General features: G+C 40.2%; 10 protein-coding genes, 1 long non-coding RNA gene and 10 other non-coding genes across 30 annotated transcripts in view; 8 read left to right on the top strand and 13 right to left on the bottom strand.

Annotated features, from left to right (window-relative positions):
- The window catches only part of ubald1a (UBA-like domain containing 1a), a 20,623-nt gene extending 20,528 nt beyond the window's left edge, over nt 1–95 (bottom strand). Inside the window, exon 1 of the mRNA XM_020642558.3 lies at nt 1–95. This exon is cut by the window's left edge and continues 164 nt beyond it. The gene's annotated coding sequence lies outside the window, so the exon portion shown is untranslated.
- A 6,004-nt stretch (nt 96–6,099) lies between these two features.
- foxj1b (forkhead box J1b) lies at nt 6,100–8,917 on the top strand. The gene is made up of 3 exons (XM_020642582.3): nt 6,100–6,415; nt 6,547–7,174; nt 7,928–8,917. The coding sequence occupies exons 2-3, from the start codon at nt 6,596–6,598 to the stop codon at nt 8,819–8,821; spliced, it is 1,473 nt and encodes a 490-aa protein (XP_020498238.1). The 5' UTR covers nt 6,100–6,415; nt 6,547–6,595; the 3' UTR covers nt 8,822–8,917.
- A 46,167-nt stretch (nt 8,918–55,084) lies between these two features.
- Nucleotides 55,085–55,178, bottom strand: trnai-uau (transfer RNA isoleucine (anticodon UAU)). Its single transcript has 2 exons — nt 55,141–55,178; nt 55,085–55,120 (listed from the first exon to the last, which is right to left on the bottom strand). It is a non-coding gene; the product is annotated as a tRNA-Ile (tRNA).
- Nucleotides 55,179–55,574: 396 nt separating this feature from the next.
- On the bottom strand, nt 55,575–55,668 carry trnai-uau (transfer RNA isoleucine (anticodon UAU)). The gene is made up of 2 exons: nt 55,631–55,668; nt 55,575–55,610 (listed from the first exon to the last, which is right to left on the bottom strand). It is a non-coding gene; the product is annotated as a tRNA-Ile (tRNA).
- Nucleotides 55,669–56,480: 812 nt separating this feature from the next.
- rhbdf1b (rhomboid 5 homolog 1b (Drosophila)) lies at nt 56,481–108,207 on the bottom strand. Of its 10 annotated transcripts, none has more exons than XM_065949736.1 (20): nt 108,084–108,207; nt 77,865–78,006; nt 77,529–77,662; nt 77,014–77,160; nt 70,137–70,365; nt 68,737–68,943; nt 67,767–67,889; nt 66,245–66,387; nt 65,865–66,119; nt 65,683–65,794; nt 65,517–65,591; nt 64,669–64,830; nt 64,235–64,335; nt 64,036–64,099; nt 63,816–63,910; nt 63,110–63,185; nt 60,519–60,619; nt 60,280–60,433; nt 59,960–60,183; nt 56,481–57,511 (listed from the first exon to the last, which is right to left on the bottom strand). In XM_065949736.1, the coding sequence occupies exons 2-20, from the start codon at nt 77,976–77,978 to the stop codon at nt 57,316–57,318; spliced, it is 2,712 nt and encodes a 903-aa protein (XP_065805808.1). In that variant the 5' UTR covers nt 77,979–78,006; nt 108,084–108,207; the 3' UTR covers nt 56,481–57,315. The 10 variants fall into 10 exon arrangements, with proteins under 10 accessions (XP_065805808.1, XP_065805807.1, XP_065805809.1 ...); XM_065949735.1 differs by having other exon boundaries at nt 108,092–108,204; XM_065949737.1 differs by having other exon boundaries at nt 70,257–70,365; nt 107,812–108,204.
- trnai-uau (transfer RNA isoleucine (anticodon UAU)) lies at nt 58,205–58,298 on the bottom strand. Its single transcript has 2 exons — nt 58,261–58,298; nt 58,205–58,240 (listed from the first exon to the last, which is right to left on the bottom strand). It is a non-coding gene; the product is annotated as a tRNA-Ile (tRNA).
- Nucleotides 58,941–59,034, top strand: trnai-uau (transfer RNA isoleucine (anticodon UAU)). The gene is made up of 2 exons: nt 58,941–58,978; nt 58,999–59,034. It is a non-coding gene; the product is annotated as a tRNA-Ile (tRNA).
- trnai-uau (transfer RNA isoleucine (anticodon UAU)) lies at nt 61,266–61,359 on the top strand. The gene is made up of 2 exons: nt 61,266–61,303; nt 61,324–61,359. It is a non-coding gene; the product is annotated as a tRNA-Ile (tRNA).
- trnai-uau (transfer RNA isoleucine (anticodon UAU)) lies at nt 62,865–62,958 on the top strand. The gene is made up of 2 exons: nt 62,865–62,902; nt 62,923–62,958. It is a non-coding gene; the product is annotated as a tRNA-Ile (tRNA).
- On the bottom strand, nt 80,215–80,308 carry trnai-uau (transfer RNA isoleucine (anticodon UAU)). The gene is made up of 2 exons: nt 80,271–80,308; nt 80,215–80,250 (listed from the first exon to the last, which is right to left on the bottom strand). It is a non-coding gene; the product is annotated as a tRNA-Ile (tRNA).
- Nucleotides 82,480–82,573, bottom strand: trnai-uau (transfer RNA isoleucine (anticodon UAU)). Its single transcript has 2 exons — nt 82,536–82,573; nt 82,480–82,515 (listed from the first exon to the last, which is right to left on the bottom strand). It is a non-coding gene; the product is annotated as a tRNA-Ile (tRNA).
- Nucleotides 108,208–112,135: 3,928 nt separating the features above from the next.
- On the bottom strand, nt 112,136–112,229 carry trnai-uau (transfer RNA isoleucine (anticodon UAU)). The gene is made up of 2 exons: nt 112,192–112,229; nt 112,136–112,171 (listed from the first exon to the last, which is right to left on the bottom strand). It is a non-coding gene; the product is annotated as a tRNA-Ile (tRNA).
- A 1,851-nt stretch (nt 112,230–114,080) lies between these two features.
- trnai-uau (transfer RNA isoleucine (anticodon UAU)) lies at nt 114,081–114,174 on the top strand. Its single transcript has 2 exons — nt 114,081–114,118; nt 114,139–114,174. It is a non-coding gene; the product is annotated as a tRNA-Ile (tRNA).
- A 3,020-nt stretch (nt 114,175–117,194) lies between these two features.
- On the top strand, nt 117,195–119,983 carry hbae4 (hemoglobin alpha embryonic-4). The gene is made up of 3 exons (XM_020642587.2): nt 117,195–117,527; nt 117,929–118,133; nt 119,751–119,983. Exons 1-3 carry the CDS (start codon nt 117,436–117,438, stop codon nt 119,877–119,879), a joined length of 426 nt encoding a protein of 141 aa, XP_020498243.1. The 5' UTR covers nt 117,195–117,435; the 3' UTR covers nt 119,880–119,983.
- Nucleotides 119,984–124,969: 4,986 nt separating this feature from the next.
- LOC109990442 (hemoglobin subunit beta) lies at nt 124,970–125,960 on the bottom strand. The gene is made up of 3 exons (XM_020642589.3): nt 125,803–125,960; nt 125,475–125,697; nt 124,970–125,186 (listed from the first exon to the last, which is right to left on the bottom strand). The coding sequence occupies exons 1-3, from the start codon at nt 125,892–125,894 to the stop codon at nt 125,058–125,060; spliced, it is 444 nt and encodes a 147-aa protein (XP_020498245.1). The 5' UTR covers nt 125,895–125,960; the 3' UTR covers nt 124,970–125,057.
- Nucleotides 125,961–126,499: 539 nt separating this feature from the next.
- On the bottom strand, nt 126,500–127,360 carry LOC109990410 (hemoglobin subunit beta-2). The gene is made up of 3 exons (XM_020642542.3): nt 127,203–127,360; nt 126,876–127,098; nt 126,500–126,716 (listed from the first exon to the last, which is right to left on the bottom strand). Exons 1-3 carry the CDS (start codon nt 127,292–127,294, stop codon nt 126,588–126,590), a joined length of 444 nt encoding a protein of 147 aa, XP_020498198.1. The 5' UTR covers nt 127,295–127,360; the 3' UTR covers nt 126,500–126,587.
- A 961-nt stretch (nt 127,361–128,321) lies between these two features.
- LOC109990411 (hemoglobin subunit beta-1-like) lies at nt 128,322–129,114 on the bottom strand. Its single transcript, XM_020642543.3, has 3 exons — nt 128,959–129,114; nt 128,638–128,860; nt 128,322–128,535 (listed from the first exon to the last, which is right to left on the bottom strand). Exons 1-3 carry the CDS (start codon nt 129,048–129,050, stop codon nt 128,407–128,409), a joined length of 444 nt encoding a protein of 147 aa, XP_020498199.1. The 5' UTR covers nt 129,051–129,114; the 3' UTR covers nt 128,322–128,406.
- Nucleotides 129,115–129,227: 113 nt separating this feature from the next.
- LOC109990418 (uncharacterized) overlaps nt 129,228–141,777 on the top strand; it is a 12,867-nt gene continuing 317 nt past the window's right edge. Inside the window, exons 1-2 of the long non-coding RNA XR_002278250.3 lie at nt 129,228–130,126; nt 130,283–130,351. This is a non-coding gene — a long non-coding RNA (uncharacterized lncRNA). The remainder of the gene's footprint in view (nt 130,127–130,282; nt 130,352–141,777) is intronic.
- On the top strand, nt 132,500–133,803 carry hbae5 (hemoglobin, alpha embryonic 5). The gene is made up of 3 exons (XM_020642547.2): nt 132,500–132,659; nt 133,095–133,302; nt 133,582–133,803. The coding sequence occupies exons 1-3, from the start codon at nt 132,565–132,567 to the stop codon at nt 133,708–133,710; spliced, it is 432 nt and encodes a 143-aa protein (XP_020498203.1). The 5' UTR covers nt 132,500–132,564; the 3' UTR covers nt 133,711–133,803.
- aqp8a.2 (aquaporin 8a, tandem duplicate 2) lies at nt 134,251–137,682 on the bottom strand. The gene is made up of 5 exons (XM_020642545.3): nt 137,294–137,682; nt 137,039–137,165; nt 135,734–135,948; nt 134,655–134,789; nt 134,251–134,539 (listed from the first exon to the last, which is right to left on the bottom strand). Exons 1-5 carry the CDS (start codon nt 137,551–137,553, stop codon nt 134,494–134,496), a joined length of 783 nt encoding a protein of 260 aa, XP_020498201.1. The 5' UTR covers nt 137,554–137,682; the 3' UTR covers nt 134,251–134,493.
- aqp8a.1 (aquaporin 8a, tandem duplicate 1) overlaps nt 138,723–141,777 on the bottom strand; it is a 4,121-nt gene continuing 1,066 nt past the window's right edge. The window contains exons 3-5 of the mRNA XM_020642546.3: nt 140,342–140,550; nt 139,852–139,986; nt 138,723–139,095 (exon numbers count right to left, since the gene is read on the bottom strand). Of these exons, the coding sequence (XP_020498202.1) occupies nt 139,053–139,095; nt 139,852–139,986; nt 140,342–140,550 (387 nt within the window). The 3' untranslated portion in view covers nt 138,723–139,052. The remainder of the gene's footprint in view (nt 139,096–139,851; nt 139,987–140,341; nt 140,551–141,777) is intronic.

Raw genomic sequence — 141,777 nt, forward strand, 5'->3', positions numbered from 1 at the left:
CTTTCTTCTCTCTAGTTGTATTCCGTTTCCCCTGCTTCAGTCGTCCACCATTACAGCCGGGTTGAGCAAACACAAATATTTACTGTAGGAGCGGTAGTGGAAGAAGGAGCAGTGCTTGATTGACAGGAGGGAGCAGCCAATCAGAGGAGAGCCATGCCGGTGGGATTTGTATGCTTGCTAGCGGAGGGGTCTCGAATCGGCGTGTCTTTAGCCGTCTGTTAAGGGTTTATTTTAACACCAAAGGGCATGTTTAATCAAGGCTGTTCATCCTACGAAATTGTTTTTAAATTTGTGTTACATGTGCGACATTTGAATGACCGCGAATGGGGTTAATGGCCCACTCGACGGGTCGCAGAAACGGTTTGTTTGGACTACAAGTCCCGTGAGCCCGCGCTTTGTTTGTAAAGCTTCAGGAGGCAGACTTTTGTGAATGACGGCTGCTCTCGTCCAATTCCCAGGCGCACTGTGTCACTACCTTGCCAAATATGGTAAACAAATACACCATCGCCAATTAAATCGCTCGGAGTTAAATTAGGGACAGCCAACAGGGTGCATATCAGAAGCGTCGTGTCTGCCTGGCGCACTTCTCCTTAGAATAAACTACTTATTCTCTTAAGTGTCGGTACCGCAGCTCACTGCAGCGACATCCATATTTCTCCTTGTATGTTGGATATTAACCCAGTAAGCTGGAGTCTTCATTGCTTGTAGGGCAAATCCAGGCTTGCTCAAAGGACACTACAGCCGGTTATGTTGATAGATGACACTTGATGTGAATTAATGCCACTATAAAGAGAATAGATGGCCATACGGACGCATATTATTATTATTAACGGCTTAATTACCCTGTAACCATAAACTGCTGAAATTAATGGGTGTGTAATAATGTGCCATTTATTATAACAGGGCGTTTTCCTTTCTCTTTTATGGTAGTTAGAAGTCTCAATTTAAAAAAAACGAGAGGAGAATGTAGACGTGTTGTCATTTAGATAAAGTTAACTTGAACCATAATGAATCACTGAAGTTGTGCAATTTTAGAAATACTGATGTGGATAGATCACGCTCAGTACGGGAAATATACGCGTCGAAAGAAGCAGTGCAGAATGTGTGTAAAAGCAGCCATATGAAATCAACACACAGCACTCAGAATCGTGGGTAACTGTATACTGTAAACATCTTTTATCAATGGCATGTTTGTAGCAGCTGTGTGAGAGGTGATGGAGGAAAGATTGGAAACAGTGACACCTGCTGGAGAAAGGCAGCACGTGAAAAAGGCATTTACTGTAGCACTGAGGGGATTTGAGGTCACTGACATCAATGGTAATAAAATCACGTTTTTACACCGCAAATAAAACTTAATGGTCTCTCAATTGCCTATTTCTTTTTCTGTGTGACCTTTGATGGACGCACTCTGGTTAACAATCTACAGTTACAACTGTGCTGCTGCTTGACCTGGTCAGGACACTTAAAAAAAGAGATTTCTAACCTCAAACATGGTTGTCCTGGTTAAATGTAGGTCAAATGAAATATAATTTCAATTAAAATAAAACATACAACTCTTTCAAAACCTAAAGTAAACTTAAGCCAGGAGAACACTTCACACCAAGACACACTTATAGGGTTTGAAGCCCTTAGCCTATAATAAAGTGTTTGCTTTTTTCTTAAGTGTTAGTTAAACAAAATTGATTCTGAATACAATGTAAAGAAACTCAGTGGGAAACTAAACTAAAAGCCAAATTAAAATAGTTGCTTTGCCTTTAGAAGAGAAATGGAAAAAATATTTTCCTGTTCTAAAGAGAAAGCAGAGACAAATCCTAATGAAGAAAGAAACAAAGAAAGAAAGGTTATGTGGTCAATGCCGGCATGTCTCAACTGTTTTATTGTAGCATGTAAAATTGTAATACCAAAATCTTTAAGCTATAAGGTAAGAAAAACAAAACGTAACAAGGAAGTATCTAGGAATGTCTATATTGCCACAAGTTTGTTTAGTCACTATCTTTCTTCCTTGTTGAGTCCCACACTCTGTCATCCAAATGAGTTCATGGACTCATTTGGATGCATTTCTCCTGCCCTGATGTAACATGCCATGACCCTAATTCCCCCCAGTAGATCTACAGTAGCCATAATGTATGTGTGCTTAGTTTCTGTTAAAGGACAGCCAAGTGACAATGAGAACAGCTGTCCAAACATTTACCTCCCTCAGCAGCAAGCCCTTTGTCAAGAACCTGAACAAACCTGGAGCTCTCTTTTTTTTTTTTTAATCAAGCCTCCTTGACGGGTGCAACAGCTGGCCCGACATATCCGGTTTTCTTCAAGTGTCTCAGCGTAGATTTTGCCGCCCATCCATCTTGGGTGCCCTACAAAAGAATGCCAGCCCTTGTCAGACTGTGCACTCAAAAGTCTTTACCACAGCTGACGTGTTGACTAAATCTGTTTGGGGAGGAAGAGTGATGGCATGAAAAGCTTGAGAAATTCTCAAGCTTTTTCGGAGCAAGAGCCGTCATAAATGCATGTAGGCAAGTATTATTGCATACCCAGATACATGTCTTCAAGGAGGAGCTTTTTGTGCACCAACATGTATAGATAGAAGGGAATCTGTGAATGAATATGTTGTACCTGAGGTGAAGACATGTCTTGGTTTTTTTAAATCTTCGGTTGTATAACCTAGGTGTTCAAATGGGTCAGGCTTTGACCCTGGACCAGCATGTGATTAGTTTGCTCCGCTCCTCTTTTTACCATCTAAGAAACATAGTGAAACTCAGACCTGTTGTATCCAGAGATGATTATTCATGCCTTTGTTTCATCAAGACATGATTACTGTAATTCTCTTTTCACATGTCTTCTAGCATCACATTGTTGAACGTGGTCCAAAAATGCTGCCACAAAATCTCCTAAAAGGACTCATGTTACTCCAAAACTTTTAGTCTTTGCACTTTCTTCCCATTCATTTAAGAATCCAATTCAAAATGTGTGTGATTGTGTATAGAGCACTGCATGGTCAGGCACCTGCTTATATCGAATAACTTTTGAAGCTGTACAACACCAGCAGGACTCTGAGGTCTTCTGATCGAGGTCTGCTGGTTGTTCAAAAACTAAAGGAGACTGTGCTTTCCAGGCTGTTTCTTCTGAACATTGGAACTGTCTCCCGCTGGAACTGAGAACTGTGAACTCTGCGGACATTTTTTATTTATTTTTTAAAGCAGGTGAAGTCCCATTTATTTTGACTTGTCTTTATTTGAACTGTATGTGTGTTATTATGTAATCATCTGTATTTAATGTTGTTTTATTTATCTTTTATTGTGAAGCACTTCTGCTCTTGAAAGGTGCTGTATAAACTATCTGTACTTACTTATTCATGTACTTACTGATGACCAGGTGAGTATTTTTTTCTCTCCCTCAGATGCCTGGTGCAGTGTTGGCATCTCAAGTGCAATGATGTCACAAATAGCACAGGGTTGTAACAAGTGACTTCTATTTGTCTGAAATGGTTTATAGCATCCCAGCCTTAGCCAGAAAATGGAGCAAACACACAAGAAATACACTTAACCCTAGAACACTAACAGTTTTGTAACACCATCACTAACGTTGGGTATATTTTACCCGATATAATATACCTGATAAAAATACTTCACATCAAAATATATTAAAGTACAACAATACATGGCAAATTGAAGTACTCTTTTTTTTATTTCCCCGTATACAAAGTCTCATAAAACGATGGGGGGACCCTATAAAATAAGTGAAAAATTAGGGAATCCTTGATGGAAAAATTCCTTAAAAAATAATAATAATTGAGCTGTGAACTTGTTTTTCAGTCCACTTGTTCCTGGGACATGTGAGCCTTGTCTGGTAAAGGTTAAGTCTCTGACTGCATTACTGACAAGTGTGGGAAATATTTTACTCACTATCATTAACAGGTGCCTGTTGAAAAAAAAAAACAGCAGGGAAACACGCCTATACCTTCAATGACGTCAACGGGCAGCCTGAAGCTACCCAAGGACCAACGCAACTCAGACAGCAGAAACACAATGGCATTCAACTGACTGCAATCACTCCAGTGAAAATCACCCAACGTTAGTGTTCCAGGGTTTTAAAGGCCTGATATTTACATTTGCAGAAAGAAACATTGCTGTCTTGAATGGAGAGTCTATTCTTGCTGCCTAAATAGATAAGCCAAAGTTAGGAAATATTTTAGCATTCAACAAGACTTTTTACACTTTGTAGGCCAATGTTCTCTTAGGCATATTCCATAACCATATGTATCATATACTAGCATTATGGTTTGAAAACAAAAAGTGTAAAGGTCATGCACATTACATCCCTTACACAAAAGAGTACATGTAAAAAGAGTACAAAGAACAGACTTACCGCCTTTACCAGCTTGACTTACAGACTGATTTGTTGAACTGCACCCCTACATACAGCATATCATTCAGTTATTTCTCACTGTAGCAGCCCTCATGCTGCATATTATCCCAACTGAGCAGAGCAACTGAGCATATTCTTTATATTATCTGTAAACTAGTATAGCATGCTCACTGCATCTTAATCTGTATATTATTAGTATAGCATGCTCACTGCACCTTAATCTGTATATTATAATCCTAAAAATACACTTATTTTGTAGCATTACTTATTTATAGCATTTATTTATATTTATAGCATCCCATTAATCCAGCCATCCAGATATACCTAATAATTCACTTTTTTTGTCTACATCTGTAAATTTTGTAATTACTGTACATAGCACAGAATTACTGTACATAGCACAGACTCTTGCACTCAATTACTGTACATAGCACAGACTCTTGCACTCAATTACTGTACATAGCACAGACTCTTGCACTTTCTGCTTATTTGCACTTCTGGTGAGATGCCAAACCTCATTTCGTTACTCTATACTTGTATATGTGTAATGACAATAAAGTTGAATCTCATCTCATCTCAGCATTACTATGCGGATTTGCAATCAGGTGTAGCTGCAATACCGTATTTATCCACAGAGTGGCAGTGTTTCCTAAAGATTGAACAGTGCTGATGTTGGCCTTTGTGCTGTAGGTGCACCTGCATGAGAACATACTGACACAAACAATGACTGGTTTTGATCTCTCTATACAACAAACATGCATTGTATTTTGTCGTGCATGACAACATGTTTTATTCTCAGGGTTGATTAACAAATCTTTTAATTTCGTTTTAACGTTTCCATTTTACAATGTTACTTTTGCTCTAAAGTCGTAAATTCACATGTTTAATAAAATGAATACAAATACATGCATAGCTTGGTTGCTGTAAGGTGGTCTAACGTAATTGGAACTTGCAAAACCCTCATTAGAAGAGTTTTCTAACACCGCAATTCGATCATAAATGGCCAAAATGTTCCACTAAGGCATCCTCTGTGCCTGGGCTGAAACGTGTTCCATTTCCTTCAATATACAACAAATGATTGTGCTTGTGCATTAACGGGAGTTTGTTATTGTTTTTTCAAGTGTACCTTTAACAAAGGTATGGCACTGGTAGAATTCGATTAATCGTTAATCGAGTTGATCACTTAACTAACCGATTATTCAAAAAGCAGGAACTTAATCAACACGTGCCTTCTCGGGCTTAAAGGGTTACACTATCTTCCACAATAGAGCAAGGTAAACACAGGATTATCAGTTCAAACGGGTTCTTTCTTTTGTGCGCTACGAGCGGGACCTGTGGCGCGTCCAGCACCGGAGAGGAGAGGAGGGAGGGGGGGGGGGGCGCGCGCCGCAGAGGTCACATTTCAGTGTGTTCGGGATGCAAGACAAAGATTAAAGGCAGAGCATCGAGAAACGGACTTCTCTGAAAACAACAGTGAGCACTTGTTCGGCTGGAAGCTCCTACTTATTGTGTGTTAGTTTGTGACTGACGGAGACAGTGTGTGTGTGTGTGTGTGTGTGTGTGTGTGTGTGTGTGTGTGGTGCGTGTGTGTGTGTGTGTGTGCATGTGCGTATACGTGTGTGTTAAAATGAAACCTGGAGAAGCAAGGACAGCCAGCCAATCAGAAACCCCCTCAGGCGTTTAAAGGGATGGTGGGCAGTCTCTCGGGCTTCATGAGCTCCTTATTTTCCATCCTCCACACATTCTGACGTCTTGACCTTCCACAGACACACACACGCACAGCCGAGCGTTTGGATGAGTAACATCCTCATTCTGCCCATTCTTCGGCATGGATCTGTCCTAAGTGGCGTTTATTTTTTATTTTTTACCCTCTACTTTTTCTCCTCACAAATGAGCTGCTACTGGATGCGACTTGCCCTCCCCCCGCTGCACTTGTTGCGCAGAGACTAGATGCGCCGCTGAGACCTTGGAGAGGAGAGGAGAGGAGAGGCAGGGACGGACTGCAACAGGTGCACACTGAGAATCTCCTCCGAAAAAGGCTGCACCGGAGGTAGGAGCATTACGCAGCTATTTTTGCGGATTCATTTATTACGCTTTTGGATCTGACAGCTCAAATCCATGGTTATTTATTTTCCACTTAAGTGACATTTTCGTTTTTTCTTTTTTTTCCACAAACTTTAGATGCCAATCTGAAGTCTTCTTTAGCCATCACCGCGTGCAAAAACCCAGGATGCCGGTTCTCACGAGCCCCGACATCGCCAACAAGTTCAAGGAGAAATGGTTGGCGGTTTACCCAGAGGACCAGGTCAACGGGTCCGACTCGCCCCCCCTGGACGACAGCCTCACCAGCCTCCACTGGCTCCAGAATTTCTCCATCCTCAATGCCGACCCGGAGCGACCAAGCGGCGCCGGTCCGGGCTGCCCGTCCACGCAACAGCACCTCTACCTGAAGCGCCTCGGCTTCCCCAGAGTTGGCACCGACTCTCCGTCGAGCCCCCCAGCCGGAGACACGGCTTCAACCGGGATGCCCGTCTACCTGGGGAGCCCCGTTACCTCCGGCAGTGACTCTACGCGGTTCACAAATTACGCACATCCGGGTCCCAGCTACCCACAGATCCCTATCCAGGCGAGTCCACCCGTAGAGATAGACTACAAAACCAACCCCAAAGTCAAACCGCCTTACTCCTACGCGTCTCTCATCTGCATGGCCATGCAGGCCAGCAAGCAGCCCAAAGTGACTCTGTCCACCATCTACAACTGGATCACGGAGAATTTCTGCTACTACAGACACGCGGAGCCCAGCTGGCAGGTAACCGAGACTCCAACTCTTCTTCTATTATTGATGAGTCAGATAAATGGTGAGGTGAGGGAGGGGAAGGGTTGAGCAATTGATCTCAGTGTCACCGTCAGAAACAAAAACAAAATGTGTCTTAAAGTCTTTTCTATTCTGGTCTGTTTTTTTTTGCTTTTCTTTCCAGTCTGGTTATATTTGAAACATTTTGGGCTACATGCTTGTATGTAATGTGCAACATCAGTTGATCATATGTTTAGTTGTTATCAGAGCTGGGAAATAAATCATAAAACATACTGAAAGTCTTTAACCTCCAATCAGATATGACGCTTTCATGTTTGTTCATGAAATGGGCTCAGAAAATGTCCATCTCACAACAGAGTGTTCATGTTTTGTCTGAGAGGAATAGTGATGGGGTGAAGAAAGATCTCAAGTGTGTGTGTGTGTGTGTGTGTGTGTGTGTGTGTGTGTGTGTGTGCGCGTGTGTGTGTTTATGTGTGTGTGTTAATGAGGGCTCCTGAGAGAGATGGCAGCTAAGCACAGCTGATCATGTTTGAAATGCTCTGAGCTGCCTGTTTCTAGAAAGCCTCATTAGGTTCATTTGCTTTCCTATACAAACAACAACAATACAACCTCCCTCCTCCCCCTCCTCCTCCCGCTCTCTTCTTGTCTCCCTTACACGTTCACTTTTTTGCATGACTAACTCAAATTCACTCAAAGCCAATGGGGACCGTGCTAATTATCCCTGTTCTACGTGTGTCTTTGTTGCAGAATTCAATTCGTCACAACCTGTCCCTCAACAAGTGTTTCAAGAAGGTCCCCCGGCAGAAAGACGAGCCGGGGAAGGGGGGCTTCTGGCAGATTGATCCGCAGTACGCTGACATGTTTGTCAACGGGATCTTCAAACGCAGGAGGATGTCGGCCAATCACTACAACAGCAGCAGCAGCGGCGGCGGCCCCCACAGACAGGGCAAACTGCTCCAGGGTTATCACAGCGTCCAAAATGGCTGCCCTTACCAAGCGGTGGGCGGGAAACAGAAGAGCCTCTATTCTAAAAGCTGCGGCAACAAGACGACGAGGGGGGCGGAGTCTCCTCTGTTGGGGACGGACGCCCACAAAGCGGACATCCTGAGAGGGGACTTTGACCTGGCGTCCGTTTTTGACGACGTCCTCAGTGGGAACTGTAGCACCTTCGAGGATTTGGACATCAACACAGCGTTGAGCTCCCTCGGGTGCAACATGGAGGTGTCCCTGCAGGGCAGGCAGCAGCACCCGGCGGGGCTGGGGAGGTGGTGCGGAGGCGTTGGCGGGGACATCGTGAGTCAAAGCCAACAACTGAACCACCACCAGTCCTACGCTTACATGGACATAAACGCAATTTCCATGGATTGCACTGCAAGCATGGGGCAGGTCCAGCTCACGCCCCAGCAGCAGCTGGACCAGGACCAGCTGCTCCAGAGCCAGCACCACCTGCAGCAGCAGCAGCAGTTCGACGAGCCCGCCGTACTGTTCCCGGAGCAGCCGGAGGATGCGGTGCTGCAGCCCTGGGAGGAGATCAAAGTGGAGGCGCAGGCGGTTCCTCTGACTCTGGATCAGGGCTTCAGCCTGTGCGAGGGCTTCTTCTCAGAGATGCAGCCATGGGAACGAGTGGAGGCCTATCTGTGATATTTACCCCCGAATTGACTTCTAATAATTTACCCAACCACTTGAACATCCATGATTACAGGCCCAAACTCCAATCACTCTGAAACGGATATATAACGAAGTATAACCCTTGTGACGGTTACAGCTACACCCAAGTTACATCTATATTCCCTCCAGTCACTCTGCAATACACTGTATTTTATAATTGTTATTCTGCAACAATGACTTGCTTTTTTGTTAAATACAACATAAAATCATCCTGAAGTGGGACTGTGAAGTGAACCCAGCTAAACAACCATTCCCTAAAAGACAGCATTGATCAGACAACATGATGAGGGATTCTTTTCTGACATAGACTCCCCTTTTCTTCCTGAGGATGACAAGTGATTGGCATTAAAAGACACAACACTGATACATATGACACGATGATATCACTTTTCAGCAGCTTTTATGAACCAAATTAAAGTTACATGGTGAACGACAAGGACTTATCACACTCTGTGAAGTGATGAAAAAATGACTGTGTGCAGGAACACAACAAATGCTTCTCCTTTACATTATGGAAATAATAACAGCACAGGTGTAAGGTAGAGGGTAAGAATAGAACATGTTCAAATAAGTGCTGAAATGCAGCTTTTTGTATTTTTTTTCTTTTTTGATGAAATGATGACAAAGGCAGGAGTAAAGTGAAGAACCCCCAGACCACCTTCTTTCAAAGCACTCTCCACAACAAGCACTGTCGATAAAAGACTGAGGAGGCATGGTGGAGTCTATTTTGCTTCATGAACATAATCCTTTTTTCTTTTTTCTTTTTTCTTTTTTACTAACATGCAGCTAAATCCTCTATTCATCTCATTTGCCTTTGTCATGTCATGATGAAAGTTATCAGAGCGAATGAAGACGAGGAAATCTTTCACATCATAGTCTGAGAGTAGTCACTTACGACTTTGTTTTATAGTCAATTGAATATATATTCACTGAAGAATATAGCATGAAGCTAGGCAGGAACATTTGCCATTTGTCTACAGTTCTGTATTGCAAAACAGGGGAGAGGAGCAGACCTGTATTGGATTGTGAAAATGAAACATTATGCACTTTGATAGGAAGCAGTTTGAGGAAAGCAGGACAGTTTTTGTTTAGTTTGACTTTCTATCACATTTAAATGATGTGTTCTTAAGTTTACTTACCATTATTACAGCGATGCATCTGCAGTTTTGTCCATGTCAGCTTTGAACAGCGAGCTCAAAACGGCAATAAATCAACTTGGCAAGAGTTTTATATATATATATATATATATATATATATATGTTTTTTCTGGGCTTTTGTTGATCGTATATATCGCCAAATTTGTTGATAAAGGATATGCAGTTTATTGGTGTTTATGTGTTGATTTATATAAAAAAAAAGGGAGTTCCGTTTCTGTCACTGAGTGACGGATTCTCTTGATTGATTCAATACGAGCAAGTCTTTATTTGTATGGTTTACTTCACAAATCGGAATTTCAAGATATGTCTGAGAGAATAATTACTATTAATTTGAAGGAATAAATGATGGACAGATTCATGTAAATTCAACTGTAAAAGGATTTTCTTATTGTATCATACTGATCAAGTTTGAAATGAACTCTTTAATCTTACTATGTTGTTTTCATTTGTACTTTTTTAAGCTGTTTAAAAATGCAATCATGCCTTGATGCAATAAATGGTGTCAATTAAAATAAGATATATAACAAAAAAACATTGTCTATGTTATCACTTGTTATACACACACACACACACACACTCGCGTGTGAATGAGTGCAGGATATAAGGCTGTTCTGTTTGAGTTAGAGCTCTTTGTGAGTGCAATCAAGAGATAAAGAGGTCTATCAGGGTTTATCATTAATCAGCATGGACAGGTCTTGACTTGCTTGGTATATGAACCATACAGAGGGGAGATATACCATAGCTTCTTAGCCATAAAATTTAAGCTCATGTTACCTCAGTCATACATTAAGCCTACAGCAAAATACACAACACTAAATTCTTCCTACAGCAAGGCAATTGTTTGCTTAATATCTATAGGCCAATATAAACTTTGTATAAGACTATTTTGGCAGGACATTACTATTTACCTCATTCATGTATGGCAAGGACTACCCTCTGTAGTGAGTGGCCTATATTAAATGGGTTTGGTGCAACTGAAGGAGCAAAAATTTGAGGAAGAAAAGGTAAAAAAAAACAACAGCTATTTAAAATCAAATAAATAGGCTTTAAAAATATACAAGCATTTCTCATGTTCCAATGTTTTGCTAAAAACACCAACAAGAGGTTTTAGCCATGTTAGCAACTAGGCACAGTGGTGCTCTTAGCTAAATGCTAACATCAATGCAGACATTCTTACAATGACACTTCTAACAGGCTGTTGTTAGGCTGGTGTAATGTTTACCATGTTCAACATCTTAATTAGCCTAAGTGTGCTAGCATGATAAACGGTTAACTACTAGCCATTACAATTATGGAAAACAAAATCTCAACATTCGCAACATGTGTAAGCCAGTGGATAATAGAAGACAAAATGTAAAAGTTTATAGCTTCAATAAAGCCTAGCAATACTAAGGGCTAAATGCTACATGCTAACAAAGTCAAGTAAAGTGGTGTTTCAAAAGTTCCTAGCTAATTCCTGGAGTATTTCAGAGTGGAACAGAGTCGGAAGGCAAAACATATTCTTTGGAGGAATTTTATGTGAATGTTGAAAAAGACAATCGGTTTATAACAAAGACGTGATACCTTGAAGGTCCATCAGGTAGCAGTATTTCTGAGGGATTCCATCATTTTTCCAAGAAGGACAACTAAAGAGGCTCACCATAGATTGCTACGTTCAGAATCTGCAACTCGCACAGTAAATCACATTAATTGAAAGTAAATGAATCCTTCTCTGCAGGCCCGTAACAGAGTAGTCTGACAACGTTTGAGGTGGAAAAGACCCCAAACATTTTTGGACTTTGTTGCTAGCTAGCTAGCTAAATTTGGCACTAACATTTTAATATTGATGGTTAGATGTGATTAGATTAATGGCCAATATAAGGGCGAATCAGAAATAAAACAGAAAGCTACACTAAGCAACAACAACAAGGAATTCTGACACATTCCCAATCAATAATGTTGATTGGGAATGTGATCTTTTAGCCATAAAGTCGCACTCACAGTCCTACTGATCAATGTCAATCTGTCTTTAAAACAAATTTATGATCACAAAACAGTTTTTACCTGATGAAGTCATTTGTAAAGTTAACAGATCAAAGTGGGAGGCAATCAATCTAGAAAGGTATTTTCTTTGAAATGTTCAAATTCTAGACAACCCCACTTATATGGCAGAAAATATAAAGAGACATTAAAGTTAGCCAACCAGCTTTTGGAATGAAATACATAAAATAAACAAATGAATAATTAATTATTTATTAAGCGATGTGAATGAGTGTCTCCAGGCAGGATGTCCAAACTGTAGAGTTGCTATATCAAAATCCTTTAGCAGATTTCTGAGCCAGGTCACACAGAGAACAATCAATTTTTAAGCTCTATGCAGCTATTTAAAAGTTAGGACCCTGGAATCACTTTAGGAAGAGGATAAATGGTTCTAAAATCAACACTTTTGTCATCACTGGGAGTGTATCATATCAATATGCAGAAAGAATTATGGTAAATTATGGTTTGAACGTTTTCTGTTCGTTTCAAAAAGGGACAATATTTCTGAGCAAAAGCAGTATGGGTTATAAGAGAACAAAATGTTGTATGCCATAACAGAGAAATTGACTACATTAAAGAAACCAATGGGATACAAAAGTGTTTAAAGATGGTGAATGAGAAAGAAAATGTCACAGATTTTAAAAGTGACAAAGCACGAAACCTCAATCAGGTGCTGTAGTGATATGCATGGCCCCACTTCTCCATCAATGGAAATGTTTGTCTTATTTAAGAAAGCAAAGGACCTAGTCTTCCTGCATCCACCAGAGCGATCCATACCACATGTTACCTCCCATCAAATAGTTCTCAGTCTAACGTGTTAGTAAATGCCGTCTTATACCACCACACATTTTCTCACCCCTTTCCAGGATTTTGTTTGCATGCCCGGTATGACAATGTGCTTTTCCACCTCAAATCTCTTTTTAATTGAAATTGTAAGAGGAAAAGTTAAGAAATGCGGCTTATCCCCGTCCCTCTGGCACGCCGCTCCCAGCGTCAACAGGTCATGTGTGGAGATCTCCAGGAATGGGTGGAATAACTCAGATTCCTTCAAACAGCGGGATCTACAGCCTGATCCGAGACTGAGGCGTGCGACCACTGGCCACCTTATGCGAAGAAAATCACTCCAGTTGATACAGAGACTGACCTTGTGCCGGCTACATGCCATTTTATACCCATTGTAGGCCGAGAGTTCACTTTTATTTGCAAAAGCCTAGCCAGTCCAGGCAGATGGATGTTCATCAATGAGTCTGGTTCTGCTCATGGTTTCTTTGTAGTCTTCTAGTAGTAGTACTGACCATTCATCCATCAGCAGGCTTTGGTGTTTGCAGGAGGAACAGTCCATACAGTCCATATGGAAAGCAGAAGTTAGTAGTATGCAAGCCGCAGAAATAGAGTCTTGGCTCCAATTGGCAGTAATCTGACAATTGATTTTTGATAAATGTAGGTCTACCAACAGATATTTGCATGCAAGTGCAGCTTACTTATCTGTTTTAGATCAAACATTTCAACCAATAAAACAATCTGTTCAGAGCTGTTGCAATCAGCATTTACATTACATCAAAGAATGCAAAAATGTTTAACCATTATTTATTTTGTTTTTTTAGAATTGTTTCCTACTCTTCTAAAGTACAGACATGACAAAGCTTGCATTTTGTCTCTTAAGCAATTGGCATCATTATGTTTCTGCAAACATAAGACACATTACTTGTGAGCAAATCACAAGAAAGTACATTTAAAGTTTGCCAGAGTGAAGCCTCTGTGTAACCTATTAATACAATTACAATGAGACTCACCAGAAACAGATGAAGGGGGCATTCCTCCGAGGGATGGAATGAGCAAGGAGAAGCAGCGTTTATTTAAGGGGTGGTTTTTTTTTCACTTTTGATCAGAGCGTATGGTGACTCATTAGTTTGCAAATGCAACACGCGACAAAAGAAATCATGGCTGGAAGTCATTAATGCTAACTGCTGGCTACAACAGAATTACAGAGAAGTTGGACATTGTTCCAAGAATGTTGTCAGAGAGCCAATGGGTTATGAGACTGGGTCTCTGTAAATAAATACAAGAATACTTTTAAAGATCTGCTCTTTATGTAAAGTGTCCTGAGATAACCTTTGTTTTGATTTGGCTCTTTAAATTAGAAACTAATTGTGGGGGAAGGAATTGTTTGAAAGTAACATCTGTGTCACTGTCATGCTCAAGTTGAAGGGCATCTTCTCTTGTCTCTTGTTTGTCTGCGACTGTGAGCACATGGTCTCAGGACAATTACATTATATGCCCTTAATGTTTGTGTTGGTCCACAGGTTTCTTTGTCTGCCTTTACTTGATGTGTGCGCTGCCCGCTGAGCATGTGTATACATGACTGTGATCAGGGGGCCCCGTGGCGGCCTAGATAACACTATCTCTATGGAGCCAGAGCCCTGTGGTTCTATTCAGCACTGTGGATGAGAAGCTGGGTCTGCCCAGCATGCGGACCTGCTCAAAGGAGGACGAACAAGCTGGGCTGTCACTGCGAGCTAACGTAGCTTATAATGGTTTATGACCTCCTTCTTGGTGGCCCTCTGGGGGGGCTCTGTATCATGTTTGCGTTTAAGCCGGCACAGAAGAGGGCAAAGGCAGAAACAGACACAAGAAGAGGGTGTATTTGGTGTTTTATTGCCATCATGGCACCCTCTGGAGTGCTCCTGATTAGAGCCAGACATACACAGGGTCAACCAGCTTTGCTAAAGAAGCGCCCCTCCCAGCATGACACAGACAGAGGGTTCAATTCCCCATCTTTTGGGGAAAACCCCCGAGCTATTCTTCTAATAGATGATACATGATGGGGGTCCCTCACTAATTAGATCCTTCTTTGTGGCACAAAGAAAAAGGAGTGGGAAAGGCATTGGGAATGGCAGTGGGAAAATGCACCAAGCCCGTTTTATGGCCCCTGAGGAACCCCTGAGCTTGAGTGATTGCATGTAAAAATAAGTGTTAGATCACACTGTTACATGTATTTTCCTCATTGGTGCATGGATCGGAAAGGACCTTCAATCCTTCACCTCTCCAACATGGTGAGAAATTGTAGTCCATCTCTGGTTTCCAAACCCTCATCACATATTGATAAGGGGAACAAAAAGAAAACAGGATGAAATTCAGCAGTCTTACCATCCTTTAATGCCTCTCCAGACTGTCCCGGCACAAGAGGAGGGACTTAGGCAGGAAATACACCTAAATAGTCTTTCAACAGGCTGTTGTTTATGTATGAAATGCTAATGAGGTTTCCATTGAGAGTGTCTGTTCCATTTTGAAAGGAATTGCGGATGGTAAATTAAGATAAAAGGACTGAGCTTATTAGATATAAGGGTTTTTACCTACTTGCATAATTGGTCAAAATGTCCACATGGTCATGTTTACATAAAATAAGAACAGGATCATTACTTAGAGAACTGGAAGTTTCTCTCTGAATGACTCTTTTGTGTCTTGAGGAACCTTTATTCCTGTGAATTTGGTGATGACTAATGAAGCCTCGATCTCTAATTTGCTAACACCACATGAACCAACATAGAAAACCTCTAGATTTTTTTTTGAGCCTCTCTAGAGTTTTGATGTGCTAATTATATTTATCCCGGGCCTGCAGTGCAGACAAAGGCAGGTGTGCAAATGAATGCCGACACAACTGCAAACGCACAGTTGGCAATTATGAATACGTATAGGCCAAAGAGGTTTTATTCACCATTATAGGAGGCTTATATGACACATTGTCTTTTCCTACTGGTTTTTAATGACCCCTAGATCTGTTACAGCTCACATTAGACATTCACTGCGGGGTGCAGTGACATCATAAACCATTTTCACTACATCTGCTATGCCATTAGGTACTCCGAATACCTTTCTCATGTAGAATTTGACCTTTGAATTCTCCTGTACTACACAGAGCAGACTTTTAATGACAGCTTCTCAGTGACTTTTTTGCTGCTTGTTAAGATACTGATGTGAGGTGACATTAAGAGTTTTCACAGGTACACAAAACTCCTACAAAATTCACAGAGTTTTTGGGGTTAGCTGGATGCGTGTATACAAACAGCAAAAAAATGCTGTTCGAAAGCATTTAGTAAAATTCACAGTGAGGGAGAGAAGGGATGGTTGAAGTGAAGCCACTTCTTACTTCTTTCTGCCTGCAAGTATGTCCTATAATACTTATTCATGATACTGTGAATACATCAAATTAAATGATGTTGGTATAAAGGCAAAACTGTCATCGTAGTGTCAAACTCTGACTCTCTCTGGCTGTTGCTCTGTTCTCCACTTTTGTGTCGTCCTTTGTCTTGCCGCCTGAGACGACTGCCTGTCCGGCAGTGAAAGTTTCCTGCTGTGAGGTTAATAAGTGAATTCAGAAAGATTTCAGGGGCAGCAGGAGTGCATATGTGAAAAAGGCTATATGTCTACTGAAAATTGCACATTCTCTCCAGTTCCATTATACAGTGAGTCAGTTCTCTGGATCATTTAACGCTGGCCACTCCTGTGCATCCCTGCTCTGTTTTGGTGTCAAAAACTGCATGGCTATAGGCAGAACTGAAATCTATTCCTCTTCATAGAAATGTTTAAGGGGATTTTTGAAGCAGGAATGTATGAGGTGTTTGTCATTGGTCAATATATTGGTCTATGTCTATTAGACACAAGAGATGCCGGTCAGCGTGGCCCCTTAAAAGGGAAAAAGACCAGAGTACCTGCATGGAAAAGATGCTACATCGCTAAGCAGATGAGGCTGTTTGCTCCATGTAATCATCATTACTTTTTTGCAGCAAGCCACTTTGTTTGAGCGCTTCTTCAGCACATCACTTACGTGTTCCTCTGCCTGCAATGCACTGATCAGCTGTTTGGCTTGTTGAATTTTCATCTGCATTATGTTTTTCCTCTGTCCATGAAAGCATGGACCTTTTGTATCCACAATAAATGGCACGTCATATTTGCTATATAAATTGCTAATCATTCAGTTTGGTTTTACTTGTTGTCTCTTTCGAAGCCAACCAATCGAAACAGCTGAACAGCGTGCATTTGCGGTGTGCCAAAGTAGTGCTTAAACAAAGTGGCTTGCTCAGGGATAAGTAAAGCACTGATGAGCCTGACGTGTCTTGGCCTGGTAAATAACGTGGCGCAAATGGCCATGTCTGCATAGCCGTACAGCCAAGCTTACATGCAGGTACTGCGGCCGGTCTCTCCTTCAAGGGGCAAGCTGACCGGCATCTCCTTGCGGCTAATATGATTAGCCACTGACAAGAATCTCAGACAACCCAACTTCAAAAATATGTAACTATCTCTTTAAACTCTCATAGAATAAAAAATGAAATATTAAATAAAAATGTATTGTTGAATTTCAGAAGAAATGATACGATCAGTTGTGTGTGTCAACATATATATGTGTTGGGTTTGCATTGTGTGTGTGTGTGTGTGTGTGTGTGTGTGTGTGTAAACCAGTATGTGTGCATCTTGGCATCCAGGACTTGGTCAGTGAAAGACATTCTTGCCCTGTGCCTTTGGTCTCTGTGGTCGCAGGGAGCGGCTGATTGTCCCAGTGGTAGACAGGAGGAGGGCACAGGAGCTGCCACACATACACACATAGCATTGAGACAATTACACACAAACACAGACACACACACACACACACACACACACACACACACACACACACACAGACTCAAGCCAGTCGCAGATTACTCAGGCGTACAGATACAACTCCATAACCCTCATACCGTCAAACGCTTGCACACACTCATGCCCACACAAAGAGGGCTAGCCAGAGGGCAGCGTGTCAGGAGGGTGAGCATGGTGGAGCGTAGAAAACCAGCCAGGACAGAGCTGGAGCTCTGCCACTCACACAGCGTCAATATTTGTGCCAAGGAGCAGAGCAGAAAACAAGTCTGGACCAACCTCCTGAATCTGGCCCACTGCTCTGCCTGATTTTTAGCCAGGAATCTCCTGGTTGGATCTCTGTGAGCTCCAGAACTCACGGTCACAGCGAGTCCAGGGCTTCCAGGTTTAAGTTACAAAGTGCAGCCTTTGTCCCAAGGCAGCTACATTTGAGATGAAATTGGATTCTGTCTGTAATGACACGTTCCAACACTCAAACTTGTACATCATTGAAATTAACTCATTGTCTAAATCACTGTCAGAAGTAACTCAAGTAAACCTTCACTGACATCACAAGCCTGCCTTGTCAAACCATAGATTTTAGCATGACCATTCACAACCACTTGAGAATTTATCCATTACTTTTTAACAAGATCAAAAAGGTTGTTTTCAGCTAACTATTCCAGGTTTCCCAAGTTCCTTTATGGGAATAACGTAAGCTGCCTAATTTCTTAAATTAACTCAAAAGTGTTGCCATTTATGTAAACTAACCTTGCTTGATAAGAAGATTTCATGAATTCTCAGTGGAAACCTGGGACTTATGTTACAACCGAACCAGCTTTTGAATAAGACATTCAAAAACATTAAAAGATACAAAAGGGCTTAACCTTGGATAAAAGCCTGAGCTGGTAAAAACTAGATTTAACAACCAAATATGATCTGTTAGGCCATTTCAAAATCTAAATTAATTTAATGCCCAGGTTAGTAATAGGTGCACCACTTGTCCAAAGACCATCACCTACTTTTTTTTTAATTTGAAAAAGTTCAAAGCCACCGAAGCTTTGACGTCCTTTAAACAGTCCAGTAGTGGTTTTAGTGAGCTTGAATATTTTTTTTTTTTAATGGGAAGGTAAATTTGTGAATCATTGTCGTAAAAGTGGTTGGAGATGCCATGTTTTCTAAAAATCAACCCCAGGGGGCGAAGGCAAGGAGAAAGAGGATCGGCCCAGGGATTGAACCCTGGGGGACTCTACATGGTAGAGGGGCAGAGGCTCACCTAGGCTGACTGAAAAGCTTCTGTTTGACAGATATAACCTGAACCATTCTAGGGCTGTACCTTTGATGCCCACGCAGTGCTTCAGACCAAATATTAGAGTGGCTTGGTCAAGTGTCAAATTAGCTGTAAGATGTTAAAGCGCAAGAAAGGCAGAATCACCAGAGTCAGCAGTTAATAGAAGGTTATTAAAAACTATTAAAAGGGCAGATTCTGTGTTATGGAAAGTTTTAAAACCAGACTGGAACACTTCAAGAATGCCATGGATATCTTAAAAGGACTGCAACTAAAAGAACAGTTTTCTCCAAAATTTTAGAGCTAAAAAGAAGTTTAGAGATAACTGAGGCATCCAGATTAGGTTTTTTCAGTAATGGACGGACCACTTTAAAATAACCTGGTACAACACCTGAATTAAGGCTCCTGTTGAAATGATTTCGATGTCACGTCCAATAGTCTTGTTGTTCAAAAAGGGAAGGTAGGACAATGTCAGTGGGACAGGATGCTTGTTTCAATTTATCGACAATTTAGGTTAAATACGCGAGAGTGACAGGCACAAACTGGCTGAGAACAGCATCCCATTTTTAACCACAGATTGCAAGTATTTTTTATGTTGGACTGAATGCTATCTGCAGTCAGCTATAACCTTCGAATAAAGTAAAGTCTTCACTATTTTACCATCAGCATTTCATTTTTGTTGGACAAGGTCCCTTATGAAAGCCTTAAAAAAACATGGAGAGTTACTGAAAAGCAAAGAAAAAGACAGACTCTCACTTCACTTCTTCATTTGTGTTGTTGTATTTGTGTGTTTACAGATGTATATGTGCATCCAGTAATGCTTCTGTGTCTCAGCCAGCAGTAAAAAGTGCAGCTGTGTGTGTATGTCTGTCCTTCCACCAGTGCCTGCTATCCAAGACCTCTTGAAGCCACTAGACTGCCTCCACCACCCCCTCGTCCAGACACACACACACACATACACACACACTGTTCTCCCATTCTTCTCCCTGTGTCTGCAGGCTGCTGAGGGCTCTTATTTGATTAGCTGCGATTTGCTTTGTGAAGCGATGGAGCATTTGGCTCACTGGGGGATCAGTCCACAGCACACACACACACACACACACACACACTTTCACAGACGAATGCGGGGGTTCTCTGAGAAATCACGCACAAATGCACTCGCAGGATACATGCACGCAGGTACATTTCAGATCCAGCTTTTTAACCCTTCTGCTACCTCCAACTGTGCAGTGACCAGATTTCAGAAAAGTGCAATTTTGAGAGCTGCATGAGATTAGCATCCAATAAAAAATGCATGAACATACACCAAGTGTTCATACACACAAATATGAGCGGACATGTTTGTTTAGTTAGTTATAGTTTGTATACCCAGTGACTCCTGAAAGTCTGTTTACTGGTAATGACCTCATCCCGGCCTTCTCAGGAAATCACCTCTGATTACATAAGGATGACTGCGTAGCGACACCTAATCCACCAGACCTTAGTTGGACTAACCATCAAGCTTTCAATAATGCATGTGTGGTCAATGTGTTGGTGAGTGTGCGTGTCTCTGAGGTGTGTGAAAAGGACAAACGATGCGCTCATTGTGTCAACGTCAGGCTTCCTGTAACGATGTGTTGTTGTCAGAGAAGATGCATGAAAAATGAAAAAAAAAAAAAAAGGCGGCCATTATAATGTGATCTATATCTGTATCTTAATCTGTGTGCATTCATATCATATCACTTCATGTGCTCATGATGGGTCAATGTTCCTATTTGAGATAACATTTGTTATGAATTGGCGCAATACAAAATAAAGATGGATTGATTGATTGAATTGGTGCTATACAAAAAAGATGTTTAGGAAAAACATCAATGGCAATATATTTTTTTTTCAAAAGCTGTGTCATTGTCTTCAAAGCAGAACGACATATGTGCTATGAAAGGATCTTGAATCAATCAGTGGAATCAGAATGGATCCAGATTTGATGAAATGAAACCCATCTATTGCTGATCATTAAATCAAGCACGTCTTCTAACTGCATGTTCTGGCTTGTTCATCATTGCTGTCTGAATGTTTTCAAATCTTTGCTGTCGGACCAAATGAGATGTATGTTCTGTAATTCATCCTCTTAACATCTTCCTGTAAAATATTTCATGCTGCTTTCACCCATGTCTCCTGCAATGAGAAGCAGCAATTTCTCCTCATTTGGATTTCGTACTCTCTTGTTCTCTTGCTCTCCTGTCTCTCTCCCATACCCCTCCCCCCTCCAACACCACAAGGGGTTAATTAAAACTGATTGGGTCCTGGGAGGCCACACCTGCCTCTGACAGGTAAGGTATCAGGCTCATATGAGCCGTGTGTGTGTGTGTGTGTGTGTGTATGTGTGTGTGTGTGTGTGTGTGTGTGTGTGTGTGTGTGTGTGTGTGTGTGTGTGTGTGTGTGTGTGTGTGTGTGAGAGTGTGTGTGTGTGTGTGACTCGGTGGATATGTGCTTAGCACATCAGACTGTTAGCACATCATGTGCTCTACTGCTCTGGGTTAAAGCAGTCCCATTAGAACACCATAATAGCTATGAGCATGTATGCATCTGTTGGTTATTGCTTTTGTCTGTGTTCTTCAGTACTGAACAATTCATTTTTATGAGATGTGTGTCTGTAAATACATATGCATTTCATTTGTGTCCTGTCTTTTTAGAGCCACTCAAGGCGCTCATGCTTGATGTGTTGATTAGACTCTGCTCACTGGAACCAATCGCTGCTCTGCTTTACCTTCACGCCTGCCCGCCTGTCTGTCATGTCGAGAGCCACTGGAGGAGAAAATGTATATACAGTTTAACCCTCAGATCGTCATCTTCACCATCACTGAGAGAACATACACGACGCGAGCTATCATCGTTTCAAGTATCATTGCATCTCACACTCACCCCTATTAAAGGTGCTTCAGCAGCTCTAAATTTCATCGCAGCTCCCCTAAAATAATAAGAGTGGCATGAGCCCCACCAGATTTTTGGTGGGAGTCATCATAATCTCATATTTTTGCTATCATTTTGAAACGTGTTGTAATAATCAATCATATTTTAGGTCAAACATAATCCTTTGCTATACTGCCATACAGCATACCACCCCTCTCTCTGTGCAGTTGGTTTGGTCCAAAAGTCACAATTGAACCAGCAGGTCAGCACAGGCACAGGAAGGGAAATATTTCCTCCTACAACCTGACAGGGAATTGTCTTTTTGAATTTAGTGTGTCACAACCTGTTACCTGTGATAGCGGCCTTAAAATTGTCAACCCACTCACACCTACTGTCCTCAGATTCACACACCTCTGAGCTCACCACAATAACACATTAAGCATGATGCTACATAACGAACGTTAGCTAGTAAGCTAGAGCGCTACACCACCTGATTGAAGAAAGGCTAATATAGTTGGCAGGCTCTTAATTAAGAATGTACAACTTTTTGAAAAATACATGTTTACACATTAAAATAAGGATGATCCTCTACTGACAACCTCAGCAACTCACTATTCCCTGTCGCTCATGGCTTACTAAATAAGTGGCAGTAAGAATCAGAGGTTAGTGATGGTTTAGGAAAGGTCATTTTCGGTGAGAAAATATTAAGTTGTTTGTTATTTTACTGAAAATAAAAGTGATTTAATGAGTGAGAACGATTATACAGATACCTACTTTAGTATACAGTGTTATACAGAGGCGTGTTACATTTAAAACGTTGATATAAAAGTATAATGGCAGGCTATTGGCATTAAAATATGGCTCAACAATAAGTTAAATTATACCTATAATGTTGAACAGCTTACAAAATAATGTACAAAATATAATTTAATAATAATATTAACACCTGAATGAATTGAATACTTTTGGGAAAATAGCATACTCCATCTTTCGTTTCCTTACAAGCTATTATATTGTGTAAAACTCATGTTACTATGTCGTTAATAAAATGTAAGAAAATATTTCTTGTTCATGAAGTGAGGGGTTTAGCAGGATGATTGAACTGGAACTCTACATGTCACAATTTCTTTGGTGGCTGAGCACCACTAAAGGCTCACATGAATGCTTATGGAGCGAACGCCTGCACACAGCCATGTAAACAGTCAAATGCATGAATGAAACATTGATATAACACATGATGGCACATATTAAGGCTGTGATTTCATGTGTGTGTATGTGTGTGTGTGTGTGTGTGCATGTTTGCTGGCAAGTGAGGTGTTTGTGTGTGGAGGCAAAAACTAGTGTTGTATAACAGCAGCTGGCAGGGGAGAGGCGCCGCACACACACAATCACACACATTCAGACACACACACACACATACACACTCAGAGCTCCTGCTGCTAGGTTGGCAAGCCGAACAGTCAAATTAGCCACTGGAGAACAAACTGATCCAAGAACTCTGTTGGGAAAAGGTGAAGGGGAAAGGGTTAGAGAAGGAGGCAGAGAAAGAGATGGAGATGGAAGGAGGGATGGAGAAAGAAGATCAGCAAGGGCATTACAGAAAGGAGGAAGATGGGAGGCAGCACCGTGGGGCAAAGACTCGACTGAGAGTTGTAAATGAGTCAGAGAAATTACAGCAGGTAGGGAAATGAGAGAGGTTGAAGAGGTAATTGAGAGAACAGATCACTGCTGGAAGGAAAAGTAGCCAGTATGATTGAGGAAATAAGACAGTCTTACAGTCTCTACCTCTATATATACCTCTAAGGCTAATATGAGATGACACTAAGGATAGAAAAACACAGCCAAAAAGGTTATAAAAACAAGGCAGTGTAAAGTATGGACAACATATTGTTACATACATTTCAATAATTAAGATTAACACCATACCAATATACCTGAAAAATTCCTCACTTGTATATTTAAGAGAATGTCGACAGTCTGTAGCATTGATGCCAGAGTAATGTGAGACAAAGAATAAGGTGAGAGTAAACATGTTGTCCCCAGTGGTGCAGTGTTCCCTTCATGGCCAATTAGTGGCTTTGCAAAATGTAACTACTCCAGTGTGTCCTACAATTGTCAAAAACTCTCTTGGGTTGGACACAGAGGTGGGACAAAGTCTTTGTTTCGCATTTCCCAAGTAAGTCTCAAGTCTTTGATCTCAAGTCCCGAGTCAAGTCCCAAGTAATGGCAGGCTTATCCCGAGTCAAGTCCCTTATGAAGAAACAGTACTTTGGTTTCCATTAGCTTTCCCGTTAACTTAAAGCGAACTTATCGCACCTCACGAGCACATAAGGTTACTTAAAGGCGTTATATGCAACTTTTTGATCCAGCAGATGTCGCCCTTGAGCACCAGCATGAAACCAAAACAACTCGCGTTGCATTGTTGTGTTAGCATGCTAATGCTAGTGATCTTAATTATGCTCGTATCTTCACACTGCATGTAAATTTACCTGAAATGAGCGTGATCTAGAAACGCAGTTACAGTTTTTTCCAATTGCTAACACACTAAAATGACATGCATAGCACAATTATTTAAACTGAGACACAGAAAGCAAAACCTCTTCTCAAGTCTCCAAAAGTCTAAACACATTTTCTGCTTTACACACATTTTGCAATTCAAAATGGCAACTTTTTAAATGCACTGAACACGGTTCTCTGCATAAGACACAACAATCTGACATAAAGTCACATGTTTGCCATTTCAAAACACTGCCATTCAAATTGACACTACATAAGCTAATTGGCCAATATATGTGCCACCTAGCCAAACACCTCAATGGTTAATTGTTATCACTTCAATCAGGAAGTAAGCACTGTGAAAAGACCACAAGTGAACACCTTTTTTTACAACAACACTGGAAGACTTTGCAGAGAGAGGGGGAGGAGGAGTGAGAGGTAGGGGTAGAGCTGGTAGAGGAGTTCATGGCCAAAGAAGTCAACAACTTCAAATGAAATCAGAGCAACCTTAGTTGATCATGTCATCAACCATGGGCTGACAATGCGAGAGGCTGGACAGAGAGTGCAGCCCAACTTGAGCCGTTTTACTGTACTGGTATATGTAGCACTGACTTGTTTGGTGAAAAAAAAAAAAAAAAAATGTTTCAACAGCATGTGTGTGTATCTACAAATATTTCTGTGCATGTGAACAATCTAAAGAGTTTTCTACAATTCAAACTATTTTAGTATTATGGCAAAGCATGCTAAAGATGAGAGTGCTTTTCATTATGCCCAACAGTGTGTAGTTGGTTAGACACAAATCTGGTAATATGAATGAAGTGTGTGCCATTTAGTGCAAACGTTTGATTTTGATAATGCTATATGTAGTTTTGGTTGCAGTGCTTCATTTTGCAGGATATATATGAGGTATTTTGAAGTATGGGTGTGTGGTTTTGTGAATTGTGTTGTTTTCTCTAGTCCCTCAATTAAACAACTTTCACAGACAGTGGGACTCGGGTGTTACACCCATGTAGAGAGTCATGACTCACAGAGTTATTTTCAGAGGATACACTTGATTTGTATTACATTTAAGTGTGAACAATCACATATTAAGCCTTTAAGTTAGCTTTTAAGCTAACTTTATCTAAAGCGTGTTTGAGGCAAACCAAATGCTGGCCAGGTGTTTATGTGAAGCTCCTGCTGTGTGCTCACGAGCTGTACCACTCACAACACCGCGCCATAATGTAATGTGAATTTAAACTGTGGACATTTTAGTATTGCACTGTTAAGGATGCAATGTGTAAGTTCAAAGGTGTAATGACAGCACATCTATATGCACTTTTATTGTGGCAGGCCAATTTCACGTTTGCAGTTTCATTACTTTGTAAATTAGGGGAGGGCTTCGGCTATAACTCTAGGTGTTAATAGCATACTGGTATGGTTCTTTCTTCTCTTTCTGTCTCTTAGCTGGGGTCTTGCCAATAATTTGAATTTGAAAGTGAAATGCCAGCAGTTAGGGCTGAGCAGTTGTGAATAAAATGAGCGACAATTGTGCTGAACCTGCCTCCTTAACATGACACAGACGTCAAACAAGGTCCAACGCCAAGAAAAAGACAAAGCCCTCTATGCATGGTAAGACACTTTGTGCAAGTCAAAAAGTTGTTTCTGTTTTCTGTCGGTCACTATCACAGACCTTCGCCTTTGACGTAGGTGAGTTCAAAAGAGACGGGGTAAAAAAAGTCTGCGAGTCTGCAGAGCCATATCAGTGAGCAGAGAGTACGACTTGATATTAAAAAAACTTGAAGATGCTAACATTAAACAGACAGGTTGAGCACATATAGCACACAATACAGCATAAGTTAGTGATTATTATAGTTGTGCTACATTTTTGTTACTACAAAAGATCAAGCTAGTTAGCTGGATATGCTAATGTTTCACCATAAACACTTAAATATATTACTTTTTTTGTTAATTTTTTAAAGGCTTAATAAAGATATTGCTCGTTGCTAGTTAATTTTTTCCACACTGGATTAAACATTGTGTGTTGAGTTGTGACTTCTAGGGCAACAAAAAGTGACGATTTTTCTTTTATTCAACTGTTGTGACTCATTATCCTACACGCTAATGCTAGCTTAAGTAAGCTAAACTACTATGAAGACTTCCTGGTTTTCCTTTACTTTATTAAGCTCAAAGAAGGAGTTGATGCACTAAACCAGGTATGAACAAACGTGATGTAAAAAAGTTAGATAACGTGATAAGGCTGATCAGATAGCCTAACCTATGTGGCCATGGCTAAGTGGAAGTGTCTGTCGTCTCTCATCTGGAAGACAGGCATAAGTTGAAGTGTCCTTGGGCAAGACACTGAATCCTGAATTGCTCCAAAAGGACAAAGCCAGCGGTGTGTGAATGAGTATGAGTTAAAACTGATGGAAACTTTGCATAGCATCCTCTGTCATCAGTGTGTAGAAGTGAGTGTGTGTAATGGGTAGATGTGGCATGTAGTTAAGTGCTTTCGGTGGTCATAAGACTAGAGAAGTACCATTTTACCTTTCTCTGTCTACCCCGACCATAATTCTGTCTCTATTAAATGGGTTTGATGTTCAAGGTGATTTTACTATTTCAACTGATGGATTTAAGCATGTGTGAGGCTTGGCCTGTACTTTGCAATATTTATTTTTTCCCAACCAGTTCATGGAACTGCACCACATTTGACTTGAATTGCTCTTTCCAAGAGTTTTCTCATATCTAGCTCGATTACTGAATTGAAACCGGAATACCGTCTGATCCAACATGTATGTATTTTCATCATTCCTATTTAAACTCCTCATTCAAGGCATGACATTTACGTCCCTGAATGTAACAGAGGTTTAAAGGGGGGGACAAGAGATCAAAGTGATCCCCCCCTCTCTGTACCTTCATTGGAAGTAGTAACAGAGTTGCTATGGGGCGAGACAGGATGGGCTAAGCCAACCGGGGAGAACAGCGTTGGGTTGAGTTGAAGCCAGAAAGAAGCTGCAGAAAGTTATGGAAGACCAAAGGGGATGTCGTTAAAAGATAGGGGACTATGTGGTGAAAGAAACTGGCTCGAACAGAGGCTGAGATGGTAGCTTTCATATCTTATAAGTGTGTGTTTGTGTGTGTGTGTACCCTGCATACAAACTAAACACTTTCACGAGCAACATTAGGAATTGTAATAATTGTGTAATTAAAGAAAGGACAAATTTCACAATTATTATTTATTCTATAAATCAATATATGTTCATAATGGATATCATTACAACATAAAAGCTTATGACTTCATTTTCATGGTTAAAGTAAAGATGTTGAAATAAATTAAGCCTGGAGGTATCTGCGGTTCCTCCCCCTGGAGATTTTCAGAATCAAACATGGTAATTCTTGTATTCTTTTGTATTTTTGCCGTAATAGCAGTTAGAAATGACTAATTCACCAGGCGCTGTACTTGGCAAACTGTGTTCTCCATCAAAACACCTGTCAGGCTTTGACGCAGACCGCTGACGGTACTGCATCAGGCGGAGGCGAGTTTTGAATGCAGGAAAGAGAAAGAGGAAGAGAAAGCAAGAAAATTAAGTTAGATCCAGACAGAGGCAGCAAATAAAAAACTGATTTTTGAGAGACAAAGAAAAGGTAGAGGGGACACACACAAGGGATGAGAGGGAGGGGGAATGGAGGGCAGCAGAATGGTCGAGGTTTGTCCTTTAGCCGATGGTCAATTAGTGGCATGGAGAGTATTGGGCCGTGGTGGTCTAGGGGAGCAGCTCCTGAGAGCTCTCAGCTTGTTTACTCTTCTACTGAAGGGGACAGCTGGGGCGCCTTAAACACTGAGGGTGCACAGCATCATTAAGGGAAATACTAATGAAGTCAAAGTGAGATGTTTCCTCTATTGTATTTTAGAAAACAAAGGATATTGCTATAAAATACAACACAGCGCTTGACAAACCAGATGTGGCTTTGAATTATTAGAATGATGTGTTCAATGAATGATTATGTTAAAATTTTCTGTTAATTTCAACATTGTATCAAAGATAATGGATTGTGACATCTACAGTATGAGCTGGTTTGAATGGAAATGAGTTCACAGCAACTATTAATTTGAAGACGTTAGTAATGAAGATATTATGTCACCAGCATGTTAAGGCCACACTTACGCAACACAGGTAGTGAGCATGGACTGTCTGTAAATATTAATGGACGAAGCCTGAGTGACGTCATCCATATGTTACGGCAGGGGGGCTCCGGAGGCTCATCAGCAGGAGCCGCCATGTTGGAAATCCTGTCTCAGCCTAACTTTCAGTCAACCTAACGACAGGCTTAGAGCTGAGGCGGGTTTAAAGCCTCTTGAGGAACCGTTACATGGCGTCCACCTGTCAATCATGTCAGCAACGCGCCTAACTACGGATAACAAGTATCGTTCATAAAAACAAAACGGATTAAAAAAAAATTCATCCCCCATACAGTGTGTGGCCATGATGACGATAACTAATCAGACCTATTTTTTTTATTGTACCAGTATGTAAACATGTTAATTTATATTAAAAAAAAAACTCTGCTATTTCGGTTGTGTTGTGTATGTGACGTCTGGGGTTTCCTGGAGCCAGCTTCAAGGGGACACTAGACGAACTGCGGGATTTTGCACTTCCACATTGGCTTCATTTATCAAGACCGGAGGTTACCGCTCAGTTGTGAGTGAGAGAACATGAAATCTTGTGGGAGGATCTTAGTAAAAACAGATAGTTAGATAGATTTTACTCTTTACTTTAGTTTTTCGAATAAGTTCCACAACCAGAAACATGGTAAAACTAGGATAAAGTTGGAGATGCTTCTGAAAAAAGAGAAAGGTTAGAACGCAGAAAGGTTTTAATGACCAATGCAGAGCTGGTTAAAGGAAGAGATTTTTCACACTTACATGTAGCAGAAATCTAGTATATCCTCTGAAAATAACTCTGTGAGTTATGACTGTCTACAATAACACCCGAGTCCCACTGTCTGTGATGCTTTCTGAGTTTTCCCAGCCGTAGCTACACTTTGTTTACATCGCCAGGACGTCCGGCTGACTCCTCCCCTCACATATAAAAGTTGTTTAATTGAGGGACTAGAGAAAAGAAGAATAACATACTGTACTCACTGCTTAACTGTGTTTCTAGATCACGCTCATTTCAGGTAAATTTACATGCAGTGTGAAGATACGAGCATAATTAAGATCACTAGCATTAGCATGCTAACACAACAATGCAACGCGAGTTGTTTTGGTTTCATGCTGGTGCTCAAAAAAATCGCATATTAAGCCTTTAAACACTGAAGCTTCTGCGTCTGCGACATGGCAACCTGTGGGTGCGTCGACTCTAAGTAGGAGGGGTTGGAGGGAGAAAGATCTTATCAATGTTTTGAATTTCAGCAGAGTTCAGATTCAGGTTCAGAAACCCACTCCTCATCACATCCTGCATCCTTCTTCACCACCACAAGTGTCTAGACTCCACCAGAGGGGTATCATATTCTGCTGTCAGCACTCAGTGTCCCTCAGAGTACAAGCAGTCATCTTGATGGAGTCTAATCCCCAAAGACTTTGCACATTCATTTCCTAAATTGTTAATTAAATAATTTTTAATTCTTAATGAAGTCTCTCCTTATTGAAATAGTGAATAATGAGTGATGACCCAGTCTTAGAAATAGCCCAAACATCCAGGATTAGGCTAATTTAGATATCTTAAATTAATGGAAAACTCTGAAGTAAGTTAAATGTACTGCAGTGATTGTTTGACACAGCTGAATCTTTTGGATAGACAATTGGAGAGGGGAATTGTGTCATGCTATGTACGTGGTGTACGTAAGACGTAAACGTTTGAACTCCTATGTTTTGTTCATGCTACTCATGGTTTTTTTTCCTCAAGAAACCTGGCCCAGTTTAACCATTGCACGCTAAATACCCGTAAAATGTAAATGTGATGCAAGTAAATGTCAAAGCTTTGGCGATGTGTCCAACCCTTGTTCACGTTCCAGCATTTTCTCTTTGAAACTTAAGAGTCAGACAATGAAAGAGCAGAAGAAGAGAAGTCCTCATTTAACTGTTTTTACTCCTGCAGGGCCAGTTTATGCATCCCTGGCCAATCTCTATTGAAGGCTGGCTGATGTGGGCAGACGTACGGTTTGCACCGTCCTCTCTCAGCATTCCTCCATTTGTCTGCACCTCCAATGACCACATGTTGTCTGGCTATTATGTGTTTGTGTGTCTGGCTGGCTCGCTGGCTGGCATGCGGGCAAAAGATGTGTGGGCAGAATGCTAACTCAGTTTGATTGTTAAGTATAGCATTAAAGCATGTGAAGGTGTGCCTGTGTGTGAGTAGAAAACTGTAGCCTGTTTGAGGATACTGAGGTCAAAATTCTGATCTTTTTTTAAATGACTTTAAATGGCTACAAAAGGGCAATGTCTTGCAGCTTTCTGCAAAGCACCAAACATTGGTGTTGTCTTAGTTGTGCTCGTCTTAGGGTGGTTTGTTTGGAAGTCCCTGCTTTTAATGGATAAAAGAAGCAAACACAAGTGAAGCAATGACAAATAAACCTTCTCGAGCTTTTCGGGAAGAGATGAAAAGATGATGTCAGTAGTAGGCTTTACGTGACAAACTGTTGGGAAGAACCAAAAGAAAGGCAGACAAACACATGTGACGGAGTATTTTGAATGGAAAATGGGACGTATTTATTCTGGCACCTCATCAAGGGTTGAATGAAACTGCTTCTGAACGTCTGTGTTCTCGGTAACGTCGTCTATCACTGCTTTACTCTTCATTTCATTTTGACACACTTTATTACTTATATTTTCCAAACAATGAAAATAGATGTTTTTGCATTTTCGCATATATATCTGCCTCAACAGTGGAAAAATAATTAATTTTGTTGGTGTTCTTATTTTCTAAGATATAAAACCATTTGTCTTTTCCTGAAACGTTTCCTTTGATGATTCATCTTGCATTATAGTTACTCATTTGGCAACCAATGAAATGTTTTATTATTTAATTTATATTCCCCTCTCTAATGACATTATATACTGCCAGACTATTCAAGGCAAAGGACATAAGAGGTAGCTTAAAGGTTAGCATCCTATGCATGCTAACCCTTTTTGTACCATTCTCTTCTCAATATTGTTCTGCTGGACAACAAGGATAAAGGCAAAGGTATTGTCATATGCACTCCTGAAAATGTCTCAAAAACTTCAGACCAGCCTGCCACTGATATTTTCCAAAGTTGTTTTTCACTCTTGTAACTCTGTTTTCTCTGGCGGATGGGAGGGGATGTGTCTAAGGAGGCAGAACATGACAAAAAAAAAAACGACGCATCAGGTTGTAATGTTTACAAGATATCTAAGAGTGCACTATGATGGTGTTTTGCTTTTACATCAAGGCTTGGTATTATAGGATATATCCACAGTATTGATTTAAAAGCAGAGAAAAACATTCTGAAAAAAACAAACAAACAAAAAAACAGGCTTGTAGGAAAATATTGGGGTTAGTAAGGGCTGATAAATTCAGTCGTTTACTTTCACAAATGCCTTTAAGACCTGCTCATCTCTCCTTGATGCATCATGCTAGCAGTAACATTGACTACGTTTACATGCACACCATATTCCTGTATTAATCGGAATAATGAGAATATTCTGATTGCGTATGAGTCATGTAAACACCTTATTCCAATTGTCATAACCCGATTAAGCTCATTTTCCGATTATTAAAAACCCGAATAAGACCCCTGGCCTGGCCTGTATCAACCCGAATATTGGGTCATGTAAACGCGTTAGTCGGAATATGCTCCTGAATGTGCTACTTCAAGGATCTGTTTCAACATGGTGAGAAACATGCAAAAGACGTTACACTTTTGGGCCGAGGAGGAGACAAATTTACTACTACTCGCTCCCACCAGTCCTGGCTGAACTTTCATCGATAGTCTCCATGGGGCTCTGGTTGGTATCGATGGCGTAACGAGTAGAGCTCAGTTTACCATTTCCTCCCGTTCTCGTCGGCCACGGTTGAGGAGGTGAATCGCAAAAGCAAGCATCTTGGACTATTTGGTGGAAATGCCAATACAGTGCGTGCCAAAAGAACGTCCCTAGATGACGTCTTGTCATGACGCTACTACTATTACTACGGTTTATTCAGAATATGCTGATTAACATGTAAACGGGAATATTCCAGTAGCTCAGCACTCCACGGAGCATGTAAACACCTTTTTCGGAATATTGCCTTAACCAGAATATGGACCTTAATAGGAATATGGTGTGCATGTAAACGTAGTCATTGTGTGGTGTCATGATTCCACCTCCGGGGATATTGTTGCTCTGTAATTGTATGAAGGTTGACATAGATGTTGGGTTGAGGTAATTGACTAAAGCACCATTGGATCAAAATTTACTAGAAGTCCGCACTTAGCATTTTGACTCAGCACTAAACAAGTTTTTACAGAAAACGCGTCAAACCCTTAAATTAAATAGCATTCTCTTGGATGTTATAAGGGGATTTTAAAAATGAGAAAGTCTAAAAGGCTATAAGTGTTAAACCACAAAAATAATTTCATTAAATATCAGCATCTTAAAAATCAAGAAAACCATTTTTAGTGTTTCATTTTTCTCAACTCAAAAAAATCAGCATACTGTACATGTTCAAGGTGTTTCAGTAGACATGGATAAAGTCTTTCTATTCAGCATTAAATTACATTCTCTCAGTGTAACACAGCACTTTTCATTTTCTCGATTTCCTGTCAGCGAGCAAAGGGGAAACCTCTTTTGTTGAAGCTCCAATTCCTCCGCTACAACCCTTCTGTGCTTCCCTGTGATTAGGTTCAAAGCACGTCATGGGGGTGAGGGGCGTGAAATCATTTGTGGTTGTAATTATGGGCTCCCCTCTCCAGAGTAATCATGAGCTATTAAAAACCACCCTCAACTCGGCCCCCCAACAATGCTTGTTAACATCTATGTTCCTCTGGGAGGCGGAGGGGAAGAAGCCAACTACCCGCAAACTGCAGTGGGCATTGGGCAGTGTGTATGTGTGTGTGTGATGTACATGTGTAGAAAGCACAATCTTTTGTATCAGGGACGTTAGTGTGCAAGACAGGTAATACAGAATCTCTGAAAAAGGCTCAAACAAAAGAGAAGTTTTACACTTCAGTGTGAACAGGTGGTAATAATAAAAGTGTGTTCAGACTGAAGACAAAGCCTGCCGCTATAAGTTAGACCTTTGTTAAGTCCTTGCAATCAAAAGGTGAAGAGTGAATGTTGTGGGGTAGATTTGTCATTTATAACATTCATTGTCTCATTGACGAACCAACACTGAGTACTGATGCTTGCTAGCTACAGCTAGCTAGAAGAAACATCTAAATGGCCTGAAGTCACTTGCTATACTCACTTTATTGTGCATTATGTTTTGAAATCACCATTTCCAGTGCTGTCCAAATGTTTAGAGAAATTGTGGTACCCTTTTAAATAAAAACAAAGTGACTAATAGTGCATTATGAAAGAGGTGTACAACAGAATGGCGTTGGCCAAGCTAAACCATCATGTTTTATGTCATAAATGGCTCAGAGAACTTGCCCAAAAGAAGTGAGGAAAGGTTTTCATTTTGCAGATGAGCCACCAGTCCTCCACATTAAACTCATTGGATAGTCATTTTATAAACGTGAATGAGATAGGAGCACCACTAGTGACAGCACAATTGTTAGCTGCAGCTAGCTAGTTACACTTTAACTAAACGCGTAAGGTTTGGGTGTGTTGATAATGCAACAATTCAAAGACCTAACCTCTAACTTAAATTATTTGCATTTTTGTTAATCTTTAGCTTTCACCAAGACACTTCTTCGCTAGCATAGAGTGGCGTAGTGTAGGCTACTCTAGCTTGAATGGGGAGATACCATAATTGATTTATTTAAGGCTCACATGATGAGTATTTAGCTGGTGATGAAACAGACTGAAACAAATACTGACCATATGACCTACGAAAGTACACAAGATCATCAGCATATAGATGTATTATTGTGTCAATAGTTAGTGTATTTTAATAACTGAAACAGCTGCAGCGGGGTGTCAGTTAAAGTAACGCAGCCATTTTTTAGATATTCCTCGGCTAAGATTTTCATGTTCCTGAGAAAATTAGCAAAGACATAAGAGGTACTGCTATTTCCACACGGGTCACCAAAATAGACGCAGCCCTAAAAGTCCTCACAGGAGCTTTAATATAAAACGAAGCCCTCCAAATCACAATCTCTGGACCCTCCCCTTGGCTCAGAACACCTATTGCATTATTTATTGTATAATTTTCTAACCATTGGATTGTCTAAATTATTTATTTTTTTGAAGATAATGCATGATGTAAAAGAAGTAAAAGGACACATCTGTACATCACCAACTCAGACTGCTGAGGCCTCGTATCTCCTTCCATTTGAATTCTTCATTTTTGTCTTGTTACGTTGGGAAGACATTATAACACTTTAAAGCAAAACAGTGGGTATAAGGTTTAACAGCAACTGCAATGTCTTTTAAAGTGCATATGGAATGAATATTTTTTTACTCTAAAGTCTAATCTGCTTCTTTTCTTTAGGATTAAAAAGGGTCAGTGTCTGTATCCCTGCCCTTCGCTCCCTCCCTCTCTCTTACAGTTTCATAGGCGTTGTGCCAACCCTCTCGTAGAATCCTGGTTGGATGAACACAATCCCATTATCAGTGACAGTCGATTAAACATCTAAATGCCAAATTGTGAATGCTTGACGCTGTGACACGGAGGGCAAATGAAGATTGTTGGCATGTCCAATTCAGAGAGGTGAAAATGATGGCAATGACAGTGTTAAGCAAGAATGAGTCGTCATATTTCTCCAAAAGCAGAAATTCAGGGATATTGACAGGCTTCCTTTTGAAGACAAATCACAGTGAAAACGTGTTTTCATGGGGTTACAGAAAGTTGCTGCCACAGGAAAGTATTTGTTAGTTTCCATATAGAAAAGTGTTTTTATAGATTGTCTGCAGCACAGTATGAGAGGAGCATTTTTCGGAAAATTCCACCTGTTAAGGAGGCTGAAAAAATGCCGGCATTGTGGGTATCTGAAGGTTTTCAGTCTGAGTGTGGTCAAAGAAACCGAAAGACATCAATCTCACAAGGTGGTCTAACTGCCCACAAAAAACTACATAAACAATACAAGAAGAGAAGAAGAGAACAAGACAGACAAGACAGCAAAAAGGTCATATTGGTCATGTGTGTTTGCTTTATTGAGAGGGAAGTCTCGTGAAAATCTCTATCACATTGTATTGACACAGCAGGAAGTGAGAGAGAGAAGAAAAGGACACAAGGAAAAGAGTGACACACCAAGTGTTTATTCTTTTTCTTCCCTCCTCTGCTCAGTCTTTTCCCTCCTTTTTTGTCCATTTGGTGGATTGTATGTGCTTGTGTGTACTGTTGTGTGTGTGTGTGTGTGTGTGTGTGTGTGTGTGTGTGTGTGTGTGTGTGTGTGTGTGTGTGTGTGTGTGTGTGTGTGCAAGCTTTGGCACACTTGAATCTTTTACTGATTACCTCACACACGTCACGTCTTTCTGAAGGGCTTTCAACGGTGGAAGATTATCAGGCAGCCGGAGCCTTTTTAACCCTTTGTGCCCCCACCAGACAAGCTAACAAACACTCCCATTATTTCTCCAGTTTAAAAGGGTCACAAGCGGATTTAAAAAAAACATACACCCCTAAAAGATACAAAGACACGATACGTAGAATTTTACACTAAAATACCTATATCAATCAAAAATGGACTAAACCTATGTTTTATACAATTTTTTAAATCAAAAACCAGAGAAATTCTTAGTTTTGTATTTTTAACGGCCCGTTTCTTTCATGGCGCCCGCCATGACAGAGCCACCATGGAAACACTGGATGTTGAGGAAGCGATAGCGGCTACTGAAAGCTGCTGTACAATTGCTGTATGAGCTGCTGTGATAAAAACGTCATGTAAACATATTCTCATTCTCAGGAGTGTTTTGCCCGTACGTCTTGACTACTGTATGGTTTTCATCGTGGGTGGTAGTGCAGTAGCAGAGAGAATCACTCCCATTAATCCCCACCAGCCTCAAAATCATCTTTTGTTGTTGGTTTGATTGAGAGCCCCCTGGTGGTGGAATGTACACACTGTGCGTTTAAGCCCCCTCTGCAATCTGATTCTAATGACACACCACCTGGTATACTCATTTTTTCAGTCTGTTAACAGGAGTTGGGGTTGAAACAACAATATGTAACTTTTCCACCTTACAATAGAAGTTTCAACGGATGATTTAGCGTAATACGTTTCAACAGGGAGACTGGCATCTCTCCCATGTCCACAGTGTGGCCCCGATTGCCCGTTCACTGCAGTGTGTAACCTTGGAAGCGGGCCGAGCTCATCCAGCAAGTGTGTACAGCTTCATGGCACTAGTTCACACACAAGCCTTCAGTTATAAAAAAGCTGCCATTTATCTGGGGTATCTGTATGGTTTGGTGTTAAGGCTGAGGCTAAGAGGAAGAGGATGGTGACGGGTGAATCTAAGAAGAGAAAAGGAGAGAGTGGCCGAGCATGAAGCAGAGTGTACATCCCTTCAAATATTGTTTTGAAGAGATTGCGACGTAACACTGTTATCAGTGTCATCATCGTGGCTTTAATTTGGCCAGTTTGGTTTGGTAGTTTCTCATGATATCCCCACACATATTTCTCTGTTCTAATAAAAATATATTTTATTGATGCCAGAATAGTGAAAGGTTGCGCCGATGCTTTATGGAGGTTTGCTGACGTTGGAGTGTAATTTATGCCTGAACTGAAGCATCTAATAAATGTAGATGCACACGGCCTCCTCCATATTTGTGCCATCTCTGAGGTGGTCGAGTGTTTGTCTCTTCTCTCTCCCTCCCCTCCTCGTGTTTTCCTCTGTTTTATGTGTGTGTCCTGCCCGTCCTCTTCCATTCATTCTACAGTTTACCATGACAATAGCTGCCTGCTGAGACCCTCTCCCATGTATAGCCCTGACCACCGCTGACTGCTGGCAGGGGCCTATTCTCTGCTGCAACCCACCCCGGACCATAAAGAGCCTGGCAGGAGAGAGGCTCGACCCCCCTGTAAACAGCTAACACCACACTTTTTTTGTGTCTGTGGGCTATACTATGAGGGACAGAGGCAGGATGGTGGAGCTGTAGGGTTTATGTACTTGGTTTTGTCAGGGGGGAAAGAGGAGGGGTTTGGTTTTATGTACCTGCAGGACAGACCTGCAGCTTGAATGGACAGGAAAACTGTTAAGGACAAATTGTTCAGCGTTTAACTTAAGGGGAAGAATAAAGGAAATGAATGATGACCAGACTGTTTCAAGACCAGACATGGTAATTTGAGGCTGATTGATATGTATGAGCACAGCCTGTCTGTGGGTTTAGCGTTTTCATCCAACCCAGTGCTATTCCTCTGGTGGACACCTAAAGCTGAGTTATGTTACAGTTTTCTTCTTCTTAGAAATAATTCATCTGCAGATATTCTTGGTGCTTTACTTTGTCATTTGGTTTGGTCAAAGGACTATTACAGAAAAATAAAATATTTTAGTTAAACTGTTGCTTGTACCAACTAGGATTGTCCCACATTTTTTATCTTCATACCATTGGATGAAAATCAAACAATACTGATACCTGTTTTAAATACCAACAAATTCCAAGGCACCCAAATTCTTACTTTCACTAGAAAGTGCTTTCTCTCTTTTGGCAGCTTTTGGTTAAAAATATGGCTGAAAATTTAATTCTTTATATAGTTTTGTTATATGTTCTCCTGATGTATTCATGCTGCAAACTCACATCAGCTCACTCAGACTTTCTGGGGATAAAATACCAGGGGACAGGCAGTAGAAACTCCAAGTAAAGTCTAAGTGCAAGGTTTTGCTGAGTTTTTCAGGAGTTTTTTTGCAAGTGTGAGAGCACTACTACTTACTGTACCATTATGTCGAGGGTGACTGAAAAGATATTTTTACTGAGCAGCAATAACTCACCCTGTTTGGATAAAATCATATTTCGGTAGATCTGTGTAAATGGTTTGCTTATGGAATACTTTGGACACTTCAATGATATCCTCAATTATTTAACTTGCATCTTTAATGTTTGCACTGACTGTTAATTAATGTCTGTTTATTGATCATTTTATTCTTTTTAAACATTGCTAAAAAAAATTGATTCATCTAGGGGTATTCTTTAATCTTTTTTTCGGGTTAATATATATGTATGGGAGGGGGGCGTCTGTTTTGTGATTGGTTTCATGTCATATACGTCTTTGTAACCTGCTACTGGATGCTTTGAATTTCCCTCGGGGTCAATAAAGTATCTATCTATCTATCTATCTATCTATCTATCTATCTATCTACTTCATTCATGTTTCTGTTTGAGTGCTAATTAGATCAAAGTGAGAGTAATATTTCCATGTAACACCCCAAATGTGCTTGTGCATTGCACTTTATTATAAAAATGTTTCATTAATTGAACAACCTGTTTGGAGATTCATAATATGGTCTTGCTGATTTTGCACTGCACTGGAAGGAGTGATCCACCCCCTATCCCCTCAGGTATAACATTAATGACAGTACTCAGCATTCAGTTTTTTAGGTACATTTTCAACACATTACTTTTCCTTTTTACTTGAGTGGATTAATAGATTGGTCGTTTTACTTGTACTGAAGTAAATCTCATCAGAGTACTTCTACTTCTACTTCAGTACAACATTTGTGTTCTCTGTCCAGCCCTCTGTCCTGTTACTCCAATCTGAAAGCAGAGATTTTTTAAACTTTTTTTTTTTTTTTCTATTTTAGAGATAGGACAGTGGATGGAGTCAGAAATGCTTTTATCAACATTCAATAACTTAACGACTGTAACGTCAGCCAGCTGTATGTGAACTGATCCTGATCTGATATCAAATGATCTGTGACTTAAATCTGTGATTATTTGACATAATACCTTAGTAACTCAAATGAATGTACTTAAACAGATGTATATGTAAAACGAAAAACACAATTTAAAGGAAAAGAGCAGCTGTCATAAGAAGAGGGTGAAATGCACTGGCAGGATGTGACCTCCCCTCTCCCATTCTCATTACACCCCTCTCCCACAAAATCCCACTTCTCCCCTGTTTCGATGTTGCAATAAAAAACAATTCTTCACAAGATTTAATTGAGGTTTCAGTAACTTAAGTATAATGATAATATTTATAATATAGAGAGGGGAATGACACGAGAGGAGCCACAGGCCAGATTCGAACCTGGGCCGCCTTTTAAAGTCTATGGTTTGGAGGACCATATAGCCTCCATACATGGAGCGTGCAAATCAACCACTAAGCTACCAACACCCCATCAGAAAGCAGAGGTTGAATTCAGCAGGCTAACTTGCTGCGACTGTGGAGTTGCAACTGACAAGCCAAGTTTGACTTTTTCAAGCCCATATTATGCCCTTTTTGGGGTTCATATATTTAATCTATATACCTACTAAAGTATGTTCACAATAGCTAAAGTTCTAAAAAAGTGTCTGTTTTCATGAACTGCCGCTCCATGCACCGGCTCGCTTCTGACTCTCTCTCTAAGGCTCTGAAGTGCCCACGTTCAGAGTCCCCACGTGTGCCAAGTCTGATCTGATTGGTCGGCCTGTCGGCTCTGCTGTAATTGGTCAGTTGCTCAGCACGGTTTTCGGAAATGTCCCGCCTCTTTTACCATATTGGGAATGCAGCCACTCTGGCTCCGAGGGCCGGGAGCATAAACATTAGCACCTTAGCACTACTGTGCTACCGCAGGCTACAGCATATTGTGGGCGTGCTACAGAAGTTAATGGGCGTGCAACATGAGCTGCAGGGCTTGCCACAACGAGCCAATGGGCTTAGATCAGTGATCTCACAGTAACAATGACGTCGGACTGACAATTTTTTATCGAGGGGGGCTAGAACCGAGCGTTACATGCAGCTAATGCTACAGCTAACAGGAGGACGTAGGAGAAGCTGTGTTTCCGCGGACTTTGAATTTTTGCACATAGATGTGCCTAAACATGCACAGGACACTTGGAAAACACACTAAAGAGCATATAAAACCAGAAAAAGCATAATATGGGACCTTTAACAGCAATAAAAGTTACCTGTGTTTAAAACGTTGTTGTACAACCATCTTTAATGGCCAACAGTGTAAACAGTATCTTTGAGATGGTTAGAATATGGAGAATGTAAGCATCAATTTAAATGGGTTAAACTTAGATCTGTATTTGTACAAAAAGGCAATCATGTACCGTTTATATTTTTGGTAATCAGTACAGTGAACTTTTCCTGACAAAAATAAACCAAATGTTTTGCCCAATTTAAGTAGCACATTGCTTCTTAACTGTTCTGATGACTACCACCTGAGCCAACCCCTCAGATTCTTAAGATAATTATGATTGCCAATTTAGAAAAAAACAGACACATTGTGATGCCCCCCGTCCTTGACCATGGCTGGAGGTCAGATGGGTTAGCGGGCACTTCAGCAGATACCACACATGATTGGCCTCATCTGAAGAGCTGCATTCTCTCCAAAATCAGCAATTTATTGTGGGGCATTCACAAGGTCTGGATTTGATTGGAGGAGAGGTTCTGTTTGTGTGTATGAATTTGTGTGTGTGTGTATTTGTATGTGTGTGCATGCCTCAGACCTTGGGAGGGCTGGCTGTGCAAGCCCAAACTTGCCCAGGCTACGCCACAAAGCCTGTCAGAAATGAAAGATGACAACGACAGAGCCAAGAAGCGAAGTAGGAAATTCACCCGTGATTGTTAAGAGAACAAATAAAACAGCCAACTGTCACACAAAGGCTGTGATATATGATATATATGATGTTACAAAACCTGTGCTTTAATCTCTCTGTTGCACAGTAAGAGAAGGAGAGAGAGAGGAGAGAGAGTGAGGTGCTTATCTTGAGGAAGAGCTACATCCAACCGTTATTGACGCAGGTGACCCACGGTAAACAGCTTGGAGGGTTTAAGATAAAAAAAAGCCGACTAGGACAGGTGTGTGTAGCAGTGTGTGTGTTCTCTCGAGCTCACACAGGCAGACATGTTAAAAAGAAACATAATAAAACACAAACAGATCAATAAATGAAGTGAAAATGTCACTTGATAATCTGTGAGATGGCAGCAATAGACTTAATCTTAAGCCTTTGTTATATGTATTGACAAAGGTAGTGATCTATTAGAGGTGAGGCTTGTGGAATTTTCCACTGGTCTCACCCAGAAATAAGAATTTCCTCTTATATGAGCTTCTTCTTTGTGACTTTGCTTTTCACACACAGATAGATTCATCCCAGATATCAGAGGATGAATATCTGATTGCCTATGAAACTTTAAGAACCATTTAAAACTCCTAGTGAAATGCCTTTTTTTAAACGGCAAAAAACGAGACCAATCAATACTTAAGACTTCAGTATTTTACAGTTCCAGAGATGGAAAGTCAAGGAGAAAATTGCACTTCATGGAGTTTTGAAGATCATAGCGATAAAGTTGATGACGGTGTTTATAGTCTAGTCTCATCTTAGGGTGCACCGTGCCATCCAAAATTATTCATGAGACATTGATTTGCTTGTCAAATTGTATCTGCGGACAGCGGAGCCTCTGATTTGTAAGGAATGATGGGTGAAGATGAAAAGGAAGGAGATTGGGATGTTCAGACATTTGAATTTGCATTGACCTTTAAACAGAAAATGCAGAATAAAGGCTTTGTCTTTGCATACATTTGTTAAATATGAATTCTTTGTCTCTATCCGTCTGTCCCCTCTTAACCCCAACACAGTTTCGGCATATGGCTGTTCATGGTGAGTCTGGGTCTGCTCTTGGTTTCTGCCTGCTTAAAGGTAGTTTTTTTTTACTCCCACTGTTACTTTGCTAAATGTTGCTGTGTGCTGTGTTCATGTTGTGGATTATGTAGTATGTACTGTAAATAGAGTGATTAGAATGAATCATTTCAGTGAAATACATGCACACATATCAATCATACGTGAACTCATTTCTAAATTTGGCTGATTCATCAGTATATGCTCATCAGATGTATTCATTTTGTCATTTGCAACATGCTGCTGCTTTGTTTACTATTTTACATGATTTTCTGACTTTCAAGTGTTTGCTTTAATCTAAGTGCTGTGAATGTGTCAGACTGGTCAATAAAACCAAAGTAAAACAAAGCACTAATAAGTAAAGTGATTTTATTGTTAGTGATGTGTTCCCCCTCTTTTCCTCTCCACATTGACTTTTTTTATGCCTGCCATGAAATCCCACTGAAAGGCCTGGACCGCAAACAGAAACCAGAACATTTCATATACCCAGATTGTGTCCTTTGCCCCATACTCACCTTTTTTTATGCATTTTAATACAGCAGCAAAATCTGAATTGTGATTTCACCTTCACTGTGTGTGCATGTCCGTGTGTTTTACCTATGCCGAGTCATGCCTGCCCATCACACCACCTCGACTGTTTGGTAACAGCCAGCAGCCGCTCCTCTGTCCAGGCAGGTTCTGACTTGCCTTGTACAATGATTAGTCCTGCTTGTCTTACACCGGACACAATGGTCCCCTCCTCACAGTTATTGACCCATCACTAACTGTTTGAAACAGAATGAAATGAGGAGGGCAAACGGTTTCATCAAGAACAATAAGATAAGCGCAATGTGGGAGAGCCACATTCCTCTGATGACTGTAATGAACATGTTCGACACTGGAAGTGTGACATGATCTGCTCATTCACTTTCAGTTTAATCCGTAAAAACTGCAAGGGTAAGTGGGATAATTCAAATAGACTGCATTTAGTGTAATGCGAGTTTCTAAGACACAGAAAAAGGCTGATTACTCTTCCAATATTAATAGGTTCTGTAGTTCTTGAACTTGTAGTTCATATTTTGGGGAATGTTAGATCTTACGGTCTTCTTTATTAGAAACAAAAAATAATAGTAGTCTGGTCAACACTCACATTACAGTAGTACATTCACATGCACAGTTAAGCTATGCGTATAGCTCCATAAGGCCAATTAATTGCAATAATTGGCTTTCCCTGTCCCAGTATACAAACACCAGAGAAGAGAGAACAATTCATTCATTTATGGCTGTCTGTCCTATTCCGTGATGCTAGGAGATATGCTCCTATTTACTTACCATTCGGGTTGCCCTATTACGTCACACAAAAAAACAATTGACAAACAAGTTAGCAAGCAGCCAACTTTTTTCCTTCTATGTACTTCAATATGTATAACTTTTTCAGATGAAACAATATAAACTATGACTATTTATCTGTCAGAAATATGGGGTTCTCACTCAAGCACTCGCCATGTTGATACCTTCATCTTGTTTTCAACTTTTTTTCTATAAATCCATGCTGTTTGGAATTCAGGTCAGAGGAGAGCCTGGGAACCATTGGAGCATGCGCAAAATGCCTAGGCCAGTTTGGGTCCGATCAAGGTGTATACCTGAAGTAGTAAATCGATTCCCAACCTAACACAGAACACAGAAAATAGACTTTTAACATTATGTAAATGTGCTGATTCTCTTGGCCATATTCATACAGTGAGAAGCCAGTGAGGGATCATACCCTTGCCACTGTTGTGACAACAAAATGTTTTTTGGGTTAATTAGGGCCCGAGCACCAACCTCGCAGCGAGGACCCTATTGTGCTGCTTATGAGTGAACCAGACCGGCATATGCCATTCATATACTTCGGCATATGACACTCATGTGCCGCGACATGTGCCGGCCTGACACAGGACATGAGTAGACCAGAACTGCATGTTACTACTCATGCTACTCATATGCCACTCATATGCCACTGAAAAGCAGCATATAACGCGACACATGAATGATCCGAACAGGCATATGCCTCATGTGCTGTGTCATGCCGGCATATGGTCCACTAATGTGCCATGTATAAGCGGCATATGCCGCAGCACATGAGTGGAACAGACCGGCATATGCCAGTCATATGCCGCGGCATGTGCCGGCCTGACACAGCACTTGAGTGGACCAGAACAGCATATGCCACTTATGTGCCACTCATGTAAGGGGCGCATATATGTGGCATATGCTGCGGCACATGAGTACAACAGACCGGTATATGCCACTCATGTGCCACTCATATGCCACTCATGTGAGCTGCATATAAGTGGCATATGTTTATGTGTCACTTAGAGGGGGTTGGTGAGGCCTGGACACACAAGTACATATCTGAGAGTACAGACAAATTAGGGAGGGTATCCCTCTTACTCCCCACCAGGCCACAGGGTCTTGTCCAGATGGAATGGCTGGCAGGCCTTCGTAGATCTCGATCTCTTTCCGGACCTGCTCTGTGAGGGAGAGGGCACTGCTTGTGGTCTGAGTTGTATGGAGAGGTTCTCTGTCTTCATCTTCAAATAACTGCTCCAAGGCTGACTTGTGAGCTCCTCTTGGCTGGAAAATACAAACAAGTTCAGTGAAGTACCAAAAACAACTATTCATTGTAGACTAGATAGAACATGGTTGAAATTACATTTTTATCTGCTTTGTCCTCCTCCTTATCATCACCCTTCAAAGCCTTCTACCTCAGCTGTAGACACAAACTGATTGCCCAAAACATAGCAATACTTCATCAAAGAAACTGTAACATGGGCATGGACATATGCCACGCATGCTGCGGCATATGCCACTCATATGCCCTTCAAATGCGACATATAACACGACACATGAGTGGTCCAGTCAGGCATATGCCCTTCATATACCTTGGCATATGACTCTTGTGCTGTGTCAGGCCGAGATATGGTCCGCTCATGTGCCACGTATAAGTGGCATATGCAGCAGAAAAGATGAGCAATTAGTACACTGTCTCTGACACACATCTAGTAAAATACCTGTTCTGCTGTGCTTTCTCCAGTCTGTCCCAAGCTTCAGCAACATCAAATTCCAGCCTGCCTTTAATGCTATGGTCCATCAATGTGGCCTCCTGAAGGAAGTTCTGAATGTCTTGATCCTGTAATGAAAACATGGTTTAGTGTCTAATAGTGAAAATGGTGTGGTTTGCCTTCTGTTCTGATGCTGCCCTTGTAAATGTAATTGACAGTCACTGTTAGATAGTGGTCCTGTGCCACGCTGGTCCATACATCACAAGTAATTGCAATTTTGCTGACCTGCGCCAGCTGATGGATGACGTTCTGTTTTCCAACAGAAAACCACGCAGGTATAAGTATACAGGTATACTCTGTAGGATATGTCATCCCTGGATGGTGGTTGGTGTCTATGATTAAGGGCAGTGATCATCTCCCTTTATAAAAAAATACATATAGGATATCTATTAGTCTTGTTACACAGAATGTCTTCATGGTACAGAGGTGTGGCCTACACATACATAAAGGAAATTCTATTTTGATATCATAGCACACATTTTCACCTGAAAGATGGTGATTCCACCGTGGAAAATTGATGAAGCCCCATCACCACAAATCTGGTGACTGCCCTGTGGATTTCCTCCACCTTCTCTTTTGTTGGTGTAGCCTTCTTAGCCAGGGTGAAAGGAGTAACTGTGGTAATGGGAAAGCCAGAGATAAAAAAAATATTACTATCGAAATTGTTTAGAACAAACACCTAACTCTTCAAGTCACTACTAGTAGCCTATTCTGCTCATAACAGCTCATAACAATTCTCCCCCACTTCTCTCGATAAATAGGAGTAAGTTCAACATTTTGTCTTCACATATATGACTTTTACTTTAAGCAGAGAAATATCTGACACTGAGCAGAAATATTTTTTACGTAACACACAGTATAGACTCGTATCGAGTGTAAACAGTCAGGGGCAAACAGTCCAGTGGCACATACTATGGCACTTACAGAAAGTTTGTCTTTCACCCCTGATCTAGAGTGTTTGTCAGTTTTGTTGGGTCTCTGTAACTGATATCATACAGTCAAGACATGCCTATTATGTAAAATATGAATGAGATAAACGTTTTGTGATTAAAATAAATATTCATGAATTTATTAGCAAACTAGATAAAAAACAAAAACAAGCACATACACCATGTCAGCAGCAGCATATAATGTTCTTATTAAAACAAAAAAATACATTGTTTTGAAACCTAATTGACATGTACTCAAAAGTATACAGGGCCGAACATTGATCCCTGTGGTACATCCATTGTAAACAACACATTCCCTGTATTGTTTTCTCTACTCGATCCACTTGTTTTCCTTCTTGTTTTTGTTTATTTACATTATCTCCATCCACTGTCCCACTGTGGATCCGTTGTGTGCTGTGTGAATATCATAGCATCCCACATAGAGTGGGAGGAAAAGGGAGAAGGGTGGTCATGTCCACTTACATACACAGAGTGAGAGAGCGAAATAGAGAATTACTAACCATCACAGAGATCCTCAAAGGGAAATTCAGAGGAAAGACTATTGTTAGAGTGATTACTAATGAGATGTGTGTGTTTGTGTGTTTATGTGTATTTAGTGACTGGGAGCCAATGAGTGGAGGAGGTCTTCAGCAAGGCTGGAGGACACATGGCTTGGAAGAGGAGGATTATCCTCTGGAGATGACAAGGAAATGTGTGTGTGTGTGTGTGTGTGTGTGTGTGTGTGTGTGTGTGTGTGTGTGTTGGAGTGTGAGTGGAGGGATGAAGCAAGGGTGGCACTCAGGAAGTAAGTCATATTCAATACCTCTATATTCCCACTGGTTTTACCCCTTGTTGATGCATAATCCCAAAAGAGTTCAGCACAACCTGATTGCAACCTGATGACGGTGTTGCTTAAGACAATTCCACCGTGCACACATTAATGCAAACACTGTAGAATCTAATTTGAATCTAATTGTCCGCCCTTGGACTAATGATTCAAGCAAATGCAAATAAAATGTAACTGAAGTCCGAAGTTGTAGAAAGACAAAACCAACCCTTAATATTCTACATCTGTGATCAAGAAAAAGCTTACCATAGATAAGATGAAAAGTCAATAAGGCATTATAAAGTATAGTGTATCCATTAGCATCTGTTACAACCCGTTAATACAGTATGATCATCTGTGTCTATGCACGGATAAAAGTATGAATAACAAAGCAACTTCATTAGGTTTTATTAACTGTAAAATTAGATTTACCTGTTGATAATTGAATTTACAAACATCCACAAGAAGTAATGAGAAACTTGGTTGGTTTTAAAGAAAATGGAAACAAACCATGTGTTGCAAACAAAGAGAGATTATTGATGCTTGGAGAAGGCTCCTTCAAAGTAAAAGTATTTAACTAAAAACAGACAGTTTTACAGTACAGCTATGGTAAGTGGTATTTAAGCGTTAAAAAATTCTGGACAAAAAGTAAAAAAATGTATGCTTAATTTCATGTGTTTTTCTTTTTTTTTAAGTTTGATTTGTCTCGTTCTGATATTTTCAATCCATACCAATTAACTACATTCTTGGGTCAGTAAAATCTGAATCTTAAACAAAGATCAATTGCATAAATATGCAGAATACATTAAAATGTACTGCAGAGTATGATTTTTTTTAAATTTGCTGTTGGTATTAAATTAACAAATACAGTAAAATAGCCTTCCTGAATATATGATAATATGTGATTAATGAAAACACACACACAGGCGAGGAGGTTTATCAGTGGCAGTCCAGGTGGTAAATAGGACCATGTGGTTTAAAGGGGGGCCTATAACATTACTCTCAATCAGCTCTGTCATAGGTGGGATCATCAGACAGGTGCTTGCTAGGCCTGACTTATCCCCCCCCCCCACTTTCTCTCTGTTTCACACACGAACACACCCCTCCCCCCTATGAGCCGGCCTCCTTCACCTGATGGCCTAGATGCTGCAGTCTGAGGAGTGTGTGAGAGTGTGTGTGTTGGTTGTTTCAGGCACAATGAAGGGAGAGGAGGGAGAGGGTCTGTCAGTGGCCACCTGTTGGCCAGCTGTCAGGGTCCCATTTCAGGGTCGCCTTTCCATGCAGATAAAACAGCAGGAAAATCTATCTATCTATCTATCTATCAATCTATCTATCTATCTATCTATCTATCTATCTATCTATCCATCCATCCATCCATCCACCTTGCTAGCTTCTAGCTCTGTATCTAATTGACTGCTAACTCGATGCTAATCAGTTTGCTAGCACCTATGAAGCTTCCTAGTTGGCTCTCTAGCTATCTGGTTGGCTGGTAAGCCACTTTCCGTCCTCCAAACTTTATATGATTTCAAGCATATACAGCAAAAGTTCAATTTTCTCCCAATGTAACACTCCATTCAGAGACAATACAAGGCGAATAGAACAAGAGGGGGGAGGTCTGATCTACGAGGTAGCTAAGTGTGTCTCGTTTGATGCTGCTCAATGGCTCGAGGATACCATCCTCTTCATGTCACATTACCATCTCTATAGGAGCCGTGATGGAGAGTTGGCGGGTGCAGAGAGAGGGAGGGGAGGGGGGAGGGGGGATTGGAAAAAAACAAGTGATGAATGAGTGATGGAAATTGGGAGACATGAATTGAACAGGAGGAGTAGGACGTCTCGGGATGGAGTTGGATTGGAAAAGGGAGAAGAAGTGTGTGTGAGAGGGATGGTGGTGGGGGATAATTTCCTATTGAAGAGTCTGCAGGGGATAGGGGTGGCAGTGAGGGGGGGGAGGGTGTCTAATGGCTTTGGGTGCAACATCTATTAGGGCCATGCACCCACTAGATGACAGAAGAAGATGATTTTTCATGACCTTACGTTGGCAGCGTCATTAAAATGTCACTTAGCTTCTCAACCAGATTTTTGTACGTTCATAAAAAGGCTGAGAAAGATAATAATATATCTCACAATGTGTAGTACCAGACACTTTTTTTTTAACGCAACAATAAGTAATCATTCTATGTCAATGTATGAAAATAACCATTTGTAAGGGCTCACTTCTATTGAAAACCCCATGGCGCTTTACAGTTCCTCTTTGCTCTAGAGAGCCTTGTAGCATATTAAAGCACTTTGTTTTTATTTCCTGACTGGCACCCTTTTCTTCTGCTATTTAAGTGTCATTTTTAGGTACTTTTTGATGTTCTCATAAGAAATATGTGTAAAAAAAAACCAAACAGTTAGCAACAAGCTTGTTAGTGCAGTAGAGCATTAGCAGCTTAAGAGCCAGAAGTTTCCCCACAGGTGTTATTGAGTAGAAAAGATGAGTAGATATTGGTTATGCGTTTGCTAAAAGATGACTCCAGATGGAGCCATAGTGTAGACATATACTATAAGCTACACTTGATTAAGTATATGCTACAACACTACGCTAGCTAGCTTGTTCACAAAAAAAACGTGTTTACAGTTGCTAGTTGTACTGGTTCACATAGGCTATTTAACTCGTTTTCTAAATGCAATGCTGCATTTATTCAACCCATATAGAATTTTATTTTCCAATTTAAAAGTATATCAACTTTTGCCTTATGTCTCTGTTAAACTTAATTCGACAGCGCAAAATCGAGATGTTAGCTATAGTAGCGTGAACATATAAGCACTGATAGTAACTCTTCTTTAAAGCCCCAATATGTAACTTTTTCAGTTTTGGTACACTTTGGCGCCAACAGCAGGTCACTGACTGCAACTGCACTGTCGTAAAACAGTTACGCTTCCCATCTGAAACATTGCCACTGGGGCCTCACAATAGCCTATAAATTCTTTCAAATTTCAGTATGATACTAATTTTATAATGTCAACAGCAGGTTTTTTTTTTATCCAGACCTCTTTATTCCATCATTCTCCCTATTACGTCTTTTTAAAAGGAATATTTTAAGACTTTGGAAAATAATCTTTTGTTGTTGAGACTAATAAGATGATTGAGACGCTCATGTTTAATATGAAGTTAGCTTTAGTTAGCATTGCACCAAGACAGGCAACAGAGGAACCAAATGCCACATGCACCAGCCAAAGGTCATAAAATCATCCAAGCTTCACCTCTAGACTTAAATAAATAATGTCCACATTTTTAAGTTAATATGAAAAAATAAACACAGCTTACAGCATCAAGCATGGAAGACAAATGAGGCATGTGAAACATCTCATCAAGCTCCTCTATTGTCTTTCTTTTTGATTTGTCCACCTCCGTCGAGACGATGTCAGCAGAATAGACTGCACATGAACAACAAGACTTGATCAGAAAGGGGGAAAAGATTGACAGAAATCCCATCAGCCCTCAGATAACCTGATGACCAAAATGTCAGACAATTGTTTGACAATCAATAACAGTGGCTGGCCATAGCAAAGGTCTCCATCACTGTCTCCCACTATTTCTGTGTGTATGAGTAGGTGTGTGTGTGTGTGTGTGTGTGTGTGTGTGTGTGTGTGTGTGTGTGTGTGTGTGTGTGTGTGTGTGTGTTGCAATATTGGATTGTTAGCTTTTTCCTCCAAGGCTGTACCACTATATTGTAATGTGACTTTTTTTTTTAAATGTGAAGGATAATCCCCTGAATGTAGGATGGAAACTGTTATTGCACAATGTGTGATGGTTGATATTTAAAGCACAGTCCACAATTTTAACTTCATATAAAAAATACTATGAACATGTGACCTTTGACCCTCCAGTGTTGGAATAATTCTTGCACATAGTTAAAATATTTAATGCAGCATTCTGTGCGATAGGATGTGCTGTATTTGGTATGCAGATCACTGTGCTCCCAGAGCTCTCCTCCAACACAAGTACACACTTATTTAGACTCAATTACAGACATGACTTAATGAATGCTAGAGCAGTAGTGTTAGCTTGTGTGTGTGTGTGTGTGTGTGTGTGTGTGTGTGTGTGTGTGTGTGTGTGTGTGTGTGTGTGTGTGTGTGTGTGTGTGTGTGTGTGTGTGTGTGTGTGTGTGGAAGAACACACATTGAAGATCAGGGAGCAGCAATGAGAGTTCTGCACGCTAATAAAACTTCTGCTTGAATTAATGACATTTAAATCCCAGATAGGACAACAATGCTGCAGTAATTCAAGCTTCTTACCCTCAGCAGCTGTCATGTTGGACCTTGATACCTGGTTCAAATTGTAAGTGATTAGACTTTGGTCGCCATCTAGTGGACATCCACAAAACACTCAGACTTTTTTCTCTTTGCACTGCACACTAAAGTAAGATAAGCAATAAAGGGGTCAAATGTGTATTTTAAATCATGGATTAAGATTGTTTTGAGTTTTAGGGGCACAAATTGTTTTTCAAAAGGAAAAAATAACCTTGTTCCTTTGACGACTCCAGTTAATAATAAGAAGAAGAAGAATAATAAGAATACATTTTATTTAAAGGCGCCTTTCAAAACTCTCAAGGTCACCTTACAGAGCAGAGATAAAAACAACAAAGTAACAACACAACGATAAAATTAACATTAAAAAACACAAATGTACAGGATGTAAAGGAGTTATGAGAACGGGTGGAAAATGATCAGACTGAATATGCCAGTTTAAAAAGATGTGTTTTGAGATGAGATTTGAAAATAGAGAGAGTGTCAATATTACGGATTTGTGGTGGGAGGGAGTTCCAGAGGTGGGGGGGCAGAGCGGCTGAAGGCCCTGGACCCCATGGTGGACAGGCGGGCGGGTGGTGCAGTGAGTTGAATGGAAGACCTGAGAGTGCAAGTAGGTATGTTGATGTGCAGGAGTTCAGAGATGTAAAGCGGAGCGAGGTTGTGGATGGCCTTGAAGGTGAGGAGCAGAATTTTGAAGGTGATACGATGTTTAACACGGGAGCCAATGAAGCTGCTGTAGGACAGGGGTGATGTGATTAACAGAGGGCGTTCTGGTGATGATGCGAGCGGCAGAATTCTGGACCAGTTGAAGTTTGTGGATGGTTTGTGGATGGACTTGAGAGGGAGACCAAAGAGAAGGGAGTTGCAGTAGTCAATGCGGGATGTAACCAGGGTGTTGAAAGTTAAGTGTTACAGACAACTGCAGATTTTATAAAAGCCTTTTTCTTCAAGAACCTGTGGAACCCGAAAAAAAAAAAGGCTTTCAGTAAATCTGACATCATGTGAAACGCTTAACTGGAGTCCTCAAAGGAGTCTAACGGGGTTATTTTTTTGCTTTTGAAAAACAAGAGCAGGATTTTGTGGATCCTCCTAATCACTTTGACCAGACATATATTACTTGGACCTTAAAAAAACACAGCAGACTGCTGGACATGTCTGGTTGTGTAAGGTACATCACTGCATGCCCTCTGGCAGTGCCCAAGATTCAAAACTTTTGGGAACAAATTCACAACAGTTTAAAGGAGATTACAGAGGATTGTTTTTAATTATCTCCCAGGTTTCATGTGTTGGGTGACCAATCATTAGTAAAAGACTTAAAACAGCCATAATGGTGGGTATAGGCAGATCTTCCTGAGAGGATGGAGACAGAAGCCTCTTCTGTGGTAGGGTGGGCTCATATGAACAACTTCTATACAGACAGACTAAGAGTGGGAAGACTAATAAAATGGGTAAATTACCAGATATTTATTTCTAAGGATGAACAAAACGGATCAGTATTCAGTAATTAGTCAATATGTATGCTGTTCATCTATATTTCTTATGAGACTCTAGGTGCCATTGGTAGGGTTATTTTATTATTATTTTATTGGTTTAATAACCAATAAATAATAATTTTCTTTCTTTTTTCTGTTTCATTTTTCATTGTTTCATTGTCCAGACGACAGGGGGGTTTGTAAGTGTTTTCCATACAAATTGCAACAAAGACAGAAATTGACAGGGCAAGAAGTTTGCACTTCTCTGTATGACAAATACAATTCTCAACAGTAATAGTTTCAAATATTGCTAATTTGAAGAGCACAGCACAGGAAGGGAGAAAAACAACTATAGTGACAAAGTATTGGTAACTTCTATTTTTCCAAATTGGCCCCTGTAATGTAATACAGAGACTGTGGTGTATCTCTTCGTTGGTCAGTGGTGATTGCAGGCCCTATAAGGGGGCTCTACAACCAGCAATCATCACTTTAAATAAGAGTTACAACTATCAGCATTTGAAGGGAGCACTTCATCCTTCTCTTTCGGTTGATTCCTCCTTAATTTTCTTGAGGGACTTTGACAATCTCTTTTTTTTACAGGAATAAAGCATGCACTTAGCAGCACAATGGGAAATATTGCTGTTAGATGGGGCCCTCTTAGAGGAGTTTCCTAGTGTCATTTCAAAGTTTTCAAATTTTTGGCCACTTCTGTGGTTTAAAGTTTGTCAACCTCAGGGGGGCCCCAAGCAGTTGCCTGCCTTAACTGTTGACAAACAGCACCTCTGTCTTTGGTAATGCTAGAATCATTTTGTAATTATTATTTTTTCTTTATGCATTAAGACAATCTCACAACTGTACCCTATTAAACATTTGGTATGTGTTTGAATGTAAAAAAAAAAATACAATTCTAAATTCTTTTTAAAGATTTATTTTTGGGCTTTTCATGCCTTTAATTCAGAGGGAGGACAGTGGATAGAGTCGGAAACCAGGGAGAAAGAGCGGGGAGCGACATGCAGAGGGGGGTCACGGGTGGAGGCGAGTCCGGGCCTACCGCTCAAGACGAGAGTCTCAACACATGGGACGCGCGCCCTAACCATTGCGCCACCAGCGCGCCCCAATTCTAAATTCTTTAAAAATAATAATTGGTGGATCCTATTTTTAAAAACCCAACGAGCGCCTTAATATTTGACGATATGAAGATAACCTGTTCAGTTTGGTTTCGGTGGGACAGAAGGTTCTGCTTTGGCAATAAAACAGTCTTTTGCTGCTGCAGCAGTATCGATGATATCAGAGATTAAAAAGACAAAAAGAGAAGAAGGAGAAGTTGCCAGTAGTCACTCAACTCAAACAACGCCTCTGCTAATGTTCTCACTAACAAGCTGTTGATTAAAAGAACAGGTCACTGAGTTGTCTCGGCCTGTTGCCACTCATACTAACAAACAATACAACTTAAAATAGTTTTTTTAATGGGAAGATTAAATACACTACACACTGTTTAAAAATTGGCGATTGAACATATTGAGACAAATCCAGCATTGTAAAGGAATAAGGAGAAATATAAGAGACACAGATAGTAAGCCATGTCTTTTATATTTATCCTCAGTTCTCACCTACATACTTAACTTTGCTTATTAGATTAAAAAAAGCACAAATCACAAATCTGGTTACTTACCTTGTTTTAAAAATGTGCATAGTGGTGTGATCAACTGTAGAGCCCGACTGATAAATTGGCCAGCCGATAATATTGGTCGATATTAGCATATCCACCGACTATCGGTATCGGCTAGTTGTATCGCAGATATGCGCTGATAGTACTAGATTTATTCACCAGTCAAATAGCAGTTCATGTGAGTATCACTGTATTACACTAGCAGAGTGTGCTATACAATACAACAAGAATTATCACCCTCCAGAGTGTCAAGTGGTGACACATACATGCGCAGTTACTTCTCAGTTGACCATCTTGTCTTCATTATAAAGTATAGAATTTCCACAAATGTTTGAAAAATGCATTTGAAGGATCAACACAATAAATGTGTATATCTACATAGATCTATCTCTACAGAACAAATGTAGATGTAAGAAATATATTGGCCAATATATTGGTATCAGATTGTTTCTCTCCCTAATATCGATATCAGTATTGGCTCCAACAATCAGTTATTGGTCGGGCCCTAATGTATTGATCTGTGCGGATCAGCATTTTGTGTTTGATAACTTTGATTATCAGAACGTATCAGTCTATGTTCATCTCTTGTTATCAGTATGAGAAATTTTGTTTTCATTTTTTTGCATTTCTTTTTTTCTCAACCTTTGATTTAAAACTGAACATGCTCCAGGTGAGGCTCGAACTCACAACCTCGGCATCACTCTGCAGGTTACTGTCTTATAAGTACCGCGCGCTGACCGATTGCGCCACTGGAGCCTGAAGTTTTTTGAGATTTAACAATACTTTGAACTCTCCCTTTATTATGAGTCTCTTAGCAGATGATGTCGTCCAGCAGTCTACATTTTGATAAACCAACATTTTTTGAAAGTTTTATCAACAGTGTCATCAACACAAATTTGAGGGACACCTCCAAATTCTTTTAAATAAATGGAAATGTTGTCTTTCTCTATTATCAAGCAATGTATGACATCACAATTATCCATCTCTTTACTCGTTGGTAGATCATTTCAAGACATGAAGGTTGAGTGGTTATTCTGTAGTGTGAACTTGTCTGTGCTCTTCATCTTCACGCCTTACAATCTCTGTGAGCTTTCCTAGACTGCATTGTGTTTTTTAGGTAATTGTTGTAAGACAACATTGTTAAAAGTCAGCTGCTCCAGGTGAGGCTTGAACTCACAACCTCGGCATCACTCTGCAGGTTACTGTCTTATAAGTACCGCACGCTGACCGATTGCGCCACTGGAGCCTGTGAATGATTGCTGGACTTTATCCTTGGTATGAATCATGAATTGGTTTCTCACAATTCACTAATAGGATGCCAACTGCTGTATTGTCTTTTTTTAGATTTAAGAAACATTTTTAATAGAGCGAAACAAGTGATCACATTTCACACAAAATATATAACACAACCCTTACTGAAATGATTGTTTTCTTTATTATTAAGACTTTTTTTGCCCACAAGGTGGATCTACAATGAATAATAATCATTTAGCAAAAGATCGTCTCTTCTTATACTGCCGATTTATTCATTATAAGGTCATTGTTCGGCTCATTCTACCAACACAAATCTTAGACTTTAGCAACCAAGAACGTCCTTACCAAAAAATACTTGAGGAAGTCTCTAATCAATCCTAGATTACGATGACATCTAAACATGCTGCTGATCCATACTCAGATCTTTACATCCAGTTTTTCACTCTCTTCTCAGATTCATTACTCTCTATGAAACTTTTACATCATGTAAAACAAATCTCTCTAGTTTTGAGTCAGTCCCATACTGGAGGTTGAACACTCACCACTCTACAACACCTGTGCTGGACTGGACCACAGGATCCTCTTGTGCTATAAATCCCGTAAGGGTTTTCTGAAAGTGGATATAGAGAATATGTCCAAAGCACTGTTAATTCTCAAGTGGCTTCAGGCTCCAGTGGCACAATCGATCAGCACACAGTACTTATAAGACAGTGACCTGCAGAGTGATGCCAAGGTTGTGAATTCAAGCCTCACCTGGAGCTGGAACATTTACCTTTCTGTGATGATGTGACAGAGAAACACAAATTATTTCATGTGTCTTGTTGTCTTTATTGTCAGGTGGCTAAAACGCCACCACATAGGGTAAAAAACAAACAAACATCATTTCACAATGTTACCATACAGTTGTGCTTTATACAGATTCAACACAGTGCAAATTAAAAAAACAATCCATTTGTGATTTAAGTGCATAAAAAAAGGCTGCGGTGGAAACCAACATTTACAGTGTGATAAAAAAAAGAAGTGTATTTCAGCCTCCAAACACAAAGTAGAAAAAACGTTTTACACACCTTGTGAAAGCAGGTTCTACAGAGCAACAAAACCCAACACGTCTGAAACAGCAGACACAAACTGATTGATGGCACAAAAAGACGTGTGAGTATGTGTGTTTGTCTGTGTGTGTGTGAGTGGTTATCAATCAGTAAGGCACATCAAAGTAATTCAGTCTCATTGTTTAACTCCGAGGACGACTCTCAGTAAAAAAAAGTAGAAAACAGAAATACATCACGTTTCAAGATGCACCTCTTCTGGAGGCCAAGAGGGGGCACTGTTACGTCCATTTTATCACAGAAGAGAGGTAAATCATTTGGCAGGAAATCAACTGTCTTTGTAACTCACCTTCAGTGCCACTGGTCTCTGATTAGCCCAGCTTGAGATCAGTCACACAGAATGTTTTTTAAAGTCCTTTTCCATCATGTTTAAAATGATCATTCTGTTTCATATGTGTGTGAATCTTTTCTGATCAAATATGACGTTATAAAAAGTCCTGGTCATCCCTCCAGGAGAAATGTTTTCACAAGTGTCACTGCAGCACCACATCTTGTTTTTTCAGATGTCCAGTGAACATGAGAACGGGCAGTGTTCAGAGGAGGTGTGCGTTCAGGTCGTACTTCTCACAGAACTTGTCCGTGATGGGTATGCAGGTGAGGTACTCGCACCAGTCGCACTTCACTGGGTAGACATAGAAAAGGACAGCCAGGGCAGAGAGCAGACCCAGGAAGACCAGCAGGAAGATGCAGATCTGGAACCGTTTGCGGTACATGTCAGACTGCCCGAAGCTGAAGTGGGAGAAACGTGTGTTACTCCTTTTCATACAGGACATTGAAGGGCAACTGGAATGTAATAATTCAAACACACTATGCTAATGTTTTATGATCAGGTACACACACACACACACACACACACTGGGTTCTCTAGATTGAAGAAAAATACATTTTGTTAGCATCAAAAGCTTTTATCTGGAAAAGTTAGTGTGAGGTAAATTCAACTACTCCACCTGGAAAAAATGTTTTTCTATTCAAACGTTGTTTCTTTTTTGAAAAGCAGAAAATGATGCCATTTACACGTAGTCTTCATCAATGTTTGATTAGTCTAGCTTTATGTACAATCAGTGTGATCATTATTATTCACCTCCTACCTCTTACCTCCAGCAAGTATTTTTACATTCAGTTGACAAGCCTGAATAAATGTTGTATTTCATTTTTTTATTTTTTTTAAACCAGTAGGAATGTTAAGTTAAGTCCTTGATGTATAAATCTCTTCCTATTCTTATTTTCTATATTCTAAGTGCTTATTTATGTATCTATTCTTATATTCTTTTATTTGCTTTGATAACCTGCTGCTATAACACCACAATTTCTCAGTTCAGGATCATGAAAGTAATTTGATTTTATTCTGTTACCTGATTCACTGTTTTCATTAACGTCAGCTACAGACAGCCCATAATTCAACCTCCATAACTGAACTCAAGTTGCTCCAAGCGAGGCTTGAACTCACAACCTCAGAATCACTCTGCAAGTTACTGTCTTATAAGTACTGCACACTGACCGACTGTGCCACTGGAGCCTGACTATGTCTCATGACTCCGAGTATACTTGTTGGTTTCTGTCATTCAAAAGTCATCTCAGCTACTTTTAGCCTACACTTACCTCGTCATGAATACGTGAAATGGGATCTGTTCTTTTGAAAGTAAAATGTGTTTTATATTGAAGGTGAGAGTTCCAAGGTTTGAAAGAATGTTTATAAAAGCTGATGTTAAACACTTATAACAGGAAAGACTACTGAATTAGATCACAATTATTGTCCTCGTCTATAGGTTTTGTCCAGTGGTGCAATCAGTCTTTATGCAGTATTTATAACCTGCAGAGATGCTGAGGTTGTGAGTTCGAATCTCACCTTGAGCAGAAAGGTTTTGTTTATCCTCGGTGATCAGGCAACAAATAAACACGTTTTGTCTCTCTTGTTGTCTGTCAGGAAGCTAAATTGTCACCACATAAACAAAAGCTCAACTTTTCACTTTGATGCTCTGCACATGTGTAGAAAAACTAAAATATTCTACACCTAGAAATGTGATCACTTGTTTTGCTCTATTAAAAATGTTTCTTAAATCTAAAATAAAGACAATACAGCAGTTGGCATCCTATCAGTGAATTGTGAGAAACCAATTCATGATTCATACCAAGGATAAAGTCCAAGAATCATTCACAGGCTCTAGTGGCGCAATCGGTCAGCGCGCGGTACTTATAAGACAGTAACCTGCAGAGTGATGCCGAGGTTGTGAGTTCAAGCCTCACCTGGAGCAGCTGACTTTTAACAATGTTGTCTAACAACAATAACCTGAAAAACACAATGCAGTCTAAGAAAGCTCACAGAGATTGTAAGGTGTGAAGATGAAGAGCACAGACAAGTTCACACTACAGAATAACTACACTGGAGATTGTAACTACATTTTTTTAAAATTCTTTTAGGCTTGGTTTTCAAATTATTGCTGAAGTCATCAAAATCATATTGTCGTAAGTACTTGCTGCACCAGACCATACTCAACCCCACAACATGCTGACATACTGCATCATTAGAGTTTGTGGTTGCTATGGAGATGGTCGCACACTTTATGGTTTCCTGATATAAGATTCAATTTATGAAATGATTCTAACAGATGTTCATATCAGAATAGGACTTTTTGGGTGGTTTATTTATGATTTTTTTTGAGAATCTTAGAAATAATTTTTAATTTAATGATTCAATATCAAGATCAGCTATCAAAAATATAGAGCGACTCTACTGTTGTTTAGGGGATAAGTGTTTCCACTTACTTGTAAATGCCTTGATTAGAAGACAAATGCTATCCTCATCAAAAACGATTGAAAACGACACGGTTAGGTTAGCATACAGCATGGAGACCAGAAGCTAAAGCTAATTAAAGGTGGGAAAATATGTTGAGAGGTTTTCCACTTTAGATGGAGAAAGGTTTACAGTTTCACAATCCATGTCTAACACAATAATAATCCTTGTAGGGGTCATTACTTTGGATGGATTCATAAAGTTGTGAGAATTGAATTTGAGCTAGCAGCCTGAGTTACTAGCTCTACTTTTTTAGCTATATCACACAACTCATCTACTGGCTTTTATCTGTATAATAACCCTTTGACAGACAAGACTCAATAATCTTCTTCTTGTGAGCCATTTGCAGCTGACCCAGAATCCTTAGCAACCCTTCGTTCACCCACCTGATGTACGGAAGGAAGGCGAAGGATAGGAAAAACCCTGACACAAAGCCGCAGATGTGGGCAAAGTTGTCGATCCAAGGAAGCAGACCGAAGGAGAAGAAGAAGACGGAGATGGCCAGGAGCTTTGCGAACGCTCGCCACGGTCGCTCCAGGATCTGCCAGCTCTGAAACAGCTCCACAAAGAGGCAGGCCAGGATGCCGAACTGACTGCCCGCAGGACCCACCTGAGACAGAAACAAACAGAAGAGAACACTTTGAGTTTTTGGTTGTTTCACATACTGGTAAGACTTAGTCAGTTCGTCTATGGGGTGACCTTGTACCTCTGCTCTGTAGGGCAGGAAGATGGCTGAGGCCAGGTTGCCGGTGATGCCGCTCAGCATGTAGATGATGGAGATTCTGAGCCAGCCAGCCAGCTTCTCGATGTCTCTCAGCACCGTCATCTGAAAAAACACAGACACGAGGCAGTGCAGGATCCTACCGGGGGAAAACACCACACTTATTAATGTTTACCCAGACCCACATGGCATCTTAAAATAAACTGTTTTTAATGAAACCCCACCCTGCATGAAGGAAGAGGGACAGCCAGAGGCGAGAAAACTGGTCTGGGATCTCCTGGTTGAGGAAAGGCAGCAAACCACACACATCGTCCATGCAGGCCACCTGGACGAGAGGGAGAAAGTAAGGACTTCAAGATCAGCCAGAAGTAAACGAGCAATAAGGCAGCCCGGCATATCCACTGCTGCCATCCTGCAGAGTGTTGAAATAAGTCCAAATCCATTTCAATCACCAACCGACCAACAGGCTCCAGTGGCACAATCAGTCAGTGCATGGTACTTGTACAACAGTGACCTGCAGAGTGATACCAAGGTTGTGAGTTCAAGCCTCACCTGGAACAGCAGACTTTCGACATTGTTGTTTGACTTAAAGGGCTGAATTCTGAGAAAACACTCCGGAATTGCAAGACTCAGGGTGAATATATAGACCCAACGACTGAGGAGTTTAGTCTGACATAGTATGACATGCTAATTTGTAATGTTGCATGTACAAGAACACTCCTATTACAAGAGATTTTAAAGATTTATTTTGGGCTTTTAGTTCCCTTTATTGTGTAGAGCAAGAGAGAGAGAGAGCGAGAGAGTGGAGAATGGCATGTCAGAAAGGAACCACAGTTAGAATTCAACCCTGGGCTGCCAGCTTGGAGGACTAAAGCTTCCCTACTTGGGTTGCACGCTAACCACTGAGTTATTGGCGGCCCCCACATAAAAGGATTAATTCCAAACTACTGTTAAATATTAAACAAATTTAAGCTCCAGTGGCGCAATCGGTCAGCGCGCGGTACTTATAAGACAGTAACCTGCAGAGTGATGCCGAGGTTGTGAGTTCAAGCCTCACCTGGAGCATGTTGAGTTTTAATGATGTTGTTTCATTACAAAGATTCAAAGCAACAGAGATTGGCAGGCTTACAGTCAAGACAGAGACCCTACAAAATAACCACTTTTAAACTTCATGTCTTGAAATAATCTACAAAGGAGTAAAGAGATGGATAATCATTAAGTCACACATTGCTTTAAAAAAGAAAAAGGAAAACATCGCCATTCATAATAAAATATTTGGAGACACACTTCAAATGTGTGTGTAGTAAGACTTGGTTAATAGGCTACATTTCAGCAAAGTTCCAAAAGTCAGGAGAGACATGAATGTTAATCACAGAAGTTATTGGACTGAGGATAGTAATAAAAACTACAGATGAACTTCCTGGTGATACTCTCCACTTCACCATCCACACCCGCTTTGTTTTCATTTAGGGAGGGGCAAATACTTCACCCATTGTGTAATGAACGACGGTCGGGGTCCCAAAGGAAAGTCTGCCGACATGACGAGACTCACTAAGAGAATGCTATTTAACATAACAGTAACAGTCCACATCAGAGCCTTTATGCAGATGATGGTCTGAGAGTGGGACCAACCTGAGGACTCGAACACTTTGTGGGACAAAGCAAAGGGTGGGGAAACTGGTAAATCCTTAAAGTAACACAGATTGATTAAAAATGGTAAACTGTTGACTTTCTGCTTTTTAAGACCAATTACAGCAAAGTGTTGTTTTATTTGAAAGCGATGCGAAAGTTATTCCACATCAGGTTTATAGAAAAAAACACTAACATTATGATTTTAGTATTTGATGCAGAATGCTAAGTCATGTGGTATTGACAAATGTTAATATGACATTGTTTAATAGCTTTTGAAAAGGTTGAGTTATCAAAATGTTGAACGCTCCACATTATCTGCTGAGACTCATAATAAAGGGAGAGTTCAAAGTACTCTTAAATCTCAAAAAACTTCAGGCTCCAGTGGCGCAATCAGTCAGCGTGCAGAACTTATAAGACCGTAACCTGCAGAGTGATGCAGAGGCTGTGAGTTCAAGCCTCTCCTGGAGCAGCTGAGTTTTAATGATGTTGTTGTTGTGTTAGTATTCACATATTCACCCTACAGCAGAATCATTTAACCTTTATGGCTTGAAATGGTCTTCAAAAGAATAAAGAGACAGATAATTGTCATGTCATAGATGACTTTAAAAGAGAAAACATTGCCATTAATTAAATTGATTTTGACGCGTCCCTCACAGGTACGTGTGTGAAATGACACTATTTATAAATTTCAGCAAAGGTCAAGAGGGAAAAAACAAAAGTGTTGAAAAAAGTTGAAATCCATTTTTTTATCATCAACCCATGCCAACAAAACTCCAATATGTTCCCACAGTGTGACCCATGTGTGAGTAGTAAGTAACTACAATAGAGTGACACAAATGAAGTTCCCCTCAAGGTGTAATAAAGTATGTTTTTCTTCTTCAGTACCATTTATCCATTTCTGTTTACGCACCACTCCACGCACTACAATCCCCTCACAGGCTCCAGTGGCGCAATCGGTCAGCGCGCGGTACTTATAAGACAGTAACCTGCAGAGTGATGCCGAGGTTGTGAGTTCGAGCCTCACCTGGAGCATGTTGCATTTTAAATCAAATGTTGAGAAAAAAATTGTTTTAGCTCAGTTTTAAATTCAACACTTGGCCAACAATAGAAACTAGAAAACACAGATTCAGTATATTAGCTTGATAAAAGGAATAAAAGTTGCTGTGAGAGCACTCTGACCTACCTGTGAGCAGAGAGTAGCCTCCTCATGGAAGTAGCCATGCATGAAGTCACAGTACTCTCTGGAAGTGATTTCACACCTGCAACATAAAACAGACCTCATCAACAACTGACGAGAAAAGGTGATTTTAAATATTGATTTGAGCTTTCAGCTAACATTCATCATTAACTTAAAGTCTCCATGAAACAGAACTCTGAGAGTATTCAATCACCGTGCCGGATGTCCAACTGAAACAAGTTACAACCAATCACAAGATAGAGGGCGGGACATAGCGTTAGGATTGATTTGATTGGACCGTTAGCTTCAACAAAGCTTTTTAATGTGTTGAATGATTAGTAAACGCCCCTGAGTGCAGGATGAGTCATCAGATATTTGAAACACTTTACAGGAAGATATAATACGATAAATTTGATGTAAAAATCCTGAGATAATTCTTCAATGAAATATGTTTGGCAGATAAATCAACATTGAAAAAGAGGTAGTTACACGCACATTACGTAGGTGCAGGGCAGTGCAAAAATAGCAAAACTTAGAAAGAAGATAGGATAAATTATCACCTGAAGAAGACCTCTGGTTGAAACGTAGTGATTTGATCATAAAAAAAAACCTTTTTTTTGCGGCAATTGAGCAAGTGTGCTGGCCTATCTTCTTTCTAAGATAATCAACATTGAACACATTGTTCTGTTCCTTCACTGACACTGATCCTTACCGTCCTTTAGTTCCAATGCAGCAGGGCCGGCCTGTGATGGTGCAGTCTATGTGAGGAAGGTTGGTGTGATTTCCGGAGTTGTATCTTGTGCAAACCTACAGATGAGAAACACAGGGAAAGAGCTGGATTGTTCCTATAGTTGTGGTATGGAGTACAATATAACTCCCATAAAAAACATTAAAGCATCAGCTTAAAGCTAAAAGTGTTAATATGCACTTACAGGCCATCTGGTGATGTCATCAGGCCACTCATGAGGTGAAACTGAGGCTGGCTCCAGACAGATTCTACAAAAATGAATGATGGGAAATCATTACTGCATTTCACGAGAGCACATGAACCCCTAAAAAAAAAAATTTACATGACTGTCTGACCAGGTTTAAAACACCAGCATTAAAAAAAAAAAATCTGAATTCTGTTACCTTGGGTCCTGATGGCACACTGCCCCATGTTGGCGTAGTGTACCATTCAGACTGGGAGCACTGGGGTGCTGAGGCCACTTCACCCAGACAGCCAGGGTGCTCTGCAGTAAAAAAAATAAAAATAAAAAAAGCCAGAAGGAAGGAAATCATTGTTATTCTGTATTCACTTAGCTTGAGCAGGGCCATAGCTTAATGTTGTTTAGAAAGCTGTTTTAAGAGGATTCATGTAAACCTTTTGTTGTGTTTTTGAACGTTGAATGGAATCCAAAGACGTCCATTTTGAGAAATTTGACCAAATCCATCTACTGTACTTTACCCCATATGTTTGTCAATATATAAAAATAGAACATTTCTGTAAAAACAGTCAGGTCAAAGACAGAGGTTAGGTAAAATTCCATGTGAGAGTATAAACCTTTCAGGCATTTTTCACTGACCGAACACTCCTCCTGCACGGTTTGCAGACAGCCGGAGCGATCGTTCCTCACGCAGCAGCCGGACTCTCTCTCTCTCGCTCTCTTCTCCTGGATCAGTTGTCGGATTTCTTGGTCTTGACGCATACAAGGGGAAAACTTTGCTCCCAGGTGTATGAGTGCCTCCTGCAGGACATCGTCCACAGATATTTTAATTAGCTGAAGCAGCTAACATCACTGTCCCCTATCCCTCTTCCTGCATTTTATCCCATCTCTCCCCCTATCCCTTTCCAAGCCCGGCCCAGTGCCTGTGAAGGCTGTTTCGTCATGAGGGATCCGGCCTGGAGATTTCTGCCTTTTAATAAGACAGTTTTTTCTTACCACTGTAACTTTTGCTGCTTTGCTAAAGTGCTCATGATGGATAGGCCATAATAGCAATAAGTAAGGTCTTTTACCTGCTTTTTGGAGACAATAAAAATAGATTGATTGATTGATTGATCTTGTGTGTACCTTTAGCCAACTATTGAAATTGTTTCACTTTATTTCTAACTTGATATATTGACCATGTATCTTTTTTGGTTCTTCCTAAGATTTTTAACAAGCAAACTAGAAAATGTGTCTTTATCAACTTTTTTTAATCCATAACCTGTGTTCTTTAACGACCTTTAGCAGCCATCACTTTGAACTGACTTCTTACACATCATCTATTGGATATCTACTTCTAAAAAAAAAGCCATCACTAGGGTTAATAATCCACACTGGCATTTACAAAGAGTAGCTAGGAAACCTGAGTTTAAGATACAGGACTGTTTCTTATTTTTGACAAACACATATCTCAGATGTTGCTTGAAGAAAAGACAGATAATACTCACCGAGCTTGGACCAACCCAGAAATTTTGTTGTTGCACAAACTTGACATTTTCATACACTCCCTTGTTCCTCAACACCTCAAATTAAAGAAGAGAAAAAAAATGAACTGTAACTGATATTGTTCCAACACAATGCTAATGTATAATAACTACTGGTGAATTTACTCACAGAGTCAACAGTTTCATGCTGTGAGAATCCAACAGGTGCTATGCCATAGATGGTGACCGCCAGAATGGTGATGAGCAAATGGACGAATGTGATCCAGTAGGTAAAAAAAGGCCTGTGGAGGACAAATGTCAAATAGTTAATTAACAGTCATCCTCCTATTAAAACAGTATCAGCGGTTTTACCTGTGATCGTCCATGTCCTCAATCTGCCTTTTCACAAAGCTGTCGATGCGCTTGCGGTACGATCTGTTTGTGAGACGTCCAACAATGCCGAGCCCATAAGGCCTCTTCTCTTTGGCAAACAACTTCTTAACGGGAACGACGATCCTTTGTCCTCTCTGCTGGTGGCTGTTGGCGCTCACTACTTCCTGTTTAAGACGCACCCTAGGTTGAATCAGAGATCCATCTTTTGCTTTTCGCCATCCTCGCTCTAAGGGCCTGGATTCAAAGAGGAAGAGGATGGAGAGGCATGACATCATTAAACAGTATTTCCCCCCCCTGCAGCATGTCAGAGCTTTATGTTTTTTGAATGTAAAAATCTGCAGTAAAAAGTATGAACGCACAGCATAAGGTGAGTCCTCTCCAGTTCATTCTTGTCCAGTGCACTTCCTGTGAGCTCCCGCTCGTCCAGCTGGTTGAGGTCAGCCTCCGATGGTGTCTCAAAAACTTCATCAGCGTAAGTGGACAACTCATCCTGCAGGCCGTCCTACAAAGGTAAGAGCTAAGCAAGTCAGACTGACTACCAAACCAATCAAAAAGGGTTCTGTTCTACCAGAGAGCGCTCACAAGTTGTTGATCGCAACAGAGATTATTGCCTCTGCCAAGGAGTCAAGTTTTAATTAGAATCCATCAGTTTAACACTGGGCGGGTTGTAGGATTGGATACACAACTATATACTGAATATATTTTTAACTAGCAATGCCGTAAATATGCCCTCAAATCATTCTGTCATTTCAACTATCCTTTACAATCCTTTTAACAGATGTGGGTTGTGAAATGACTGAAGATCTGTAGTTTTTTTTAAAGGTTTGGTGCATTTTAATACTTTTAAATACTACTGCTCTTGAAAAAAAAGAGATTATGTTTCTTTTAAAACACTTTGGTCTTTAGCTTTTTCTTAAAGGTGCAAAGGGACTCTGTGGATCGAATCAAGTTTGTTAGTTTTCTCCACCACTGGGGGGCGACAGAGGAGAAGTGAGTAGGTTCAAAGATTACTTCATAATTTCATCCTACTAGACATTTCTGTGAATTGTGTTTTATTAAGCTTATGAATTACAGAGTCTTGGCCAAAAAACATTTACTGTTAGGTCACAAGTTTACACCAGCACTTTAGCACTTTACCTAATGCCTACTTAGCATTTCATTCTCCTTAACTCTGAAGGTGAATTTATTCCTGTTTTTTGTGTGCAACATAACATAGCAACCTTTAGTATTGTTACTGTATGTGTTTTGTTGTTTGGTTTCTTCTTGTTGTTTTGCTAACTGTGTTTTGTGAGGCTCTATGTACATCTTCATACATGTGTACCATCAACCTGCCGGGGGACTCACATAGAAATTAGCTTATGGTTATAATCTGACATATTTCCTTGTTGTTTTCATGAATGTGCACTTTCTCTATTTTGAATTAATAAATAAATGAACAGCTATCCCTGAATGCAAGTGGACAAAATTGACAAATTTGAAGAATGTTCACCCATTTGTTCATGAGATATTGTTGCGACAAAGGTTGGCAAAACAAAACATGAAAACATGTATAATTAATAAAAGAGCTCAATGGGCCACGAGAAGAAACACTTAAATTGATGTGATCTTGCTGTTTTGCTCAATTTGTTTATGTAGTTATAGCTTTCCAGACTTCTTCTTTGTCTTTGAAAATATGTTTTTAAAGTAACAAGCACAGTTTAGAAGAACGGCTGACCTGCAAAGATACATCAACAGAAAAAGGAAACAATGAACGGCTGCTCATCAAGAGCATGTCAAACAGAAGTGGAGGTCATGTTTCAACTCTTTTATTGTTGATTTCAATGAAGATAAATGTAACGTTTTCCATGGCGGTGTGTGTGTGGAGGTGTGTTGACTGCTCACTCTGGTGAAGAAGGAAGTGTCCAGATCATCAGGGAAGTCCACAGTGTCATCTTCAAAGAAACTAGGTGGCATAAAACTCCTTCTGCGACATCGCCCCGTTGTGCTGTCCCCTAATGTCCGGCCCTGACAATCAGGATCACAAAAACGTCTTCATTATTTACATTTGTAAGGAGTAAAACCCCAGCGCTGAAAGTTTATCCCCGGGAATCCCCAAGTGTAATTTTACTGACTTAATAACTTGTACATGTTGTACCAGCGCTTAGTTCTATGCCAGTGGATTAGTTCTCCAATCCTCGCTGTGTAATATCATGGACCATCTGCTAGTTTAACGTCCCCAGTAACCCCCGACCGAGACACAGAGCAGATACTCTCACTGAACAGCCAGTCATTCCTATACCAGTCATCATGTACTGTACATGTGTCCTCTTGGTTTAATCTGCATTATGCCAGTTGATCTCGCCTTACATTAATGCTCAGACACGGTGCCGCAGATAAAAAACATCCATTCAGGGAGAGGGATGCGTCAGGATAAAAGAGATGTCGTTTTTCTAGGAATACCTCCATAAAAACATGAGATAATGGAGATTATTATGGCTGTGCATGTGCTTAAATCAAAGGCTTACTTTACTCCTGGCTTTATAAATATTTGTAACAAATATAGGAGAAATGTTAAGCATTCATTTATCCTGAGGTCAGCCTTTTCTGATGAGAAGACCATGAATGGCATGATAGTGATCTTCTACTGTTTGCCAACAGTGGATTACAAACGGTTCTGAACTGCAACCATTCAATAGTATTAGCGTGAACACTTTCATTCACAATATGCAGAAAAGATAAGTAGTTGCAATTCTGAGAACAACAGGGTCTGCAAGGGGCTTTTTAAGTTTAAAACGTGACAGAGAGTTTAAGGCAAAGGTTTGCAAAGCACACAGACACAAATACACTGCAGCGAATAAATAAAGACAAACACCTTCATTAGTGCTGCTGCCGCCTTGAGACTCATGACAGCAACAGACTCCCGTTTGCGTCTTCGTGGCAACCGGTTGAGGCCTGAGCGGGAGCTGGAAAAGGAGCAGAGGGAGGCAGTGCCCGGCGTGATGGGAGTTTGCGGGACACTGAAACCGTCTACCTCTTCCACCATGCGGAAAGCACGACCCCGAGCCAGGGGGTCTACGATCTGCACCCACACACACACACACACACACACACCCACAAAAACCAACACACACACACAATCACAAACACATAGAGTACTTATGTTTTGATTCAGCTCATATACAATGGTAACACATCGCAGCAGCATAAGGATGCACAGAACACATATCTAGCAAGCGTTAGATAGCTGTACCACAAAGACATGAAATCTATTTTTTAAAGCTGATTTTTTTGTTAGGCTTTTTTTGCCATTATTTTAGACATCTTAAGTGGGATAGGAAAGGTGGAAAGGAGAGATTTGGGTAGACATGCATCAAGGGGCCGGCCCGGGATTGTGCAGTCAATGCGTTTGAGGACTGAGCTAAACCAGTGACTGCTAAATTAACTTTTCTAAAGATAAAAAAGTCTTGTGTGTTAGTGGAAGAGAAATATAATTTTTCCAATCCTCGACAGACATCTATGTATTGTTGAACTTATGGATTGTTATTTTACTGACACCGTGCTACAGTGCTACAGCAGCAATCAATACTATACGTCTAACACTTCCGAAACAATTAGCTAATTATTATATGATGCTTAAAAAGTAGATAGACACTGTTTTAGTGGTTGTGTTGGAAACACACAAATACAAAAACAAAGAGAAGTGCAAGCCAAACAGTTGATTTGGCATGTTACAACAGGCCTTACTTTAAGCTAACAGCGCTAAAGGGCTTATGCTAGCACGCAATTATCAAAATCAGTGTTAATGTAGAAAACTGGATTTTATAGTTTATTACCTTGGACATATTCACATTTCAAATGTCGGCAGAGTAAACCGATATGTAACAATCAAATTTTTATGTTCCAGCATAATATTTTAAAAGCTTTAAGACCGGAAGCAGAAACACTACTAAGCTAACTAACAAGTTAGCTTTTGAGTGTTTGTTGTGTTTTTGCTTGTTTTACTGTGCTTGTGATCTCAACGGCATTGGAAATAAGGGAAACCTCAGAGTCCTTTTGAGAATAAATAAAGGTTTGAATTGAATTGAATAGTAGGCTACCAGTAGCCTTCAAGAATAGATCAGCTGACCCTGCAAGCTCACAGAGGCAAAGCAAGCAATGAAAATCCAAATTGGAGTAAAGAAAAAGAGTGAGGAAGTGAAAATATGAAGGACGAAAGCTTAACCGTCCTGTCTTTTTATCAATGCCTCAAATGTGCCTGAGGTGCTGGCCTACCCTCTGCATGCCATAGTGGTGGTGATTGGGGTGGTGGGGTGGGAGGTAAAGGGGAGGAGGGGTCTCAGTGCTGGCCAGGGAGAGGTTGTCTTGGCTGTGTAGCTCCATCTCCCTCATCACCTGAGGCTTTAGACCCCCGTACAGATGACTGCAGTGCTGCAGGCTCTTCCTCCTCCATCGCTGGGTGCTGTCGCTGTCTTTGCTCACCCCAAACCAGTCGGCTGTACCCCTGGGGGGGAAGGGACTCTGGTTAGTTCACAAATGAAAGCAAAATATCCCAATATATCCAATATATTTGATTGGCTCAGAGGCATGGCATGAAATATTTGAACATGTTCATGGCGAAGAGTAACACACCGCTCTTAATAAAGATGCCCAAAAGGTTTTGTCATGATAATACTTTTGTTCATGACCTGAAACTATCACAACATCATAAGATGCTTTTAGAGCAGCCAGTGATTAAAGTAAAATATTTGTGTTTAAAATTAGACTAGACCTAAAATTAGAACAAATAGGAGTCTATGCTAATGTTCGCATGCTAGCATAATGTAAGCCTAATGCTATGCTAACATTCTAATGATAAGCTATTACGCTGTTTACCCATTTTAGAAACGTAGGTATGTTAGCATGCTAACATTTCCTAACAAATACATCTAAGACTGACCGGATTAACATACACTTTGCAGGTATTTGGTCATAAATATTTTCACCTTGTGATAATATGATGAAGTCAAATATGCTATTGCTTTCAGGAATGTTGTGGTGACCCTTAAACCAAAAAACTGACCAAACCGAGAATGCTATCGATAGAGCCATGGCACAATGCTAAAATCGATCATTTTTACAAATTAGGTGACTCTTAAAAATGAAAAGTCTTATAATGTAATTTGCTCAACCCAAAGACATTTAGGAATCCAATTATTTTGCAGGTGGTGATAATAACCTAAAGGCAATCTTTTACTACCGAAGAAATTAAAACTGTCATATCTTTTCTGCACGTCTACAGTGTTGAATTTTTCTTTTTTTTTTTTTAAGTTTTGTCCATTTGCTTTAGCATTCAAATCCAACTGAGTATTTGAGGATAATTGTGCTGTCCCTCCCTCCTGATTAGCAGAACAATGCACTGATTAGTTGATTGATTGCAGCTGCTTGTACAGGATTAGTTGATGATTTAATTGTTGCTGTTGTTGATTGCTTTCTTGTCCAGACAACCTTGTCAACAGTCTTTTAACTTAGAACCTTTTGCGACTGTGGGATAAACAAAATAAAACATGCACACCAAAACTCAGTCATTCAAAATCAAACAAGAGAGTTGAGACAGAAAGGGAGGGCATGCAGGGTCATTGAAACTCTGGACATTTCTGTGGCTCAAATAATGTAAGGTTCACTTCAATTGCAGAAATCAGCTTAAACTTTATTCTGGATTAAGGTTAAGTGATGAGACAATAAATCATGATAAGATGAGGGCTGACATCTGTTCAGTTGTAGTACACAATGAGCACTATGACTACACTGCATAATTTAGTTTATAACATGTAAAACTCTTGTGTAACAATAAGACTTAGACATCTCCCATCTAGTATTTTTCTCTACCCTAGCCTTTTTCCTTTATTGTGTATGTGTCCGTGTTTGATCATATGATAAATAACATTAACCAAAGGATAATACTTCCTATATCCTACACAACCTCATGGCTTTAATTCTAAGAGAAAAAAAGAAGCACATGTTGTGTGACATGAATGTTTGTTTCTCATTTAAACACAATTAATGAGCATTCAATGTGTACACCCAGGTTCCCTTTTTCCATCAAACAGTGTCTGCATGCCAGACCGTGTTCAGGAGGGGGAGGCCACACTGGAGGAACTGTTTGGAGAGCAGAGCGCTCAGTAATAAACACTCGAGTCTCATCGTGGAGAAGGACGCCAGCTGGGGAGGCCTTTTAAGGGCCGCGCAGGGGCAGGGAGGGGGAGGCGTGGCCCTGATTGTTGTCCCTCCAGAGGGGAATGTCTCAGAAAGACACAGGAGTATTAAGAGACAGAGAAAAGGTGGAGGAGAGGAGATCAGAATATAATCACAAAAGAATTAGAATTCATTAAAAATAGATAGTAATCTAGATTAAATCAATATCCCCTAAAACAGGAAGCAATGGCTCACCCACGTTCTAAATCAAATCCTGTTTGAGATACAGTAGTTTGTGTGTGTATGAATACTTAGGAGGGCATATTTCTGACTGTACACATGCACTGACAAGCACACAAAGCCACAAATGTAATATTTCACGACTGATTGACGACAGTGCAAAACCCATCGCCCATTAAAGATTAAAGCCATGTTAAGCCGCGTGACTGGGCTCATATCCTCAAGGTAAGGCTGGTGCACACGAAGCAGTAATCTGATGTACCATAATTACAGGCTTAGACACAATTCATTTCATTAAGGAGAAAAGGCCGAGGGGCATAAAATAGTCGAAAGGAAAGTACAATCGCTGCACAGGCAGGGAACACAACGTGTATAGAAGATAATAATGATACAATCCAACAAATATATGCATTAAACTGATGTAAACCCCATTGGATGGGGTTTACATCAGTTTAATACAAATTGTACTTTTCAACTGTAAATTCATTACAGGTCACAAGTCACAATATCTGGATAGATAATAATTCATCTATTCATTTCCTGTCATGGTAACTCTGTAAAGGGCCATGGTGGGGGTGAGGGGGGTTACATAACACTCTTGATAGGTAAGCAGTCAATCCCAGGGCTGACACAGACAACAAACACACCAATTCACACCTGTGGAAAATTAAAAAAAAACAATTAACACCAGCTTTTTTTTAAAAAATTTTTTATAGATAAACCCAATTAAAAAACATAAATAGAATTTAAACTTCTCTTTTATTCTATGCAGACTTAACTACTGTTTGTGTGATACTGCATACTTGCTCATTTACATCTCAATAGTCACAATGATTTCCCTATATGTAGATATTTCATAGTCATAATAATATACACTTTTTTTCATCCTGACAACACTTTCAAGCAAAGACAGAATACGCTTTTTTTTTTACATTTAAATACCATTTTTCATTGTCTGTTTATATATTCCTATAAAAATGTTAAACTATCCATATGTTAATTAAGTAATGCAGGACTGTGGTTACTGTGGTGATGCATTTTTTTTAGTTAAGAGGGTAGTTTGACATTCTGGGAGTTGCCCTGCTCCACTTTGTTGCCTTTTTCTTTTTTAATTGATCAGTTCTCAGCTAGCCTTTTAGCTTAGCTTAGCACTTAGTCTGGGAACACCTAGCTCCACACCAAAGAAACAAAATCTGTTTACGGAGAGTTTAACTTTCTGGTATGTGATTGACAGAGAGAGATTAACAGGTGCTTAGTGGGCACATTTTTTCAGGCTAACAGTTTCTCACTTTTTTCAGTCTTTATCCAAGCATTCATTTCATCAGAAAAATTCTAACTATTCCTTTAAATATCTTAATACTCCATTCACCACTGCTACAAGTCTGCAGCAGTATGTATATCAACCAGTAAAAGTTCTGCCAAACCTCATCTGTAGCAGTCACATAATCCTCCCTCAATAAACATTCACACATGCTTTGTTCAACAAGTCATTCTCTTCCAGTCAGGTTAACTCCAATGAGCTCAACCACAACACACTCACCTGTCCAGAGAGCTCCAGGACGGGTTCAAGTTCAGGGTCATACCTGTTGGGGGCAGGGACTGTGGTGCTGAATCACCTCCATCACCAGCATCACTAACACACTGCCCCTGCTTAACCCTGGGATTAAACTTCAATTGGGTGAGTTTACACTGATCCTCAGCAGGACACACATACAATGTTCCGTCAGGGGATTTCCCGATATCCAGGCCAGTGTTACCTTGTTAAATCACTGTTATGCAAAGGCGAGAATCACTGCAAGTTCGGTCTTTTGTGTAACATCCCAGCGAGCTCCCAGATTAGTCAAAAAGTTGGAGGAAAAGCTGGTGTTTATCTCCACAGTCGGACGGGAATCAGATCCAAGGAGGACTTCCAGTTACCACCAGCTGGACTCAGTCATCCAGTGCACTGATGAGCGGGTAGATTTTTTGACCTTTTGTCAACAGCACAAGTTTCCATATGACTGTGTGTGTGTGTGTGTGTGTGTGTGTGTGTGTGTGTGTGTGTGTGTGTGTGAGAGAGAGGGAGTGTGTGAATGTGTCAGCGGCTGGCAGCCCTCCCATTATTCCCACTTCATAATAATGGCGAAAAAAGACAGCAGCTCTGGTTCTTGTCAAACTGAATATGCCCCCCCCTCATCCAGAGCCCCAACCATTTCCATCAATACGCTCCTTTGCGCTCTTTCTTGCTCTCTTCCTCTCCCGGTTTTTTTTGCGTTGAGTGCCTGTAAACACAAGTTCTTCCCCAACAAACCAGCTCTCGGCAGGAAACAGGAGATTAGAAGGAGGCAGAGGAGAAAGATGGTACGGCTCACACACACATTAGGAGGGAGGAGAGAGGGGAGGGAGGCTGCTGGGACATGCCTGAACACGACCCAAACACATACACACACAAACACTCATATACACTCATACAGTGGTGGAGCACGACCACAAAGGTTTAGGCTCAGGCCCCACCTTGCTTATAGGCAAATAGAGCGTGTGAAGTTCAGCTCATACACTCATCATTACTATGAGTTCAAGTGAGATGAGCTGTTATCTGTGGAGCTTTTTTTGACTCATATGTCAAAATAAAAAGGCTCCATAACAGGAAAAATGACTCACAAAGAACCTTTCGGTTGACCAATAAACATCAGCGTACTCCAAGAGAAACCCCAAAAAGCCAGAAGTTTGCAGCACATCATAACTTACAAACACTTTTTTTTTTAAAGAAAAATTCACCCAGAATCTTCTTTTTTAATGAGGAGGGACCTCAGATAACCTCAAAGTCACACACACACACACACACACACACACACACACACACACACACACACACACACACACACACACACACACACACACACACACACACACACTTCTTCTGAATCCTATTAACATTCTAATAAACATCAAACACTCGTTCATTCTGTTTCTCTCGCACACAAACATGGCTAGTAAACCATGGTTTTGATGAAGTTAAGACATTTAGACGCTCCTTTGAACACAGCGTCTCTGGGTCACAGTCTCGTCTCCGCGTTCAAACATTTACATTCGTTTGAGCGATTTGAGAGGAGTCGCTTTGATGTGGCCCACATGCTGTGTGAGGCAGCAGAGATAGTGCATGTGAGTAATTATTATTTTTGTCTGCCTCAAACCATGTGGCCACCTGGACTCATACTGATACACTGTGTGTGTGTGTGTGTGTGTGTGTGTGTGTGTGTGTGTGTGTGTGTGTGTGTGAGGGTATGTGGAGCCTTAATGTGTCATATTGTGGAAATGACTAAGCTGGGCTAACAGCGTATACACACAAGAACCTTTTTCTCTAAAGGCTTCTCCTAAACCTGTATTGTGTATAATTTAATATTCAATTTCTATGTTTCGTTTCTTCTAGTCTCCTGAGGAAATAGGTTTAGTCTTCTAAGAAGGATCTGGTCTTGATGCAAAATGAAGTCTAGACTAATGACACCTCATTTACTTAACCCAGATTTGTCATGAACTGTTTTTTAAAGTAGCGTCTCAGTGAAGCTCTATTCAAATTTTGCTCAACACTTTAAACCTGTTTTAAGTTGAGGGTCCAATTAGGGACTCTAAATGTACACATAACCCTTAAAAAATATAATTAGAGAACGAGCTTGAGCAAGAGCAGTTCATGTTACACTTACAACAACAGCATTTTGTAAACTCCACAAATGACCTTTAAAAGAAGAATGTGCAACATTTTACACAAAAATACAGCAGAAATCAAGTTTATCCTGCGTAAATGTCTCTCTGAGTCATGATGAGTGTTGACAATGAGTGAGGAGCGTGAGGCCCACTGGCTGTGTTGTTGTGGAAGCCATGTTTACTTTAGGTTTACATGGACAGGACGGCCGACTCCTCCCCTTGTGTATAAAAGCCGTTTAAGTCAAGGACTACAGAAAAGAAGAATAACATAGCCTTATTATTATGACATCACGTATGCGTTTTACATCCAGGTCATTCCGTTTAAATGTTTATGCAATGTGAGGCTGCGGGCTAACTAAAGTGTGCTAACATTAGCCTGCTAACACAACAATGCAGGCCACAGGCAATTGCAGCCCGAGCCGTGCACACTTTTGTCCACCACTTGCCCTAAACTCCTCGGCGTGAACTCGAGTGGAACAGGGTTGGAGGTGTAACCGGAGGAGAGCGGAGGCTTTTAGTGTGGTGGAGGTAAACAGCAGTTTGTTTTGGTTTAATGCTGGTGCTCAAGGGCAACATCTACTGGATCAAAAAGTTGCACATTCTTCCTTTAATATTAAAGGCATATGACTTACCTTTTAACACAGCAAGCAGATATGGGCACATATTGAATTTCTCTGAATTCCTGTTTCTTGCCATCTGGTGGATATAGTTCCAATATTTACTCAAATTTTTGCTAGGTTTTTGGTCTACACCAACTACTGATGGAACATTTGCTCTTAAGCTCATGAATGCACAAAAGCACTCATTTGATCAGCACTTAAGTATTCTCTCTCTGTGTAGCGTTTAGGAATCTTCTGGTTTCTCACCTTTTACCTTTAACCACACGAATAGAGCAATGAGAGTGAATCAGAATTGCAATGTTCAGGGCCTGGAAACCAAAACTATGAGCTCAATGATGCCAAAACACCTCACAAAGCTGAAAGGACCTGCAGCGAAAGGTAGAGCACCTTCAAACTGCTGTTATCACCCCCTCCCCCCTCTTCAACCTCTGCTGTACCTGATGATCTGTTTGGGTATGGAGGAACGACGTCGAGTCAGTATTTTGGGGATGCAGGACCGCCTTCGGAGAGTGGACACCCTCCTCGGGCCCCTCTGGCCCTTTGGGGGAACTGTGTTGACCCGCTCAAAGCGCACCCTCTTATCGCTTAACATCCAAAGCAGCATGCAGAGGGGAGGAGAGGACAGGGAGGCAGTGGGGAGAAGACGGATGTAAATAAGTGGGAAATTAAAGAAAAGGGAGGATGACAGAGGAGAAAATAGTAAGATTAATTAGTGTTAAATCAAAAAGAGGCTGCAGTTTTAATTAGTTTTTAGTGAGATTTATTAGTGAAGAAGAAATATTAGAATTAGAAAAGCTTGTGACAAGCTGAAGGGGATTAGCAGCTGGAGAAAATCAGCAGAGAGGAGGGAATAGAAGCACTGTGTGTGTGTGTGTGTGTGTGTGTGTGTGTGTGTGTGTGTGTGTGTGTGTGTGTGTGTGTGTGTGTGTGTGTGTGTGTGTGTGTGTCTAACCTCTTGATTGACTGTGTAAAGGAGGGTAATCTCTCCGAAGGAGGTCTGAGGTAGTTGTTGGAAGTTTCCAAGGCAGCTATGCGGGTCTGGGGTTTTTCGCCCGGCATGCTCACACTGCGCAGGCGCTTCAACGGCTGTAAGAGACGACCACACATACATTCACACACCCAAACATGAACAGAAGTTATTCAATGGACAAGAGCTCAGAGAGTTTATCCAACAAAGAAACCAAACATTTGAAGACACACAACCAAAGTTCCTCTACTTGTCCATACAGCTACAGTTAATACACTTATATTGTTTTGACTTGTTAACGTTAACTTTGGTATTTTTCACCTGAGTGAGTGTGGGCGTGTCATCCGGTGTCAGCTCAATGGTCGGGATGTCCAGTTTGAGCCATGGTGGCTTTTTCCTCTGCAGGCTGTTGTTCCTGCTGCCCGGCTCATCCATGCTCGCTAGCTCCCCCTGCGCCTGTCAGCTGCACGACAGAAGCACAGGAGATGGCTTTGAAAAGCAATACACACAGGCTCAAGACACATAACAGCAAAAACTACTGTCAAAAGACTAACTTTGACCAGCTTTGTTGAGGCACTGCAGAAACTGGACAGGATGTGCACAAATCAACAGTTATCAATGTCTCCCTTAGACACAGAGGACTGCCTGATGCTCACAGCATCTCCTTAAATGAACCTTCCTCACTTGGAGAGGTGACATTTTAAAGAACAAACTCGTCTAATGGAACTCAATTGAAAGTGATTGGTGCATATTGATCCTTGTTTGCCAATGAATGCTCCATCAGTGGGCTTCACTGTATTCTTTTCCTTGTCTCTCCACCTTCTCCCGTCTGGTCTAATGGGGTTACCATGGTGACTCTTGTTGGCTGTGGCATTGTTTTAAGTTTAATGTAAGTGTGTGTGGTAATAGTTTAATACCGTATGTACCACACACTGTCAGACTATGCGCCTTGAGCCTCTTAGGAACATACAATTAGAAGTGTTTTGGAAGGAAACTTGGAAACGTGCTGTTGATTAGATGGAGGATGGTGTATTTAGATAATAGACTGGACTCGACCAAGAACACAGAAGCTGAACACCAACGCTTCAGCTGCTCCTGAGGAGACTTACAAGTTCTGCCACATATTGTTAATTTAAACAAGGTTCTGATTTTAAATCACATAGCAATCCATTATCTTTATTTGGATGCACAAACCTTAGATATTTCATCTTTTGTAGATTTTGCTGTGTTTCTATTCTTTCAATACTTTGTGTTGTTTTTACTATTCTACATATGTGTGAATATGTGTTACCTCAACTTGAAGACATAAAGGAAGCAGTTAGGCCACCTCAGGACAGGGTGCTATAATTTTCAAAAGTTCCACTTTGATTCAAGTACAGTCTTACAGATGAACCGTCTAAATTGCTGTGCTGCTCCTGCTGTCTGGATGGAAGAGATTTCCAAAGGATTGACAGCTGAGGTTAAACACTCAGCTGCTCCAGGTGAGGCTTGAACTCACAACCTGGGCACCACTCTGCAGGTTGCTGTCCTATAAGTACTGCATGCTGACTGATTGCGCCACTGGAGCCTGTGTGGATTGAGTCGTTTTAAAGACTTTTGTAAGAAAGCAAAATGTTTCAATCAAATTGGTCTTTCTGTTGATAAACCTTTTCTGCTGTCAGTTTGGTCTCCCTCAACAATAGTAGGGCAAACTTGGAGACTCATTTTTGGTATGTTATTAGTACAACAGACCCCATGTAATCAACCAATGGGGAAAAGACAGACTTGATCTGGACCTTGGGAAGGAACTTTGGATCAGGTTAGGAGGGATGGTAAAAACTTTTAACATTGGGTTAAACAGGAAGTGAAATGGTAGGGACGGAAAACATTGAGGACAAAACGAGTTCTTCATTAACTTGAAGCCAGCAATGGACAGCCTGCTCTGATTCATGAAAATACCTTACAATACCAATCCTCATATGTCACTTCCCCTTGTCAGAATAATGTCCTATGATAAACAAGAAGGCTAACTCTCAGCTGCTCCAGGTGAGGCTCAAACTCTCAACCTCAGCATCACTCTGCAGGTTACTGTCATATAAGTACTGCACGCTGACCAATTGCGCCACTGGAGCCTTGGCTTGTTTGTTAGTAACTTAGTGTTTTGGAAGAGCAGCAATGTAGTGGTGTGCAAACAGAAATGAATAAATGGTACTGATGAAGACAAGACATACTTAATGAAGGGGAAATGCCCCAAGGGGAAATTCCATTTTGTCACTCTGTTGGTGAGTCATGCTACTCACACATGGGTCACATTGTAAGAAGTTTTCTAATTGATATCCACTGAATCAATACAAAGGTCTATAGATCATCAGATATTGACGTGACTCTTTAACACCATAGCAGACCAACATTTCTGACAGTGTTCACCACAATCAAACTTCACGCAAACTGAGGGAGTATTTCTTCAACAAGTTTTCAACCATGCTTTAGAGTTCCAAGACAAACATTTGACAAATTAATTTAATGTTGGCTGAAAGGTTCTTACCAGGGTAAGATACTTAGCAGTTAGCATATTTCACTGCATTTAATTGACAAGTTCTATTCACTCTGATTCAGGAACATCCATCACAGATTCACCGACAAAGTTCTTGTGCATGCTCAAGTGATTATGAGCCCAGGTTTAAAACTCAGCTGCTCCAGGTGAGGCTCGAACTCACAACCTCAGCATCACTCTGCAGGTTACTGTCTTATAAGTACCATGCGCTGACTGATTGCGCCACTGGAGCCTGTTTCTATGAGTATCAAGTAACAGTCTATGGTAGGGCAGCAATGCATGTTTGTTCCAACATCATAAGTTTTTGAAATCCTTAAAATCCACTTTTAGTCCTCACCGAAACTGAAGTAGTTTCAGGGTTGAAACTATACTAATACTAAGGTATTTATGGGTGCAGGCGGCAAACACACTCAGGTATCGATGGTTTTTACAGCAAATTGAAACTTACCCCTTCTGTGATACTGACTTTAAGTCTGCGCTCAGAGCACTACAAAGTTTGTACTGTTTATTCAAACTGAGAAGAAAATTATATCCTAATTTAAAGAACGACTCAAATTACCGCTTACAGACAAAGGTTAAATATTCCTTTTAACCTTTGTCTGTAAGCGGTGTTGTCTGATGATGTAAAATCTGATCCTGCTTCCTTGTAAATGTCAAACAAACCACTCAATATGATTTTGTCCTTCTAAAAAAACACTCCTACTCTGTGCACTGGATTGCTCTGACCCAGTGTTGGTGGCTACAGGCATTAAAATAACAACATTCATTTGGTTTTATAACAGTTAAAAACGTATTATTGGGCATTTTGCTGCCATGGTATGTGTTTAACTGTTCTGAGTGATGACCTTTCATCCTATTAGTGAACACGTCTGCTCTGACATGAGTCCACTCTCGGATGACAATGTTCTCATCCAAAGAGCACAGGAGGTTAGATGAGTATTACAATCATTTGAATATTCTCAGAACTTCACAAACACAGATCTCGACCCATATACGAATCTGAACCCCTGATTAAACACATACAATTAAGATATTGTTAAAAAGGTTATAGGTCTAAGGGAAAATTTTCGAAGTCAAATGCTTAATATTTTTTAATTTTTTGTAAAACAGCTGCTCCAATATATATACATATATTTTTAAATCACTATTTTAGATCACATCTCATTCAAGGAGGTGACCCAAACCTTCAACAGCATTTATGTCAATCAGCATGAATAACGTAACAGACATGTAAATGACCTGAATGACAAGCTTTATCCACTTGTAGTCATGTAGAATAATCCCATCGATGCCCCAGCTCTACTCATTTGCCACTCCAGAGATTGACAGCACAGGTTAAAACCTTTCAACTCAAGAACACACAGGAATCAGAACCTCTGTCGACATGTTCTGTTTGCTCTAAAATAGGCTGAATAACCTCACAGATGAACTGTTTCTTCCTGGGTTGTTTCCTCTTTCACCTTGATATGAGTTTTTCTTTCAAATGATTGCAGCCCAGGTAAAAAAACAACTCCAGTGATCCAGGTGAGGCTCAAACTCACAACCTCAGCATCACTCTGCAGGTTACTGTCTTGTAAGTACCACATGCTGACCGATTGCGCCACTGGAGTATGTGGACATTGAACAATATAGGTGTTTTTTGGAAGGGCAGAAGGGACTCAATACCTCAACACAATCATTTTTTGAATATGGTAAAATCTGCAAATCCAGTTTTCTTCTTTCCCTTAATTAGAATGTGGAAATAGTATTACTGACTCATTTGGCCTCTTTATTAAAGCTCTCTAGATTGTATTAGACCCTAAGACCAAAACAGACTATCCTCCATCAAACAGTCTAAACTTATTTGACTAATTCAAAAACATTGGCTCTTTTGATCACTGAAATATTAAATTAGGTATTTTCTGTCCATATTGCTTTCCTGGTTTGGGTCCACTGATGGCCTATCAAAAAAGTATTCACTGCAAATCAATACATAGTCGTTCTGAGTGATGACCTTTGGGAGAGTCTGGTCTCACATATCAGAGAGCGTTCTCTATAACCATCTTCAAAACATAAAATGAGGAAATATTTTCGATATTGTTATTCCCACAAAATAGTTCTCTGAACAAACAATGCTAATTGGTTGGTTCTTGAAAAAGGTCCTTGAGAAAGAATAACCGTTCAATTATTTGTCATTTAGTGAATGCCTTATAGCTGTTCCAGTTAATATGATATCACATCTCGACAACAGACTTCATCAAATCATCTCGTATGTTGACCCAATCGGATTTCCTTCATTTAGAGACATAAAGGTGTCTCTAAACAGTCATTGAAAAAATCAACCCACTCAAGTACAGCAATCTCACAGAGGTACCATCCTTTGAGGTACTCCAGTGATTATGAGCCCGGGTTTAAAACTCCACCTGCTCCAGGTGAGGCTTGAACTCACAACCTCGGCATCACTCTGCAGGTTACTGTCTTATAAGTACCGCGCGCTGACCGATTGCGCCACTGGAGCCTGTGAGGAGTGGACAAAATACCACTGATGTGGAAGTGCAGCAGTGCAGCTTTGCTTCAAGACCACAAGATGGTGCTAGGATTCTCACAGTTAAGATCTCCGCCTTGAACTCAGAGGTAATCATACTTGATCTCACTGAACAGAGCGGACCAGGTGCAGTTCTGCAGACATCAACACAACAGTACAACAGAGGGCTTGATAGATTGAACAACTGAACTTCAAGACCATTGGAAAAGCCACAGATTACTATACCAAAGTCTCCACTGATCCTGTTGTATGCTGGCTATTGGGTTTATGGGTAAAGGAAAGTATTTGGAGCATGGAAGGGGTTTTCCCCCCTGAACGTTTTAGAGGTACTATTGTGGGATTAAATGTGACATCTCTCCATCTCTATGAACTCTTGAAGTTTGAGCATTAGACACTGAGGCAGTCTGAATTAATACATTTTAGTACAACATGCTGAATAAATTATTTTTCCTGACTTTAAATCTAAAGCTGGGAAAAGTTATGGGGGTATTTCCAAGACAGACGATTGTGACTGAATGATCATCAGTCTGCTCGCTAACTGCAGTGTTTCCCCTAGGTTTACAGCGTTGGGGGGGTGGGGACAAGCCGACATGCCGACACGACGACACAAACACTTGAAGGAATCTTGGTGTTCATGTGTTACTTTTAAAGACAGCTGTCCTTTTCTATCGGAAAGGTATCCTTAAATGACTTCTTTCCCTGATTTCAGACTCTATCCACTATCCTATCCCTACAATAAAACCACAAAAAGCCCCAAAATAAATCTTTGGGGGGGGGGGGGGTGCTTTCTTACACCCCCCTAATATAATGGTAGGGGAAACACTGAACTGGGAGCGACAATTCTTTCTCCCAGGATGCTGCTGTGCTGATGTTAGTAGGGATGGGAATTTACAGTTATCCCTGTACTCAATTACTCTAATTACCTAATGAACGAGTACTCGAGTACCCACAGATTATTATTATTATTTTTAAACCGTAAACAAAAAAAAAGGGTCCGTCGGACACAGACCTCCCGGACCGGAACTGTAGACTTTATGCCTGTAAGATGACATAAACATCCAATATTTAAACATAAATATAAATAAATAACCAACAACAGAAAGCGATTTCAAATGCATTTATTTAACAACCATAACAGCCTCTTCAATTTACGTTTTGTTTAACATTCCACTGTCATGTCACCGCAGCATGACAGCGTCATGCGAGACAGCCTGTTTTCTCCTTGTGCTTTAAGCGCATGTGATTAAGTATCAAACTAGTATTTCTATGGTATGCAAGTTTAACGCCACATTAACTTCATCCGTTTTTGTCCAAGTACTTCCATACTTCACTTTTCCTGACTGACATGTTGCAGGTGTAGCAGACGGTTCTGTATTTGTTGTGCTTTCGGTGTAATATGTTCCGAGAGAGTTGCCGTAGCTGCTGTTAAACAGTTGTTTTTTGATGAAATCTGGCTCGGTGTGTACTAAAGCTGAAGTCATACGTTTGTATCCCGTAAATTATTTTCCTTCCTAGTATATTCAGTTAGGGCGAAAAACACACAAGCTGGGTCACACATGTTACACTGTAGGAGTTCAAGTTTTGTAGCCAAAAGCAGCGCTTGCACAGGGGCGCGAGTAACGAAATGTTACTCGAATAATGGGGTCAACGGCGAGTACTCAAGTTCTTGTACCCATCCCTAGATGTTAACGTAAGCTCACCTGCTGAATCAATGTCAACAGACCTAAGTCTCATACTGTGTAGTTGTAGGCTATTTCACATAAAGTATAGCAGTGCAATTATTAATATAATTGTAAACATCTTTATGAATCTGAAAACTAACTAGATACACCAGCTACTGCAAATATTAGGTGGGCGGTACATTTGCGTTTTACTCCCATCACTGGTAATTTCCCACGGTGCTGCAAAAGCAAGTGTGCTATGTATGCACACACCAACACACACTAACACACACACACACACACAATGCTGTTCCACCCAGCTGGTTGCAACCTGTAGAGTTGGTCGTCTCTAAACTGGAATGTCTGGGAATCAATCCCCAGTTCCTGCAGTCACATGTCCGATGTGTCCTTGGGCAAGACATTGAACCCTAAATGGTTCATGCTGCCGTGTGAATGTCTATGAATGGGATTAGTTGATACTGATAGACAATGATATAGCATCCTCTGCCATCAGTGTGAGAATGTGGTTTGAATGGGTGGGTGTGACATGTGGTGTAAAAAGGGCTTTGAGTAGTCAGAAGACTAGAAAAGCTCTATACAAGCCCCAGTCCATCTACCATTTACCTTTAAAAAGTAACGCTGTTTCGCCTGGATGCATAACATCTTGCATTCAAATGTAGAGTTGGTCCCCTTGCTATCGTATTATTTTAAGGGAAATTAAGGTTTAGTGGCTCTAATGTCATTCTAACACAGCGCTGCATTGATAGTTCACAGCTTGTGGAAATCCCTTCTAAGCATACAAATAAATTTAAAAAAAAAAAGGTCTCCTATCATATTTAGTGTGTTCCACAGTTTCCTCTTAACAACCAGCGGTCGTATGCTGAGACCGATATATCTGTTAGAAACTGATATTGTCTGTTAACAAGGTTTATTTTATCACTTGAAGTTATACTTGGTGTTATTATGCAGAGGAGGTTATTAAAGGTTATTAAATGAGGTTTTATAGCCCGTCTGCTTCTCTAGTCCTCTCGCACACTTCTTCTTCTCAAGTCTTTTAGAAATATATTTCCCCCAGACCACTTTACTAAAATGACATTTATGTGAAGAAATGTCTCTGTGTGCAGTAGCTCATTAGAGAAACCGTTAGTCTGGTTGTAGCTCAGCCAAGAGGAAGTCATTGAGCTGGAGTGAAGGGACTATTACTGATAATATGGGACATCTGCATGGGGGCTTGGTGAGATGTAATGAGCGACCACCAGAGACGAGCTCCTGTAGATCTCAGCTGCGGATCATTCTCTGATTCATCACAGTGAGTGAAATTACAGGCTCCCCCTCTCTCGTTGCAAAGCCATCAGCAGAACAATAACCTTGTCAATCATACGCTGTGCTGGAGCTGCTACGTCAAGTCTGATGAGCAGCTCAAAGATATTCAACACACAGTTTGTGTTTCCACTTTTTTTTTTTGCATACTATCTTGTCATTGTTTTTATTGGGATTTCCTACATTTCCCATGAAGCTGTGCAGCAGCGCCCACTGAACAGGTGTGAGCATGTGGCTCTCAGTAAAGGTGGGTCTATTGACAAGTGATTACTCAGCAATAGATGAGTGAAAGCGACGCAGCAAGAGCATGAGCTGAGCATGTGTATCCCTGCAGCTGAACGAGCTGTCAAACACATCACAGCTTGTTCAATACATACTGATCTGCTGAGGTGAGCGGGGGTGGGGATGTTTGTATTTCTGTCTTCTACTACTGATTAAACACTGTAGAAGGCTTTGATGTCCGGGGAAAAGATATGAATTTTAAAGATTTATGCTGGTTCATTCCTTATCTTTTCCACTTCCTCTTCATCTTTGTCTACATAAAACGGTTACTATTTCCAAATAGAGGGAAAATATAAACGCTTTTAACCTCTCTACCTAAATATATATATATCTTACTTATACACTTCTATTTGCTACAGTCACCAAAGAATCCACGTGCAACAAACAGATTACACTATTTTTCACAGAGACTACCTCATTTTTAGCCTCTCAAATGACAGATGTGGTTACATAAACCCTCCTAGTCCAGAGACCAACATATTAAAGACAATTGTACACATTACCAGAATATGTTAACAATTTGTAAGTGTACTCATACTCCCCAGAGGAAGAAGCCCCACTGCCTTAGTGATCCTTCAACCTTTGTGACATTTTGTTATTGTCCCAACATCTGGAAACAAATGCTGAACAAATTGCAAATTTGGCAGTAGCTCAGTCTGTAGCAACTTGGGTTGGGAACCAGAAGGTCACTGGTTCAAGTTCCAGTGTGGACCAAATATAAAGGGTGGTCTTGTAGGCACCAAACCCCCTCCCTGCCATCAGCTCAGGGGCACCTCCATCACTCTGACTTAAACCCCTTGCAGGGATTAATAAAAGTAAATCTAAACCTGGTTAAGGCTTTCATGATGCTCAGATGATAAACCAACCACTTTGGAGATCTCTTTACATTTTTGTATGATTCAATATTAACTTTGTAAAAGTCTCAAAAACTGTTGGATCGATTTCTAAAAGATCGTGGGCCAAGACAGGTGCCATGAGGATGACTCTTACTCAGATTTTCAAAATAAAAGACTTCTCCATCAGTCTCATTTTAATGCAGTTTATTACTAATTAGGAGCTTTAATCGAAAGCTTCAAATTGAGTCTTTGCTTCAAGATAAATGAATTGCTAATAACAAACTAGCTGCCACGATAAAAATGGATTCAATTCGGTTCAGGAGCATATATTCAGTACATCAAAACCATAGGTGGATTTATTACAGTAAATGGTAAATGGATTATTTTGTCCTCTGACTACACTAAGCACCTTTTACACTGCATGTTACATTTATCCATTCACACACTGATGGCAGAGGCTGCTGTGTAAAGTGTCTGTCATCACTATTAACCAATCCCATGCATACATATTTACACACTGCTGACCTAGCAGCAAGAGTTTTACTAGGGGGTTTACTAAGGGGTTTACTGCCTTGCCAAAGGACACATGGACATGTGACTGCAGGATTTGGGGATCGAACCCCAGACCTTCCGATTGAGAAAATTGAGAGATCTCACTACAGGAATCATAAATATAGATCAGTATGTTTTTGTTGGTTAACACTGTGTTTATGCTGGCATATACGATCTAAAAAAGAACCAATGGTTTCACTTGGTATAGAAAACATGGATTGGTCATTGGATCATTGCATTCGTTCATTGATTCTTATGCATCATAATGCCATAAGTGTTCATTATTAATTGCAGCATTTTTAGATGCACAATTAGGATGATGAACATTATATCTAGCATACTAGCAGGATGGAGTTTTGTCTTCTAGAGCCTTGCAAAGTCTCTGACATGAATAGAGCTTGTTGAAAATGAAAATTGCATGCTTCAAATTGAATGATTTGACTGACGTGATTATGAGAGAAACTGACCAAAGACCCTTGGAAACTCACGTCAAGTAACTCAACCCTCCTCAATATGCATTTTTGATAAATTGTGTTCTTTGAGCTATAAATATTCATACAGGCTCTAATGACAACTTACACAAAGTTGACTTTGAGTCAGTGTTTTGGTCCCTCTGTGGTCCCACGTGGAAGTCTGTGCCTCTCTAAAGGTCACAGAGGATAAACACACCCCTGCAAACAGAAACCTCAACCAGAACAATCCAAAACCACATCCTTTGCTTATTCCACAGTGGCTGGATTCAGTGTGTGTCTTTAGCAGACAGGAGAATAGACTTTCAGATGCGCATGCCAACCTGCACACACAAACATTCTTACAGTGAATGAAGACTCACTTGCATGTCCTTGCTTCGGTCTGAGGTGTTTGCAATTCTCCATACGGCTAAAGAAAAGATGCAGTGTGCTCATAAAACAATCTCCTCTCCTTTCAGCTTTTTTTTTCAACATTTGCTGTTTGTACCATTCTATACTCCATGACCATGATCTCTCTTGTTTGTCCTCTAGTCGGGTTTTCATGAGAGGCAGATTAGAGGCTGTAATCCCTGCGCTGTACGCCAGATGACATCGCCCTTCTGTCAGGCCAGCAAGCTCATACTGACCGCTGATTGGACTGTAATATTCCTGTGGCGATGCCGTCAGCATGAAAAAGGAATTGCCGTCAAAGGCACAGAGGTGATCATTCTCAAAGCGAGAGATGTGGAATTGCAAAAATTGTGGTGCTTGTAGTCATTTACAAGGGTTCAACAGGAAAGCAGGTCTTTGTTTTTATTCAAAGTGGTTTGTAATTCATCAGTCAAAGATTACAAAACTGTCATGCACATGTAAAGCTCTCAATGGGTTCAAAAGGTTCTTTGTTACATCGAAAGAAATTGTCATTCTGATCTGAATTTCGGAGAAGCTGCGGGATAACTTTTTTTTCTCAATCACAACAACAATATCAAGAAAAGAGCAGTTGCGTCATGTTTCACAGGAAACGAATGTGCATGTTCTGGGGTGTGACGTTAGGTGACTGCCACAAAAACAGCAGTGTGACATTTACCGACGTGTACAGATTATAACAAAGGCATCTCATTGGCACTGAGACAAGCCTTGTCTCACGCTGCTCTGTGATTCCTGTCTTTGAGGCTGAGGAGCCATGCCACTAGAAACTCACTGTGACTGCATGTCAATCCGCTTTGCAATTCAACTGAACTTTATGTAAAGCAGTGAAAACACCATATCTCTACTGTGACTTCCTTTTCTCTAAACTCCTCTTCCACCCCCTCTCTTCCTGCTTTACCTTTTGTCTTCTCTCTCTCTATTTCTTTTTTGGCTGAGACGTTTTTTTAATTCTGATTGACAAGTCTGAGTCCTTTTCATTGTCGGGATGCTCTATAGCTTTATTAATATGTGGTGTGTGAATAAGTCAAACCATTTTCCGACTTTAAAAAAAAAGGGGGGGTTAAAGATCCAGAAAGTCTTCCACAGCTGTGTGAACCACTGTGGCAGCTGAGCTAAGCTAGCCTGGCTAATGAGCTGTGTTAAGATAGCACAAGTTAGCCTATCTGAGCTTCTCAGCTATTTTTTTTCCCTGCTTTGTGAAATCCTCTGGTATTTTATCCACCATAGCACAATTTTTCAATCAGTGAAAAATCTGAGTTGTCAAGCTTGTTTCCAGAAAGCCTAACATATTCGCTAACAGCAGAAGTTTCCGCCATAGACTCCTGTCCCACAGCTGTCTCTAAATCCTTGCTCTTTTTCGGGGGAATTAATTCACAGAACAGTTTTAAAAAAAAAGAGCAAATGGTGAAAATACAATAACAGACAATAGGTCTGGTCACTACATCACCTTGGTCTTAATGGATAGAAGTTGGAGTTATTGTTGAACAAAGTCAATCATAAAACCTGATTGCTTACAATCGATTTTTTTTTTAACACCAATGGGGCAGCCTTGTGATTGACTGGCGTACAGTCCAGGGTTTACCCCGCCTCTCGCCCAATGACAGCTGGGATCGGCTCCAGCCTCCTGTGACCCCGAACAGGAAATAACATAAAGATAATGGATGCCAATAGGGCAGATCAACACTTCTGGCTTTTACAACTAAACAAGTCATCGACTGTCTGATACTTTCTGATTTTTTGATTTGGTTGGTAAATAGTATTGGAGTGTAGAGTTAATCTCTTCACTCTCCTACGGTAATGTTCTGTAAAACTGAACTTCAGTGAACCTTGAATATAATTGGTATGGGACTCTGTGGCAGGTTAATGCTCAGACAGCCCAGGTGGGTTTGAACATAATTACGATGGCACTGTTCTGCCCTAACAGGCTCTACGATCTGCCCAACAGCACCTCTGGGTCCGTTTTAATTTGAAAGTTATTCAAGGTTTTCTGAATACTGCATTCATGACTAATGGTCTGACCAACTGCAGACTTAACAAAAACACCAGCTATGGGAGACGGCTGAAGTAATGAAGTTATCATAACAACTCTCATCTTAACTTTTAAAAAGCATATCATACATGTAAATGGCCAATTGTAAAACCCATTCACACACTGATGGCAGAGGTTGCTATGTAAAGTGACCATCAGAAGTAACTAATCCCATTCATACAAATTCATACGCCGCACTTGTTCAGTGTGTAGCAGGCAGGCAGGTGTGAGGGAGAACCTATAGGTCTGTAATCTGTGTCTATCAGTAAAACATTGTTCAAACCCCTCTATGAATACAAATCAAGATTACAGTAAAATCATAATAAAGTCACTTCTGCATTCTTACAAGTCTATGAACAAACTTGTATAAACATGCTAACTAGTGAGATTACGAGTTGCTGCCGGGCAGATTTGCTTACATTCAAACAGAGCCAAGCTAACGACGCTGTCTGATCTCCTTTTTCACATGTAAATCCTCTGGAAGCTGTACATCTGCTTTTTTTTTTCTTCTCTATCCTATTCTGATGCAACAAAGCATGAGTAGGTCACATAGATTAAGAGTGAGTTATGCTCTGTGTGCTTTCATTCCCCCCACCTCCCCGACCCATATGAGCACATATTCTCTGGGCTCTCATCCTTGCCAGATGTTACAGTCATAGCACAGTGGGTCATTTCCTCTCTGTTTGCAGAATTATTAGTGTGAGTTGGTGTTTTTGTGTGTGTGTGTGTGTGTGTGTGTGTGTGTGTGTGTGTGTGTGTGTGTGTGTGTGTGTGTGTGTGTGTGTGTAATCTGCTGTTACCTTGACAAACACAGATACAAATGATTAAACATCTGCCACAGCAGACGTTATGAAAATCTTCATAACAGAGAGCAAATCAAGAATGAATGATGAACGGTATTGACACATCTGCGTAACATTCATGTCATCAGGCGATTTATTTTTTTTGACCTCATGACTTCTGCAGCTTTCTGTAATGCCACATCATCATCATGTTACATAATGTTATCAATTGTTTCCAAAAATCATTGAAACATCCAAAAAGAAGAACACATTTCAATCAGGCTGAAGTTTAGTTCTACTGACCCGGACCTTTACCCGGAAAGTTTGGATGGGATTTGAGAAAAATTTAAAGGCAAGACTGAAGCTTATCTCCAGAAAACTACAAAAGGACAAAAGAACAAATGACTGCATGACGTTATAAAAACAAAAAGGACTGTACATGGTTTAACTCTGGCTGCTGATTCAAAATAACACCAATCTAAAAGTGTAAAGGGTTTGATTCCTGTTATAAACTAGCAGACCGACACATGTGAAGCTAAAGCTATCTTTCTCAATACTGCCATTCTTATCATAGTCTTTGAAAAACCATTTAAAATGTAATCACTGAGGATGACAAGTCATTTTGACTACATACATGTTTTTACATGTTATAAATATATTTGATAAAGAACTATGGTTGGACCAGTCAAAGTGCTCAGATTGTCTCGTGCGATGATCAAGGGGTAGTTTGTTATTTTTGAATTGGGATTGTACGAAGTACTTGTCAGTAATACTTCCACCAAATATGTGACAGAGTGAAGACGGAGCGAACACGCATCTAGAGGAATTTAGGCTTAAGGTTCACATTGTATCGGGCCATTTGCTGCAGGTAATTTATCTATTTTTGAAGAAACCAACCAAATCAATGACACTGAAAGTCCACCCTACTGTATACTTAGGATCTTTTCAATGCTCTGCTCTACCGTCAGAAAACCACTTTGTTTAAACACTAATTCAGCACACCACATATGTGTTCTTCTACTGATGAGTACATCAAACAGACCCACTTCAAAAATACCAAACTATCTCTTTAAGACCTCTTCAACATGTAAGCATTGTCATTTTTACCATTTTAAATTATAATTTTAGGTAACTGCAAAACAATTTGGACGATGTGACAATTTTGAGACGTAACTTCTGGTGCAAAGATAACATTTCCACTTTATTTCATACAAATCAACAAAGCATGTTGGATAGGTAGGTATCCTAATTAACTATATACATTTTAGATGTTAGTCATTGGTGATATTACTTCTTTGATATAAATACAAACATGTTGATCAGTTGTAAAAGGAAATGTGGATATCTTAAATGTAACTGTTACAGATATTGTATAAATGGAATCAATTATCAACATTTTGATATGTTATCAGAATTTGTCTAATGTTATTATAAAAATGCCTGCTTGGGACTCTAGTTATTCAAAAAGAATATTTTTATTTCTACATTGGCTAAGACTGTCAGTGATGTCATGATAAAAGGGGTGGCCAAATGTCCTAACATTGATTTAGTGAGAGTGAGCATTTCATCTTTTTAGTCAAGGAGCCATCATGCTGCTACAGGTTAGTCCCAACATGCAAGACTGCAGGTCCATGTATAAATAACTTACAAACGTCCAAAATCACACAAGCAGGAATAGGCTACTCAAAGTTATGTTTATGTAGCATTGTAATGCAAAATACCTGTAGTCAGGGTGATTTTAGAAAGTACAAATCTAGCTCACTGCTTGTGTTTTTTTCTTAACAGCTTTATCTCTCCATCCTTCCTGCCAAACTTCCTGTCACAGAAGAAAAACCTTGAAGCCTTGTTCCCCGACTAACTTCCTGGCGATGCCTGTTTTTTTTTTCATTTGCATTATTGAAGAATTTGAACACTTTAAAAAGCCGTCCTCCCAGCTGCCTACAATCCTTCCACTGTCTGTCATTCTGAGGAACCCAAAAATCTCTAAATCCTTTTAAGATTAAATAAAAAACCCCTCCCCATCCTGAACCGCAATCATCTGATCCATCCAACCATGAAAATGAAAATGCAACCTGTTCTTTCCATTGGCGGTTTCATTTGTTTAAAGTAAGTATGGACGAATGAAAGGGTTTAATTGTTGCTTCAATGCCATCTGCTATCAGGTGCTGCTTTGTCACATGTGGTCACTGTGCAGTACTTATGTTGCAATCACTATCTCTTAGGGCACGTATCTACTATTCAAGTTTCAGTTTCTATCTGGCTAAATTATGCAATTATCAGATTTTGCACAAGCCAGTGTTGCTGGGGAATTTACATGCTAATACAAGGTAAGGTAAGGTAACTTTTTTTGTACCCGTATAGATTTGGTTTGCAGCGAGTGAGTCGGCCTCCTTTTACACACAAATGACAGCACAGAACAAAACATGATAAAGTGACAACAGTGCTCAATACTAAAGACAAAAGCCCTTAGTAAAAACGAGATGTGGAACCCCTCGTAAAAATAAAACCAATAAAAATAAGCCATTATTCGAGTAAAATAAAAGTGAGATAAGAATAGAAATTTTCCACAGATCAATAAAACATGGTGAGTAAAAACAAGGTAGAAAATTAGCCATCAGTAAAAACATAGCCTATCAGCTTGTACAACATGCATCTAACCTGTGGCTCAATTGAAGGATTAAATACCCTGATATGATCTGTGAGGAACCTTGCATTGCAAATCCACTCCTTTAGGGTTGCATCTATTGTGACCTATTGTGTTTACAGCTAGGAGCCATACAGTGGTGTAACATATGGGGTCCATCTGTGACTCTGGCTGGTGAATAATGAATGGTGAAAACTACAGGACATTTTTCTCGACACAAGGGAAAAAAATCATCTAAAATCTATGTAGAATGTATAAATATTTGCACAAGAATAGCCGATGCATAATTCAGTTCAGAAATGTTAGAAAGGCGAGCTATGGTAGAACAGAAGGCTGGTGTTGGTAGCAAATGCTAACGTTTGCCATGCTCTGCAAACCTATTGACATCGTTTACAGATGGCCAGACTCAAACCCACAATGCACTGCATTTTGGTTCACCTTCCCTCTGGTGCACTCCACACTGGAAGCAAACCCCCCGTTTTTAAGCGAACCGGAGTTCGGTTCTTCATTTCTTTTAAATGTGAAGCTTACTCTTCAGAAAGAAATGTTTCTCCTTTGGTGGAAGTCCTTCAGCCTTTATAAAGAAAAGGGAAGAGTGGAAAAAAAGCTGCTTAACTATACAGATAGAAACAGACAATCAGAGCAGAGGTCTGTCTGTCTCTAACCTCAATCATCTCTCTTTGTGTCTACGCATGCTGCAGAGATTTCATTGGCAAGTTGAAGCCAGGGCAAAAGCTGAAATCTACTTCCACTCCTGGTTTTGCATGAAGATTTAGACTCATAAGCACCAATGAGAGTCATTAATAGATGACAAAAAGGATTGGCATAAGCTACTGTCAAGTGTTTTCTACTGTAGATTGACATTTGGTCTTATTATTTAAACCCTGCCTCACTTCCCTTTAAAGGCAGGGTTGGTAATTTCCTCCACATTTACTTTTTAATATTTTGGTTGAAGTTGTTTTTAGGTCCTGACAGACATTAATAACTTATGTTCTCTGAAAAAGGAACAAAGAAAATCCGTCATCTGTAGCAGACATAGAGGCGTCTGATTGGTTCATCAGATTGGTACCTCGTGGCAGACATTGGTCGAGGTAAGCGTGTAAAAACCTCGACCAATGTCTGCCACGAGGTACCAATCTGATGAACCAATCAGACGCCTCCATGTCTCCCTGCTAGCTCTCTACCTTTTGCATGCACGAGCCCAAACTCAAAGCATGAGCTGAGGTCTGCTTCTGGACCATAGGACACTTGTGCATGTTAGTGAGGGGGCGTGGCTTTTGAGGGAGCGCCGGTAAAAAAAATTCAGGTAAACTCCTGCACACTGTCTTAACTGCACAAAAACACTTTCCCTCACAAATAATTCTAATATCAGTATGGGATTTAAACACTGTGCAGGAGTTTGCATGCCATTTTTGATCTTTGAAAACAATTAATCACCTAATATTGGGCACACAGGACTTCTACTTTTGTTTCTGTGTTATCAAAACAGGTCTTGCATTGTTTGATATTTACTAGTATGATATCGAAGTTGAAGATTCTGGCATCGTGATAACCCTACTCTGCAGGGCTAGCGAGAGGTAAAAATGTCGAGGTAGCTTTCTGGCAGATTTCAAATGATCATTAATATGCTTATGTGTTTAGTTGTTGTTACCACAGCAGCAACGATTCTTCCTGGGATCCAACAATACACAATGATTGATGTTGTCTCGTGATTTACAATGAAGAGACAACAGCTAATTCAATCATCACTGCTTTCATTATGGCTTTAAAGGTTCTACATTGGTGTTAACATGACAATAATGTTGTGGCCATAAAGCTGATTGCCTGCAGCCGAGCGGGGTACGTATGAAGGCAGAGAAAAAATAACACAACAGATGGAGAAACATAAAACACGAGAGACAGGACTCCATGTCATGTTGGGAGAACATGAAAGGAGCAAAGGAAGTGAAGAGCAACGAAGTGAAAAAAACAACATCCTGCACTGAGTCAGAGAGCAAAGAAAACAAAAGGAAAAGCATCGCAGCAAGGAGGAAAGGAAGCTGGATGGAGAGGTGCAAAAAAAAAAAAAAAGAATGTGAAAGAGACAGTTTTCTTTCCAAATGAAAAACAGCTGTCTACTTTGTATAAGCATGTCTAAACAATAGGTGACTCTGATCTGCATCATTTTACTGCGTGGGCTTGTGTGGTTAAACAATATCAAACTATGTATGCATGACTGTGCTCATGCACCAATGTGTGTGCTTGTTAGTTCGTCTGACCTCTATGCGTGTGGTGGATTTGAAAGTATATGTGCAGGTCTGTCTGCATCAGTTTACTTTTTGCAGCCTGTGAAGCATAACGTTTAGTTTTAGGTAAGCTGAAAAAACCTCTGGATGTCTGATTATTGTGATGAGTGATGACAGTGGTCGGACAGATTTCTTGAATACTTACAACAAAAAAAAAAAGAATCAACCTTGAACCTGATATCAAGGACTCAAAGCCTCATTTGGAGCAGTTGAACTAATGTATAAAACAAGTGGCAACCAAGGGCTGTGAAAATGCCAAAACATGTATTTCATAAAGTGCCCACTTGAGGCTGTTTCCAAAAGTGAGCCAAAGTTTACAGCAGCAAATTAAATCTGCTAAAACTGTTCAACTCCAGTCAGTTTGGGATTTAGCCAATCACATGGCTTACTGTGCTGTTAATTGTACCATCAGGGAATACAAGAAGTCTGTTCTCTAGTTATTTTGGTGAGTGAAATAATACTTTTTTTAATATCTTGCCACAAACTAGCAGCTTTCTCTGCTCTTGGCGTTTCCTGTTAAAGATGGCTGACCGGATGAGAGGACCAATACTTTTAAGAAATCCTGTTTACTTCTGTTCAACTATCACTTTCATTCCCACATGGGTCGGATATGTGCCAATGAGCAGCTGGTCCGCTACAATCTACAAGGTCTGGATTCCTTTGAGAAAACACCTGTCAGCTACAGCCTCAAATAGAATCTCATTCTAAGGAAAACAATGTTTGTAGCTATCTTCTGTCTAAAAACAACAGTGATGATTTCAAACTCATGACTCAAATCTGCTGTCAACTAACCGATGTGTGGCATCTCAGTAAACATGTCCACCTCTTGCACACAGTCTGGAGACGGATTTAGAGCCCGATAACACAGAGACAAGTTGCGCTAGGTGCGGCCGCTCAAACAAAACTGAGCACATCTGCTGAAAAACAGCTGGGAGCGCCTGTGGCTGGGTGTGCATATACAGGCGACCAAATAAAACAGGTGGCAAAAAATGGATTGTAGCAAACTAACGGCTGTACCATATAGGAAAACAATGTTTGTTGTGGCTACGCTTTTCTAGCAGCGTGTCTGTTTGTGATCGGGCCCTTACGGAGTTGTTGTCGACATGAATATCTGATTTGGTAACCCCAAAATTCTGAAGGAAAATGTGTCTCTTACAGTGTCATTTGCAACATTCAACAGCTAATTTCTTCCTTTACCTTCTCGCGTTTGGTTTTTCAAGGCTATTTAAAATCAGAGGCCTTCTCTGTATAAAATTGACAGTGATAGGATGAGTGTGACTGAACCAAAACAGAAAGCTGAAAGACTCCTTACTGCATCTTAGACCTAAAGGGAACTACAGTCTTTTCACTATTATATTCATGAGTCTGCCTAAAAAAACAACCAGTTTCACATTATATTTACTCATTTACTCAGTTTCTATCATGCTCACCTTCAGACTAAATAAATGTCAGATTAAAAAGCAATACTGCAGCTGCAGGGAAGTACAGCAACATGAATTATTGGAAAAACTAAAGAAAAGGTGGGCATTGCCAATCATCACCACAGATGTTCCAACACATCGTGGCACATCCAACGGCCAAAGACACCACACGGGAGAGCAATATAGTTTCTCAGTTCCTGTTCCAGGTGTGGGACTTTTAGCGGCTTAAGAGGAGTTTTGTTAGCAGAGAGTCTCTTATTAAATAAATGTAGAGAAACTGGAATTAGGGGCACCAGGTAGCCTAGTGGTTATGTTGTGTCCCCAATGTGCAAGGGCTGGGTCCTCATTGCAGCCGCCATAGGTTCAGTTTTAATGTGTTAGCATTCCTTAATGTTAACTTGTAAGTATGCAACAGGATGTGATAAACAGAAAAACACTTTTTTTTTCATCAAATAAAATTAGCATCTTGCTCTGATGATTAAAAGTCAAGAATGAAGAGTTGGTGGAGACCAAAATGTAGCTTAAACAAGAGAATACATTGGACTAACATGAATCATAAGAACAAAAAAGACTGCATAAATCTTGGCCTCACATGGCATCACTATTATTATACCATCATTATTATTTTGGAACATTTTGGGAACTTAGGATGAAGTATACTGTGTGTGAGCGCTGGATAAGGTGGAGAAACAGAAGTGTGGTGCTCTGGGCTGAATCACAACTCTTATGTCTTGTCAATAAACAGCTACAGTTTTTCTCCGTTGTTGACCCCACAAGTCAAGGCACGTCATTTCCATCACAGAGATGGATATTATTAATAGACCACTATCTCCACTTTGTTAAACAAACAATCAAGCTCTGTCCAGTCAGAAAAGTGAGTGTCAGTTCCTTGTAGAGCCACGTCCTTCCTGGTCCGTCTACGAGAGCGTCAGGGAGGTTAAAACAGCGCATGGCGTCGTGCTGCATGGACACTCCTTTAGTAAGCAATAGAATCAAGCTAGCGTCACATGCTGTTGGCTCTCTGAGATCATCATTTGTGAAGTGCAACCTCCTCCTGCAACTAAATCTAGATGGTCCTTGCAATTTTTGAAGCTCATGATATAATAATTATAGGTTTAACTTAAGTTTTATTAATGAAGCGTTACATTCATGTGTGACTAAGGACCAAAATTCTGCCCTCCTGTATCAGTCGTCTTTTTTGCTCAATCACAATCCACCCAATCTAACCTTCCTATAGTCTCCTTGTGCATTTATTTGGCCATTCTTTCTTCATTCAAACATCTCCAGTTTGTGGTAAAGGTGTAATCTCTAAGAGACATGTTCACAGTCTCACACTGAATACTGAGCAGATCCACTGAAGTTTCTCAGGAAACAGCATTAATAAAACAACAGAATAACAGAAAGCATCTCTCAACAACTCTCCCACTGCTACTGTCACAGGCTGTACATATTTATGTACAAGATAGGAAACCAACAAAGCAGGAAACATCCACTGTCACTAATGAGGTTTCACCATGTCCAGCACAGCATTTACAGCCTCAGTTAGCGGGGTTTGCCAGCTCCGTGGTCCTGAGGGAGTGTACAGGCTGCGTTGATAATGGGTTTTCTGTCTATTTCAATCTGAGCCTTGCACGCAGAAATTGTCAATCAGACTGGAACAGACCTGTGTCCTCAAAAGATCCTTTTAGCGGCTGTGCCCAACATGACAGTTTACTAGAATCGTATTCCTGAGGTTTTATTTTGGTTCCTGTGTTGTCTATATTGCCACACATCCACAGAGAGATGAAAATCCCTCTGAAGAAATAAACATGAACAGACTTGTCAAATCTGTAAAAGGGAGCATTATTACTTTAGATACAAGGACACTGAAAATGATTGATCAAGGGAGAGCTGTTTTTCATATATTAATCTAATTCATGAATAACAGCACTCTCTTTTAATTCTGATTAAGAAATGATTACACTTTGGAATAACATCCATAAGGCCCCGTGTCCACCTAGCCTGTTTTCCCGGGCAGAAAAGCGCTGGCTGTCTTCATGAGAGTTTGTGCTGCACGTTGTCAACAGTCTGTTGCATGACCGACACTGCTCTGTTACCTGTTACTGTATGTTTTTTTTATTTGAGTTTATTTCCCCGCTCAGACACGGAGCGAGGAAGATGTGGGTGCACCACACACAGCGAAACTAAAGGGAATATCATACATTTGGAAAAGAGCGCCGATGAAGACAACAGTGCCATTTCTGAAAAGTTTAAAGATTTTCAGGTCCAGCGCCCGGAGGGGCAGCGAGAAAAAAAAAAAGGCGGAGTGCTCGGAAAAAAAAGACGCTGGGTGCTGCACTTTTTCTCTCTTGTCTCTACTCACTGAAAAAAAAATCGAAAAAAGACGCTGGCGCTCAGAAAACTCTACGTGGACACGGTCCTTACTTGAGCTTTACAGTTTTTAGTTGAAATATGTCACTAAATCTGACATCTTCATGCATACTTTGTACATATTACCAATAATAAAATGTATCTTTCCTGGATCACTAGCCTACTTGATATTTGTAAAAAAAAAAATAGTCCAAATACAGTTTACCTAGACAACAAATGCACACAGGACTTGTTGTACTGGATGTGTTATAACTGCATAAGCTGACTGTTGTGCTTCTGGTGAAAACCACAGGACAGCCTCTGATTATCTGAAGTCAAAGGTCATGCAGACACTACTCTTATAACTGTGTGAGTCTAAACGTACACTGTATCAATCACTTCATTAATGTTTAAATGTATTTTAAGGGTAATGATCTCTGTTGAATCATAAATCGAGCCCCTTCATTCTTAAATCTGACTCTAGTGAGAGATTAAAAATGTAATCATGTCCTTTGTACAAAGCACCAGACATATAGAGACAGAGTGAAGCGTTGACAGTCAGGATATGAAACAAAGAGAGCAGCTCAGTTGACCCTCACATGAAGCTGCTGTGTGTTAGCTGCATGGTGACAGGAAGGTCACCGCCACAATAAGTGTCTACTCAAGTATGGCCTCGCTGCGCGACATGAATAGACCTCCTCAGAAGCCATCCGTCCCCTCCTGCCATCCCTCCTTCCTGCCATCCCTCCACGCAGCCAGCAGAGCACATGCTGCGAGCTCCAATACAACAGCTTTCTCTGTTGGCTAGCCTTGTATGAAAACGCGATGGTAATTGCCCACAGATGCCACATTAGCGAGAGACAGCGGGGGAGAGAGGGAATCTGCTCTGAAAAGAATATTCAGAGGGACAAATGGTGGTCATAATTGTGGTTTGAAAGAAACAAAGAGGAGTTATTCAGGATCCTCAGAGAGTGGTCTGGAGTCCATCAGGAGGATTTTATCTGGGGGACAGCATTGTCATCAAGTGGACATTGAAGAGGAGTTTGGAGACCAGTATACACCACAAACTGGGAAGATTAAAATTCCTTCATGACAGATAGTTTAATATTCAGTCAGACTCTTTGTTATAAGTTCTTGAAAAAAGATAATTGATTCTTCTCGAAGAATGTCGTATCCAAAAAGTCAAATAAGAAAGACTTTCTTCTCGTATGATTCCATACTTTACTTATAGTTGACTTACACTATTAAAAAGGGCTTCGACAAGGTTCAGACTTCACCGACACACAAAATACTGGAAGGATCTGTTTTTTTTTTTGTTTTTTTTCATATAACTCAATCACCTCCATCATATCTCTTCCTCACTTATGGCCCACTGCTGGCTGTTTTACTTTAAAGATGCAAGAACAAGAAAAGTGTGAGAAATCTATATATATCTGTATATAATCTATATTGGATTGGATCTCAATTCTCACTGAGAAAAATGGTGATCCATATTTTAGCAAGAACTGCGCAGCTAAAAGTAACACTCATAGTTGAAATAGTTAGCTAAAAGTCAGACAATTTTTATTTACTAAATACAGCTTTGGGAAATGTCAAAATATCTTAGTGGCATTGAAAAATGGTTTCCACCATTTTGAAGGACTTCCACCTGACCAAACTAACCATAACGACTTTTACATATCCACATATTAAACAGCGTTCTGCAACACGTCGCTGTAGTTATCAGAGCAGCAGTCTTATCCTGCCGATTGAGAAAATATCCCAGGGAAACCCTAACAACAGTTACACAGCAGTTAACAAGTGAACGTATTGAAGTGTTTCTGAATCATGCAGTGATGGTCCCATCTATAAAGGGTCTTTGGTGGTTTCAGTGTAGCCATCAACTGTTACAGTAGATTCATAAAATACCATGCTGAGTATCAACTGTCAGAAGCTGTTCTCCTGGGGTGAGTTAACTCTTCAAAGTGTTTTGAAGTGTGTCAGAAAATATATAGCTTTGGCCCACAGATTAAAACCTTGAAGTCAGATTTTTCAAGGAAACTGCCTCGACCCGTCACTCATCCGCCCTATCATACTCTTTATTCAATAATCCATTCATGACCTCTCTGTTACCCATCCATTCATATGTACACTGTACGGTCACTGATCCGTGTCATTAACCCTCGACAATCTGTTTAATGTACTTTTTTAATTTATGGACTCACAATCCCTACAGCCTTCATATCCTTCCTCATAGGCGAGGAAAGGAAACATCAGACAACAGACCATCAACAAAGACTAGACTGTTAGATTAGATACAATATGACATATAGGCTGTTATTATACACAAACTGAGTGACATACTTCAGTACTCACTCGAGACTGTTGTCTATATTGTGTCTTATGTTTTTTTTTTTCAGTCCTTCTGTTCTGAGGAGTAAAAATAGCTGGTAAGATTTGTCTTTCTTTTTGTACCATCTGTTGTCAGATGTGCCCCGCTGATAAGGCCTTTGTGGTTTCAATTCAGTATGATGATGACGTGTGATAATGTGGTAAAACAGGAGCAAGTGTGACACAGTAGCAGGAACAAAAAAAAATTGACGGAGACATGATGAGAGAGACAGAGAGAGAGAGAGAGAGCGAGAGAGAGCGAGAGAGAGAGAGAGAGAGAGAGAATTAGAGAAATCCCTGTCCAGATTGGTGCGGATCAGCTTCAATCTTGATCATTTGGTCAACGAGGGGGCACAGGAGGTAAAACAAACAGCATGGCAGTCTCTCTTAGTCCTGCTCTCACCTGGTAGTGTGTACAGTTACGAAACATGCGACATAGTCGGCTATAGTACGCAGTGTTGAGGCTGCGTTCATGTAGAACCATGACAATCCAAGTTCTAAATTGAGACCACACAATATGACTGATATCAATTGCACTATATACTATGGTACTTATAACTGTTATTTGATCTAAACATGTGATTCCCTACCGTTGCTATTTTATATACTGACCACCATATACTTTTTTTCACTGGTGACCCTCCTTTGCAGCCATTTATAGGATGCATGCTGTGCTCTGTAGCTGAAGCAACAATACCACTATAAAACCATGAATCAGAAAAGCAGATCCACTGGTAAAAAAAAAATATATAAGTATTGTGCAACCAGAACCAGACTGTTCAAAAACAAAAACAACCGCTGAAATCTCTGTGCTTATGTGCACAACAAACTTATGATGAATTATTCTGTCCAGTTTCAGCTGCGGGGACACGAGGGCAAATGACTGGAAGGCAAACGATTGGAGGTGGATTTAAAAAAGAAATAGAGCCTGAAGGGACCCTTTAAGCCTTTTTCAGCCACTCTGAAAATATAGAGAAAAATTTAACGCAGACTGCTCCTGAGATCTTCCCTGAGTGGTTTGTTGCAACATGTCCCTCATGGCGAGAGACTGTCCCTGTCACTGCATACAGTGAAACATGCAGCTGCTTTTTTCCGGGTGCATTGTGCAGGTCTGAAAGCACCATAAGGCTGCCCTGGAGCTAGCATCAGCATGCAAACATGAAGACAATGCTTACACAGTGAAGTTCAGCAGGTAAAGTCATTCAAATTCTGCTGCTTGACTTCAGCATGTTAGCCAGCTAATGCTGGCCAAACACAAAAAAAAGCTAAGCTAAGCTCAGCTGTTTGAAGACAACAATATCCACACTAAATTCCTATCAAACTAAAATTTTCACCACCTTACTCTAGCGGGGTCAGCCCTATGTTCCCACATTTCTAAGAATTTTCTTAAAATTAGGCCCACAGGGTAGGGTTAGTGTTAGGGTGTGGGGTAACTTACCCTAACCCTAACTGATACAAATTTATGAAAAAGGAAATGTGGGAACATAGGGCCTAATTTGGAAAAAATCTTAGAAATGTGAGAACTCCCACTTTAGCATGTTAGCATACTGCTAACCTTTGCAAACAATCAAGAAACAGACAATTCAAGCTGAAGCTAATGGGCATCAGCTTTGCAGGTCCATGGAACGTGGGACATGAATGTCCACAGTCAATATCAGGGCAATCCATTGGCAGTATTTCGAACATTATGTTCAATAACGTAAAGCCCATAGCTAAAGGAAGGGTTAGGGTTAAGGTCAAGGGATCACCAAAGTGGGTAGGAGTCATCCTCTGGGTAGCATAAACACTGGAAAATAGCAACATTAAGTAAAGCTGACCGACATTGCCTGAAGTGTGCGAGTTTTAGCTTTCCAAAACTTCAGGCTCCTCTCTGTTTGTTTTAATTGTTGGTTCAGGACTGCTGTCCGGATAAAACAAGCTCTTTTGTGACACTCTCTTGGATCCGCAATGGACATGTTTTATAACAAACTAACACACAACAATAAAATAATAAAAGTAATCATTATGAATGTCCCATCTCTAACCAAACATATAACTTTGGATAAGGGTTATTATGTCCATAAAAGATGAACAGAAATGATAAAGACACCAATATGAAGTTGAAAAGCAGGCTAATGTCTCCAAGAAAAACCTGGCAGTTAAAGGCACAATACTCCCAGAGATGCAGTTTTTACTCAATGTATCTTTACTCAGATGTCTAGACACGCATATCCAAGATGAAAGAACTTCATGTGCAGTGACAAGTAAGGGCATAAAGCACAGCGAAGATAAACAGTGCAGCTTGTAGGCACTGGAGGAGATCCACTCATGGGGCACACTGCCATAAAAAATGCATTGTGAAAACACTGGAGGACTTCTGTAGAAACCCAAACGAGTTTTCCTCTCTCACGCACCCATAGGACTCGGTGTAAAATAAACAGGAAGCTAAATTTCACTCGACCCAGAAATAAACCTGAGCTGTATGCTGCTTCTTTTCAATCCAACCTGTTCAAACACGCTTTGCCAGAACGTTCAGTGTGCCAGAGGAAAGGGACAAAAGAAGAAGAAAACACACCTGTATGCCACTGTGCACACACACACACACGCACGCACGCTCGCACACACACACACACACACACACACACACGCATGCACGCTCGCACACACACACACACACACACACACACACACACACGCATGCACGCTCGCACACACACACACACACACACACACACACACACACACACACGCATGCACGCTCGCACGCTCGCACACACACACACACACACACACACACACACACACACACACACACACCTACCATATTCACACTTACAGACTGATGATTCAAACTACTAAAACCTCTACCAGGATGCACTGAAGTTTCTTTTAAGAGCTCCGGGTGACACTCTGTGTGTATCTTTATCTTTATTTGTAAAGTATGTTGAGTTTGTCAAAGTCAGGACAAAGGGCGGATCTTTCCCACGCTGCTGCTTTCCAGTTTACGGTACAAATCTGAACCATTGAATTAACTTTAATTTCAGCTAAAGACAAAGGATCATTTATACATTTTGGGGGAAAAACTGCAGCACTTTGTACCAGGGATTCAGAATACTGGAAAAAATATTTGGTGGTATAATGGGATGGGAAAATTGGATGTGCGAGTTTAGTCGACTAAACGTTACTTTTCACCCTCAGAATTACTTGTCAGTTAAATACATCACTACTATTTTCATTAAGTCGGTCATTAAGTGATGTAGGTAAAAAATATTTAATCCAAGCTGTAACGCAGCTGCCTACCACTAGACTGTAGTCATAGACTGGCTGTAGCTCCATCTATTTGGCCGTCTCTTCTGGCTCTACTGCCTGGATCTTAACAAGCACAGTGAACGGGATAGCATGTCGTCGGAGCGGCACATCTGGCAGTAAACTTTGATCTAGAAAAATGGAGATGAATAAATATGTATAGAAAAAAGCCTCTGTTCCTTCTACCAGACAACAGATGGAGAAATATTAAGAACACGTTTCATGATGTATTTTTCGACTGGACTTTTCAAAACAATCCTTTTCTAACCACGTTTGAAGTTCCTGTGAAGACTTTTTAGCTGCTTATAAAACAGGATGAAATTAATACTGCGACTTCTTTATGACCTAGAAAAGCAAAGGAGAACTTAACTTCTCATAATCCTTGTTTCATCCATGATGTTTCACTGTTAACTTTAGCCAATCTTTGTCTCGGTTGTTTCTCTTTTCTCTGTTAATTGGATGATTGCTGCACTGTTGTTTTATTTTTCATGCTTTTTTAATAGAATTTTATTGTTGTGTATTTTGACTGTCGGGATTTTTCTTTTTTCTGTAAAACACTTTGTGATGTTGGTTTTGATAAGTGCTTCATAAATAAACTTTATTAATATTATTATTATTATTATTAAGTACAAATGAATATTTCGATATAATTGTTTTTAATGCCTGAAACTGCTGCAGCAGGGTAGCTGTCATGCAAAGTGATGAGTTGCATAGAAGCAGACTCATTGTTACGCTTTCCGCAGGTACAGGTTCTCAATGAGTGATACATCTAGACTGTTAAAAACACAGATGGTGAGGGATTTTGTTAAAAGACACTGATTGCAGGTGAACAGGACTATCTATGTGAGGAACCAGTTGTTCAGCAAGTGTCAATAAAATCAACACAAACCAAAAGTTCCTCACAGGAACTTTTTCATCTGCATGGAGGCCAGAGGCCTCCCAGAGTATTTGAGGATGTCAAATTCTCAAACTTCATGTGAGCAGGAAGCACAGACAGATCACAAAGCTGCAGGTTTTGTGTTACACACTCCAGCCCAGACCCGCCCCCCTTTTCAGTGACTTCTTAAAGCTCTCCTACTTGTACTTTCCTGTGACTCACAAAAACCCTGTAGCTGTACGTGCACTGCTAGTGTAGCCTTCTCATTATTATGCCTTTGAAAAGTAGGTTAATTTGCTCAACCCATAGAGGTCCACTTAATCCTTAATCCCTCAAAATTGAGACACATGGCCTTTTACTGAACAGGAGCGTAATGAAAAGCGTAATCCAAAAGTAACTTTTTAAGCTCTCAGACAAATTAATTAGAGAAGAAATGGCAATACTTGTTGCAACGTACTATAAGTGTAAAGTTGCATAAAAATAGAAACACTCAAATTGTACTTGTTAAAAACAAATAACATAAATAAGCCCCAACCTTTCCATATCTTTACTAAAGTTAAATATATAGTCTGTTACTTTCATTTTTCAATCTCTTTTAACCACAAAGACCAAGCAGCAAAAGATCTCACAGCTTCAGCTTCATGTAAAGTGAAATAAAAAGGAACTAACTTTGCTGTGACTTACCAGTATTCATTTCTGAGGACGTTTTGTATTACAGATAAAAGACATTCTGCAGACATTAATAATGGTAACAATCGAGGGTTTGAGGTTATTACAGATACTAAACTGATGTGCACATCAGTAAGAGTTCAGATTTGAAGCTTGGCAGCATGTCACAGGTTCAAACTCTGGCTACTAATCCTGTCTTCCCCCCAGTAGGAACATTGACGGCTGCTCCAGGTGTGTGCGTATAGGTTTGTGTGTGAGTGTGTGTGCATTTGTGTGTGTGTGTGTGTGCGCTCCTGCCATCTGGCCCCAAAGTCCGCTTCCTACCTTCCTTCCAAACAGGAAGCCAAAACAAATCCTTGATGACATGGGTCACTGGTTTAATTGTCTCTGTGGGATTTCTGTGCTGCTAGCAACCGAACTGGCCCCTCTTTCATCTCCACTGCAGCCGAGACAGAAGTTTTCTGAAAACCATAAATCATTCTTGCAAACCTTTAGGGGTGAATGTGCACCATGCTCTGTATATGTGCATGCAGCACACACACACACACACACACACACACACACACACACACACACACACACACACACACACACACACACACACACACCTGTGACTTCTCACTTCAACGCCCGCCTCCTGTCATGACAACTTGGCCAGAAGCGTCACCAGCTCTTGACATTTTAATTTGAAAGGTTACCATTCCAGATGTGTAAAAACTCCCTGTGAAACACCAAGCATCTTAACAGACACCCATGGGTCTGGGAGAGACCCCACCCAGAGACCCCGGTTTGCTGCAGAGCCTTTACAAATGACCTGCACATGGAACGTAATGTGTCACCAGCTCGGTGCTCCAAGCGTTTAAAAAAAAAAAAAAAAAAAAAAAAGCATCGAGCTGTGCAGAGACTGACAGCCGGTGTTAGAAGTGACATGCTCGATGTGAAAAAAACACTGTGTCCCCCCCTACGCTTACCTTTCAAACGGTGTACGGTTCCCACAGCCCCTCCACCGGTGAGATGCTAACGCAGGTCAATTCATAAGTTATCCATCGCATAGTAGTTTCACTATCAAGCTGCGAGCACCAGATGTTAGCGAGGGCGGAGTCCCATAAAGATGTGAAATATCAGCAGAGTAAAAACTGCTCTCCGGTGGAGCTGTCTCACACACACACACACACACACACACACACACACACACACACACACACACACACACACACACACACACACACACACACCGGCTTACAGTAGTACCAGTGTGACTGTAGTGAGTCCCGGTCCGCCCACGCTGCTGCTGCTGCTGCTGCTGCTGCTGGAGCCTCCACCGCTGGATGATGACAGGACAGCGAGCAACCGACCGACTGACTCACTGACTGACTGCTGCTGCTGCTGCTGCTACCCGGCATGACCTCACTGCGCCCCCTACTGGGGAAACCAAATAACTACAGGTAGCTGTTATCATAAGTGCTGTCTATTAGAAGTCTGCAAGCTTGTTATAATTACACGGGTTTACATAACTGTGTGGTAGAAAAGACACACATCCCATCTGTTCAACATGTTATGTCATCAGTTTGCTGTGTTTTTTTAAAATTATGTAAACCCTGACAGCTACTAAAGAAACAAAGCAAAATGGAATTAATTATTCCATGCAGCGAACATTATTGTTTGATACGGACTAGTCATTAATTCATACAAAATATAAATCAAATATGTGTGCCAATTATCTAGACTGAACCCAATGTTGCTTTTTTCTTTTTTTTAGAATTTTTTTTTTAAATTAATGTCATGCTTTCCATCACTGGGTCTTACTTACAAGCTTTTACCAACCAAAATAATAGCATAACATTTAAATTAGTTTACACTTTTCAAGAGTGAAATCACATCACATGAAATATGTTGCTTTTTTAAAAAGATATACTTCTTCCTATAATCGCTTATTCCCTTGCTCATATTTGAGTTCCATGAATACTGATGGTAGGTGATCTAATAAACCAAAGAGTCTGGTTGCCTGACGTCATTTTCAAAAGTGTGTTGTTGAAACGTCACCCATTTGATCCTTAAAATTGGCTGGATAGAAAATGGGCAGGAAAAATTAAAGAGCAGCGCTAAGATGCCCTTGACTACATAATCCCCCATATGCTGAAATACTATTGACTTTAAAAGTGACTGTGTGTAACAGACATGACATCTTTTTAGGTTAAAGAACATATGTGTGTGTCTTCAGAGATCTTGAATTATGCCCAAAAAAACATTTTTACTTTTATATTTAAACGGTATCTAAGCTGATACACAATGCACAGTTTGCACTGGGCCCCTGCTGCTTATTTCAACATCCTATTCTTCCCCGTTTATAACAGGGTTGAAACAGACAAACATTTTCACATTCAAGAGCTGGTATAAGTTTTATTTTGGTTTAGTTCGTGTCACACTGGACACATCCGGATGTGCACATGAGAGTAAGGTTTTTTCCAGTGATGCATAAAAAAATGAACTTCTGTACACTGGTTTAGAAGCATTGACACATAAATGTAGCTATTAGCAGGAAAGAAATGTTACTAAAAAACTAGGCAGAGGCCCCAAATATACAAGAATATACTCATGCTGAAAATGTTTTTGCTCTCAGAGAACTTTGTGCATTGACAAATAGTTGTGTCCGTCTCTTTTTCCTTTGGATATGATGCATTTTACAGATTCGGGGGGTTGCACATCTTTGCCTTCTGTAAGCATATGTGGGCGGCGTTAAATTTCCCTTGCAGGGTTGGTATCCTGTTTCTTCAGACCTCCAGATCATCTAACTGTCCTCAACCACAATCTGGGGCAACAAAACCCCTTTGATGGGTTCATCTGAGTGCGACCCCTCTTCACCACATCGTTCAATCTCTGCGACATGTTCATGTGGCTCAGTACAAAGGATGATTTTTTATGATAGATTATACTCTCTACAAGCCTGTCCAGGTGTTTCTGGGTGTGGTTGGGATTGACTCTTTTATTTTACATACAGTATGTGAAGGCTACCTTACACAATCTAACCCCGTCTGGAAAAACAATACAGACACTCTATAAAGCTGTGATTAGATCAAATTCATGCTTTACATTTGGGTCAGCTGTGGTTGTGTTGACTTGCAAAATATAATCAGAATGAATCACAAAATGATCACTGATGTTTTACATTGAATGTCATAAGTACTTGGCCTGATAATACTCGTGACATTTGGTTGCTTCACTGGTTTTGGTTTGTAATCAATACTCAGTTGATGTCCAGACGCCACCAACCAGCAAACTGTGAAAGGGACTGTATGAAAATGAGTTGGGTGGGAGGTGGGGACAGCATGAGGTGGGATTGTGCTACAATATTTTCTTCACACAGTTGGTTGAATTTTTTCATGCCTCATTAATGCTAAGTAATGCTAAAATTATGCTAGATATACTCTAAGCTAGCTTTTGATGTCAGAACAATTTGAATGCTTTATTTTATTATTTTTAGTTTCCGCTGGCCAATCCAATCCATTTCAGAACAACTAGTGAGCCACATAGTCTGAATCAGAAGCAGGATGTATCAATTGTGTGTGTGTGTGTGTGTGTGTGTGCAGGTGTCATTTCTAAGAACTGCAAAGAAGCTGTTTTCTCCAGTCTGTCTGTGCGGTGTGGTTGGGTTGGCGGTTGCTTGGTTACATGCTGCACAGTTTCACTTTTATGCAGACAACTTCCTGCTGCAGGCCCTGCCAGCACGTCATGCTGCCAAACTTTCTGAGTCCTGGACTTTGCTTTCTGTGATGTATACTGGGCCTGAGCTCTTATCCATGTGAGGTACAAATGACCACATGAGGAGACAATCTGAATTATGTACATGAAAAAGTGCATCCTTGTCAATGTGAGATTTCTTTTTTTTCAGTTGCATTTTCTGTTTGTTGTTTTGCAGGCTGGTAAATAAATGTCAATACACACACATACTAACTTCCCACACATGCAAATAAATGACTCCCTAAATCCTTTGCAATATCTGTTTTTTTTCCTTAATACTAATAACTGCAGCACACTTTGCTTTTTGTTGTGCAGCTTGCTGAGTGAGAGTCACATTATGCTCAGGACTTGCAGAGAATTGCTTTCCTTCTGTAAAGACTGATTACAATGCATAGCTGCAGGAAACCAGCTTTACAGATAATACACACTGTGTGTGCTTCTTTAATAATAACAACTGTCCTCTGTCTTTCCACAAGTGAAAGTCTTTAGTATATGCCTAGTATTATTTTATCTCTATTGTAATTACTGGCTTTATTTAATTAATGTAAAAATGTTTGTTTTTTAACTTTTTGCTATTTTTACTAATTATACTTCTGTTTTTGAGCTGTTGTAACAAAGAAATTTCCCCCAATGGGGGATCAATAAAGTTGATCTTTATCTTTAATCAGCTGGGGCAGGAAGCTGAAGAGGTTTGGTAACGCTTTTTAAAGAGGTTTCATTGCCAAATGAAGAATTGGTTGATGTTTGTAACTTGCTCGATAAAGATTAAACACAGGTAAACAGTGAAACAATAAATATGTTGCAACTTAAGTTTTATAAGGAAAACAATGTCTCACAGTTTTACATGTGTATCATCCATAAGTCCATATCACTCACTTCCTACTTCCTAGCTCCACCTTGTGGAGTAATGAGGAGATATGACACATCAATAATTGGACCTGATTTAAAGTTTGAAGTCTGGTGCTTTCACGCTTTGAGTTTGGTGTTGATTGCAGGCTTTGAAATGAAAGTATTGAGAGTTTTGATCAGCCGGGTCCGTGAAGGATTATCAACCTCCGTTAATATTCAACAGCTTGCATCACTTTTAAGATCTGAGCTAAAAACTACACTGCTCCAAATGATTGCAAATAAAGTCTGATCTGCAGGACCTCCGGGCCAAATAAAAAGACATCGTATCATATCCCAAACTAACCCCAGAGCATTTCTATAAGCACACCTCCAAACTATCTGGAGATGAAGAATCACTGTATTATTTCCTTATAGTTTAAAAAATAATTTAAATGTTGTAATATATGCACCTTTCAGCTGTAGAGCGAGCTGAGACAGCATCAGATGGCTCTGGCTAGAGGGGACAGATCTGTATGTTACTGCTGGCTGGGATCTGCGCAAGTCTGGTTGGGTCGCCTAGTAACATGTGTTTGATGTCTGAAATACCTGAAACACCTGATTCACTGATGATGTGCATTAGCCTTACATCATCAAGGTTTTCCTGTAAGCTGAATACTCTAGTGTAAAACTATTAAGTGGTAAAAATTTATATTTCAGAGAAAACTCCAGTGCTCCAGGTGAGGCTTGAACTCACAACCTCGGCATGTCTCTGCAGGTTACTGTCTTATAAGTACCGCGCGCTGACCGATTGCGCCACTGGAGCCTTTTCCAGCTTGGTAGTTATATCTGATTTCATCTTAACTTTGGTGTGAATATGCTGGGAGTTTCACAGAGTTCATCACAATTATAAAAAAATATGAATATGAAGCTGTTCACCCATCTAGAACTTTAGAACCAGTCCACACCCACACAGTTCTGAGGTAACATGTGAAAATAGCTGTTTACACAGTGAAGATTCCCTGTCTTGACCATAAAGGCCTGGAAACCTGCATCATTCTGCAGATCACTGTTTTATAAGGAGTACATGCTGACCCAGTGGGGTGGAGCTAAGTAAGAATTCAGACAAGAAGTCATTCATTAAGTTGTTTCCCATGCCCCTAACTCTATTCTCTGACACATACAAGCAGTTACTGAGCTGCCTGCATCCACGACCAGTTACCTGCAGATTTTTCCCTCAAAGCACCGGCCAGAACCTTCACCTGACATATGCAGCTGTCTTCCAAAATGTGCATGTGGAGTAGACTGCTACAGTTTTTTAGACGAGTGTGTATGTGGAGGTTTGGATTGCAGCTCTGTGACTCCACAAGGAAGGTTGAAAATGCAGCTACTCGTGTTTTGCTGGGGCTATGGGCCGAGATTTGTTCTGCAGCAGTCACCCTGGAGTTAGCCAGAGTGAAGTGATGTAAGAAAATAAGTAATTTGGTTAATTTAAAAAACAAAAAAACAAAAAAACCCTAATAGGACTGAAATGCTACTGGCTGCTGTCATCAGTTCCTTCTTCCTGTTCAGAGAATAAGTGGTCTCTTTATGAAAACAACTCATCACTTGGTTAACTAAAATCAACAGGTTCCACTCTCTATCACGGCCCCTGATGAGCAAACAAAAAACAGAATTTAATTTAACGGAAAGGTGACAAAGGATTAGATGTTGCAATAAGACTCTTCATGAAACGTGTGAAGAGATAGTGTGGAAGATTAAGGTGCAAAAGTATATATTTATGATCATCTCATGTATTCTATTGCACTTCTGTGAATGTAAGAAAACAGTAAGAGGCCTACCAAATAAAAATGTTTCAGTTTGAACCAAGAACACTTGAGAGCTTCAGTACTTTTCTACAATCTTTCCACAAGGGGGCAGCACACCACTCCAACACTTAAAGGTCCTCAGCAATTCAACACAAACACACAGATAACCCAGTGCCTTTAACTACAGTAGCAGTGAAGGCATCTGGCCCCCTTACAGATCATCACACTGATGAGAGCAGAGAGAATTTACCAGACTACTGCTGAAGACAATGAGCTAAAAAAAAAAGGACCTTAATGTCCTGTTTTGTTCTTTTTCTGTAAGGCAGGGGCGTGGCCAAAGAGGGGGCAAAAGGGAGCATGGAACCGCCTTGAAATCTGACAACAACCATTCGTGCTGTGTTGGAATGGATGCTTGTAGTTTTCTTTACATTACAACATAGCACATTGTCTTAAGTTAGTTCTTTGCATTTTAAATAAATGCTTTGCACACTTTGTATTTTGCATGCAAATAACTTTTTTTACACTTTAAGTTGTGACATTTTTTATTTATTTTTGAGTCCTTCAAGAGTTAAGATTCATGCGTTGTCTTTTTGGTAACTTAAAATGAGATTTGATAAGTGGAGATAGCCAGGGGGAAGTTATAGCCAGGGAAATAACTTCATTCATGTTGTATGCTCACAAACTTCCTGCTAATCCTTCATCAGTCAGTGCCCTAGTTGGCCACCCCAGTCAAAAAAAAAAGGTCTGGACACGCCCCTGCTGTAAGGAGTAGACAATTTTCATCTTTATCTTTTCTGATTGTGGTAACGCCCATCATTGCACCACCCAAATTCAATCTTGGCAACGATAAGTGTGGACAATGTACACAGGCTCCAGTGGCGCAATCGGTCAGCGCGCGGTACTTATAAGACAGTAACCTGCAGAGTGATGCCGAGGTTGTGAGTTCAAGCCTCACCTGGAGCATGTTGTATTTAGCATTATGGTTGAATAAAAAGAATCTAAAAGTATCTTTAACTCATCACAAGACCTGTTGTATAGCCAAATAAATACTTGTGGACATGTTGTTTGTTTGATGCCCCAACTACTCTTAAATCAGTGACCCTAAACCTTCGTGCAGTTGTCTTGATCAAAGACGAAAAAAGATTGTGTGTCCTCAAGAAAGACATTTCATCATCTTCAAACTGTAACTTAAGATAACATTTTAATTTACATTTTGATTTGGTTTTAATTTAAATTTGAATCACTTCATTTAAATCCAGTTGGTTTAGCAGAGCTGTGTTTTTGAGTGCTGCTTTAGCTCAGTTGGTAGTGCAGGTGCCCCATGAACACAATCTCTGATCTCTGTAGGACTTTTTGTAGGTTCAAATCCTGGTCTTGGTTTTAGTTAGCACTCTTTATCTGTCCTAATCCATCCAATAAAGGCCAAATAGTCCTATAGTATATCTGTTTAAAAAAGAGCAGCGTTTTGCTTACATGAAGGTATTAATGTGAGCATGTAGGAGTTTGGTAAAATCAGATTCATTACTCATGGGTGTGATGAATCCCAAACTGTTTCTGAAGAAATAGCCATCTGTGAATATTTTAGTGCAAAAGTTACAATGGCACAGTACTTTACTTGACTTGAAAAGCGCTCAATAAGTGATTTGTAGAGAGCGGTGACATTTTTGATGAACTGACTAATGATCCTGTTCCACACTATCACCCTACTTACACCAAGCCCTGTTAGCGATGACCACATTCAAGCAAAGAGGATGACTGTGCATTTTTTTTAAACAAGATCTGTGCCCCCCCCAACACACACACACACACACACACACACACACACACACACACGCACACACGCACACACACACACACACACACACACACACACACACACACACACACACACACACACACACACACACACACAGATGTGCTGAGTCAGCCCTTACCATACCACTGAGTAACAGCTGACAGGGAAACGTCTATCAATGCTTCAAATAAAATTAACCTGAATGTATAAAGTATTTTTTAGAGTAGAGTAGTAGTAAAAAACATAATTATCAGTGCTTTTAAAAAAACTACCATCATTAGTCTCTTAAGACCTTACAGGGGGTTTAATACACAAACTGCTTGTGTGACTGGCACAAATAAGGGTGGAGGGTGGGTCATATAAGGTCATCATCATTTCTGAAGAGCCTTGATGGGAGGGTCCTATGTGATAATCTCACTGGCACATGCAACGCTCCTTTAAGGTCATATATGATGTCTGACTGGATGATTGGTGTAGTGTAGTATGCTATTATATTTGTTAGTCTTTGATACAGACATATTTAATGTCTGTTTTTTGATAATTTAAACATTGCTGTACATATATAAACAACACAGCTTCAGAAGGTCAACATTTATTTTTTGATATTCAGGTCTAATTACAGATTCTTTTCTCAACTGTTTAAAGGTTCTTGTTTAAATTTCACAATTTCGGTTTTGTGGTTTAATTTGTAACAAATGTTTCATGTCATGTACGTCTTTGTAACCTGCTACTGAATGCTTTGAATTTCCCTCGGGATCAATAAAATATCTATCTATCTATCTATCTATTGATATTCCAGGTGATATGATAAGGTATGGGATGTGGAAGTACAGTTAATGACAGCCCTTTATCCTTAGGACATTTGATTTATTTTGGGGCTTTTGCCTTTATTTAGATAGGACAGTTGATATAGTAGGACATTAGAGAGAGGGGGGGATGACATATGCAGAAAAAGGAGCCACAGGTCAGACTTGAACCCAGGCCGCCCTTTTTGAGGACTGAGCCTCTATACATGGGGTGCTAGGCAATTAGCATTCCCAGAACATTTAGAAAGGAATTACATTTGATGCAATAATACCTTTTTTTAATTGTACATTTTCCAATATTTGTTTCATTTTAATATGTAAAGTGTTTTCTATGCGATTAATAAAATCCATGAGATTGATCCGTGTTTCTGCTTATATCATTGTTGTTAATAAACTTTTTTTTCTTCTTGTTGTTCATTGCTAAATTATGTAACCTTGAATTAGATTTTTGTCCTTAAGTGAACAGGAGGTCTGTTGTGTAAGCCCCCTAGTTTTTTTCAAACCTTTACCAACAAATCTATTTTTACATTTTTACAACATCCTTTGTTTGTAAAGGCAGCCCTAAAAAACTTTAGTGACAGAGGCTTGAAGGCTGCTTGGAGTTGAACTGCTTTTGAGGCCCAGCTTTCAAAGTGAGGCCTCCTGTGAAGACTTGAATGTTCTTAATGCTGCAGTCACCCAGGGGGTTTGTTGTTGTTGTTTTTTTTACTTACATTTTTTTAAATGAAAAATCATGAAATAAAAGACTCTCACAGCAAATGTTAAGTCCTCTCTGTGGTCCACTAACTTTAGACCGACTGGCCTCACGCCCACTGTTACACTTTGGAAATAATATAACAGAGTACAGACTTCTACCTGCTCTTTGGTAAAGTATCTTCAGCTAACATTTGTGGTGGATTGATTGATCGATTGATTGATTGATTGATTGATTGATTGATTGATTGATTGATTGATTGATTGATTGATTGATTGATTGATTGATTGAGTCTTGAACAAAAGCTTATTGGGCTCCAGATAGCAGCAGCTGATAAACTTTATCTGGAAAAAAAACTCCAAGCTGCAGGAAAACTTCTGACTCAAACTGAATCGTTTTCTCCCACAGTCAAAGAAAAGAAAAGCAAGTAGGCTAAAGATGGAAGTGCTTAAAGTCAGATGGAAAAAATTAATTGTTCAATATACAATTATTATTTAAAATGTTTTAAAGTAAGAGCAGATAAAGGACAATAACCTGTATTCATTCTCCAAATTGTGGCACCACAAGGTGCAGCATTGGAGACCCACACCACTTTTGGGGGGGGTCAGCACGTTAGTGACGCAGGAGGGATGCCGGCTGTGACGCACGTCAGACACGCAGCAGATAGCGCAGCGCTGGTGGTGCGGAGCCCCCGCCCTGCACTGTCTGCTGTCCGATAACAACGAAGAAGAAATCAACACTTTGCCAGTAACACCTCGTGTTCATCACAAAGACACTTTCACCTCGTCAAATCTGCGTTTCCGTTCAATTCGGATGTAAAATGGTCGACTAAAACCTTTCATGAGCGTAAATTTACTTTACTTAACTCACGTGTAAAATCATCTCACTGTCTGGATACAGAGCCGCAGTCATTTTTCTGAGAGACTGCGATGCTCTCAGCGACAGAGAAAACCCTGCTTGCAGAAATATGGGCCAGACTGACTCCTGTGGCTGAAGATATTGGGTCAGATGCGCTTCATAGGTACAGTATGTTCACACTCAAAAATTACTTACAAACCTTCTTTGTGTTTGAAAGAATCATCTGTCACATGTTTAATGTGTGACTTGTAGACTTGAGGACTATCAATAAACGACTAAACTATTTAAATCCTACATGAGAATGAGCATTTGCAACATGATGATGATGATGATGACATTGTCAAGAAGCAGCCTAACAAGCCCAAATCTCCATCTCCATGTTCCTGCTATGAGTTTCCTAAATGTTGTTGTATTTATTTTCTGTTGGGGGGGTGCATTGTATAAATGTATTTTCACAATCCCTAAAGGAACACTTAATCTATGAGTTGATGACAAAGTTTAAAAGTAAGGTTTAAGGTGTGTTCCAATCCACATTATGATGTTAATTCCCACCTCCTTGTACAGGATGTTTACCACCTTCCCGGGTTCTAAGGTCTACTTCTCCCATCTGGACATCAGCCCTCGCTCGGCTCACCTGCTCTCTCATGGCAAGAAAATCGTCCTGGCCATCGCTGAGGGAGCCAAAGACATCAGCCAGCTGACCGTCACCCTGGCTCCTCTGCAGACCCTGCACGCCTACTTGCTCCGGATCGACCCCCACAACTTCAAGGTGCCTTTAGCGCAAACTGATCTCCTGATCCGTTACTTTTGCTGATGCTACTTTTCTTTATACAATTGCTTAGTCTTCAAACTTTGACTTTATCAGTATTTTTTTCTTAATCACCATGACGCTGAAAGGCTAGGCATTTTTAAACACCATTTTTGGCTTCTGATCTCTCTTGCACAGGGATAAAAACTTTAAAAAATGCATTCTGTCCAGAAGTATTCACTGTACTTGCAAATATAAAAATCCCACCTCACTGTGTTGTCAGTGGTTTGCCAATGACACCACCTCAGTCATTGAAGTCATCAACTGTTTGTAGCTTTCAAACTAACATGTGTCACACATGCTTTTTGGACCCCATGGACTTTTTCATAGTGCTAGGAACTGTTGGAACCCTCCCCCCTTTTTATTCATTCTGCATGGCGAGGAACTATGAACTATTTTAGTTCCTTGAACCCCGTTTAGAGGAACCTTTTGAGCTCCTGTTTCAGAGACCCTTTCTGTCTCTTCAAAAACTATGTGGTCCAAAACCACCTACTATCTTTAGGCATTTTTGGACCACACAACCTTTTTCATAGTTTTAGGAACTGTTAGAACCCCCCCCTCCCCTTTTTTTGTGATTCTGCACCACAGGAACTCTTAAGTATTTTAGTTCCTAGAACCCTGTTTAGAGGAACCTTTTCAGTTCCTGTTTCAGAAAAGGTACCATGGGGGTGCGAATGTAGACAGAAAAAAAGTTTTCATGACGTGTAGTTCTCAGGAAACTCCATTAGTGGAAAGTTTCTCTTCAAAAAGTCTGCAGAACTCTTCGGTTCGAAAACACCTTATGAAACAGAAACATATTTACCACCTATGGAGAAATAACGCAATGGCATACTTTTGGGAACATAAACTACTGTGGGATGTATAAAATGTTAAATTTTATTTTCAGTGCACAGCAAACCTATTAAAGCTTTGAGCTGTAGCTCCATTGTGTCTGTTGTTATAATGTAAAGTATCCGCTCTGTTTAAAGTGTGTTGAATGGTTTTACATGTGCCACCTGGTGTTACTGTGTTAATATCATTATATTATTTTTGCACAGAAGACAATTGTTGAAGACAATTGTTTGGTTCCTTGCATGCAAAAAAAGAGTTCTATTTTGCACATATTTTTGAAATGTCATAATTTTCCTTTTTTTTTCTCCTAACGAGCAGTTTATAAAGGTGCATCCTCGTCTTTTACTGGGCTCCCCTACATTTAATTAAATTAAAATGTCAGGGGAGATTATTGGTTTTAAGCTGTTAAATCTGTTGAACTTACATATTTGATCTTCTTTAGTTTTGAGTTTGGCTGGCAGAGTGTGAGGGCTTCCAGACATTTTTTGTACACATGGACATATTCTTAGGTTTCAGAAACTAGAAATGACCTCTGGGTGTCTGGGTCACTGTTGCTTAGAGTATAACTCAGATTCTTATTACCCGATAGCAACTAAAAACAGACATTTGCACAGGCCAAAATCACTTTCATTCTGCCTCAGGTTGTTACATTTACATTATGTTTACTTTGAGCTGGAATGGTACACTTTGAACTAGACAGTTTAGCACAGCATTCATCCAGTAACAAACCTCTCTCCTTCTCCTCAGCTCTTCTCACACTGTGTGCTCGTCGCTCTGGCCGTTCACCTGGGCGATGACTTCACACACGTTGCACACGCAGCGATGGACAAGTACCTGTCAGCCTTCGCAGCCGTGCTCACTGAGAAATACAGATGAGACCCAGGTGTATGGAAACTATTTATAAAGCTCTAAGATATGAAGTATCTCTGTGTGTGGATGTTACAGTGCAATGTTTTGTAGGAATAAAAGTGTACAATGAACACGTCTCCTGTCCCCTTGTTGTCGGGTTGTTGTGTGAAGTGTTGCAGAACCAAACCTTTATTTGTTTGTTTGTTTGTTTGTTGTTTTTTCATTGTTGTTTGATCTCATTTAACAATATTAGTGAACACCTGAACATTTCTAAGCATATAACAGGTCAAAAGAATAATTCAAGTCAGCCATTGTTTTCTTTTGTACACTTTTTCAGCGAATGAGCATCACCCTCACGGGATAGTTTTTCCATCATAGGGAAATTATATTTATTTGTTTATTTATTCATCAAGACTATAAGTTATTGGTCAGCAGTGGAAAAGTGACAATGGCACTCTTAAATAACATGGATTAACTTGTTTTTTCCTGACACTCAAAAAACAGATATAAAGCAAAATTGTATCAGTATAATAAGTGATATGCCAGCAGCAGGGAGTCAAGGACTTGTCCAGAGGAGTACCAGGGGAGGCAAAGGCCCACTTGAAATCTGATTGGCCACCCCAGGTACCGCCTCAAAATTTAAAAAAAATGAATCTTTAGAGAATTAAGCTTTGAAGATTTACTATGTGTAGCCCCTATGTTGTGTACAAAAAGATCTAAAAACATCCGTTTTGTGCTTTAATGTTAGACAGATGTTATTCTCCATGCAGCCCTTACACAAGTCTCTTATCTAACTGGGCCAACCAAGTCAAACCAGTTTGGACATGCCTCTATTTGTCTTTAATGTTACCTTGAAGACGCACTGTATTTCTTTTTTAACCATACCTACTAAAGGGGAGCTTGTTTAACTTCTGTTTCCTATGTCAAATAGTTTTGGAACTCAGCTTATAAGAAAACGTGCTGAAAATGTGAATGTGACATCTTCAACCCCATGACAATGACATCTGGTGCAGCAGTGACAACAATGATCTAAAGCTAATCAAGGGATATGATATTATTTCTTTGCACTTTTCAAAATAAAAAAAGAAATAAGTACATTATATAAAAGTAAGTTAGTCATAACACATTTGAAAAGACATAGCTCAGTAAGTCTGGGTCATATTTTCTTCTGGCAACAAACAGCGTCGCGCTTCAGTCCAGATGGTGGCAGTAAGTCTCGTATTACCACACAAGTAAGAAGAACTGCTGAAGAGGAATACATGAAACCGACTAGGCCAAAATGTAGAAAAACTTTTGTAAAAGAAGAATACATAACTCCAAAGTCAAAAGAAAAATGGGTGCTCCTTGTTTTCAGTAACATGGACCTGTGATGTCAGTGTTGAGCTGTCCGTTGTACTGAAGTGAAATCTGAACTGTCTGTGGTGCTGAAATCAACTGTGGCAATGACGCCAGGAGGAAAGGTGCATCACATCACATTTGAATGCCAGTTATGATAGGTTGACATGCTGAAGGTAGTTAAAAGAAGTATTACATTATTTCAAAAAAAATCTTACAGAAGCACTTCTAGGAGCTTGTCCAAGGCCGGCCTAAACAAGTCCTTATTATAAGCCTTTAGAAAAGGACATTTTGAAACCTTTTCCTGAAAGCAGACAGTCTGGTGTGAGTGTGCCCTAAGAAAGATATGTTGATGTCCTGCCCAAAACTGGTTGTAACAAAACACTTTGATTAACACGCTTTGTGCAGATGAAATATTTGAATTTGTAGGCTGGTACAGTAGAGGACTTCTGTGTGGAATGGGTAGTTGAAACTAAAAGTGCAGAGATTTGACAGAATGACAGTGGGCTTAAACTATTTTCACCTGGTGATATGAATCAAAGATTTAAGATAGGGTGCCAGAGAAGTTATTCATCATTGCATCACAGGATGGCAGGATGGGAACCCAACAATAAATACATTAACTGTATTAGCATTGATCTAGCTTTTGTTAATGACTCTGTTTACATCAAAGAAAATACAATAATGATCAGATATTGCAACATCTAGAATATTAGCCTATAGTTATAATAATGTCAAGTCCGAGTGTATGACCTTTGATGTGGGTGGACCCTTTGACATGTTGTTTGGAAATCAAATGATGCAAGTAGACGGGAGAAATTGTTTTGGTGTCTGCAGTTGTCGCTGTTGTCAAAATGAATGTTGAAATCTCCAGAAATAATAATGCTGTCAAAACCAGTTACATTTTAGATCGCAACTTACCAAAATTCTTCCCAGAAAACCATATCATTTTTTTGGAGGATGATAAAATGTAAGAATAAGTGCAGCAGGGAACACAGAGAACAAGACCTAAATATTCAAAACTCAGGTAATTGCCAACATGCACAGATTTAAGGTTAAAAAATATCTTTCCGTCTTGTTGATTCGAGTGAAGTCTCAATGAGCCAAGTCTCAGTTAGAAGAATGCAATCCAATTTGTGAGTAGAAATGTTTAAGATGAAAGTATTACTTGAAACGGATCTCACATTTAACAGTGCAAGTTTTAGAGTGCATGAGGGAGTTTAAGTGAGAGACAAAGAGGGAGTGATAGATAGACCTAACAGACAACGATCAGATCTTTGAGATTTTCTGTTGTGTTATTGTACTTTTTAAATGATGTTTCCTGAGATGAAGAATGTGGGGGCCCCCCCAGACCAAAAGGCGGTTTGATAGTGGTTGACCTTGTCAATGGACAGGTGTTGCTTCAGCTTCCCGAAGGATCTCGAACTTGTTTTCATGCCGGATGGACCCAGATGTGGGAAGAGGACCAGATGGATGAGTAGCAGCCTGCTGGAGCGTTCAGACCATGCTTCTTCTTACCCCGGATGACAATCGTGGATTCCGATGGAGCAGGTGTGGAACAGAACACCTTCAGCATTGCGCCAAGCCTGAACCAATCCTAGTCCTCCTCGTGGATGGATCGTAGCCTTTTGGCTCAGCGATGACTCAAGGCCCGAGCCAGGGGAGTGTGGTGTTTTTGGGGGGAGCCGGAAGCTTCTGCGGCCATAGAATCCATTATTTGGATTTGATAGAGACTAGAAATCCGGTGAAATATGGAGTGCGGCTACTTTCTTGGTCCTGCCAAATGCAACCAGCACAGTCCGGCGGGGAGGTGAGTCGCGGCGTAGTTTATCTAAACTGTAGACACTGGTTGTTTCCAACGTAAACTGTGTAAGGTGTACACAGTGTTGGCGGGAGAGTCCGATCTGTTTGCGATATCTCTTAATTGCGATTCAAATAAGTGGGCTCGTTTGGTTTAAAGATGGACTACACATTCAGACTACCCAAAAGTTTTGGCTTGCATTTACAGTCTATTCGCACCGAGGCTCATGGGCCAGAAATGGAAAAGGATTTCAAATAAAGGGGGGTCTAATATTTGAAGACTCTACCTCCCATATTACTCTTGAAAACATGAGGAATGTAGGCCTGGATTCTAGATGAGCCTGATTGTCATCCAACTCTTTACATCCTGAGCATGTTTTACATTTAGTGAACATAATTGTGTTATCTGCTTTTATTAACAAGAATGAGTGTTGAAGTGTTTTCTTATCATCGTACTCGGAGATAGTGTACGGCAAAAAATAATATGTTCTAGCACTGGACCTTGTGGCACTCCGTGACTAACTTCGGTTTGAATAGAGGACTTATTGATGACATGATGACGCACAGACTGAGTTGATCTCATTGCATGAAAGAGCAGGGTTTTCGGCAGTTATCGTCACTGTAGATTGCTGGGGAAGGTCAAAGTAATGGCTCTTCCCAAGTAATGTGAATTAAATAGTAACGTTTTCAATCCTAAAAAATAGGATTCTGTGGAAAAAACGATTTATTTATTTCAAGGCCCGATTGCTAGAGCAAGGTAAGGGGTGTTTAGACAATGAGTAGGTTTGTTTACACTTTGTGAGAAGCCAGATCTGATAGAGAGATAATAATAGTGCAAATCAGCTGTTAATATTAACCTCTATATGAACAGGACTAAAGTTTTCATAGTTTATTAATACATTTAGGATAATTTAAATATGTATTCAGAGTATAAGCCAAGAGGTCTTTATAAGAAACATGCTTTCAAAAGAGTTATAATCCAGCTTTGTTCCAGGGCTATTTAGTAAAATGAGGAAGGTATGTGTGTATTAGGATGACTGGGATTGGATTCATATTTATTTTATGTTATTTTCAATATTTGATAAATTTCTGCTATGATCGCTACCATGGTAACCACTGGTTTGTGTTGTCTCTGTTGGTTTTGCAGTTGTGTATAATCTATCAGTCTGTTTGTGTCGCTTTAAAAAAGAAACGCTTTCATGGCACAAACGACTAGCGCCCCCTGCTGGATTCAACAAGTAGCACCCCCTCAATGTTGTTTTTGGGTGTTGAGCTGAATATGTGCAAAAATGTTAACATATAAATGTGAATGATTTTCATTTTCCTTGTTTGAATTGTGTGGATTTTAGTCTTTCACGTGTTATATAATAAAACAAATGGCTACTTTAAAAACTGCAGCAAGTATAAAAAAAAAATCCCGTAATTTTAAATGAATCATTTGTATTGAGGGATTATTATGCTTCTCTTGTGCCATGGGTTTTTGAACATGTTGGACTGTTGACTTTGTGTTCTTGTGGTTGAAAATAGGTCGCGATATTTATGTTTGTAACTGTCCAATGTGGTTTACGTTTCTTCTTTCAAAGTGAGGCATTTTTAGGGTTTGGGTGCTTATCTTCTCTGAACTGCGGTCAGAGAAAGTCACAGTGCGCATGAGCCTCACGCAGAAAACAAGACGGCAAGCCCCTGATAACAATTTTGTCCTCAGCTGACTGCACCAAAATCCTACACTTGAAATTGAATGCAGGGATATTCTTGGTCATCGTTGTTATTATTATGATCGTTTAGGATAAAATGTTCAAATGTTTCCAGAAGGGTTGATTGTACTTGTATCGCCTTAACCTTAAGTAGAAATCATCGGCTCCACAAGGCCAGAAATGTTTCTTCTCCTGCCTAAATCAAACCCTAACCACGTTGTAATAGAGCGTCGTGCGTAATTACGCACGCATCACGGACAACACAATAAGGGCGCGTAAAAGCAAAACTTTGCTTCAGTGTGTTTTTATTTCTTTGTTTAGAAGGGGAAACAGAAAACGCCTCAGGCCTACGTTCTGGGGTTCTGTTGTGAGTGATCTAGTGGTACTGCCTTCCCAGAGCGGACACCACAACGGCCAGGAACTTCTGGAAGGCAGCCTGCGTCTCTGCTGTGAAGGCGCTGCCCATTTTGGCGGCGATGACGATGGTCAGGCAGTCGCTCAGCAGCTTTGACAAAATAAAAAGAGAAAGACGTAAATACTTTGCACATGTAGGTTACCTTATTTAATTTCTGCGTGTATATGGATTTATTTATAATCGAGGAAAATTGCATGTTAAAATATATTATTGCTGCAACAAATGGGCCTGGAATAAACTATCTTATATTCTGTGGGGGTTTTTTCTTATAATCTTCTTTGCCTATGTGTAAATTCAGCATTTTTTTCATTTTTTATTTTATTTTTGTCTGTGAGTTTACAATAAAGAAAACGAAATGTTCTGAAGTTTTTTTTTTACCTTGAAGTTGTCGGGGTCGACGTGCAGCTTCTCGGAGTGCAGCACGCTCAGATCTGCATAGGTGGCCTTAATGTTGTCCATGTTCTTCAGAGCCCGGTCCAGACCGTGCAGCACCGTTTTGCCGTGTTCTGCAATGTTCGGGTTGCTCTTGATGGCCTCAGCGTTGTAGAGGTTGCCGAAGGCGCCGAAATACCTCTGAGTCCATGGGTAGACAATCAGACACCTGCAGCGTTAATAACAAAAAATAAAACATTTTATACCTCATGATATTGATTTAACTTTTAAAAATCCGTCTCAGTTGGGTTTCAGGAGCGGTCTGTCCCGTTACCTGCTCAGCGATTTTGGTCCGATGTCATCATAATCCAGGCTGGCGAAGATTCCGCTGATGATGGTGCGCTCCTGATCAGTCCACTCAACCATGGTGACTCTTTTTTTTCCGAGTTCAGGCTCGAGAGAAAAGGCTGAATGCCCGTGCAGCTCGACCCCAGTCTATTTAAATTATGAATGCACCCCGCCCTATAGAATGGGGCATGTGATAGGCCGGAAGAGTCTTGGCTAAACCAGAAACTCCCTGCAGAAGTTTTCTATCAGCTTATTACAGATCTTAAATAATGCCTTTAGCTGTGTCGATATGTGCGATATGTTCTAAGGTTGAACGTCAACAGCGGATGAAATGGGTCATTTTTTCCCATGCATTATAGAAGCACATTTTCCCCCCATTTAAAAAAAAAAAGAACATTTAATTTGTGATGGACAAACTCAGGTCCCTTTATTAAGTCTTGTTTTCACGTGTGAAACAAACCTCTCTTCCACACATAAAGGTCACACAGCCTACTACTGATTGATGCTAGATTTGGATAGCTCATCATATCCGCATTTTGTTAAATTGGAAGTGCTCTTTGTTTAAATGGTGTAGGTTATCAAGTAAACCCTTTAGTTTTACGATTCTAACCATTTTGAGTCGGCGTGGTAAGCGTCGTATGTAAATATAAAGCCTATACATAAAACAGATCAAGAAATTTAGCTTTGTTTCAATATGCCTTTATTTCTTTTTTCGGGGAAAAAACACACAGCAGAGGTCAGGTCTCCTCTGGGTGTTCTGTTGTGGTTGATCTAGTGGTACTGCCTTCCCAGAGCGGACACCACAGCGGCCAGGAACTTCTGGAAGGCAGCCTGCATCTCTGCTGTGAAGGCGCTGCCCATTTTGGCGGCGATGACGATGGTCAGGCAGTCACCCAGTTGCTATAAAGAAAAAGGAAGAAAATCATGAATTCCTGCCTCTTTTTATGTATTTCATCTAATTTGTCTTGATTTTTTTGACATGTGTAAAACTATGTAAACGAGTTTTTCGCTGATGTGTGAGAGCCTATGATAAAAAGAAACATGAGAAGAGCTTATTACCTTGAAGTTGTCGGGGTCGACGTGCAGCTTCTCGGAGTGCAGCACGCTCAGATCTGCATAGGTCTCCTTAATGTTGTCCATGTTCTTCAGAGCCCGGTCCAGACCGTGCAGCACCGTTTTGCCGTGATCTGCGATTTTCTGGTTGCTCTTGATGACCTCAGCGTTGTAGAGGTTGCCGAAGGCGCCGAAATACCTCTGAGTCCATGGGTAGACAATCAGACACCTGCAGGAAAGAAAACACAATTCACACTATTAAATTAAAGAAAACAAGCTTTTAACTCATAGCAGTTCGGTATGGGGGGGGGGGGGGGCCTATGTGTTCCGCACCTGCACAGAGCCTTGGGTCCGACGTCATCATAATCCAGTTTGCTGAAGATTCCAGTGATGATGGCGCGCTCCTTGTCAGTCCACTCAACCATGGTGACTATTGGTTATTTCGATTTCAGGCTAGAAAACAAAAAGGCTGAATGCCTGTAGAGCTTGACCACCGTGTTTTTAAATGTTTTCAACGCTCCCTGTCCTGAGGGAGTTTGGGCCCTGTGATAGGCTGGAGATGAAGAGTCTCAGATTAACCGCGAACTCGCCCATATTTTTTTTATCGGTTTATTACAGATCTACAAGGATGCCAAATGTTGGTTCAGGTCAAGCTAATTTGAGGCAATATGGGCTCTATGTTCTCAAGCTTAAACTCAATAAGAATCAATTGGGCGATTTGCTCATATGATGTAATCTAAGTTAACAACAATGTTAAAGTTTACGTTATGAAGGATAAACAATTGAAGAGCACTTTGTTTTCCTGTGGGGGGGGGGGGGGGGGGAATCCTCTTTTTCACAGAAACTGCCTTAAACAAAGCTTATATAGAGCTCACTATAACTCACTACAATACTATTAAGAGATATGTTGAGCTCATACTTCTCTTTCGTTGAAAGTTATGATCTCTTTTTATGATGACACTTTATTTTCAGAGCCAATAGCCTATTTTTGCTTTTAAACCTTCCTTTTAGAGCTCCTGTGAGGAAGACTAAAAGACTCCAGGTCTCATTTTTACCAAGTGCAATTAATACGTTAAACAACAATTAGGTATTTGTTGCTCTTTTTGCACTTGAATTGCACATTTGCACACATCCACTTTGCACTTTAATAACTTGAATTTCCATTCTGGTATGAGCTCTTGACTGATTATATTGCGCTGTTTTTATTTGGTTTTATATTTTGCTGTGTTGTCTGAATTTTTTTTAATTTGTTTTGGTTTATGTTTTATGGTGATGTTGTCCTTGTGTTTCTTGTCTTCTTTCTGTGTGTTCCTGTTGCAACGCAAATTTCCCCTTGTGGGACAATAAAAACTCTGAATCTGAATCTGAATGGGTACCAAACATTTGTATAGTGAAGTGCCATGCGTAATTACGCACGCAAGACTTAAAAAAAAAAAGGGGCAAACAAGTACATGTTGCTTCAGTGGGCCTTTATTTCTTTGTTGGGGAGACATAGAAATATCCATCGGCCTCCTCTGGGTGTTCTGTTGTGGTTGATCTAGTGGTACTGCCTTCCCAGAGCGGACACCACAACGGCCAGGAACTTCTGGAAGGCAGCCTGCGTCTCTGCTGTGAAGGCGCTGCCCATTTTGGCGGCGACGACGATGGTCAGGCAGTCACCCAGCAGCTTTGACAAAATAAAAAGAGAAAGACGTAAATACTTTGCACATGTAGGTTACCTTATTAATAAGGTAATAAAGAAAACGAAATGTTCTGAAGTTTTTTTTACCTTGAAGTTGTCGGGGTCGACGTGCAGCTTCTCGGAGTGCAGCACGCTCAGATCTGCATAGGTCTCCTTAATGTTGTCCATGTTCTTCAGAGCCCGGTCCAGACCGTGCAGCACCGTTTTGCCGTGATCTGCGATTTTCTGGTTGCTCTTGATGGCCTCAGCGTTGTAGAGGTTGCCGAAGGCGCCGAAATACCTCTGAGTCCATGGGTAGACAATCAGACACCTGCAGGAAAGAAAACACAATTCACACTATTAAATTAAAGAAAACAAGCTTTTAACTTATAGTAGTTCGGTATGGGGGGGCCCCTATGTGTTCTGCACCTGCACAGAGCCTTGGGTCCGACGTCATCATAATCCAGTTTGCTGAAGATTCCAGTGATGATGGCGCGCTCCTTGTCAGTCCACTCAACCATGGTGACTCTTTTTTTAGGTTCAGGCTCGAGAGAAAAGGCTGAATATCTTTACAGCTCAAACCCAGTCTATTTAAATGTTTCAAGGAGACCCCACCCAAGACCTCAGATAAACCATCAGACCCCTTTAATTTCTGGAAAGTTCTATTATTGGTTTGTTAAAATGAGTGTAAAAGTGAAATGTAATCATCATCCGTAGTAGTTACACTTTGATTCTTTAATTTTTTGTCTTGCACAACAACAACAAAAGAATACATGTCTGCACAAAATGTAGTCAGCTTTTATAACATTTAAATATGTTGTATTTGTAAAATCTTCCTAGAGTGGATAAGTCTTCTGATTTGCAGGAGCAACAGGCCGTGTTTTCAGCACTCAGGGCCACAACTGAACCTGGAAAACTTTTTTGAATTAGTTTAGTTTAACTGTAATAATTATTTGTGGAATATGACGAATAATGTTTTCAGTAATGTTTACAGGGCCTCCTTATTCTAGTTTTTATCATATGCACATGTGTTCGTATTTCCAGGAAAGCAGCCTAAACAACTCTTGGGCCTTTTCTAATCCATGCAATTTTTTATTTTATTTCAGCTGATGTCATTGACTTTGCCAAGCAGCAGCAGCAGGTTGTTTCATGCCAAAGTGTTATCTGTAGAAGCACACTGGCGTTATCTGCAGCAGCGCCCCCTCCACCCAGGCACGCGCTGCCAAAACCTGCATATGTTTTTGATCAAGTATGCTTAAGGCCGGTGATAAAGGGTATTCGTGGAATCCCCTCTTTGATAAGAACATATAGGCAAAAATGCTCGTCATTGGAGAAAAAAAAACACTTTTGGAGACATATCAAAACTTTAAATTTAAAGTGTGTTTGAGTGCATATGCTGTAGGAAGAGGAAGACTATTAAATAAACGTTCGTTGCGCATCTCGTGGTGCTTTAAAGCAGTCTCCTGCTTTCTTGTGACCTTTAGTCATTTTGACTGTTCTTTTAGTTGTATTTTATTTTACATTTTAAAGCTGTAGGAATGAAAAAAAAATCCACAAAAATTTACGTTTTTTTTTCGATGAAACAACCGTTCACTAGGTAACAGATTCTGTAACATCCTTTAACTCACTCCTTTAAACTCTCTGTTATAGACTTTCTTTTATGGGATTTCACTTTGAAATGCTTCAAATAATTGATCCCTTCCTTTATTCGTTGTATTGCTCCATTCTTAATCCTTCTTTTATGTTTCCATAGCTTTTCATTTTATTGACATCAAATCACCTGTCATGAGTCCTGGACATCCTCTCACAACTTTCACAGCTCGTAAGTATAGAAGGCATTAACAAATGCCTTAATACCATTATCAAGGGCCTATCGCTTTAAATGTGCAATTTTCAAGGTTGGAATTTCAACAGCTTTCTCATTTCTGAATTTATTGACATCACATCACCTCTCATGTGTCTTGGACATCCTCTCACAACGTTTCTCAAAAAGACCTTTAGTGTGTCAAACCACCTTAATCCACTTTCTAAAAACCCCTTATCTTTTCAATCTTGTATCTACTTTCATCCAGTAGTTCTCAGATCTTTCCCAATTTCTAGCTGCATTACTTTTTTCCTTCGATGCATTATTGGTTTCAAGTTTGTCAATGGAACCAATACAACTAGTAAAAGTATATTTTTCTGAGAATTACAATATTATCAATAATTAACTTTCAATAAATAATAATGCAGAAATAAGTATTAAGAAAATATGTTTAATTTAATTTATTTTTTAAGTATAACAATTCAACGCATGTTAATCAACACAAGAAGCCTTGAAGACAGCTTTAGCTCCAGCTGTGAGCTCTTAGAGACCTGTTAAATATAATAGTTACATCAAAGATAAGAATGATGAATGATGGTTTTCATTCTCTTTTCCAATGAGTCATACATTTAAATGATGACTTAACTCTATGATTCAACAAAAAGCACATTTCCAGTGTTTTTCCAAACATGCCTGGTATTCCCTGTGGGACATTTTTGTACATTTTCTGTGGTACCACCTCTTACATTCGTCACAGCCCATCTATAAGGACATTTATATATTAATAGCATATGTATATGGAGGGCAAGTCATTTTTGTGTGAATTAATTATTTATTTATTTTCACATCCCTTATGAAAATCAATCCATAATCAACTGATCTGTATGAACAAGAGTAAAGGGGCCACAATATGAAAAGCCCAACGTTTTTGAAAATGTGATTTGACAATCACAAAGTCATAAAGTGTATTGTAAGGTGAAAAGTTGGCTGCTTAGTTACATTCTGTATTGGCGAGAGACTTAGCTTTTCTATGTAAATGAAGAATAAAAAAAAATATGACAAAAATATATTACAATCCACAGAGCAAATGTGCAGTATAAAATTCTTTCTTTCTTTTTTTTAATATATGAATCTATCATTTAAAAATGTATGGGCCACAAGAGAGTGTGGTGTTTATCTCAGATGTCTGAGTTTGGTTCCCGCCTCTAAGAAAGCTTGTGAGCCAGTATCTTTACCATGTTGTTACCATACCCATTTCGGTATATTGGAGTCTCAGTTAGTTGCAAGTTTTGATACGCTTGTCCGACAGCGATCGGCTCCAGAGATAATGCATTGTTACATACTGTAAAAAAAAAAAAAAAAAATTAACTTCGTACTTTTCAAACCACAAAAGATTGTGATTGTGATTGTGAAGAATAAGAGTCTGAATTAGGCTCACTCAGACGAAGTATACACAATGATAACCTGGCAACTTGGGTTGGGAATCGGAGGGTCGCTGGTATTATTCCTTTTTTGGTTATTATCTACTGGATCCATTTTTTTTATTTCATTTATTGTTATGGTAATAACAGATAATGAATACCTGGTAGCACTGTTCCAGCTTTACAGATACAATGCAAACTCCAGATTTTTCTTGAGATTCCTTATCTACATTATTGTGAATACGGAGGGACTGCAACCTAAAGCAACTTTGTAATGATCACATTGTATTGATTATATCTATTTAAGTCCTGGCCTATCACTCCGACACACAGGATTTAGCCACTAAGTGTTTAAATATAAATCCATAAACCACATACTGTTACTGTCTATAATTCTATAAATGTTGCATTTTTAATAGAAGTATGTTTCATACTGGAATAACTGAGTGTATTTAGAACAATAATAGCAAATTATTTGATCAAATCGGTAGAGAAGGTATACTGATATTAAAGTTTTTGCTTCTTTCTTATGTGACCTGAGATGACCCCCCTTGACCTCAGGTAAAAAACGAAGCGTCGTCATGTCTCTTAACTCCTGACCAACCTTAATGTTTTGCCCGTTACACATAATAATATTTCTGCCAATTTTCGCCCACGATGTGAGCAGATGATAGCTTCTATCAGGCGGCCAGGGTGGCAAAGATCTGCGTCAGTGAACGCGGCTTGGCATCCTTTCTTGTGGGTGTGACTCTCAAGCCGAGTGAATTTAAATTGAGGTCCAGACTGACCGGAGATCACAACTGAGCCAAAATGAGTTTGACCGACAAAGACAAGGCCACAGTCAAGGCACTGTGGGCCAAAATCCAGAAGTCCGCAGATGCCATCGGGGCTGATGCTCTGTACAGGTAAGTGGCACTTTTATACACCTTTTCAACTGCTGTCAGAGTTGTTGTTTTTATCGCTGTCACGTTGTTGCTAGAGATGGCGCATGCTCAGGCTGATGAATCTCAGTTCCAACCTGCCTCACTAAAGTGGATTGAGTCCATTTTTTTTATTTTTAGTAACATGTTGTTTATTGTTTTATTTGTTGGAGAAAAAAAAGTGGGAAATCAGTCAAACTAAAACGTTTCAAAATAACAATTCTGACTGGAGGTAGGAAAAGAAACGCAAGGAACAAATAACTCTTACTCTGAATTTGCGACAGTCTTTCTTGTATTCAGTTCTTGAGTAGCGTTAATATCTCCAAGAAGTGCTCCAAATCCCAACGTCGACATCTCTCGGGTGATTACTGGATGTGTTTTTTTTTTTTTTTTTTTTTTAAATCTTCTGCCCCTCCACAGGCTGTTCACCGTGTATCCCCAGTCCAAGATCTACTTCTCCCACTGGTCAGACTTGGGTCCCAACTCCTCCTCCGTGAAGGCCCACGGAAAGAAGGTGATGGGTGGAGTCGCTCTGGCAGTGTCCAAGATCGACGACCTCACCAGAGGGCTGCTGGAACTGAGCGAGCAGCATGCCTTCCAGCTGAGAGTGGACCCGGCCAACTTCAAGGTGAGACATCTCATTGTCTTCATACTCACATCCTGATTAGAATAAATACGCTGACTAAGATTCAGGTCTATTGGTTACGTTAAAAGAAAAGCAAAAAAAAAAACGGGATTTACTGGTATGAACGAGTAGATCTGATTGTACGAACAAATTAGGGACGCAAAGTTTGCAATCAACTTTACACACTTTACAAATAAACTCTGATATAAAATCTAAATTCATATTGATTTGATACAGGTTTTTTGAAGGTTTGCTCAAGGTGTTTCCTCTTTTATTTTGCAGCTCCTGTCCCACTGCATTCTCGTGGTGATCGCCACGATGTACCCCCAGGATTTAAGCCCCGAGGTCCACGTGTGCCTGGATAAATTCCTGGCCAACCTGGCTCTGGCTCTCTCCGAGAGATACCGCTGAGCTGCCAGCAGAGCGGAATGCGATCCGCCACATGTGGCCATTTTCGATTTTGTTGAAAAATGAAATAAAATCAACTGCATGTCGCCAAAAACAGATACTGTCTACTCTCTTTTGTGTCTCAGGAAAAAATGGTATTTGTAGGTTATTAAATACAATTAGACAGAAGAAAGCATACTAAACAATATGTTAGAAAAGATAAATTATTATTTCATATTGGTTTGCTTTGTTAAGTAAAAAACACACTTTAATTTCACGTCAGTTTGTACCGAAATTAAAAAGTTGTTATTAACTTTTTTTTATTTTGCATTTGATATCAGGCTGTTACCTCATCGGCCTGCGTGCAGAGGTGACGGAAACAGTCTTTGTGTCGTGGTCTAGAGATGAATGCGCATGTATGCCGTTTTTGTTGTGAGGACCCGATGCTTCTTGAGAAAGATAATCATAAAGAAACAGGCTACAGCAGCGGGAAGAATAAAGTTGCCCAAACGGAAGACAGAGTCCTCTGTTCATGGGTGCAACATGAGACAATAACAATATAAAGACTATCCATTTCTTTTTTATTTATTATTTAAAACGGCTATGGCACAAATAAAGCGACCTTTGATATGTCAACATCTTTATTTTATAACGAACAGCAAGTTCACATTTAAGAAAAAAAAAAAATCATCAAAGTGATGACGTCTTAGGCTACACATCAACTGCATTCACTTTTGTAACATAGATAGTTTACAGAGTTATTGACACATCCAGGGTGATAATAAAAAAACCTCAATACTGACGCTGTTATGTCTTCATAACGAGTCGTAACTCTTCATCACCGAGAATGAGCCTAAAAAAAAGAGAGAGAGAGAGAGAGAGACATTGTTGGTCTTTGCAGGTCATGAATATTCTTTGCACCATTTCTTCAAACGTCTAATCAGATAAGACTTCTCTTAAAGGCCTACCTGAGCAAAGCAGCGGCCAACAGACCCCCACCTAAAGGTCCCACCCAGTAGACCCAGTGGTAGGTCCAATAGTTAGCCATTACAGCCGGACCGAAAGCTCGGGCAGGGTTCAGACACGTTCCTGAAACGTCACCGCTGCATAAAGAACAGCCAATCAGCAAACCGATCAACCAGTCACTCAATAAATACATAAATAGGCTAAGATTTGTATCATGACAAAATGTGAAAATGATCTTCAATAACAGAACTTTGAAAGCAAAAAAAAAAAAAAAGACTGGTTGTGATCTATAGTCCTATGTGTCACGATTCCAGTTTAGTTGAACATTTTAGTGAAGAATGAATTTCCTGTTTTCATTTGTTTTGCTCTTCCCTCGTGTTGCTTCATGTGTTTGCTGAGTGAGTGCACTATATAGTCTACATATGACTCACTGTAAAGTGAGTAGGCAATGATCCTCCGTGTTTCTTCCCTTCTGTGTCAGTCTAACATCTTCCTACCTGAGTTTTGGTCTCAGGTGTTGAATGCTTCCTCGTGGTTCCTTGTCTCGCGTTTTCTTTGGATTTTGACTTACATACATTTTCGGTTTCTGCAAGTTTGGTCCTCGTCTTTGTTTTTCATGCTCAATGACACTATGTTGCGTATGAAATTTCTTATATCAAATAGAGTTTGTTACCGACTTTTTATACTACGACATTAGAAATGGGGGGAAAGACCAATAAACAGATTTTTAAAAGAGTTAGCTTAAAACCATGTCTTAATTTAGAAATAACTAAATAGTCCGTTCATAAATAAATGAAGGTTGAATCAGTTGTTCTGAGGTAAGTGCAGTCTTGTAAATACAAATATTTGAAGGCCTATATGGGCAAGGCAATCACCACATCTCTAAACTTACATTTTAAGCCCAGCACATACATAAATGTATGACTGTGATAGCTTTACATTTTGTGCAATAGATGATAAATATTGATGGCTTTAACATTTCAAGAACTTTTCAGCTATCATCATGCTTGGTTAGGCAGACTGGATCAAAGTGAAAGTAAGACATTACTGACACATTAGGGCGATGCCTCCTTTATCTCACCCTGCCAGTATGTTAATGATGACGGTGCAGCCCACAAGGAAAGGAGCCAACGGGGTTTTGGTCTTGCTGTTGACCGCCACCAGCAGCACCACCATGGTGACCAAGCAGGTCATGGCCACCTCCCCAAAGATGGCCCCTGACAGCTGACTATCTGCCTTTAGGATATCAAATGCAGCTCCTGTTGAGTTCCTGTAGCGCTCTGCAGGGGTCATCATCTGTGAAAGTTAGGAGGGGGGGAGCTGTTGTTATTATTAAGAATTGAATGGAGATGTTTAATACATTATATGTATCTACAGTATGTGCCAGTCTAAATGTTTGTATTGTTACAATGTGGCTGCCATAGCTCATTAAATGTAAAACAGGTTAAATGAAGATGTAAATGTCGCTTCATGATCAAACTTATCTTACATTAACCCAATCTAATTTAACTCATCTTGACTTCAGTTGACTGACCTTCACCTAACTTAACTTGAGCTCAATTAATTTGGCTTGAAAAAAACATGGCTTAAGTTTTCTTTTCTAAGCATAACAACTTGATTTGGACTGGATTATTTGAGAGTAGTTCATCTTAATTTAACTACACTATCAAAACTTAAATTGACACATTTTATTGAAAATACACTTTACCATGTTTTCAAACAAATGTGTCCCTAGTCTTACTACAAACCCCCCAAGTATAAGAAAAGTCCATCCTTTCCGTCTTTTGCCTGCTCCACTTTTTAGAAAATGTGTACTCAAACAGGCCGTTTGGAGATTTTCCCTTTGTGACATCACAAAGGACAGTAATCCCTCCCCCAGGTGGGTGACACTCCCACAGTTAAGTGTTTGTTCTACCCTCTGTGTCTGCCTTCTCATCGTTGGGGCACAGCGAGAAAGCCCGAGCCAAATCCCTTTCCAGAGAGGGGGCGTGGACAGACACAGCTCATTTACATATTTAAAGGTACAGAAACAGCCTGTTCTGAGCAGGGTGGAAATAGAGGGGTTTATAGACATGATCTAATACAGGATCGGGGTGGATTTATAACATGACTTTTAAACTGGTTGAAAAGGATAATTATATATGACCTTTAACTCAATGTAACATAACACAATGTTACAAATAAAATAAAGTCATTTAACTTAATGCCATGTAACTTAATGTAACATTATGTTACATAACATAATGTCAGGTAACGTAACATTTGGGTAATTTAACCTAACCTCACTTTACCTAATATTACATAGAGCTTATAGGTAAGGTATCCCAACCTTAGATAATCACACACGGGTATTTTCACAATATTGTTCAGTTAACTTCATACTGACCTTGGCCATTCCAGCACCCAGCACTCCTCCTATGAGCTGGCTCATTAAGTAGGGTACCACCAACATCGACTTCATGCCACCACACAGGTAAATGGCAATAGTAAAGGGAGGGTTGAAATGGGAGCCACTAGAGGAAGCAGCAGAGAAAATGTAAGATCAAATGAGAAGTTTAAAAGTTTAAAGATAATTGAAAGCCAAAAGCATATTATATATATAACACAGATGTTCTAATATTGTACTCTACATATAAAATACCTTATCTTATCCATGGCAGCTACCATCACTGCTACTGCCAGTCCATGTACCAGCGCTGGCTGCAGCCGTCCAGCTGAAGGCACATTCTCGATTACCGACACACAGCCGATGAAAACAAAAAACATGGTCCCCACTATTTCAGCCAGGCAGGGCTGAAACAGCTTCTCATATTTGTTTGCAGGTTTAGAAGCAGGTGGTTTCCTTCCCTTCTCCATTAATGTAGAGTCTATGTTGTCCATTTCCATTTTCTCAACCCCCATTGCTTCCTGTTTGATTATCTGCTTACAAGAGAGAATTCTGTTCCAGAATTATTCCTGCAGACACTCTACACCTGCAGCTCCAGCGACTCCACTGAACCCAGCCTGCAGACTAAATTAAAGCCCTTGGAAGATGGTGTGGTCATTTATAATTATCGCTGGCACCTTTAACACTGAACCTTGAATTGCTTCATAGTGTCATAAAAACATAAAAGGTGAAGGATTCATGATTCCTTTTAGAAAAACAATCCCTGCCCAAACAAGTTCTCTGACACCTTGCACATGTCCCTCTGTAAACCATTAAAGGTAATCCAGATCTCCAAGGAGACAGCCTGTGAAATGTGTATGATAAAATGCTGTTATCCTCAGTCAATGAGGTCAGAGGAGTTTGAGGGGTTAAGAAGTTCATATAATCATCGCCTTTCTTTACTGGGGTTCACAGGCATTCCTAAAGAAAGCACCATTAGCCTACAAACATGTAGATAAGAGCTGGTACTCAAGGTGACCTCTTGGTGAAAAATAATGTGATATAGTGTTCCCCTCCAGTGGACAAAAGTGGGCGTCAGAGGGCTGACCAAAGCGACAACCCAAAATGTGCAAATTTTGCAATGACAGCAGAAAACCTCCCCTAAGGGGGCCCCACCTGACAGCATTCACTCTCTATTTGCCCTGCTGAGCGCCGGTGGGCGGGGCCCCCAAAATAACTTTTGCCTAGGACCCCAACAGACCCTAGAATCGCCACTGGGGTCGCTCCTAATAGCAGTGTGCAGCTTCTAGTGTTTGAAGACATATTTGGTTTTCTTCTTTTTCTCTTCCTGAGGTAGACACAATTTTTTAACAGTTTTATGTGCTGCTCCATTCTTTAAACTTCCCATTATGCAAAAGATGAAAAGGTTTCTATCAGTGTAAATGATGTCTTTGTCAGTATTGCACCATTATTACCCATTGTTTTGTATTCTTCTTTGTAGTTTTGAAACACAGGCGTTTTTAAAATGCTTAAAATTTCTGTTTCAGGTGATTGAAGGCAACGTTAATGATTCTTTCCTAGCTTTATTGTATACTGCTGCAGTGCTCTGTCCTGACCCATTTCTTCAAGTTATAAAGCTATCAAAGTATATTTTCCTTTTTAGGACTTTGAACCAAACAGTGCATAGAAAACAATGCTGAATAGATAACAGGTGAATCATCATTTCCGTGACATTTTTTAAATGCAATTTATTTTCAAATCTTGCCAGACACTTTCCAAGAGCAATTTCTAGTTAGGAGCAGGTTCCAATGCTTTATCACATCAAAACAAGAATCTTTAAACAATATAAACAAGGCAGAAAAGGGGACATCAGATCTAGCTGGATTCATGGAAAAATATATTTGTACTTTTTTTTCTGGAAAATAAAAATTGTACAATCTAATGATTGATATATTTATGAACATACAAAATGCAATTGGTATCAGCATATTAACTGAGAGGTAATCTGTCTTTTCTTCCTTAATAAATAAGACATTTACTTCAATACAAGTCGAGTCTTCTGGTCACCGAACATCAACCTGCAAAAAAAAGGAAAAAGGTTTCAATAACTTAAGTCATCGTTGATGTTTGTAAAAAAAAAAAAAAAAAAAAAAAAAAAACAGAGTAGGATTTAAAAACATCATGTATGGACACAAAATTATCAAAAAGTGACAAAAGATTGAAAAAATGTGTTTTACAACCAAAAAGATTAAAGGAGAAATCTAAATCTTAAAGAAATGTAAAACAAACAACCAAAAAGACAAACTAGAACCACAAAGGTATTAAAGAGCAACAAGAACATGTCTGACAAATACAGAAATACTCCAAACTACCAAAGAGACATTAAACGTGTCTACACACACTATGAAGCAACGTTCAGGTGTAAACCAGGCCATTATCTACACCTCTATATCTATGAGATAGTCACCAGGTCTGACCTGAAAGGAGTAACAAACAACTTGATTGCCTTTCCTTTTTCTTTTACTTTGGGAAACTTTTCAAAAATCTGTATTTAAATGCGTCTTCTTCTTCCATATATTTGTGGGGGGAAATATGTTGAGAATAGAAGCTCAAAAAAGGGGCTCTCTTGTAAGAAAACTCTGCACCACAGGGCCCCCTAGTGGTCAAAAACTGCACAGCATTTCTTTACATTTTAATAACAGTTCTTTTTGCAGGCAATCAAGATAAGAATTGATTTTATTTTTTAGCCAAAAAGGCTTTCAGTCATGGTCTAAAAGTTGTCAAAAATAATTTAACTAAACGAAAACAATGTTTGTGTCCCACAATAAACCAACCTGATAAAGCTGACAGTGACCAGAGCACCACAAATGGGTCCAACCCAGTAGATCCAGTGATTGCTCCAGTGGTTGGCAGCCACTGCAGGACCAAAGGCTCGGGCAGGGTTCATACAGGCTCCAGATATCGTTGCTCTGAAACAATAGGCAGCACATATCAACAACACAACTGCCATGCTGCAAATATATCTAATGCAGCAACAGACACACCCAATAAAGATGAGTTAGTCTGACAGCAGGAGATGCTGCCTCTAGAACCAAATGGGTGTACAATGAATGCACCACAAACTGTTTAACTCTTCAGCCAGCCAAAACTAAATAACAACCAGAACTTATAATGAGCCGTGGTATCCATTTGATAACTGATTATTATGAGTAAGTGGTTTGCTGTTAGGGCTTTAGTTACCATGGAAGACACTGTGGACATGTTCACTGCATCTTTGCAAAGCTAATGTGCAGTGGGGTGAGACTTCCCTACTGAGGCTCTTACCCAGCAAATATGTTGGCTGTCACAGTGAGGCCGATGCAGAAGGCGGCCCACGGCGAGCGAGTTTTTGCGTTAATGGCCCCCATGCACACAACAGTGGTAAGAAATGTTGTCATGACGACCTCTGCAAGGCAGGATTCAGCCAGAGCATTTGGGGCTACGCTGAAGGCCCCTCCAAGGGAAGCAGCATACTTGTCGGTGGGGTATATCGCCTGAAAGAGGAACAAATTGAGCTTTCTGTTAATAGTTGACTCAAATGGAATTAATTTCACCAGTAAAGACAACGAAGCATGCCATTTAAAAAAAGGAGTTTGGGGATCATATACATCTTGAAAAATAAAGCCAATGCTTAAAGGTCACATTCTCCTTCTCTTCAACACGTTTATATAAGTCTCAGAACTCCCCAAAACATGTCTGTGCAGATTCTTGCCAAAAATCTGCCCAGATCCTGTATTTAAGCATGTATATTACCCTCACTATTTCAGCCCTGCTCAAAACAGGCTGTTTCTGTGTCTGTACCTTTAAATGTAAATGAGCTGTGTCTGACCACGCCCCCTCTCTGAAAGGACTCGGAAGGCTCAGGCTTCCTTGCACCATGCCCGTATTGTTTACGATGAGAAGGCAGACTCAAAGGGCAGATCAAACACCTAGCTGTGGGAGTGTCACCCACCTGGGGGAGGGGTTACTGCCCTTTGTGATGTCACAAAGGGAAAATCTCCAAACGGTCTGTTTGAACACACATTTTCTGAAAGGGTGGAGCAGGCAAAAGACAGAGAGGATGGACTTTTCTCATGATAGGAGGTTTGTGTACAGACTAGGGACACATACTTGTGTTTGAAATTTTTTTTTGCACAATATGTGACCTTTAAGAGTAAAAAACTGCATTTCTTCGACTGTCCACTTGAAGCTGGCTCCAACAGCCAATATCTCTCATTAAGCCAAGTTTAAAATGCCATTTTTTTAAACATAAATAAACATGTTAACAGCCTGGTACAAAAAAGTCTCTATAGTTGATTCCTTTATTTGTACAGTGTTATTTTTTATTTTTTATTTTTTTACAGCCCATCCTGTTTTTGGATCAGAGGCTAATAGTTGTAAGTTACTCATAATAAGGGGCGTTTCCCACGTGATTGACAGGCGGGTGTGTTGTGGCCAGCAACCAAGAATCCTCAATTCCACCTCCTGTTTTTTTTGTTATTTACCTAAAATTAGAAGTCAGCATTTCCAACATAGTGACGAGGAATGTTCAACCTTCTCTTTATACAGACTATAGAATAAATGCAATTAAGCAAACATTTGTTAACTATTTTAAGTAGTTTTCAGAATACTGAAGTAAAAAGTGCAAATTATAATTTAGTCTGTTAAAATAGGAGGTCACAGTCAAGTCAATAATTTGAATTAATTAAGACAAGATTTTGAGATTACATGACATGATGTCA

Source organism: Labrus bergylta, chromosome 21 (genome assembly GCF_963930695.1).
Source record: "Labrus bergylta chromosome 21, fLabBer1.1, whole genome shotgun sequence".
Taxonomy (NCBI): domain Eukaryota; kingdom Metazoa; phylum Chordata; class Actinopteri; order Labriformes; family Labridae; genus Labrus; species Labrus bergylta.

Coding starts and splice junctions, on each gene's coding strand:
- hbae4 (XM_020642587.2), top strand. CDS start 117,436: ATGCTCTCAGCGACAGAGAAAACCCTGCTTGCAGAAATATGGGCCAGA. Junction 117,528..117,928: donor GGGTCAGATGCGCTTCATAG/GTACAGTATGTT, acceptor CTCCTTGTACAG/GATGTTTACCACCTTCCCGG. Junction 118,134..119,750: donor TCGACCCCCACAACTTCAAG/GTGCCTTTAGCG, acceptor CCTTCTCCTCAG/CTCTTCTCACACTGTGTGCT.
- hbae5 (XM_020642547.2), top strand. CDS start 132,565: ATGAGTTTGACCGACAAAGACAAGGCCACAGTCAAGGCACTGTGGGCC. Junction 132,660..133,094: donor GGGGCTGATGCTCTGTACAG/GTAAGTGGCACT, acceptor GCCCCTCCACAG/GCTGTTCACCGTGTATCCCC. Junction 133,303..133,581: donor TGGACCCGGCCAACTTCAAG/GTGAGACATCTC, acceptor TTTATTTTGCAG/CTCCTGTCCCACTGCATTCT.
- rhbdf1b (XM_065949736.1), bottom strand. CDS start 77,978: ATGGATGAGCCGGGCAGCAGGAACAACAGCCTGCAGAGGAAAAAGCCA. Junction 64,831..65,516: donor TCTGGGTTGGTCCAAGCTCG/GTGAGTATTATC, acceptor GATGTCCTGCAG/GAGGCACTCATACACCTGGG. Junction 64,100..64,234: donor GTGTGCCATCAGGACCCAAG/GTAACAGAATTC, acceptor TCATTTTTGTAG/AATCTGTCTGGAGCCAGCCT.
- LOC109990442 (XM_020642589.3), bottom strand. CDS start 125,894: ATGGTTGAGTGGACTGATCAGGAGCGCACCATCATCAGCGGAATCTTC. Junction 125,698..125,802: donor GGACCAAAATCGCTGAGCAG/GTAACGGGACAG, acceptor TTAACGCTGCAG/GTGTCTGATTGTCTACCCAT. Junction 125,187..125,474: donor TCGACCCCGACAACTTCAAG/GTAAAAAAAAAA, acceptor ATTTTGTCAAAG/CTGCTGAGCGACTGCCTGAC.
- foxj1b (XM_020642582.3), top strand. CDS start 6,596: ATGCCGGTTCTCACGAGCCCCGACATCGCCAACAAGTTCAAGGAGAAA. Junction 7,175..7,927: donor ACGCGGAGCCCAGCTGGCAG/GTAACCGAGACT, acceptor TCTTTGTTGCAG/AATTCAATTCGTCACAACCT.
- aqp8a.2 (XM_020642545.3), bottom strand. CDS start 137,553: ATGGGGGTTGAGAAAATGGAAATGGACAACATAGACTCTACATTAATG. Junction 135,949..137,038: donor TGGGTGCTGGAATGGCCAAG/GTCAGTATGAAG, acceptor TAACTTTCACAG/ATGATGACCCCTGCAGAGCG. Junction 134,540..134,654: donor TTGGCCGCTGCTTTGCTCAG/GTAGGCCTTTAA, acceptor TCTTTTTTTTAG/GCTCATTCTCGGTGATGAAG.
- LOC109990410 (XM_020642542.3), bottom strand. CDS start 127,294: ATGGTTGAGTGGACTGACAAGGAGCGCGCCATCATCACTGGAATCTTC. Junction 127,099..127,202: donor GGACCCAAGGCTCTGTGCAG/GTGCGGAACACA, acceptor TCTTTCCTGCAG/GTGTCTGATTGTCTACCCAT. Junction 126,717..126,875: donor TCGACCCCGACAACTTCAAG/GTAATAAGCTCT, acceptor TTTTCTTTATAG/CAACTGGGTGACTGCCTGAC.
- LOC109990411 (XM_020642543.3), bottom strand. CDS start 129,050: ATGGTTGAGTGGACTGACAAGGAGCGCGCCATCATCACTGGAATCTTC. Junction 128,861..128,958: donor GGACCCAAGGCTCTGTGCAG/GTGCAGAACACA, acceptor TCTTTCCTGCAG/GTGTCTGATTGTCTACCCAT. Junction 128,536..128,637: donor TCGACCCCGACAACTTCAAG/GTAAAAAAAACT, acceptor ATTTTGTCAAAG/CTGCTGGGTGACTGCCTGAC.